At 37.1% G+C, this 144179-nt stretch overlaps 11 protein-coding genes and 1 pseudogene across 28 annotated transcripts in view; 3 read left to right on the plus strand and 9 right to left on the minus strand.

The window, feature by feature from the left end:
• The first annotated feature begins 24520 nt into the window (after positions 1-24520).
• LOC122005861 lies at positions 24521-25554 on the plus strand (annotated as a pseudogene).
• Positions 25555-25769: 215 nt separating this feature from the next.
• On the minus strand, positions 25770-32179 carry LOC122005857 (transcription initiation factor IIE subunit alpha-like). Of its 2 annotated transcripts, none has more exons than XM_042561087.1 (10): positions 31981-32179; positions 31701-31823; positions 31036-31156; positions 29462-29590; positions 29190-29299; positions 28930-29113; positions 27812-28009; positions 27173-27406; positions 26886-27075; positions 25770-26074 (listed from the first exon to the last, which is right to left on the minus strand). In XM_042561087.1, the coding sequence occupies exons 1-10, from the start codon at positions 32001-32003 to the stop codon at positions 25968-25970; spliced, it is 1419 nt and encodes a 472-aa protein (XP_042417021.1). In that variant the 5' UTR covers positions 32004-32179; the 3' UTR covers positions 25770-25967. The 2 variants fall into 2 exon arrangements, with proteins under 2 accessions (XP_042417021.1, XP_042417022.1); XM_042561088.1 differs by having other exon boundaries at positions 31701-31845.
• Positions 32180-33074: 895 nt separating this feature from the next.
• LOC122005865 lies at positions 33075-35232 on the plus strand. Of its 2 annotated transcripts, none has more exons than XM_042561103.1 (6): positions 33075-33242; positions 33964-34043; positions 34137-34199; positions 34291-34338; positions 34425-34475; positions 34923-35232. In XM_042561103.1, exons 2-6 carry the CDS (start codon positions 33972-33974, stop codon positions 35055-35057), a joined length of 369 nt encoding a protein of 122 aa, XP_042417037.1. In that variant the 5' UTR covers positions 33075-33242; positions 33964-33971; the 3' UTR covers positions 35058-35232. The 2 variants fall into 2 exon arrangements, with proteins under 2 accessions (XP_042417037.1, XP_042417036.1); XM_042561102.1 differs by having other exon boundaries at positions 33077-33242; positions 34422-34475.
• A 486-nt stretch (positions 35233-35718) lies between these two features.
• On the minus strand, positions 35719-36103 carry LOC122005863 (dof zinc finger protein DOF1.5-like). Its single transcript, XM_042561100.1, has one exon. The coding sequence runs from the start codon at positions 36043-36045 to the stop codon at positions 35719-35721; it is 327 nt and encodes a 108-aa protein (XP_042417034.1). The 5' UTR covers positions 36046-36103.
• Positions 36104-36139: 36 nt separating this feature from the next.
• Positions 36140-45881, minus strand: LOC122005853 (probable DNA helicase MCM8). The gene is made up of 17 exons (XM_042561084.1): positions 45586-45881; positions 44513-44653; positions 44322-44439; positions 43994-44216; positions 43747-43910; positions 42785-43045; positions 41764-41859; positions 41452-41604; positions 40670-40740; positions 40468-40586; positions 39274-39403; positions 39027-39075; positions 38804-38957; positions 38546-38720; positions 37139-37309; positions 36943-37056; positions 36140-36614 (listed from the first exon to the last, which is right to left on the minus strand). The coding sequence occupies exons 1-17, from the start codon at positions 45766-45768 to the stop codon at positions 36564-36566; spliced, it is 2373 nt and encodes a 790-aa protein (XP_042417018.1). The 5' UTR covers positions 45769-45881; the 3' UTR covers positions 36140-36563.
• A 5929-nt stretch (positions 45882-51810) lies between these two features.
• LOC122005864 (transmembrane protein 234 homolog) lies at positions 51811-52484 on the minus strand. Its single transcript, XM_042561101.1, has one exon. The coding sequence runs from the start codon at positions 52399-52401 to the stop codon at positions 51991-51993; it is 411 nt and encodes a 136-aa protein (XP_042417035.1). The 5' UTR covers positions 52402-52484; the 3' UTR covers positions 51811-51990.
• A 14204-nt stretch (positions 52485-66688) lies between these two features.
• LOC122005854 (CRS2-associated factor 1, chloroplastic-like) lies at positions 66689-71293 on the minus strand. The gene is made up of 5 exons (XM_042561085.1): positions 70461-71293; positions 69822-69949; positions 68556-68781; positions 68244-68371; positions 66689-68156 (listed from the first exon to the last, which is right to left on the minus strand). Exons 1-5 carry the CDS (start codon positions 71278-71280, stop codon positions 67194-67196), a joined length of 2265 nt encoding a protein of 754 aa, XP_042417019.1. The 5' UTR covers positions 71281-71293; the 3' UTR covers positions 66689-67193.
• Positions 71294-71534: 241 nt separating this feature from the next.
• On the plus strand, positions 71535-74622 carry LOC122005862 (UPF0678 fatty acid-binding protein-like protein At1g79260). The gene is made up of 4 exons (XM_042561099.1): positions 71535-71803; positions 71867-72028; positions 73643-73711; positions 74392-74622. Exons 1-4 carry the CDS (start codon positions 71642-71644, stop codon positions 74509-74511), a joined length of 513 nt encoding a protein of 170 aa, XP_042417033.1. The 5' UTR covers positions 71535-71641; the 3' UTR covers positions 74512-74622.
• A 1552-nt stretch (positions 74623-76174) lies between these two features.
• Positions 76175-78701, minus strand: LOC122005858 (uncharacterized protein DDB_G0271670-like). Its single transcript, XM_042561089.1, has 3 exons — positions 78285-78701; positions 76865-77468; positions 76175-76766 (listed from the first exon to the last, which is right to left on the minus strand). The coding sequence occupies exons 1-3, from the start codon at positions 78572-78574 to the stop codon at positions 76626-76628; spliced, it is 1035 nt and encodes a 344-aa protein (XP_042417023.1). The 5' UTR covers positions 78575-78701; the 3' UTR covers positions 76175-76625.
• Positions 78702-110752: 32051 nt separating this feature from the next.
• LOC122005855 (3-ketoacyl-CoA synthase 4-like) lies at positions 110753-113050 on the minus strand. The gene has a single exon (XM_042561086.1). It carries the CDS (start codon positions 112440-112442, stop codon positions 110880-110882), a length of 1563 nt encoding a protein of 520 aa, XP_042417020.1. The 5' UTR covers positions 112443-113050; the 3' UTR covers positions 110753-110879.
• Positions 113051-114023: 973 nt separating this feature from the next.
• Positions 114024-118093, minus strand: LOC122005859 (putative exosome complex component rrp40). 8 transcript variants are annotated; one of them, XM_042561097.1, is made up of 12 exons: positions 117727-118093; positions 117498-117601; positions 117057-117113; positions 116918-116975; positions 116763-116830; positions 116609-116695; positions 116243-116299; positions 115715-115807; positions 114780-114852; positions 114594-114669; positions 114420-114510; positions 114024-114327 (listed from the first exon to the last, which is right to left on the minus strand). In XM_042561097.1, exons 5-12 carry the CDS (start codon positions 116802-116804, stop codon positions 114208-114210), a joined length of 639 nt encoding a protein of 212 aa, XP_042417031.1. In that variant the 5' UTR covers positions 116805-116830; positions 116918-116975; positions 117057-117113; positions 117498-117601; positions 117727-118093; the 3' UTR covers positions 114024-114207. The 8 variants fall into 8 exon arrangements, with proteins under 8 accessions (XP_042417031.1, XP_042417029.1, XP_042417026.1 ...); XM_042561095.1 differs by having other exon boundaries at positions 116763-116837; XM_042561092.1 differs by lacking the exon at positions 117498-117601 and having other exon boundaries at positions 116763-116837; positions 117731-118093.
• A 12498-nt stretch (positions 118094-130591) lies between these two features.
• LOC122005850 overlaps positions 130592-144179 on the minus strand; it is a 16192-nt gene continuing 2604 nt past the window's right edge. For 6 of the 9 annotated variants that reach the window (XM_042561072.1, XM_042561075.1, XM_042561074.1 and 3 more), the window contains 16 exons: positions 143457-143812; positions 143229-143305; positions 142728-142872; positions 141057-141246; positions 139437-139677; positions 136438-136920; positions 135313-135370; positions 134635-134722; positions 133954-134025; positions 133394-133477; positions 133061-133204; positions 132324-132405; positions 131983-132065; positions 131832-131886; positions 131099-131311; positions 130592-130984 (listed from right to left, as the gene is read on the minus strand). In XM_042561072.1, coding sequence (XP_042417006.1) covers positions 131252-131311; positions 131832-131886; positions 131983-132065; positions 132324-132405; positions 133061-133204; positions 133394-133477; positions 133954-134025; positions 134635-134722; positions 135313-135370; positions 136438-136920; positions 139437-139677; positions 141057-141246; positions 142728-142872; positions 143229-143305; positions 143457-143812 — 2218 coding nt within the window. In that variant the 3' untranslated portion in view covers positions 130592-130984; positions 131099-131251. Of the gene's footprint in view, positions 130985-131098; positions 131312-131831; positions 131887-131972; positions 132066-132323; positions 132406-133004; positions 133205-133393; positions 133478-133953; positions 134026-134634; positions 134723-135312; positions 135371-136437; positions 136921-139436; positions 139678-141056; positions 141247-142727; positions 142873-143228; positions 143306-143456; positions 143813-144179 lie in introns of those variants that run through there. The other 3 variants (XM_042561073.1, XM_042561076.1, XM_042561077.1) reach the window with 3 other exon arrangements.

Raw genomic sequence — 144179 nt, forward strand, 5'->3', positions numbered from 1 at the left:
TTTAAAATTCCTCACTTTAAATAACTAAGTGGGAGAGGGATTTATTTTAATAAATTCCACGGTCTCCATTACTGGTTTGTAAGTGATGCAAACAAATTTGCGCGTTGGCTCTGAATGCCTTCCTCCATATCGGATGATTTTGTTTGCAGATCACTAGATCAAACTTTCATTTTGGATGACTATAGGAAATTAATTGAGAGTGTGTGATCTTCCCCATCGGAAGGGGCACAATCTTATTAATGAACTTAGTGTCAAGTAATGGTATACACATAGGCACGTCTAATAGTATCCTCCCCATCGGAGTCACTGCTATTATTTGTGTGACCGAAGGATACCAACTATTACTTTTATTTGTCAAAAAGTTAGGTTGACAAGATAATAAAATTAATGGGTTACACCCTCCTTTTACAAATGTTGAATTTGTATACGTCCATACTATCGTGACATACAAAATTCACGGTGTTTTGAGGTGTTGGTTAATTTAAAATAGTATTATTTGAGGAATCAATATTATTCTAAATTTAGAGTCCTGACCAAAGTTATTTTTGTGATTCTTAGGATGACTTTCAACCCATTGGCCATTATACTGAAAGAGAACAAATTTACTGGACCCAACTACATAGATTGGAAAAGAAACCTGGACATTGTCCTTACTGCTGAAAGCTATAAGTTTGTACTGACTGAGGCTTGCCCTGATACACCTGACGGTGACTCTACCCCAGAAGAGATTGAGTATCATAAGAAATGGGTAAAAGCTGATGAGATGGCGCGGTGTTACATTTTGGCATCAATGTCAAATGTATTGCAACATCAGCATTAAGATTTACCAACAGCTTATGATATAATGAATAATCTCAAAGAACTCTCTGGGCACTAGAGTCGGACTGCTAGGCAAGAGGCAATGAGAAAATTAATGACAGTCACTATGTCTGAGGGAACACCCGTAAGGGATCATATCCTCAAAATGATGGTCTATCTGAACGAAATACAAGTTCTTGAAGGAGAAATCGATGGGGAAACCCAGGTCGATATAATTCTTCAAACGCTTCCCAGAAGTTTTGAGCAGTTCCGCTTAAACTATAACATGAACAAAAGAGAGTATACGTTGGCGGAACTTCTGACAGAACTACAGGCAGCAGAAGGTATATTTCGTCAAAGTTCTCAGATTCACTATGCTGAAAATGGTTCTACTTCTAAGCCGAAAGACAAGAAGAAGAAGAAGAAACAGGTCTTTTCAGCAAAGAGAGTGAATAAACCTCAGGGATAAAAAGTTGGAATGAAGAAGCCAAAGGGCAAGTGCTTCATCTGCAAGCAGACAGGGCATTGGAAGGCAGATTGTCCTCGTAGGAATCAGAACAATAAAGGTATATCTCATGCTCTAGTAGTTGAAACATGTTTAGCGGTGTTATCTACCAGCACCTGGTGTGTAGATACGGGAGCCACTGATCATGTCTGTAATTCTTTACAGGGGTTCCAGGAAACCCAACGACTATTTGATGGAGAGATAACTGTCTACATGGGCAATGCTACTAAGGTGGCGGCTGTTGTAGTGGGAGACGTCTACTTATCATTTGATAGGAATAGAAAATTGGTTTTAAGAAATTGTCTTTATGTACCCAGTTTTAGAAAGAATTTAATTTCAGTTTCTAAACTGTATTTGGATGGATATTCAGTTTCCTTTAGTAACAATGTGATTATAAAGAGAAATAAAGTGATTATCTATTCTGGTGCATTGGTTGGCAATTTATATACTTTAAATCCAATTTCTCCCACAAAGCAAAATATGGAAATTAATAACACATCTTCTAACTCTAATAAGAGAAAAGAACCTTCGGAAATGAACCAAACGCATCTTTAACATCTAAGGCTTGGTCATATTAACTTAAGTAGGATTCAAAGGCTTGTAGCCGATGGACTCTTAGATCCATTAGAGTTGGAAAACTTTCCAACATGTGAATCCTGCTTGGAAGGTAAAATGACCAAGAGACCTTTTAAGGCCAAGGGGTATAGAGCCAAAGAAGCGTTAGAATTGGTTCATTCTGATTTGTGTGGTCCTATGTCTATCCAGGCTAGAGGTGGTTTTGAATATTTTGTCTCTTTTATATATGATTATTCAAGATATGGATACATTTACCTAATGCACCGCAAGTCTGAGTGCTTTGATAAGTTCAAAGAGTACAAGGCTGATGTGGAGAAACGTCTAGGTAAAAGTATCAAGACACTACGGTCTGATCGTGGTGGCGAATACCTCTTAGGAGAGTTTAGGAATTACTTATCAGAGGCCGGGATTCAATCCCAATTGTCCGCACCTGGTACACCCCAATAGAATGGTGTGGCAGAACGAAGGAATATGACTCTTATGGAGATGGTTAGTTCGATGATGAGTTATTTTGAATTACCAAATTTGTTTTGGGGATATGCTCTGGAAACAACAGCGCACATTCTGAATTTAGTAACTTCTAAATCAGTATATTCTACTTCCACAGAATTATAGAATGGGCGGAAGCCCAGTCTAAGACATATTCAGATTTGGGGTAGTCCAGCACATGTGCTGAAACCAGATATTGATAAGTTAGAATCTCGTACAGAAGTTCATGTGTTTGTGGGTTATCCCAGAGGAACGAAAGGTGGTTTATTTTATAGTTCTAAAGACCAGAAGGTCATTGTAGCACCAATGCCCAGTTTTTAGAAGAAGACTATATAATAGATCACAAGCCCAGTAGCAAAATTGTTCTAGAAGAACTTAGTGAGGACACGTCTACTTCAGTACCAACAGTACAAGATGAAGTACCACAAGAGACTACACCACGTGTCACACATGATACACAACCACAGACGGTGCTTCGTCGTAGCGGGAGGGTTGTAAGGCAGCCTGAGAGATTCATGTTTTTGGGAGAGTCTTCGGACTTGATCCCGGGTAAACATGAACATGATCCCCGGACATATAACGAAGCACTCCAAGATATAGATGCAGTATCTTTGCAAAAGTCAATGAATTCCGAAATAGAATATATGTATTCTAATAAGGTCTGAGAGCTAGTAGAACCACCTGATTGTGTAAAAGCCATTGGATACAAGTGGATCTACAAAAGGAAAAGAGAGACAGATGGGAAGGTAAAAATCTTCAAAGCAAGGCTTGTTGCGAAAGGGTACACTCAGAAAGAGGGAATCGATTATGAGGAGACCTTTTTGCCGGTAGCTATGCTTAAGTCTATCCGGATACTCTTATCCATTGCCGCTCATATGGATTATGAGATTTGGCAAATGGATGTCAAGACAGCTTTCCTTAAAGGAAGTCTTGAAGAAAACATCCATATGAAGCAACCAGAAGGGTTCATTGAAAAGGGCAAAGAGCATCTAGTGTGTAAGCTCAATCGGTCCATTTATGGACTGAAGCAAGCTTCAAGATCTTGGAACATTCGGTTTAATGAAGTAATCTAGTCATATGGATTTATTAAGTGTCCAGATGAGTCTTGTATATACAAGAAGTGTAACGGAAACGTGGTGGTATTTCTTGTACTATACGTAGATGATATTTTGTTAATTGGCAACAATGTCAAGGTATTATCGGACGTAAGGGTATGATTGTCCAAATAATTTGATATGAAGGACTTAGGAGAATGTGCACACATTCTTGGAATCAAAGTTATAAGGGATCGCAAGAAAAAAATGTTGCGCCTATCCCAAGCTTTATATATAGATACAATCCTTGTTCGTTTTAGCATGCAAAACTCCAAGAAAGGTTTCATACCTTTTAGGCATGGAGTAGCTTTATCTAAAGAGATGTCTCCGAAGACATCAAAGGAGATAGAGGACATGAAGACAGTTCCTTATGTTTCTGCTGTAGGAAGCCTTATGTATGCAATGCTGTGTACGAGACCTGATATCTGTTTTGCCGTGGGCATGGTTAGCAGATATCAGAGTAACCCTGGACAAGGACATTGGACTACGGTAAAACATATATTAAAGTACCTGAGAAGGACTAGAGACTATATGCTAGTTTACTAGGCAGATGATTTGCTCCCTGTGGGTTACACGGATTCTGACTTCCAATCAGATAGGGACAACAGTAAGTCTACATCAGGCTATGTGTTTACTCTAGGAGGTGGAGCCATTGCATGGAGGAGTGTTAAGCAGAAATATGTCTCGGACTCAACCATGGAAGCTGAGTATGTGGCAGCTTCTGAGGCAACCAAGATCATGAGCCACACAACTTCTTTGGTTGTAAATGTGGCAGCCATTAGAAAGTTCCTGAGCCACACAGCTTCTTTGGTTGCCTCAGAAGCTGCCACATACTCAGCTTCCATGGTTGAGTCCGAGACATATTTCTGCTTAACACTCCTCCATGCAATGGCTCCACCTCCTAGAGTAAACACATAGCCTGATGTAGACTTACTGTTGTCCCTATCTGATTGGAAGTCAGAATCCGTGTAACCCACAGGGAGCAAATCATCTGCCTAGTAAACTAGCATATAGTCTCTAGTCCTTCTCAGGTACTTTAATATATGTTTTACCGTAGTCCAATGTCCTTGTCCAGGGTTACTCTGATATCTGCTAACCATGCCCACGGCAAAACAGATATCAGGTCTCGTACACAGCATTGCATGGCATAAGGAACTGGCTTCATGTCCTCTATCTCCTTGATGTCTTCGAGACATCTCTTTAGATAAAGCTACTCCATGCCTAAAAGGTATGAAACCTTTCGAGTTTTGCATGCTAAACGAGCAAGGATTGTATCTATATATAAAGCTTGGATAGGCGCAACATTTTTTCTTGCTTACTTTGATCCCAAGAATGTGTGCACATTCTCCTAAGTCCTTCATATCAAATTATTTGGACAATCATACCCTTACGTCTGATAATACCTTGACATTGTTGCCAATTAACAAAATATCATCTACGTATAGTACAAGAAATACCACCACATTTCCGTTACACTTCTTGTATATACAAGACTCATCTGGACACTTAATAAATCCATATGACTGGATTACTTCATTAAACCGAATGTTTACATCTGGACACTGTACTGCATGGATGTGATTCCTGGTTTGCCCAAGATCATCACAATTTATTGTGATAATAGCAGTACAGTTGTAAACTCGAAGGAACCACGAGGCCATAAGGCAAGTAAACATATAAAGCGCAAGTACCACCTGATACGAGACATCGTCAAGCGAGGAGAAGTTGTCGTCGCCAAGATTGTATCAGCAGATAACCTGGCAGATCCTTTCACTAAGGCCCTTCCGGTGAAAACTTTTGATTGGCATGTGGAGGGGATGAGAATCAGATGTATGGCAACAGATATAGCAGCTTAGTCTTTTAGTATAAATGGGAGATTGTTGGAGTGTATACTAAAAGCCTAGCTTTTGTAAATATTTATTTTTGAAATAAAAGAATCACATTGGTCAATATGTGCATTTATTTGTTAAATGTAATTATTCAATTAATTTATATAGTAGATAACATGGAGTGTGGTGTCACACTTAGAAGATCATGTTGTCGGTTCTCTATAAATTATAAGCAGTTGCTCACGACTAAGATGGAAAGGAACAAACCATCAGAATAGTCGTAGTGTAATTAAGTATTAGTTTATCTTGAGTAATAAATTACATTGATACACTTTAAGTGTATTGAGTAGGACCATTTAGGTAAGTTCTTTTTATACTGACTTAGTAAAAGAACTAGACCTTAGTTATTATGAAAGTGTGTGCTCTTAATCTTAATATAATAACAAGCACATATATTTAATGTTTTTTTCTTTGACTTATCAAAGGGTGAGATTTAGCTCGATAAATCAATATGCCCGATAAGTTGGGAAATGATATTACTTATAGTGTGTATTGCTGATTATAGAAGGAATCTGTGTCCTAGTTATCTAGGTTGAGAATGTCTCCAAGAGGAGCTCATAAGGATTGCCATGTTAAACCCTGCAGGTGGACTTAGTCCGACATGACAATGAAGTTGAGTGGTATTACTCTTGGAGCTAGATATTAATTAAGTAAGTTGTCAGTAACTTACTTAATTAGTGGACATTCGTAATCATAAACACAGGGAGACTAACACACTCATAATAAGAAGGAGCTCATAATGTAATTTGGGATTGGTGCGGTAGTGCGATAATAACTCTCTAGTGGAATGAGTTATTATCGATGAACTTGAGTTGTGTGTTCGGGGCGAACACGGGATACTCAAGCTCATCAGAAGGCCAAAACCAATTTCTCCTCTAGGTCCCTGTCGTAGCCTCATTATAGCCTCAAGTCCATCCAAATGTAAGGCTCTTCTTGGTGTCTAAGAAGTGGGTCGGTCCAATGCTTGGTGACCAAGCAAGAGCCGACCACATCCTCTTCTATAGGGGTCGGCCCTTTGCTTGGTGACCAAGCATGAAGGGGCCGGCCACAATAATTCAAAAGGGAAGGGTTGTTTTGAATTTTTAAAATCTTCTCTTTGTAGAAAACTATAAGTTTTAAAAGAGAAATTTTAATTTTTAAAACTTTCCTTATTTGAATTAGGCCACATGTTTTAATAGAGAGTTTTAAAAGTTTTAAAACTTTCTTTTTTTAACCATCCTCATGGTTTAAGAAAAAAAAGGAAGATAAGTTTTAAAATTAAAATTTTCTACCATCGTGTTAAAAAAGGAAATTTTATAAGAGAAGTTTTAAATTTTAAAACATGGTTTTAATTTTTGGAACTTTCCTTTTTTAACTCCTACTTTAGGAAAGAGAGCTTGTAAATTTTATAAGAGGATTTCTTCTTGTAAATGTTTTTTAAAAAATATTTCCTTTTCTCTTGATGAGGTGGCCGGCCACCTTGCTTGGTTCCAAAGCAAGGGGCCGGCCATAAAATAAAATAAAAAATCATCACAAAATCAAAATTGGTGATTGATTCAATCATGAGGAAAGAAAAGAAAAAATAAAAAAGAAAAAGGAAAAACTCTTGGATGATTTTATTTTTTGTAAAAAGTTTTTCCTTATTTGCCTTGGGCAAGCAATATAAAAGAAGGGGTAAGGGGGCTTCATGAGATACAACTCTTATTCTTTTGCTTGGAGATCTCAAGTGGTCGGCCCCTCTCTCCCTTCTCTTTTCCCTTTTGCTCTCTTCTCCTTGGTGGTGGTGATGGCCGGATTTTAGAAGAAGAGGAGGAAGCTTTTGGGTGGTGTTCATCTTGGAGGATCGTCGCCTACACGACGTCCAAGGCGAGGCGAGGAATACGACAGAAGATCTTGAGGTTATTAGCTTACAAAGAGAAGGTATAACTAGTAGTTTTCTTCCGCATCATACTAGTTATTTTTCTTTGTATGAATTCTAAATACAAGAGGCAATTAGATCTAGTTTATCGAATTTAATTTTCGAGTTTGTGTTTTCTTCTTTTTCGAATTTGTGATTCGATTGTTCTTTTTGGTTAACCTAGAGTTATTTAAGGAAATTAAATATTAGCTTTCCTTAAAAGGCTTTGACAAGGCGGTGGTGGTTGCTCCCATATCCAAGAAGGCCATGTGCCTCGCCATGCAGTCCTGGAAGCCAATTTTGGAAATTAATATTTAATGGAATTAATAACATAGGTGGATTTGAATCAATAGTGTTAAGTTCCGCTTGCGATTCAAATCTAAACCATTAAGAACAGATAAGTTAAATTTGGAATCAATGATGTTAAGTTCCGTCTGCGATTCCTAATTTAACTTTTAAAGAACACAATAGGTTATTTAAGGAAAGGTTCGACACTTGTACAAAAATTTTTATATAGTGGAACCGATACGTTTTCCTAGGATTAACCAACACGGACCAGCTTATCGGATCCAGTATCTCCCCTGTTCAGGGTCGAGTGGTCTTCACTAGTCTCGGACCAGCATATCAGATCTCCTATCTCCCCCGTTCGGGGTCGAGCGGTTTTCACTGGTCACGGACCATCATATCAGATCTCCTATCTCCCCCGTTCAGGGTTGAGCGGTCTTCCCTAGTCACGGACTAGCATATCAGATCTCCTATCTCCCCTGTTCGAGGTCGAGTGATTTTTACTAGTCTCATACCAGCTTTGTGAATTTTCTCTTATTTCCCCCGTTCAGGATTGAGCGGTCTTCACTGGTCACGAACCAGCTTATCAATGCATCCATCTCCCCAGTCGGGGTCGAGCTATATCTAAATGGTCGTGGACAAGAGTATGTCTATTGGTTTCGGATCAGAGTATCTCATGGGCTCTGCACCCGCTCGGCTAACAACTTTCGCTTCTGTGCACCTTCAACTCACGGGCTACACTCCAGTTTAGTTCACGGGCGACACACCCGCTCGGCTCACGACTTTCGCTTCCGTGTACCTTCGACTTACGGGCTACACTCCAGTTTAGTTCACGGGTGACGTGCCCGCTCGGCTCACGACTTTTGCTTCCGTGCGCTTCGACTCATAGGCTACACTCCAGTTCAGTTCACGACCGACACACCCGCTTAGCCCACGACTTTTGCTTTCGTGCGCTTTCGATTCACAGGCTATACTCCAGTTTAGTTCACGGGTGACACACCCACTCGGCTCACGACTTTCGCTTCTGTGCGCCTTCGACTCACGGGCTACACTCCAGTTCAGTTCACGGGCGACACGCCCACTCAGCTCACGACTTTTGCTTTCGTGCACTTTCGATTCACGGGCTATACTCCTGTTCAGTTCACGGGCGATGCGCCCGCTCGGCTCAAGACTTTCGTTTCCGTGCTCATTTGATTTCATGGGCTATGCTCCAACTCAGTATTAGGGCTCCACTCCTGCCCACCACTGCTTTGTCGCTTGTTCGTTATTTGTCTGGGCACTCACTTGGCATTCGCCCGATAGCTCGCTTGGTGTTCGCTCTGCACTATCTTTTGTCGTTTGGTCAACATGTTTTTCTTGCTACTTTGCCAAGCGTGTGTCATTCTTCGCTTGACATTATCGACACCATTACGATTCAACCTTTGCGACAACTATCTAGTCAGTCAAATTTGCTCCTCCTTCGACTAGACTTGAAGGGGAGGCTTGTGATGTGGATATGTCTCTGACCCCAAAAGTAATTATGGAGAACAAGAGGGGTCTTTTGGTCATGCCACGTGAGGACGATTTAGGGGTTTTAAAGGGAGGCACTGTTCATGGTTCAAGGGGGGGCGCCATTGTCACGCATAGATCGCTTCCAACGTCGGCTGCCAGCTCCTTCGACGCCACCAATCTTCGACATCGGTCGTGGTTCCCTTTTCCTCTTTGCCTCACGTATGTCGCCGACGGCGCTTCCACTAGATCTCCCTCTTCCTCTCCCTACCCGCTCACTGGCAGCCAGCATGAGCATCGTCTCTAGCATTGAGGTCGCCACCACCGCCTCCCTAATGTTGGCAGCCTCTAGCGCTCTAACCCACGTGCTAGCTCCCTTCGGCCGCCGCCTCTATCAGCTGACCCACGACCTCTGCTGGTTGTACAGTGCCACCATCACCAACTGCACTCTCGCCGCAGGATCCGACTTGCCAACTCCTCTTCGTCCTGCGACTCCTCGCCAATGGCCCGTTCTAGCCCTCGCGTGGCCCCAGCATAGTAGCCTCATTCTCACAAGAACGCCGACAGCTTCTTGCCGCCGCCACGCTAGTCACTCTCATGCGCGACGCGACATCGAGGGCCTGTCCTTACACTCTGGTGTCACTATCCTAGCGCAGGTAGCCTCTTAGGAGGCTACAACCCTCGGCCTCATAGCCAACCATCTCCGGTTATGCTTCGATCTAATCTATCTCTGGCCTTCGATCCGATATGTTGTTCAGGCCTTCACGCCGTTATTATGCTCCTATCTATGTGGTGTTGTCATATCCCAGCCTGCGGACCACTGTTGTATTTCGACCTTCGTGCCGCTATTCCGGCCTGTGAATCGTTGTTGTAGTTAAACTGCACGCCATCCTACAAATTCATATCGCGTCCGGCTCTGAGCCGCTGGATCCAGCTACTCAGTTGGTGGACATGTATCTACTCTTTAGGGCCGTGACGACTCGATCAGCATCGCGACCAGCTCGTCGATTCAACCGAGGGCAACCCTCGGGGCCAGGGTACATCACCGTACTTATTCTCTATTTACTTCATTATTCCACTATTCATTGAGTCTGTTTCTTATATATTATTGGGACCTGCCTCGATCATCGGGGTGTCAGGGATCGGGGCAATCTGATCGCTATCTACAGGTAGCGTTGACCAAAGGACTTCCGACGACTTGGTCAACATAGAAGACATCATCCGGGTCATGGAAATGCGGTCAACATTCCAGCCACGTCATTCCGACAGTTCCATTTTCTCAAATTCCCAACAAGATCATAATTAATTCAAAATTAAAATTTTAAATTTAAATTTTAAATTTAAATTTTAAATTAAATATTAAATTTTAACTAAAATTACCATCAAGTCAAGATACAAACACGATATGATAAGAGAAATTTGCTCCTTATGACTAATATCTGGAGTACAATCTAAGATGATTAAAAAGTATTTTGCCTTTTTGACTTTTGCAAGTAATTTCTTTCTTGCCTCACATGCCAACATTTGTATCAATTCATTTTGAATTATGCTACCGAGATATGTAGTATAAGTTTCATGGTCTTTAATACGCTGAAGGTGCTCATTCATTATTGGATCAAACTCAACAATTATTTCAACCATTTGCAGAAAGAGGCCATTGTTTTCAACATTAAGCTTCTCACAACTTCCTCTAAAGGCCAAGTTATTTTTTGCTAGTCTTTGCACAATAGCAATTATCCTATGTAACACATGTTTCCAGTGTTCTTTTTCTTTGTTCAATTGTACTTGTGCTCTTGCATCAATTGTCTGATTCTTTTGCAACCTTCTTTCTAATTCAAGCCAATCAGACATACACTCCATATGCTCCTTCTCGTTTCATGGGTTGCAAGACAACAACTTAAATTATGCCAGTCGTTGCATCCTTCATTAGCTAATTGAGTACCAATCTTGTTCTTTTGCTTTTTGAACAGTTTATAACAAAAGCAAAAAAAATTTGTCCAAAGAAATTGAATATAATTGCCATCTTCTATCATTTTCCTCTCCGTTTGACAAAATTCTTTTATAATGCAATACACTAAAATGTCTGTTGGTACTATCTTTTGGAAACAATGTACAAGCATCTCTTTGGACCTCTCTCCACTAAAAAGTCTCTAATTTTTTTATCAATATTATCCCACTTTCTTGAATCATCAGAACAAATCTCTTGACTTAAAGTTTCATGTTGGACTTGCTCATCATCTTTTTCAAAAAAAAATTGGATTCATCTACAATGAGAGGTTCAAGAACGTCTTCATTATTATTGTTACCCATTTCATCCATATTGGCAGGTTCAAGCACTTTATCATCATCATTTAATCTCATATCCTCTTCTTTATACAGCAAATTTTCCACATTTTTACTCTCTACAAGATTGGGAGTAAAGTACTTACTGATATCTCCAGCTTGACTTTGTATTAATGATTCTATCCTCAGCTTTCTTTTCTTCTTTTAATATCCAGACATATACTTGGGAGGCATGGTATATAAATTTACTTAACAAACAAAGAAAATATAATTTCAAGTTAAAGATCAATGCCCCAGTTTAGTTAAGATAAGACATATATTCATATTGATATAAATACACAAATTTCCTATAACACAATAAATTAAAATTCACATATTCTACACAATACTAAGTTGGTGGTTATCCAATTCCAAAATCTAAAAATTAATTTCAGAATATTAATTCACTATAAAATTTCTCAATTCTAAAACCTAGAAATTAATTTCAACATCATAATTTAAGTAAGAGGTACAAAGAAAGATTTCATATATACTAACCTATAGAATGTAGACGGTAGATTTTACAATTTTGATAAAGTTATCTACACTAATTCTGAATTTATGATGAAAAGCTCAAACACTTCAAAGTAGCAAATTAAATAAAAAGTAATTCATGGAAAATCGAACACAAAATAATGGTCTTCACAAGGATTCATACAAACCAACCATCAAATTAATAAAAAATCAATAACAAATAGATAAATATTTACTATTTTACTTCAGACTAATAATCAATCACTCAAGTTAAAAGGAAAATTAAACTATATAAAAAAAAACCCAACTTGGCAACCTAAATACCTAATAACTTAATCCAACATGAAAATCATCATCACTTAAAGCTAGCATATATTTGCATCGTTCTAAAAACCAATCTAGCTAAAATTTCAACCATATATAGATCTTCGGTATGTTAGGGCACTAGGGATGGTAATTTCACCCGAACCCGATGGAGGATCTAATATCCGACCCGAATGAAGGAGAGTATGGAAGGACTATCAATATCTGATACCCGACCCGAATACTCGATTAAATAATATATATACATATATTAAAGAATTTTTTTTTTCTAAAATCAATTTACTATTTTTGTTGATATTAGTAGGAGACTATATAGATATTTAATCTATTTTTTTAATTACATATAATTTTTTAATAGGATGTTAATTTTAATACATTTTTGTTGAATGATAATAGTTGAATAGAAAGAAGAAAAATTATAAGTATAGAAGATATCTGATCCTTTAATGAGTATGGGTATACCCATCGAATATCCTATACCCGATGAGTATGAGTACGGAGGATATAGAATCTGACCCGAACCCGACCCATTGCCATCCTATAGGGCACATGAAGTAAAAACTTTGTATACTTGACAACCCAATAAATAAATCATCAAACTAATTTTTTGCACATTAATTAACATGGAGAGATGGAGGAATACTCACCGTTGTGTAGCTGTTGAAGATTCTCGAAATTGGAACTACAAATGGCAAAGAGAGAATTTATGAGCTTTTTGTAAAACTAAAGGGTTTCGGTAGAGGAAAAGTCATGATTTTTAAAAAATAAAACATGTAGATAAATAAGTTAAGTGGATTGTAGAATATGAGCCTATTAGGCTATTAATTCTCATTAATATAAACTCTAAAAAATGGGTCCTAAAAAATGTGAGGCTTGAGTCCATCGACTCTTTAGCCTCATGCAAGGAGCGGCCTTGAGATCCGTGAAGATATGAATTTCTTGTCACACACAATGATAACTCTTTTCGTCTTCTTCAAGTTCTTTCGCTCTTTCATGCATGTACACTTTCACTTCAACCCACCACTCACTTCACCGTTGAAGGGGTCGTACTAACAACATTAGCCCCAATTGATATGTTTCAATTCGTAGGACGCCAACAACTAGCACACTAGAGAACCCATGCCATCGCAGCACGAAATCGAACAGAACATCATCAACGATCATAACAGTTTAAAGTCTAAATCTTTACTGATACGGTGCATAATGGTAGGGCTCGACCGTCGGGAGTCAAGGAGACATGACAGTCAGGGAGACATGACAGTCAGAAGTCAAGGAGATGTTGTTGGTTGCTACTCAGAAAACCTAATGGTTCCACTATATAAAAATTTTGTACAAAGGTCTGAACCTTTTCCTAGCTACCATGGGTTCTTTTAAATTAAACTTGGATCGCCTACGGAACTTAACACGTTTGATCCAAAGTTTAATCTATTTGTTCTTTTAGGTTTAGACTCGGATCTCCTGCGGAACTTAACACGTTCGATCCAAATCACCTAGGTTATTAATTTCATTAAATATTAATTTCCAAAATTGGCTTCCAGTACTGACGTGGCGAGGCACATGGCCTTCTTGGATATGGGAACAACCACCACCGACTAGACAAAGCATTTTAAGGAAAGTTAATATTTAATTTCCTTAAATAACTTTAGGTCAACCGAAAAGAATAATCAAATCACAAGGAAAAGAAAAAAAAATAAAAGAACACAACATCGAAAACAAATTCGAAATACTAGAATCGCATGCCTCTTGTATTTGGTATTATTTCCAAAAATAACTAGTATGATGCAGAAAGGAAAAATACTAGTTATACCTTTTAGAAAGACCTCTTGATCTTCTACCGTATTCCTCTTCTAACCTCGGACGTTGTGTGGACAACGATCTTTCGAGATGAGAACCACCAAGCACCTTCTTCTTCCTTACGAGTTTCGGCCATCAAAACTTCTCCTAGGATGAAGAGGTTCGGCCACCACCACCATGCTCCAAGGGATGCTAGAAACAAAACTTTCTTTCTCTCCTTCTTCTTCTTCTTCTCTAAACTTGATCCGGCCACCATATGAATCTCCACAAGAAGGATGAGGTTCGGCCATCAAAGAGAAGAGAGGAGGAGAGGATGGCCGGCCACACCAAGGAAGAAAAAGAGGGAGAAAATAGAATAGAGTTGTTCACTATGAAGCCTTCTCTACCCTCTCTTTTATAATCCTTGGTCTTGGCAAATAAGGAAAATTTAATAAAAACTTCTTTAATTCAAAGGAAAATTTATTTAATTAAAAACAATTTTTCTTTTCAATTTACAATGGCCGGCCACACCATAAAATTTCCAAGCAAATAAAATTTTAAACACAAATTAAAACTTCCTTATTTGCTTCCGGAAATTTATAAAAAATTTCTCCAATAATTTTTCCCTTCATGATTGGTTAATAAAAAGGAAATTTTATAAATTAAAATCTTTCTTTTAACATGTGGATAAAAAGAAAGTTATCTCTAAAAATTAAAATCTCTTTTAATCTACAAATAAGGAAAGATATTAAATCTTTTCTTAATCTTTTGTAGAAACTAATAAAAGAGAATTTTTAATTTTTAAACTTTCTTTTAAATAATAAACATGATTAATAGGAAAGTTTTTACCAAAATTAAAATCAACCTTTTAATCTACAAATAAGGAAAGAGATTTAGCTCTTCTCTTAATCTTTTGTAGAATCTTAAAAAAGGAAAGATTTAAATTTTTAAACTCTCTTTTAAATCATGTTATCCACATAAGAAAAAATTTTAAAATTAAAATTCCTTTTTATTTTAATAGGACCGGCCACCTAAGCTTGAGTTCAAGCTAGGGCCGGCCACATGAATTCACCCATGAACCAAACCATGGCTGGCCCTAGATTGGTCTCCAAGCTAGCTTGGCCGGCCCCTATAGGATGGGTAAGAGGTGGGTATGTGGTGGGTATAAATCTCTATATACAAGAGGCTACGATAGGGACCGAGAGGAGAAATTGGTTTTGGTCTCCCGATGAAATTAAGCATCCCGTGTTCGCCCCGAACACACAACTTAACTTTATCAATAATAATTCATTCCACTAAGGAATTATTATTGAACTACCGCACCAATCCCAAATTACATTTTTGGGCTCCTTCTTATTATGAGTGTGTTAGTCTCCCTGTGTTTAAGATGTCGAATGTCTACTAATTAAGTGAGTTACTGACAACTCATTTAATTAATATCTTAGTCCAAGAGTAGTACCACTCAACCTCATCGTCATGTCGGACTAAGTCCACCTGCAGGGTTTAACATGACAATCCTTATGAGCTCCTCTTGGGGACATTCTCAACCTAGATTACTAGGACACAGTTTCCTTCTATAATCAATAACACACACTATAAGTGATATCATTTCCCAACTTATCGGGCTTATTGATTTATCGAACTAAATCTCACCCATTGATAAATTAAAGAAATAAATATCAAATATATGTGCTTGTTATTATATTGGGATTAAGAGCACACACTTCCATAATAATTGAAGTCTTTGTTCCTTTATAAAGTCAGTATAAAAGAAACAACCTCTAATGGTCCTACTCAATACACTCTAAGTGTACTAGTGTAATTATATAGTTAAGATAAACTAATACCTAATTACACTACGACCTTCCAATGGTTTGTTCCTTTTCATCTTGGTCGTGAGCTACTGTTTATAATTTATAATGTACTGATAACATGATCTTCTGTGTGTGACACCACACACCATGTTATCTACAATATTAATTGAACAACTACATTTATCATAAATGTAGACATTTGACCAATGTGATTCTTATTTCTAGATAAATGTTTATACCAAAAGCTAGGCTTTTAGTATACATTCTAACAATCTCCCACTTATACTAAAAGACTAAGCTGCCATAACTGCTACCATACATCTGATTCCCAAACCTTCAACATGCCCATCAAAAGCTCTTGCCTTAAGGACTTTAGTGAAAGAATCTTCTATGTATCACTTGATGCAATCTAGGCAGCAACAACTTCTTCTCGTTTATACGATTTCTCGTATTGGGTGGTACTTACACTCTATTGCGTTTACTTGCATTATAGACTTATGGTTTCTTCGAGTTTGTTACTGCACCACTATTATTACAATGAATTGTAATAATCTTTGGACAAACCAGAAATCATATCTAAGTCCATCTTGAGGTTATTAAGTCATTTAGCTTTTATGGCTACCTCAGAGGCTTGCCATATACTCAGCTTCTATGGTGGAGTCCAGAAAAACACCTATGCTTATCACTCTTCCATAGTTATGACTTTTCCTCCTAAAGTAAACACAAAACCCCGAGGTTGACTTATTATTGTCCCTATCTGATTGAAAGTCAAAATTCGTGCAACCCACAGGGACCAAATTAACTGCCTTGTAAGCTAGCATATAATCTCTAGTGCCTCTAAGGTACTTTAATATATGCTTTACTACAGTCCAATGTCCTTGTCTAGGATTACTTTGATATCTGTTAACTATGTCCTTGGCAAAATAGATTTCTGATCTCGTGTATAGCATACATTAGGCTGTCTAACTTTCGAAGCATAAAGAACTGCCTACATGTCCTCAATCTCCTTTGATGTCATCGGAGACATCTCTTTAGATAAAGACACTCCATGCTTAAAAGGTAGAAAACCTTTCTTGGAGTTTTGCATGCTAAAACGAGCTTGTTATATAAAGCTTGAGATAAGCACAACATTCTTTTCTTGCGAACCTTGTTCCCAAGAATATGTGCTTATTTTCCTAAGTCCTTTATAACGAATTGCTTGGACAACCATACCCTTACTTCCGATAACACCTTGATATTGTTTCCAACTATCAAAAATGTAATCTACGTATAGTACAAGAAATACCACCACGTTTCCATCACACCTTTTGTATACACAAGACTTATCCGGTTACTAAATAAATCCATAGGTCTGGATAACTTTGATAAACCGGATGTTCCAAGACCTTTGAAGCTTTGTCTCAGTCCATAGACTGATTGAGCTTGCACACAAGATGCTCTTAGCCCTTTGCAATGAACCATTCTGGTTGCTTTATATGGATGCTTTCTTCAAGTCTTTCATTAAGGAATGCTGTCTTGACATCCACTTGCCAAATAGATAAAAGAATCCAGATAGATTTAAGCATGGCTACCAATGAAAAAGTTTCCTTTTTCATCAAGCCTTGCTTTGAAAGTTTCTACCTTCCTGTCTATCCCTCTTTTCCTATTATAGACCTTTTTATACCCAAAGACTTTTACACCATTTGGTGGTTCTACAAGCTTCCAGATTTTATTAGAATACATATATTCTAATTCTGTTATTCATTACTCTTTGCCAAGATGCTGCATCTTTATCTTGGAGTGCTTCGTCATATGTCCGGAGATCAGATTCATGTCCTCCAGGGATCGAGTCCAAAAACTCTCCCAAAACATGAATCTTTTTAGGTTGCCTAACAACACTCTCACTACGACGAGACACTTTCTGTAATTGTGTATCATTTGTGATACGTGTTGCAGTTTCTTGTGATATTTCATCTTGTACAGTTGGTACTAGGTTAGACATGTCCTTTATTACTTCCTTAAGAATAAATTTACTTATGGACACGTGATTTATTACATAGTCTTTTTCTAAAAATCGGTCATTGATGCTAACAATGACTTTCTGATTTTTAAGACTATAATCCTACTTTCATTTCTCTAGGATAACCCACAAACAAGTGAATTCCTGTCCAACTTATCATTATCTCTCTTCAGCATATGTGCTGGACTACCTGAATCCAAATATGCTTCAAAATAGGCTTACGCTTATTCAGCAATTCTATATGAGTAGAGAGTTCTGACTTTGGAAGGTACTATATTCACTTCCGTTTCCAGAGTATATCCTTAAAATGAATTTGGTAATAACTCTTCATCAATCTACTTATTTCCATAAGAGTCCTATACCTTCCTTTTTTTACACCATTCTGTTGGGGTGTACCAGGTGCAGTTAGTTGGGATTGAATCCCTACTTCTGATAAGTGACTCCTAAATTCTCCCAAGAGGTACTTGCCACTACGATCTCACCGTAGTATCTTGATACTTTTACTTTGACGTTTCTCCGCATCAGCCTTGTACTCTTTGAACTAATCAAAGCACTTAGTCTTGCGGCACATTAAGTAAATGTATTTGTATCTTGAATAGTTGTCTATAAAATAGATGAAATATTCGATACTACCTCTTGTCTGGATAGTCATAGGATCACACAAATCAGAATGAAACAATTCCAACATATCTTTGGCTCCATACCCCTTAGACTTAAAAGCTTCTTGGTTATTTTTCCTTCCAAGTAAGACTCGCGGGTTGGAAAGATTTCCACTACCAATGAACCCAAAAGTTCAACAGCTACCAATGAATCCTACTCAAGTTAATATAACCTAGCCTTAGATGCCAAAGATATAATTGGTTCATTTCCGAAGGTTGCTTTCTCTTAAAGTTAGAAGATGTGTTATAATTTCCATTTATTGCATCGTGGGAGTTATTGGATTATAAATTGTCAACCAACATACCAGAATAGATAACTTCTCTATTTTTCTTGATACATCTTTGTTATCAAAATAGACACAATATCTATTCTATAATAGTTTAGAAACTGAAATCAGGTTCTTTCTAAACTTAGTACGTAAAGACAATTTCTAATAATCCATATTTTATTCCTATTAAAGGATAAACATCTCTCACTGCAACAGCTGCCACTTTTACAGCAGTGCCCATGTGGACGGTGTTTTTATTTTCATTTAGTTGTCGGGTTTCCTGGAACCCTGCAATGAATTGCGAACATGATTAATGGCATCTGTATCTACACTCCAAGTTCTGGTAGATAACACCACTAAACATATTTCAACTAATGAATACACCTATATTGTTCTTTAGTTCTAAAAAGACAGACTACCTTAATGTCCAAGTCCTATTTCCAATTTTTACAATCGGGACTACTAAGTCTTTTCTATAATATAACAGCTAGGGAATTGACAAACATTTTAAATCCTAAGAATCACAAAAATATTTGGTCAAGATCAATTCCTTAAAATCCCCATGAATTTTGTATGCCACGATAGTGTGGACGTATACAAAATCAAAGAAGAGATTTTATCCATTAATTTTATTATCTCATCAACTTTACTTTATGACGAATAAAATTAATAGTTGATCTTTCTTTGATCAAATATTTGGTCAAAACTTTTGAATTTAAAATAACATTGATTCCTCAAACAATATTATTTAAATTCTCTAACACCTCAAACACCGTGAATTTTGCATGCCACGATAGTGCGGACGTATACAAAATTAAACATTTGTAAGAGGAGGGGTTTACCCATTAATTATCTTGTCAATAAATCTTTATGACAAATAAAATTACCTCAAACATCGTGAATTTTGTGTGCCACGATAGTGTGGACGTATACAAAATCAAACATTTGTAAGAGGGGTTTTTAATTTTATTATCTTGTCAACTTATTTATTTGACAAATCAATAGTTGATTTTCTTCGGTCACACAAATAATAGCAGTGACTCCGATGAGGAGGATACTATTAGACGTGCCTAAGTGTATACCATTACTTGACACTAAGTCCGTTAATAAGATTGTGTCCCTTCCGATGGGGAAGATCACACGCTCTTAATTAACTTCCTATAGTCATCCAAAATGGAAGTTTAAGCTAGTGATCCGCAAACAAGCTCATCCGATATGGAGGAAGGCACTCAGAGCCAACGCGCAAGCTTGTTGCATCACTTATAAACCAGTAATGGAGACCGTGGAATTTATTTAAAAATAAATCCCTCTCCCACTTAGTTATTTAAAGTGAGGAATTTTGACTATGCTAGCCTACTTAGCATGCATACTAACAAACACACACAACACAACATAAAAAGCAATGAATAGAAAAACTAATTTTCAACTATTATGGCTTTTATCTATTGTTGTCCTCCGTGTGTCGCCAACCCTAGTTGCTGCCATCTTTGGCTACCGCCACCGGGTCTAGTTGTCGCATCCATCTTGCTCCTTGTTCCGCTGCGCCTTTGATCCTCAAAAGGTTCCACGCCTTGCAAGATTCGATCCGCGACATAAATAGAATTTTACATTTTTCGATCATATATTCCTCGAAGGAATGTACATGTAAACTAGATCAAACATAAAATAAAATTTACATCCATCGATCCTATATTCCATAAAAGGAATGTACATGTAACTAGATAAAAAAATAAAATCCTAATAAAACTAAATACAGCTCCTGCTGTATTTTATAATACAATCATGCGCACACAATAAAATGCCCTTGACATGTCCAAGGGTCCAATCACACACATAATAACTATAAGCCATAATAGTTGGATCCTGCATCCACAAAGTTAGCACATCCTACTATTAACCTGCCTAAATTATGTATGACATGTGCATAATTAAACTAATACCAAATACACAGAGGCAAAACCCTAGCTCTGATACTAATTATTGGTTGCTACTCGGAAAACCTAATGGTTCCACTGTACAAAAATTTTGTACAAAGGTCTGAACCTTTTCTTATATACCATGTGTTCTTTTAAATTAAACTTGGATTACCTGCAGAACTTAACACGTTTGATCCAAAGTTTAATCTATTTGTTCTTTTAGGTTTAGACTCGGATCTCCTGCGGAACTTAACACGTTCGATCCAAATCACCTAGGTTATTAATTTCATTAAATATTAATTTCCAAAATTGGCTTCCAGTACTGATGTGGCGAGGCACATGACCTTCTTGGATATGGGAACAACCACCACCGACTAGACAAAGCCTTTTAAGGAAAGTTAATATTTAATTTCCTTAAATAACTTTAGGTCAACCGAAAAGAACAATCAAATCACAAGGAAAAGAAAAAAATAAAAGAATATAACATCGAAAACAAATTCGAAATACTAGAATCGCATGCCTCTTGTATTTGGTATTATTTCTAAAAATAACTAGTATGATGCGGAAAGGAAAAATACTAGTTATACCTTTTAGAAAGACCTCTTGATCTTCTACCGTATTCCTCTTCTAACCTCGGACGTTGTGTGGACAACGATCTTTCGAGATGAGAACCACCAAGCACCTTCTTCTTCCTTACGAGTTTCGGCCATCAAAACTTCTCCTAGGATGAAGAGGTTCGGCCACCACCACCATGCTCCAAGGGATGCTAGAAACAAAACTTTCTTTCTCTCCTTCTTCTTCTTCTTCTCTAAACTTGATCCGGCCACCATATGAATCTCCACAAGAAGGATGAGGTTCGGCCATCAAAGAGAAGAGAGGAGGAGAGGATGGCCGGCCACACCAAGGAAGAAAAAGAGGGAGAAAATAGAATAGAGTTGTTCACTATGAAGCCTTCTCTACCCTCTCTTTTATAATCCTTGGTCTTGGCAAATAAGGAAAATTTAATAAAAACTTCCTTAATTCTTTTGCCATTGAAAAGGAAAATTTATTTAATTAAAAATAATTTTTCTTTTCAATTTACAATGGCCGACCACACCATAAAATTTCCAAGCAAATAAAATTTTAAACACAAATTAAAACTTCCTTATTTGCTTCCGGAAATTTATAAAAAATTTCTCCAATAATTTTTCCCTTCATGATTGGTTAATAAAAAGGAAATTTTATAAATTAAAATCTTTCTTTTAACATGTGGATAAAAAGAAAGTTATCTCTAAAAATTAAAATCTCTTTTAATCTACAAATAAGGAAAGATATTAAATCTTTTCTTAATCTTTTGTAGAAACTAATAAAAGAGAATTTTTAAATTTTAAACTTTCTTTTAAATAATAAACATGATTAATAGGAAAGTTTTTACCAAAATTAAAATCAACCTTTTAATCTACAAATAAGGAAAGAGATTTAGCTCTTCTCTTAATCTTTTGTAGAATCTTAAAAAAGGAAAGATTTAAATTTTTAAACTCTCTTTTAAATCATGTTATCCACATAAGAAAAAAATTTTAAAATTAAAATTCCTTTTTATTTTAATAGGGTCGGCCACCTAAGCTTGAGTTCAAGCTAGGGCTAGCCACATGAATTCACCCATGAACCAAACCATGGCTGGCCCTAGCTTGGTCTCCAAGCTAGCTTGGCCGGCCCCTATAGGATGAGTAAGAAGGTGAGTATGTGGTGGGTATAAATCTCTATATACAAGAGGCTACGATAGGGACCGAGAGGATAAATTGGTTTTGGTCTCCCGATGAAATTAAGCATCCCGTGTTCGGCCCGAACACACAACTTAACTTCATCAATAATAATTCATTCCACTAAAGAATTATTATTGAACTACCGCACCAATCCCAAATTATATTTTTGGGCTCCTTCTTATTATGAGTGTGTTAGTCTCCCTGTGTTTAAGATGCCGAATGTCTACTAATTAAGTGAGTTACTGACAACTCATTTAATTAATATCTTAGTCCAAGAGTAGTACCACTCAACCTCATCGTCATGTCGGACTAAGTCCACCTGCAGGGTTTAACATGACAATCCTTATGAGCTCCTCTTGAGGACATTCTCAATCTAGATTACTAGGACACAGTTTCCTTCTATAATCAACAACACACACTATAAGTGATATCATTTCCCAACTTATCGGACTTATTGATTTATCGAACTAAATTTCACCCATTGATAAATTAAAGAAATAAATATCAAATATATGTGCTTGTTATTATATTGGGATTAAGAGCACACACTTCCATAATAACTGAAGTCTTTGTTCCTTTATAAAGTCAGTATAAAAGAAACAACCTCTAATGGTCCTACTCAATACACTCTAAGTGTACTAGTGTAATTATATAGTTAAGATAAACTAATACCTAATTACACTACGACCTTCCAATGGTTTGTTCCTTTCCATCTTGGTCGTGAGCTACTGTTTATAATTTATAAGGTACTGATAACATGATCTTCTGTGTGTGACACCACACACCATGTTATCTACAATATTAATTGAACAACTACATTTATCATAAATATAGACATTTGACCAATGTGATTCTTATTTCTAGATAAATGTTTATACCAAAAGCTAGGCTTTTAGTATACATTCTAACAGATGTGACAGTCAACAGTCAGGAGGACGTGACAGTCAGCAGTTAGGGAAAGAAGAGAAGACCGTATGGTGTCATCAGACGCATGATGCCCGGTTGAGTGCTTACATATCAAGATGCCAAATCTAAATTAGGATGTGGAATCGGGGTGATACCTGACCTGCTCCGATTGGTTGAGTTTTCATAGCTCGGTTATATTCAGGCCTGGTTCTCTTAGTAGACTAACTCCCGGTCAACTTTTGAGCGATCTCACCACATCTCTCCCTGCCTCTCAAGACTTACGCCAGGTGTTATACCTAACAGATCATCTCAAGCTGCCCCTAGTCATATCTGGGCGAGACAAAAGGCGCTACGAAACAACACGGTCAGGGAATCGTAACCGCCTGTTAGAGAATAACTGTTGTATGTCAGAGAGTATTCCAATGGTATGCGGTCATCTGCGAATGGAACTTTCTTCCAGTCCACAAGAGGTTGCCACGCGTCCTCCATCACTAGACATGTTCTGACACCCGACATTCTCTGACATCGGTCAGGCTCCAGAGGTAAGCACTGTCATATAGAAAGGGAGGTCCTCTCCCTTGAGCAGGTACGTTGTCTCACACACTCGCACTTGTTTTCTACTTTGCTTTCTCCTTCGTACACTGTTCTTCTGGAGAAAAAGTACATGACTTAAGCGTCGGAGGACCTACTCCTGGAATTTTTTTTTCCTAGTTTCTAACTTCTAACGTTCCATGTGCTTATCTGAGTCCGCGCAGAACTCAAGTACCGCTGACTTAATTACTACTGTCCGTCAACGCCACGTGGGGGTCCGTTCTCTGGGGCACATATGATAAGAGTGTCATAGTCACCTCTCCGTCAACACCAATGATAGCTTATCCGATTTTCGTTTGACTTAGATTCTGAACATGATCATTTACCATTCATAACACAAATAAAATAAAGCAAGGCGAATCATTATATATTTAAAATTAAATTTCTTTATGATTACTCAACGGATTAACGGGATATCGATCTCATTCGAAAGCTACTTTCCACATCTACAGCTTGGCGAAAATCTCTTGCATATTCAGCCACTCAATCTCGAGTAATTCGCTTCGAAAATGAGAAGAGAAGCACACATAAAGCTAACCCACCATTTTCAGTCTCCCTGTTCAAAGCCTCATTAGTGCATCCTAATCTCTCAACCAGTGGGCCAATGTCTACCGTTGATGTGATTTTGATCCAAGGGTACGACATTAAGCTGAGGAGGTTGTAGCGATCCGCGTGCGGATGGGCAGACCAATAGGATTGCAGCAGGTTCCGCTTCGCCGGTATTTAAATCCTCCCAACCGTCGGATTATTCGCTGTCTTCGATTCGTTTTGTTTCTTTCGTGCTTTGTTTGATTTTTGTAAGTCCTAGCGATGCAAGCGATAGACGAGCCGCTTGCGGCGACTGAAACGACCAACGTCGGCGATCCCGCTCCGGTGCAATCCGTAGCTAAGTTGGTCGCTGCCGTCGCCAAGGTGAAGAAGACGAAGGCGCCTTCGTCCAAGGCTAAGAAGCCATCTGCCCACCCTCCGTATGCCAAGGTGAGGATTCTGATCATCTCGTGTTCTTTGATTTGTTTGTGAATCCTATGTTTTCTTCATGGATCTGAATTTCGACTTCGTTTTGTTGGCGTTTAGATGATCAAGGAAGCGATCTCGACCCTGAAGGAAAGGACGGGATCGAGCCCTTATGCGATCGCCAAGTTCATGGAGGATAAGCACAAGGCGCATTTGCCGTTCAACTTCCGGAAGAATCTCCTCCTCTAGATAAAGAAGCTCGCCGCCTCCGGCAAGCTCAATAAGGTGAAGGGCTCCTACAAGCTTTCCTCTGGCAAGGTCGCTGCGAAAGCCATCTCAAAGAAACCCGCCGCATCCAAGTCGATGGCTACGGCTAAGTCAAAGCCCAAGTCGACCGTCGCCAAGGCAAAGCCTGTGGCACCTTCCTCGAAGCTCAAGGCCAAGACTGTTGCCAAAACAAAATCGATGTCCTCTTCGGCGGCAAAGTTGAAACCGGCCTCGGCGAAGTCAGCATCAAAGAGGAAAACGCCAGCGAAGCCGAAGCCGAAATCAGCCGCTCGGCCTGCGAAGGCAGCCAAGACGTTCGCAAAGGACGCTCCGGCGAAGTCCACCGCCGTTTCACGGAAAACTGCCGTCAAGAAGCCCAAGTCTGTTACTACGCCAGCGGAGAAGTGATCAGTTTTTTTTTTGATGAAATTGTTTCGTAGCTGACTTGTTAATGTAAAAAGAGTGCTGCCGTGTGGACAGTGGCGGCATTGTCTCTGTCTGTGTTGGGTAAATAAATAGTTATAAATGTTTTTTCAGCCTTTAATGTTTTCCCTATCCTTAATATTGTTTGGCATTTTTTTAATAGGCGTTATTTTACGTTAAATTTAGAAGTATAGAATATTTATATCTAGCCTTTTCGTGTTTAAAGATCTGAAATTTGATGATTAATAAAACTTCTTTTTTTGGGTGTTTATTGTAAATAAAAAATCTAGGCCCGAGCAATGCCCTATCAGAACTCGTTACAACTGATAACAAAAGTATGAAAGCCAATTGCTGCTTTTTATTATTATAAATTGAGAAAGAATGATATTGAGGATTATAAATTCCGTTTCACCGTATATTATGTTCCACCGCATAAGGTAAACAGTGGAAATGTATCCTGAGGATGGTTTGTGAATTAAACCAGTCCAGAAAGGAAAATGCTCTCTTCTTAGGCATTTGGTATTCTACACCAAGTTAACCTTCCTCCCAGGCGATGTCGTCGTCATCGCCACCATTGTCGTCATCAGACGCATCAGCTTCGGCATTCAAATCGGCAAGCTTGTAAGACTGGCTTGAATTGCCTGCAATATCATTTAGAAAGAATCATTAGACATATTAGATGACAAGATTATGAACCCTATATCTATCGAGCCCTGTCAATGCCAGGGGTCACCTATCTGGGATTTCGGCTACATGAATTCTATAGTAACAAAGATACTGATGATAGCCTAGGTTTGCAATAATGTCAAGATTAATTTTCATGAGTTTTTTTTTTACATTCTCCTGGATGTTGGGATCTGATGTAAATCATAGTAACAACAAATCTTCTCTACGATTTGGGAATTGACTACACGAACCCTAAACCTTATCAAACCATCGAGCTCAATGCATTGTATGATGGCCTAGCCTTACAATAACTATGTTGTCTTTCCGGTAGACTACATATTTTATATCATACTGGCGCAAAACACCATCAAAAACGTAAACCATACAATTTCGACCTCCTACCCAACATTCTATCCCTATGAAGACATATATTACAAACTAGAATGGAAATTGGCAAGCAATGCCTAATGCCTAGTATCAATAATAAGTGAACTGGGATGGAACGTTTTAGGGTAATTTAGAGGTGGTTTATCTTGATCATACAACTCGCATATCCAACCAACTATTGCATATTTATCATGGGCAGATTGAGTGGGCCTGGCACACCTCATAACTTGACAAATCAGGTTTATAGACCTTATTGAAGCCCCGGATGGATTGACCTAATCATCTGCTAAATGTTCCAAATTTGATCAAAAATGGAAAAACCTCAAGCACCAGGATTTCAACTAAAACCAGAAAGAAGATGAAAGAAAAACTCTGTAAAATCCAAAGGCCGATTCATACCAGTACCAGCTGCACTCTCCCATTCAATATCCTCATCATCTTCGCGTTTTGATTTCATGCCAACACGTCGATCAACAGGTTCTTCAGCAGCACTTGTCGAAAGTTCTGTTTGTTGTTGAATTCTTCTAGAGGCCTCTTCTTCTTCTTGCCTCTTCACTAAAGCAGCATAATATGCCTTCAGATATTCATCCTGTAAAATATAAGCAACAAGAATATGCAAATTTTTTATTCCACAAAATCAATCACTATATCCACATAATTTTCAATTTATCAAGTCTCAGACTAACCTGTAAACTCTTCTCATTGTCTCGATCTGCACTTGGTTTCTTGTCATCCACACTTGACTTCTTGTCATCAGAATTGTGCTCAACATTGGGTTCAGGCATAATCCCTCTGCGTTGCTCTATTGTAAGATTCATTCCTTGTTTGATCATCCAGGGAGGTATAACTTTCAATGCTGTGGGTTTTATATCAGGCTCGGTTTCTTCCTTGGCCTCAACACCAGATAAAGCAACTTCAATCTGCAAGTTTACCAAAGCAAAAGCTAAATACAAGAGTTAATGTTCTCATCACCATCATCATCAAGCAGTGTTTGCCCCAACCATTTTGAATTGATTAGATCCCTTAACTGAACTCTATACAAGATAATATCTGTACAAATATTTAAATAGATCAGTTCTTATTACATTGGTTAATTTTTCTTTGATCACCCTTCATCACACATCGTCCTAGCTAATAGAATCAATGTTTCTACTCTAATATCTATTAATTGTCTTTGAACATATTATACTTTTTGACCTATTTTCTCTCAATAGGGTTTGACTGTTTCTGAGTGACATGATTTTAGTTATCAAATATACGGATGGTTAGATTTTTCTTTTATCTTTTTCAGTCAAAACAATGATTGAAAGTGCAAGATGGCATACACTTGTCTCGCCAAGGAATGGCATTGGTGTGCCACCGTAACCTTGCCCCTGGATATTTTTTGAATCACTAGCATTAGAATCGCCGTTAGCTTGAGATGCAGCACGTGCTCTTGCTTCCCATGCTTGCAATGTTCCAAACTCAGGAGCAGGCAAATCTTTCACCCTATCAAGCTGCGCTATTAAAGGCTTGAGCTGATCCTGCATATGTACAAAAGTAACAAGTGAACAAAACTACTTAGAGGCCACATGATTTTTCACCTAAACTATCTTCCTTCAAGTTGGTTGGACCCTTGCAAAGGCACACAAGCAAATCTCTTCCTTTAGCACACGAGTATAATGGAGCTCAAATAAATAAATATATAGAGAGAAGGGCTTGTATGACAAAATACTGAAATTCTAATAAGAAAACAACCTCATCTGAAAAAAGAATTAATATGAAAATGCCAAGTGTGTAATTAATCATTCTGTAAAGGAGATATAAATTTTAATAGAATGATGTCTAATAACATATGGCGTAAACGTAATGACTTGACAATATGCAGTTTTGCATGAATCTAATACATGGTTCCATGAGCGAAATATGCCCTAATCATTGAAATAACAGAATATGCATAGGAACTGAAAGTTATGCAAAAGGAATCTTAGTAAGTACAGCTGGTTCTTTGAATAATACATTAATACTGCTAGTTGAACTAATGCTAGAACAAACCAGCCCTATGACAAAGTGATGATTGAAAAGAGGGCAAACAGATCAAGACTGAACTAAGAAATATAGGTGATTTATGCCAACAAACAACACTAACAAAAACATAAAAATAAAAGGCACTAGTAGAAGTTAGTAAATCTGAATATTTTAAGGAAGAAAAGTGAACTCATAGGCATTTCATAGTTTCTTTTGAACTATGTAAACTCATAAGCATAATGACACATAGTATAGAGAACTTAACTCATAAATTATTATGCTGGTAATTAGGCAATCCAAGAAAAACCAAAATGAATACATTCAAATATGTAAAAGAAAATTCATCATAAAACTTACACATGCTAGCATATGCAAGAAAATGATGATTAACTTTACACATGATCATTAACACAAATATTACTTAATGTGAAGCTACCTCCATTTTCTGATACATGTCTTTTAACTTTTCATGCCTCCTCTTCCTAGCATTATCATCCCCATCACCAAGTTGCTCAGCAGCCAGCTTCTCGCTCTCAGCAACAAGTTCACCATTGCAATTTTCACAGTGAAAATACTCGTCTTCCATACTCACAAGTTGTAGTGCATCAAAAGCAGAATACCTGAACAATCATCATGCCTCAGTATCACAAATGCATCAAGTTAGAAAAATACAAATTATGAGAGATTTCAAGGAACCTTCTTCCACAGTTAGGGCAAATGTACTCCTGAATGGTATTTCTGCTGTCCAATTCATCCTTTAATTTCTTTTTCATTCGATGCATTCGGTATCTAACAACATCAAGAATCTGCAATAATGAATTTTACCATTTACATAAAAAAGGGAAACTTTATGGCCCGTAAAAATAATTCTCTGACAACATGCATCAAAAACTCCCTTTCCATTCTTAAACTATGCTCCAGAAGTAATCCCATACATGATTAACAGATTAGATGATAAGCAAATTAACCTGTGCATAATCTAAACAGCAGTACGAATGCATATGCATTTTCATCTTCTCCTCTCCCTCTTTAGTAGTTTGTTGAGTATCACGAGTAGCAGCAATTGCAGCATTAAAATTTTTTGCACCTTTAGCACTCTGGCCAGATAACAAGATTATTACATTGAAAAGATGAGACATTAAGAACACCACAAAATCATAAAGGTCTAAGAAAAGTACAAACAGATTCTTGTTGAATGCAGAAAGTCAGGTGAATAACCAAAATCAAAGTCATGCAAAAAAAAAAATGTAAATATAACTCTAAATGTTTCCTTAGATGCAAGCACCAATTTGCACAAGTGGAACAAACCTTATAATGATAAAAACGAAAAACTAATAGACTAACTTACATCTACTGAAAATCAGGATAAAGGACAGGGTTATTATTTATAATCTTAAGCTAATCAAATGATCCTTACTAGTTAATGTTGTGCATGTTCCATACAAGTTTCTTGGGGCCTCTCATATATCACTTTCATCAATACTGTATTGGCTATTCAACATATGTTATGCAAAAGTAAGCCAGCCTACACATATTAGACCTCCTTGCATATATAGACTAAAAATTAGTGTAACCTTCTATAAACATAATGATACATAGAGAGAAAATAATAGCAAAGGCTTAAGCAGGATAGCTATTTTAAGCTCTCTGACCAAAAACTTAAACTAGAGCTTTTGTTTTTATTGAATAATGAAACAGATCTAGTTGAAGGGAACAACTGATATTTTTCAAGCTAAGAACAGTGTATTTTTAAGATACATAAATGCATCCAAAATGACATCTAAGAGATTTCATTTAGCACATTAGAAGATGATTACTACTTGTTAATAAAATACATGTCTCAATAATAATATTGGATCCAGATAGACTAAAATGTAAGTCCAAATGGCCATAGGAAAAAAAGACTTAATCATTTTAGTAATGAAATTTTAAAAATAGAAAAGATAAATGTACAGGCCTATCTATTATGGGAAATTACTGGAGTATTATGAAGTAAGATATCAAAATGACCTCTTATAATGAAGGAATGATACTACTGTTGTCAGTGCAAAAGAGGCCATCTACCAACTTAGCACATGTCTATGTGGAAATAGGTTGTAGTTTATCTCAGGTTACTTTACTGATGCCTCAATTTGCACAAGATTTAAAGCATTATATATTCTTTATCTTAGAATTGGCATCAGGTATCCAAGCCTTCGGCTCAACTAATCCTAGGGTGACCGGCTTGGCCTCATAGAAGTTTTTCTCTATTTTAGAGAGTAGATATCATAATGAATGCTACCGGGATGGCGACATTAGCCTAGCAAGAAAAAGTCTAGCTGGAATTCAGAAATAACAATCATCCTTATGCGGTACATATGGTGATAAAATACTAGAAAGAGTATGAAACACCTTTAGATTTATATTCACTATTTTAAAATATTTAGAAAAATATATCATAAATGGATAACAGCTAGATGAAAATTGTGTTAGATGTTAGTGAGAACTCCATACAATGCAAATAAATTACACAGATTATTCAAATGACCAGCACAATACTAACCTCTTTTCGATGTACTCTAGTAATCAGCTTCTCTTCTTCAAAAAACCGTAAAGTACGGCGCAGTTGCTTGGAATGCAATTTCAAGGCTTTAGCCAAATCTTCTTCACGGACCCATTGACGCCTGATACAAAAAACCATGAACATGTGGATTTGGAAATGAAAATTCGAAAAAATTATCTCTTAATCAAATTAGAAGTGTTTAGGGGAAAAAAGAGACAGAAATCAGCTGCTACTTTTACCATGAATTAATAAATAGTTGCATTTGACTAAGGAACCTGTGATGTATAGGTTCCTATAGAACTTAATTTTTGAACTTTTAAATAAACTAAAACTAACTCAATTGTCGATCCAACTAGAGATTAAAATAGTTGTCAACCCTACGACTCCTTGAGTAACTAGTACTACTCACAGATAAAGGTTCAAACAATTGTACAAAACTTGTCACCTATGTCATGGCAACAATGTTAAATTGAATTTATAATTCAATAAAAACAAGACCATATCTCTTATAACCTAGTCTTTGTAACAAGTGGAGGCCATCCAATAAAAATTCTTATCTTTTGTTTCAAAGTCTCCATTCAAATCATACTTCGCTAGCAAGAAAACTTGTACCAATCAGTTTCAGTCTCAGGGGAAACAGAAAAAGTAAACAACGGCATCGTAACCTAGTTAGAGCATCAAGAACAATCACAGTCATCCCCCTGTTGTCGATCCTCCCAGGCTTAGACTGGCTTTCGCCCATAATGGATACATCATCATAGAAAGCACGCGCAGCGAGCTTAACCATCCTGGACAGCAAACAACCCATCACTACACAGAGAAGACGAATAGCAAAGGCAACTATAATGGATTCAAAATAAGCCAAATCCTGATGAGAAATGTGAGATTATGACACCGATCGATAGGGGAAATCGGAGGCGGCCAGATCTGCCGGAACAGACGCACCTGTTGAAGGGTTCCATGCTCATGGCGGTAGAAGGGCGGCGATCCACCGATCGAAGGAAGGGAGGACGACTGGGATTACAATCTCCGATGAAGGATGGAGAAGTGCTAGGGTTGACGGCGATGATTCGAGAAGCGGAAGAGGATGGAGAAGGAGTTTGTGATCCGAAGGCCGAAGCTGCTGCTGAAGAACTTGGAACCGCATTGAGAACGGCTGGTACGTCTTCGCTCTTATAGAAGGCGTGAACGTGGGCCGGGCCGAGTACTTGAGCCCACTCTACATTAAAAATTCTATTAAGGTAAAAAAAACAAACAAATTTTTTTTTTCTAAAATTAACTACAATATTTGATTGCGATATATATAAAATAGGGAAATTTTACACTACACCCCCTGTGACCTGCTGCGCGACGGGGCGATCACGTGGGGGCCAGTGTTCGAAGTTTCAATCAATACGGGTCTCGATAATCTCAGACTATCTTAATTTCAGGTTGTATTATAAGAAGCTGTTTTCACAAGTTACAGTAGCCATCAGAAGCATAAATATAACGAAATTAGACGTGGACATCTAAAGGAAGAAAACAAATAGAATGGATTAACTAAAACGATAAGGAATTCAGCCAAAACACAAAATCATGTCGTGAAAATGAAATGCTAATAATACAAAATTCTAAAATCTATATTCGCTATGATAACTTATCAACGACGGTCGACGGAGAATTATCGTTTGTTAAAGTATGTTTATTCTCTCCCAATAACAAACTCAAATAATATCATACCAGAAAAAAAAAATATTTTAACAGATAATCAAAAAATCTAAGATTTAAATTTTAATTGTGATATATTACAAGAATTTTCTCTCCAATAAAAAATAAGTCTAGGAATTAATGTTGACTGTCGAAATTAAAATTATCCATTTTAATTAAAGTTTAAAATTCGAATAATGATATTTTTGAAATGAAAAATAGATTGACAGCTATTTTTAAGATAAATAAAAAAAATAGTAGCCTTTTTAATTTGTCATTATATTATTATTATTAATATTGATATGGTGGGTCCTATAGGCTAGCCTTGTGTGAGGAGCTTCCACGCTGTTCGCTGTCTCCGAATTCACAATACAACGCGTCTTCTATGTTCTATCCTGCGTTTCCTTTGTCCTCTCTCGCCGCATCGTGGAATTTGGGAAGACGCGGAGGAAGAGGAGGAAAGGATCACCTCTCCCTCCGTCTTCAGCATCGTTGAATTCAAGGTCCCTCTCTCGTCGGAGGTACTAGAAGCTACTACTTCTTCCATTGCTAGATTTTACCAAATCTCTGTTTTTTTGGTTCGTTTTCCGTCTTTTTTCTGCATCGCATGATTCCGGCGCAATCTGTTCTTTCAATAGAAAAAAAAAAAATCTTGCTTTTAATTTTCTTACTACCATGAGTCCCATCTCGCTTATGAGGGTTGTTGCCCTGAAGTGCGGGATTTACTCGGTGAGACCAGTCAGGTAGATCGGTGAGGGATTTGTGGAACAGCGACGAGAATGAAGGAGATTCATTTCTGATCTTGTGTTTGGGCACTTGGTCGTATGGTCAATCGTTGAGATCCAATCTGTACAATTCCATACATTTATCTTTAGGTTGAATTACTCCATCTCTAGATGCATCGCGTGTGCCTTGTTTACATCCAAATGTAGTACTGTTCTTGTCAAGTGTGTGATTGGCAGTCAGCAGCACAAAAGCTCATACTCCAGTCTAATCTGAAACAGAGAAAGATGAACTGGTTCTGCTTTTGTCTCTCAAAATTCTCTTGTTGATCAATCTACAGGGGCCGTTTTGTTCATCTGCATGTTTTGTGAACTAGTTTTACTTGTCACAAAACATTGTTTGTTTTACTCGCAGTGTCTATCTGTGTAACTGCTATTGCATCATACTTTAGGTTTATGCAAATTTTCTACAAGATTTCTAATCCTCATTTCTAGCTAACATGCTCTTTAAATTCATCAGAACTCTTCATGTCAAACATGGATGCTGGTGAGAATTTGAACCAAACCGAGGCAAATGAGATGCCATCATCTGAACAAGAGGTGAGTGCCAAACATATATATATATATATATATATATATCTTTTATGTCTTGTTTTTCTGAAAATGTTATTAGGAACAAATGACTCTTTGCAGGAGGAAGTAATCAAGAAGAAGTATGGAGGAATTGTACCGAAGAAACCGCCACTCATCTCCAAGGCAAGTGATGATCTATTATGGTTAACATAGTTGATGATTCACTTCCATTCATTGAATTCCTAGAAACCAACATTTTTGGAGAGTAATGCAGGACCACGAACGAGCTTACTTTGATTCGGCAGACTGGGCTTTAGGGAAGGTATCATTATCATGTTCCATGCAATAGCTAAGAATGTTTGAATTTTCTTTCTATCATTTGACACGGTTTGTTTACTACTATAGCAGGGGGCTGAGAAGCCCAAAGGACCCCTTGAAGCACTCCGACCTAAGTTACAGGTATCGATCCTTAACCATGGTGTTGCTCCAATTGTCAAAAATTTTCACAATCATTCATATCTTAAGCAATGAAGGGGAGCCTTGGCGTAACTGTAAAATTACTATCATGTCGCGAAAACAGTCTCTTATAATGTAGGGTAATTCAATATACTCTTTCCCGGGGTCCCACATTGGTCTTGTAATGCAAAGTAAGGCTGCATGCATAGACTCTTCCTTAGGATCTCTTATTACCGGGAGTTTTGTGTACCAGGCTATCCATTATTCATATCTTAAGCTATATTTTCTTCCCCTTCGTAATTTACTGAATGATAGTTCTTCAGCAGTTGAGTCTATTCCAATGACCTAACCGTACTATTCCAAGAATGAATCAACGGGACTTAGCCCTTGCTTCTTATGGACAATATGCCTGTTTTACTATACATTTTTCTTCCTTTTTGATTTTGTCAGCCCACTCAGCAGCAAACACGGTCTCGTCGTTCAGCCTATGCATCTTCCGATAATAAAGGCGATGTAGACGACGGTGGAAATGCTACTGCTGAAGAGATGAATGAGGACATCGACAGCAGCGGCAGTCTTCACTAAAAAGATAAATTTCCTGGCTTAGTAGATACTACCATTCCATTTATCGCATTTCCAATGTCATGAATAAGAAATAAAAATAGTCTTCTTGTTCGTAAAGGGCGAAGAGCTCATTCCCTGATGTTATTTCAATTTTCGTCAAGCATGAAATGAAGAACTTTCCGAGTTCATGCCTCAACTTTCCCAGGTTCACAATTCTAATATTGTTATGGATATTAAACGTTCATTGTTGAAACCTTAAAGGAACTCGTGTAAGTTATTGGAATATCGATAAAGATTGGCGATATTGTTAGTGTATTGTATTTTGATCGCAACGTTAAATATTCAAGGCTGCTATTGTTTGAGCAGAGTTTGGATAATATACTCTGAGCTGAAATAATACAACTCAAACAAAAATAATTTTGGAAAATACTGATGGATCATGATTCATATTAATTTATTTACAACTCTACTACGTTCGAGTTTCATCGATCATCATAAAAAGAAATAATGTATATGGATCACAATAACTAATCTCCAAAAATAATTGCGTAATTTATATTGCAACAAATATTCCAATAGATACAATTTTGGGGGCAGAAAATTAATCCAACAATTATTTTGAAAACACCTGCGGTCAACGCCCAAACTGCACCTTCCGAGAAGTCAACGTCCTACGGCCAGGTCAACCCTGGGCGGCTCTGGCGACGACTCCCCCTCGCGGCCGGGTTGTGGCCTTGGCGGGGACGTCGCGGATGGCGCCTCCGGCGGTCCAGTAACGGCGGCAGGCCTTGCACAGGTGCCGCGGCTGGTTCACGTTGTAGTTGTTGAAGTAGCAGAACTTGGTCTCCTCGCTCTTGCACCTCGGGCACGGCAGCGCCGCCACTCTCCTCGCCGACTCGTCCGCCGCCGGTCGCTGAACCGCATCCTCCTCCTCGGCCCGCCTGTGCTCCCTCACGATCAGGGCGCCAAAAAGCTTGAAGCTCGGTGATTCCTCCATCACCTCCCCCATGCCCGATGTGTTTGTGACTTGTGAGAACGGGGATGAGAGGTTCTTATCCAGTCCCAGAAGGCTGCTAAAGAAAACGAAGTCAAGGAAAGGACAGGAATAGAGCCAGTTAGGCAAACAAGCTTGAATCCATCTTTTGGAAATTATTCGAATGAAGACAAATGGGGATTTGTAATGAACGAAGTACATAAATTATCAATGTTTTTAATGGAGAACCAGAGAGTAACAGGAGCTTCATATCACATTCTTCCCACGTTTTCTTAAATTTAGTTTGGTCTTCATTCGTCCGTGCCTCCTTTTAATACAACATTTGATTATGTTTTTAATTCTAGAAACAATGCTTTTAATACACCTTTTAATACCCGACTCAAAATGACTGGCATAAACACACAGAATTTTGACCTAACTTTGACATTTTCAGTCTTTGTCTGTGTATTAGAGAAAATTTTCTCATGTTTAACATGATAACGATGGAATATTATTTCTTCGCTCGAATCCGCTTCAAGAGAAATGTAGCATGCTCAGCATCTTGATCTGGTGGATTGACTATGAGAGTAGGATGAAGACAGAACCTGCATAAACAAAGTTCCCTACTTGTGTTAGTGATCTTGAGCATGAATATCTGGTTCATAAACTAGATCTTTAATCCTAGTTTACACTTATGTTTACTTCTAGATGATGTTAAATGAACCTGATATACTAGATATTAGCAATTATCTAGATGTTATCGATTAACTGAATTAACTCAGACATTGCAAAGAAGTCGGATGTTTTTGAGTTTTCGCAGCTTCTTTTGCATTTACACTGAGTACAGGGAATTCTCTATTCACCATGTAAAACCATGGAGCATTTTAATTTACCGAGAGACACTAGAGTAAATACTGGTTCACAAGGAATCACCTGATACATCTTTGGCCCTTTTTTAAGAAGATAGCCTACGCTGTTCAAGTTCTCCACAAAGGTATCAATATCAGGAACTCGCAAGCTGATTTTGTCGGCCAAGCTGTATATCTCCTGGCATCAGTAACACGTCCATCAGAAAACAAGAAAGCAGCGTCTTTTGAATTTTATGCAAATAGATAATTATGCTGCTTACGGAAATTGAGAAACAATCCTTTTGTTGTAACTCAGATTGTTTGTTCAGTGCACTGAGAAACCTTTTTGCTTCCTTCTGTTGGCTCATCCCGCTACTTCGTCCAAAATCAACAAAGCCATGATCATCGACATATTTGTCATACAAAGATTCTTTCATGATGTCAACAACATCCTGCAACCAAACCCACCCCAGTTAAACAAATCATGTACTGCATCATCCTCACAAGAATCGTCAGCAAAATTCTATACCCACTATTTGGAGTTAGCTACATGCATCTTATGCGCGCATTGTGCTTGATGCAAGACTATATAACTAGCAATGTCGATCTCTTAAACCATGTATTTTTTGGTGACTAAATTTAGTTTTAAACATGCCCTATACAAACAAAAATCTGTATGACTTTTTTCACTGGAAAACAAAAGATCTGTAAGACGAATATGCTTTTAAATTTTTTGCTTCAAATGAGACAGACTGACAGAATGAATTAGGCACTCTCCTATGTTAATGGACCATGTAATTACAACTAGTGATCTGGAACCGTGTTGGATCGCAGAATTGGCCAGTTTGGCATATTAGCTCTGGACATAGTTTGGATCCAATTCAAAACAATTCTCTAAATCGGATCAACCAACTTGTTCTAACTCAGTGTGGTGTGACCCAAGCTAATTTAGCAAAGTTTCTTTTCATTCCTTATAATTTTATATTTCTTTAGTTCAAACAAATTGAATTGATAAATCAACAGCAAACAAGTTTAGAATTTAACAATTAATACTTACCTGAAGCAACAAGTACACCTCATATATCCTAGAATAAGTTCAAGTAGTTGTGTTTACTTGAGAAATTTCAGCCACCACAAACTAGCTAAAACCTTTCTATCAAGCTTCTATCTGAAAATGTGGATGGTTTACACAGAGATAGGGAGAAGGGGAACAAGTATTATTATGTGCAGAAAGAGATAAAGTCATCTTAAATTCTCAATCAAGGTGATCTAATCACAATTATTTGGGTATTCTTTGAGAGGAAACTGAAGATTTTCCTTTAATCATTTGAAATCTTAGCTTTGATTATAGAGTTCCAACAACCATACGTGCAAGATTTTCATCGGAAAGTAACATCAGCCCTAAGTTCAATGTCTGGATAAAATTCATGTAGCTGACTCCCAATAGTTGAGGCTCATGATTTATTGTTGTTTGCTAGAATCAACCCAAACAACTTATGAGAAAATATTTAGTTAGTATTTGCCTTCAATATTCTGATTGGGCTGGTTCAAAAGATCATTAAATTGATTTAGTGGTGGCAAATGCTTGACATGTATTTTACTTGTGAAAACAAGCCTAAGTAACAAATGGAGAATCATGCCCCCTACTGTAAAAGGGCAGAAGTTATGAAAAAATTTCAGAAGGCTACCTTTGCATCTTCAGCAGTAATTTCTTCTCTGAGATCCAATCGAGCACGAGCTTCTGCCAACCTTACTAGGCTTTCCAACTGCCTAGCAGTGATAGGTGTACCATCAGCTGAGGTGCTCCGGTCTCTTAGCCGCAAGTAGAAGTTCTGCAAAATTTCAGCTGCTGGTCTAGACATCCTTAAGAGAAAGAAGATGAAGGTATGAGAAGAACCTGCTAAATAATTTTGAAAGTGTATTGCCTTTAATATTAACCTAATTACCTAGGGAAGACAAAATTTCTCGCATAAGCAATGTACTTGCGGAGAAGAGAAACAGGCAAGGGAACAAAATCCTTGTCTTTCACAGGATTCAATCTTAACCTGGAAGCCAAAGAACCATCCAGAATACTTGACTCCAGGTTCTTGTCAGAAGGAGCTGCAGATATTGTAATGAATTTAGAGATTACAGAAGTTTGAAATGTAAACCGTTGAAAGGAAAAAGTACCCATCCGTTGCTTCTTGGCAGTCGAGGGCCCCATATTTCTAGTATGAAGCTGCATACCAAAATAATTGTTTATCATGAAAATTCAGTAAGCATGCTATTAGTCCCTTAAAAATACAATTATATATCTAATCTCAGATGCTGAACATGTCACCCACCCTTACACCGACAAGGATCAAGACTGTTATTTTTCCTCTTTTTTTTTTTAAACATAGAGCTTTACAGGCAACTACTGAAAATAGTAACTTACTGCCATTATATGGTCAGAGACACGCTTATCCAGCTGCTCATCTGGTTTGTCTAGCAATATGAATGCCAAATCAAAACGGGAGAGGAGTGCAGCACTCATTCTTAGGTTCTCATTGACAGTTTTTGCACGACTGCATTGAGTCAATATGAAAACTCGTCAATCAGAACTAATAGTTTCCCATAGAAAATCCAAGGTGATGCAAAATAAAGGATTTCAGAAAAATAATGGCTTCACTGTATAAAGAAGATATTGTTGTACTCTGAAAAGAGAAACCCAAAACAAATGACAATTACTGCAATTGCATTGTACTTGTAAGTAATTTAGTGAAGTTATCATCGTAGAGGCAGTATGTAATATCATCAACAAATGAGAGAACTGAAAGTAGCAATTATAAGCAAGTTCATTCATCAAGACAACTCCATCAAAATGAGGTGTTCATTTAAAATCTCAACCATGTTGCAAATGATATCCCTGCATAGTTCCAAAATAACAAACTATAATTTGTGTCATTCACAATTAATCCATAACTATGTGGGGAGCTTTATTAGAATATCCACACATATTATATTTCTACAATGAAGCCTAAGAATACACCCTTTTGCTCTCATGGCAAAAAACTACAGATTGCTTCTGTCACATGGCGTCATTCCCCAACTCTTATGTAGCTTGGCTATTAATTTGTCATCACCCTCAATCCTCCACACCACAATTGCACCATCATTATCTTTACATCCTCCTTGTACTTGTCAAATACTACCATTAGGAAAAGACTTATTTGATTTGCTATTCTAGATTTTCATCCATCAAAACTTTCATTTTCAGTAATAGATTGATTATACAACTTATTTTATCCCATGCGAGAAGGTACTATTTTTCCATACCAATAAGATTTACCAATAACAAACAAATATATACAATATACTGCCTTAAACTTGAATCCTACATTTTAGTCTATATGCATGTCAAACACATCATTGACAAGGGAAAACTAATAATAGCACTAAAGACTATGCCTACTGTATTTCAAGACTCTACCTTTATTAAACACATTATTTTGACCTGTTCAATTAAAAATATGAGAAAGTTGGATTCAACATCAAACAAATTGTCATGCAAGATGTCTCTATTGAAGACATGGACAAAATGATCTAGAAATAATTCACAAGGTATATAAAAAAACTAGGAGAGACTTTCTTATAATGACCACCAGCAGGATTTGCAGCTGCTAAAACAGATGTACGAGCTGACAAACTTGCCACCAAACCAGCCTTTGCAACAGAGACACACTGTTGTTCCATTGCTTCAAGTAGAGCCTACAAACTTAATTCAATAAGAAACTCATTTTTTTGGCAAGAAAATTAAAGAAGGCATCTCTGCAATCATCAGATTATGGTACCTGATGTTCAGCAGACATTTTATCAAACTCATCAATGCAACATAACCCACGATCAGCGAGAACCATGGCACCTGTTTAAACCTATGGTAAGGCCAACCATAAACATGTCCATATAACGGGTATTCATATAAATATAAATAGAGCCAACATAAAAATCAGATTTCTGGTTATACCGAAATTGAATCTCTATCTGTTTAAACTCTCAAGTCGGATTGACAGAAAAATCAGTTTTCTCATTATAATGAAAATGAGTCACTATCTGTTTAAACTCTCAAGTTCAGTTGACAGGAAATACACTTTTTGGGTTATAATGAAAATGAATCACTATCTGTTTAAACTCTAAAGCTGGATTGACAGAAAAGTCGCTTTTCTGGTTATAATGAAAATGAATTATTATCTGAAAAATAGGGTCTCATCTCCAATGTTCTTCTACACCCCTTCATAGTTTTATAAATGTAATTAACTTCATCAAACTGACTTCATTAGTTTTTCTTTTCCGCTCTCTAATACTTCATAGTGCAAGGCTCTAATAAGTAATACATCATAGTGACTACACAATTATTTCAAACAAAGCACGAGATATTTTATAATTTACTTTATGGAAAGAGCATATTTCTGAATAAATTATTCTGAAGATCAATTATGTTAAATATGGCATATATGGTATGTGCCACCTTGAAAGCCAGAAATGTGGCTTCTAACAACCTACCAGAAAATATAAACAAAAAATGAAAAGAGGAACAGCAACTTAGACAACTTGGAGCATGATGCCAAAACTATACCAGCCTCAAATGCATAATCACTTGTCATAGGATCTTTCACAACAGCAACAGTCAGTCCAGCATTAGTAGTTGCATTGCCACACACATAGATGCCCCTAGGGGAAACTGATGCTGCTGCTTGTAGGAGTTGACTCTTACCCAATCCAGGATCACCTACAATTGAGATGTCAAAGTTTATATAGCCAAACGTACTGTCAACTAAAATGACAGAAAATGACAGTGGATTTAAAAATTGTGAATAGAAACCACAGGAGTGAATTTACGGAATAAACTAACAAAAACAACTACTTAAAAAGAATAAATGATAATTACCAACAATAATGATGTGAATATCTCCTCGAATTGGGACCTTGTTCTTATCCCGAGAATGCTTTTGGACTCCCCCAAATAATGAAAGTACAATGCCAGCTGTGGAAAGGATTCAATGTAATCCAACAATAAAACAACATATCATAGATAGAGATGCTGCACTTGTCTTCTTTCTGGAATTTTTGAATGGAAGAGCATGTGTTAGATGATGGTCCTTTGGCTTGTAGGCTTATAAAATTAGGCACTGGCTAATAACTTATCTTTTAGGATTTATGGTCTCATCATATTATAATCTTGAGAAAATAGAAAATGGGAAATGTGTCACATGAGTATTTTTTCTTGATTAGTTTCATGTTGTAGTCAATTCACATGGTTTTGCTTGCTTCAGCCCTAACATGCTATATCTTTTAGGATTTATGGTCACCCTATTATAACCTTGAGAAATTAAGAAAATGGGACTTGTGTCTCCCAAGCATTTTCTTGATTAATTTCATGTTATTTTTGTAGTCATTCACATGGTTTTGCTCGCTCAGCCCTATCATGCTCCCAATAGTATGCAGGGATGTAAAAGAGATTTTCTACTGTAACCCATCTCAACCTACTTCTCATGTGGGACAAGGATGTGAGCTTATACCCCTGCTCCATCAATCCCTATGCACCATGGAATTTCTGAAATCAGTCCTAGCATAATTGGTCCTTATCATTATTGCATAAGGTTTAGGAAGCAATGATTACAAAAATCTCAACATCTTTTAACTTTGGCTTTTTCTTATCCCCTATACTTTTCTCCAACTGACTAAAAAAATAAAGAAAATAACTTTGTTGATTGTTTCACTGATAGCTATGATATTCCTTGTTAAGAATGCAATAATCTAAGACATTGGCCTCCAAGGAAGTCAAAAATCAGTTTAAATCGATTTTTAAAAAATTATTAATCGAAAAGATCAGAATGGCATTTTTGGTTCAAAAGATTCCATAATTTAGATCAATGCATATATCACAAGAAGAATATAGAAAAGTGTACCTTTTACAAGTTCATGCCCATAGATAGAAGGGCATAAGGAATGAAGTATGGTACGGAATACATCAGAACCATGCTCCTCAAAAAATTTCACCACAAATTCAAGATCTTTAGGTGAAAACGAGATAAAATCAGATAGCATACACGCTCCACTTTTAGAATTGTTTTCTTGAACATCTGCAGTGTTATTAGATTTTAAGCTTCTGATCGAAACTGCTTCCAAATATAGATAGTACAATCCTTGGTGCTTGTTCTTGGACCTTCCTGAAAAATCAGTAACATGTAAAGTGAAAAGGCATAATTTATATATCTTGATTCTCAAAAGAGAGTAAGCAAAATGGAAGCTCTTGAAAACAACATAAGAAGGATCGATATAGGAAGAAACTAAATGGTTATACAATCAGGAATTAAGAATTATAATAAATGTGAATAAATTTGCTCGACTTTCTATGGCACAGGTTGTTGCTATCTCACTACCCTTTAACTCAGCCTATATGATCCTTTAATAATGTCTCCAGAACTAAGAAATGTTCTCATACACATCTTACAAAACCCACAAAAGCTTTCTTTATTGAATATAAAAAGAAATAAATTTTATATGTTAGTCATGTATCATCCATCACCTTTAATGATGATGGTCTTCTCCTAGGCACAACAAAGCATAATAGACCACTTTATGTGACTGGAATAAGTGAGGGGAATCTTGATAGATGCTAATGCATCTGCCAATCTCATAACACTCGGAATATCTCACAAGGGTACAAAAGAGGTAGATGAAGAGTCCAAGTATCAAAAGATGTTTGTTGAAGATTATTCCGTCAAGTGGTTCTAAATATATGATTCCATTTGATCAAGTTCAGTTATTCTTATTGTTATGTCCTATTTAAAAATCCAGAAGATGAAAATTCAATTCTAAAATCGGACCCATTGCTAAGTGCTAGCTGCTAGAAGAAAGGAAACTTTACCTCCTCCAACATCTATGTAGCTGTTTATTACTTTTATAATACCAATGACAGTTATCACATCACCAGGGATACAAGAGTCAACAAGATCATCAGTTAGTTCACAATCAACAGTGCGAGGCACCCGACCTTCTTCGTGACTAGATGATGTAAGAAGTTCCTGAATTCTGAGTTGAAAACAACATCAAGATTGAATCTCAGAAGAAAAATATGAAACTTTAAGAATATGTTAAGAGAAAACAAAATATACCTTATTTTCTGAAAATCTATTGGTTTTGCAGAGGATCTAACCGGAGTAAAAGACCTGCTCCTGCATCCCTGGATGCTGCAGACTATTGGGGGGGAAAACTTCCCATCAGGGAATATGCGTGTGATAACAGTTCCACACTTTCCACATGCAAAGTCCATCTGCAGAACCAAAGGTCTTACTGTGCTGACTTTGACGACTGAACCATGCACTGAAACTAGTTTCCCTGTAATAAATTGCAATCCTCATCTTGGTTCACTAGAATATTGGTAGGCTAGTGAAATTTAAAAAGAAAAAAGACAAAGAAGAAGAAGAGAAGTTAAACCACCACCTATATATGCAGCTTTCAAGTTCTTTAACGTAATCATTGATTCAGGGTAGTTATACAATCGAATGTTTATCTTCTCTATATCCTCCAGAAAGTAATTGTTTTTCTTCATTGGGAGAACCTGTTTGAAGATCGAGTAAGGATCAGAAATCAGCACAAATGAAGACGCAGGTTATATAATGCAAGAGACATACCATGTGGACTGCAGCACCCATGCACAAAATAGCTTCCTTCGGCTCTTCATCCAAAATGACATAAAATTCATCGACTCCACATAGCTTGCGTAATTGTTGCAAATCCATGGGGAGAGACAAGACACCACAATCATCTTGCACCTGAACCAAAAAACAAAACCATCAATGATAAATTAAGGTAGGAAATCAATTCTAAAATGTAATGCCATCATCCAAGAAGAAGTATTTTCCAAATTGAAATTCCAATAAATGAATCAATGAAGGAGATAAAGCGAGGCAGAGAGAAAGAAATGTGTGTCTAGAGTGGATGGGACTAGGATGAAGGCTCTCTTCAAGCATGATAAAATGAAGGAACTTTCTTTGTTTGTGCATGAATCTTAAAGTGGATTTGTACATAAATCTTAAAGCACTATTTTATATGCATAAAATCACAGAGTTGCTAATTTGTATCGTATGTGCTACGAAATTGTATTATGGGGACTGCCAAATTACAAATTGTATCTTAGGTGCTACTAAATTGCAGCTTAGGTGCTGCCAAATGAAAATTGAAAAAAAAAGAAAGTAACGCTTTAAGATTTATACATTCCACTTTAAAGTTCGTGCACAATTTAAGAAATAGCCCTTCATATGATCCTACGTGAAAGGGGGCATCCCGCCAGATGTATTCATTAGGAGATACAGAGCATCCCGTTGGGCAGTAAATTACTCTTGAGGTTGGGCTATTCCAGTTTCCTTCCATTGTAACTTGGCATAAAAAAACTTCTATTGAGCAATAAGTTTTTGGGGTACCATTAAATCCGCATCAGCAAACAGAAGCTTAACGTAGCTCTGCACACACAAATGCGCATACTCTAGATCAAAACCTATCCGCGTGCCCTAAATTCCCACAAATCTGCATTCCCTCGAAAAACTCTATCCAAGAAATTCAGTACGATATAGCACATTCCCCTTCAGGACTATCATGGTATCACAAGTGAAACTACATGTATAAAGAACCACCAACCATCCATCGTTCCGGAGTGGTAGAAAAACAGAGAGCAAGAGAACACGCACAGAAGAGAGGAACGCGTCACCTGGGAGAGGAAATGATCGGCCTGGGAAGTGGAGAAGAAGTCTGCGAGCTGGCAGACGAGCTTGAGCCTTCGGTCGCTCAAGGCGAACTCCGTTTGTGGGAAATAGCTGGGCCAAATGCTCGACGCAGAGTGCAAATTGGAAGGGCCACGTTGTTCGATGCTCTTCTCGCCGTCGGCAAACATCGGGAAGGAGACTGAGGGCGCCGACGAGCGTCTCGACGACGAGATCGAGAGCGGCGAGAGACGAGCGGGAGAGCAAAAACGAAGAGAGCGACTTGTGTTCGCTGGTCTCTGTTCAGTAGTATTCACCCGGGAACTTGGTTTCAATCAGTAATCGATGTCTGAAAAATCCAGCCCAATTAAAATTATTCCGGCCCACTTTTACGGCCCAAAACACAAAGCTTGATTTTCAAAATGCCGCATATAAATTAAATAATTTTACTATTTAAATAAGAATAACTAATTTTGATGAAATTTAAAATAAAATTATGTTAATTTTTTTTTCATGCTGAAAATAATTTTAAGTCTTATTAGTAATTTTTTCTGGTTATTTTTTATATAAAAAATATGTACTGTCATAATTTTTTTTTGTCTCATGCAATGTTTGTAAAATAGCGATCTTGGATCGTAGAATCATACGACCCTATGATCCGGAAGCACAAATCGATCCTAAATCATATATAGTTGATTTTTACAATAGGATCGATAAGATCAGAATAGGATCGGCAGGATCGTAACAAAATCAGAACAGGATCGGTGGAAGTTTTGAGGAGACAGAGCAGGATCGGTGGAAGTTTTGAGGAGATATAACTTTTAACTTGAATTGAAATATAAGACCTATAATATATCAAATAGAAGTTTATTCAGATATCTATAATTAATTTCAAAGTTTACTCTTAACCATCTAGCTTCAAACCCCAAAAAACATCATTTAAAGTCTTTTCGGAGACCCGAAAGATTTTGTCATTTTTTTTATTATTTTTTTTTCATCTTTTGCAGAGTTAAGGTTAGGGTTTTGAGATTATTTAAATATTCATTTAACTATTTTTGAGTTAGTTTTTTATTAATAATATTTTGTCATTTGTTTTTCCAAATGACAAGTTTTTGGATACTTATTGTTTAGTATTTTGTGAAATCAAAAAGTTTTTAAAAGATTATTTTTGACATTCATATTCGAATCAAAAGATTCAATATTTTCTGCTAGTACTTTAGGTGCTTTGTTGGCCTTTGAATTGGATCATCTTATAAACTAAGAGAATATTTTTGAGGTTGAATGTGATTATTATTATTATTGTGTTAATAAAAATTTTATATTATTTCATTTTATGATATAAAATTATTAAATGCTATTGTGCGAGAATAGTAGTTAAATTATTAGTTAATTTAAATTTGTACATACAATAATGTAATATGAAGTGTTCAGTGTAAATGATTATATATGTATGTAAAATTAATAATTTATTTATATGTAAATGTATTTTTTAGATATTTTTTTTCTAATTATTAATCATGTATCATAAAATTTTAAAGATTTTTTATAGTATCGTACAATTCTATGATCCATTCTACACACTATGGTCCCACGTCTTAAGATTGACAACACCGCGAGTGAAGAAGCTTCTATAAATACCTTGCTACTGGGGTTCTCGAGTGTTATCTTTGTATTGCACTACTACATGGATCTGACGTACTTTTACCAAGACTAATTTATAGATTTCGAATATTAACTTTTATATATTCATGTATTATATTATACATGTAATATATGTGCGCAATGATCAATAATAATAAGAGACGTAGCTTCTACAAGTGCACCGGTTAACATGTATCGATTTGGCATTAAACCTGGGGGGACTGGAAAAAATTTCCATGGGTCGATCGTTATTAATTGGATAGTAAGAATTGACAAAAAAAAAAAAAAAAAAAAATATTAAAAAAAATCTAAAATCTCACAATAATTTTGTTAACTACGAGAGAATTTTTCTTCTTAATAATTTATCTTGACGATACTGATTATTGTATACCAACCTTATTTTGACGACGAGATAGTTGTGTGCTTAAATTCAAATGTCCTTGACCTAGTAGTTTGTCATCTTTGTCCTTTTGAGTCCATAATATGTGCTCAAGTGTGCACTACCAAACTACTCAAACTTGGATTTAGTTCATCCTCCATAACTCGGAGAGTTTACCTCATTATGAGTAACATACAAATGTAAGTGTGAAAGACATGATGGTGAGAAACACATGAGTTTTGAATGATTGCAACGATATGTGCCAATATTATGTGACCCGAGTTTTGAAAAAGAAAATAAGAACGAAATGAAGATCAAAAGAGTTGGGAGTAGCACTCTAAGAAGTATATAGAAGAGTTGCCATTGAGGACTCAATGTGGAACTTGTCAAATGAAGAGATTCAAGCAACTAAAAAGACGTTATCGATCGAAGAAATGTTAAGCAGTGATCCGTCAACAAGTTGATCTCCATAATAGTATCCAACAACTAATTCTTAACAAAGAAGAAAGTCATTGTTTCTCATATGACTGCCATAGCACAGGTAAAGTTTGCTTTTAGCTTGCTAAATTCCAGATTCACGATCCATAAGAGAGTTGAATTAAGGTGAATGTTAACATCATCCAGTAATAATAAGATGGTATTAACAAGGCAACCTCAATGCAGAACCGATTAAGTAATTTCGCATGTTTGAATCTTTCAAGAGCAAGATTTAATATTGTTACTCCCAAAAGACATTTCCAGCACAGTAAAGTTCAGAAGCTGCAATCCTTCTCATAGGCTGTGATCTAGAATTAACAGTCTAGGAGTCATATAAAACAATGACTGCTAACTCTCTTGAATCATAAATTATCAGATAATTCATTAGACTTGAGGTATATGAATGCCATGACACACTGCAACATCTACGGTTTAATCTTCTATAGGATGTAGTTATTACTTGCTTTGTTGACAATTGTAGCTCATATGCTAGTCAACCTGAAATGAGTCCATTGAGTTTCATCCAAGTACATAAGATGTTTTTCGATTAGGAAAGTGTGATATTTTCCAGAACTACTATCATATACTCTAGTTGTTCAATATCAAGTTAACACCATATTAGTCCTTTTTGAAATGCATAACTGGGCTGACAACTTGAATCAGAGGAAAATAGTGTGCCAATCATTAAGATTTCAAGCACCATACAATGAGATTTGTAGTGTAATTTCAAGTGAGATTTAGACAAGTAGAATTCTAGTGAAATCAAAATAGGACTATTGAACTTCGACAATATGGCGTATACAAACAGAGAGATTTAGATATGCACATAAAACTTGTAAATCAATTCTATGATTAAGGACCGACTAAGGATTTTTGGCTGGCAGTAATAATGTAAAATGTCATCCAATGTTGGAATTTGACACAATCAAGGGATCCTTCAGCTGTTGCATCATAAGCTGAATTCGTTATCATTGACGGATGACTCATATATGAATGAAAGTCAATGTGAGGGACGTCATAGAAGAAAAATATGTTACGATTTTACCGGGTCTGAGATTTATGCACTATTTGTAAGGATCATTGTAAACCTATTGTATAATGAGAATCATTGAATATAATTCTCTTGTGTAGAGAAAATTCTAATAAAGCTTCGGCCGTTTTTGCGGAGTAGGCACGCTGACGAACAACTGTAACTCTTCTTCTTCTTTGTTCTTTTTTGTGTGTCTTTGTCTCGTTGCTCCACACGATCTCTTTCTCTCTTCCTCTTCTTCCACATTAAAAGTTGCACCCCTTGCTCAACAATTAGTATTAGGAGCAAGATTTTGATGAATTTTTTCAATATATCAGGGACGACTTTTGTGAAGTTTGATAGAACCGAAAACTTCGAATTATGACAGAGAAGGGTCAAGGATTTGTTGGTGCAACAAGGCATAGTGAATGTGCTAGGAGAAAGGAAACCGGAAAGTATGGAGAGATCGGATTGTGAAGAACTTCAGGCAAAGACAGTGACAACAATCAAGCTTTGTCTTACCGATGAGGTGATGTACCATGTCATGGACAAGAAGTCACTGGTGGTAGTTTGACAAAAGTTGGAAAGTCGATACATGTCAAAATCATTGACAAACAAGCTGTATCTTAAGCAGAAATTATTCGGACTAAAGATGATAGAGGGAACCGATTTGAGCCAGCACATCAATGTATTCAACCAGATTGTAAGCGATCTGAAGCGGGTTGATGTGAAGACCAAAGACGAAGATAAGATACTGATTTTACTGAATTCTCTACCTTCATCTCCTACGTACAAGAATTTGGTTACTATTTTAATGTGGGGCAAGGAAACTCTTAAATTGGAGGAGATCACAGTTGCATTGTTAGGTTTTCGCCAAAAGGAAGAAAACAAGCGATGAAGTTTTTCAGGAAAAAGGACTTGTGGTAAATAACAACCAGGAGCGTAGTAGGAGCAAATCTCGACATAGATCAGGTAACGACAACAAGGCTCGTTCTAAGTCAAGAAGGAAGAAGGTGATCACATGCTATAAGTGTGGAGGCAAATGTCATATGAAGAGAGATTGTCCAGAGATTACAAAACATGTTGCAAAGAACAAAGATAGTTCGGCAAAGTCTGCAAACATAGTTGAAGAAGAAAATTCAGAAGCGGTGATGGAGAGATATGCTATCAGTTATGTCGAATTCGGAGCAACTGACGGATGCATGGATCTTAGACTCTGCATGTTTCTATCACATGACTCCAAACAAAGAGTGATTTGACACCTATCTGGAAAAGGTGTTGGATAGGTTCAACATGAAGAATGCAAAATATCCAGTACAAAGTGCCCAAAGACAGATGAGGAGATCCAAGAGATGTCAAAAGTTCCTTGTGTCAGTGCAGTTGATTGCCAGATTAATGCCATGATTTGCACAAGATCAGATTTGGCGCGAGCATTTAGTATGATGAGCAAATTTCTCTCAAATCCTGATCGACCATATTGGGATACAATGAAGTGAATTTTCAGATACTTGAGAAATACAACTGATTATGACATTATTTTCAGTAGACAACCGAAAGATCCTTTGGTTGCTGGGTCCGTGGATGCAGACTATGCAGGAGATTTAGATGGCAGGAAGTCTACTACAGGATACATGTTCACTATGATGGGAGGACCTATCTATTGAAAATCTATGATTCAAGCTATTGTTGCATTGTCCACTATATAGTCGGAGTATATGACAATAGCTGAAGCAGAGAAGAAAGTTTTATGGGTTACAAGATTGGTTAGAGAACTGGGTGTTTAATAAGGTGGAGTCAAGTTGTTATGCGATAATCAAAGTGTTATCGCTTTGGCGAAGAATCAGGTGCATCATGCGAGAACCAAGCGCATTGATGTGAGGTTTCACAAGATCACAGAGCTAATTGCTTTCGGAAAAATTCAACTTGAGAAGGTTCACGCTGCAGACAATGTTGCAGACATGTTGATAAAGCCAATGGTCATTAGAAGTTCAAGCATTATTTGAACTTGATTCATATCTCTAGATGCTAGAGGAAGGAAGCCCAGACCCAGAGATTCAGGTAACGTTTTGCTCAGATATTCATGTTTTTCGAAGGGGTGAATATTCGCTAAGGTGGAGATTGTTGACGAATGACTCATATTTGAATGAAGGTCAATGCGAGGGACGTCATGGAAGAAAAATCTGTTATGGTTTTTTATAATAAAATTCTGTTACGGTTTTACCTAGTCTGGGATTTAAGCACTATTATAGAGATCATTGTAAACCTATTATATAATGAGACTATTGAATGTGATTCTCTTGTTTAGAAAGAATTCTAATAAAACTTCGGTTACTTTTGTGGAGTAGGCATGCCGCCCAACCACGATAACTCTTTTTTTTCCTCGTGTTTACTCTTTCTTGTGCATGTTTATCTTGTTGCTCCACGCAATCTCTTTCTCTCTTCCTCTTCTTCCGCATGCGCAACAGTTATCGTCAAGACTTTGTTTGTCTCAACTATTTGAGGTCAGCTACGTGAATATTGTCTTGGTGGAAGGCAATGGTAAAGTTCATAATTTGCATTTGTGCAAAAGGAGAAGAAGAAAAAAACTAATATCCATGGTACAGAAGATAAACTCTGCAAATCTTCAGGGCATGGTTATAGTTCTTCTGAGCAGTTTCAGTCTCACCAATTGCAGTTGAACACATTCATGCAAAGCAATCGCAAGTGATTGATAAGAAAAGCAGTGAATTTTACTTATCAAAGTATGATTATATATTTTCTGAGCAATTTCAGTCACACCATTTTCAATGGGCACATTCATGCACTGAAATCGCAAGAAATTGATAAAAGAAATTGCGAGCTCTACCAAGAAGCAAAATTTTTCACAAGGAAAGCAGAAGGGTTTATTTTAGGGGCAAATTAGGAACCCTAATCTCCAGATCTAATGCAAATCCAAACACCCAAGACGATCAGAGCCGTACCGAAGATGGTGGTCCCGGCGCGCATCTCCTCGCCTAGGAACATGCCGGCGACGGCCGTGGCGGCGAAGGTGGTGGCGTTAGTCACGGGCACGGCGACGGAGATGGGGGCGCCGCCCAGGATGTGGAAGAAGGCAGCGGAGGCGGATAGGTTGATGAAAAACGGAAGGGAGTACTGCCAGGTTAGGAGGAGGTCGATCCATTGAAGGAGGCGGCGGCGGAGTCCTCGGCTGCCAGGAGCGGCGGCCCGCAACTGGGCCTGGAGCTTCCGGTCCCAGACGAGGGCCCCACGGCGCATGACAGCGTTGGTGGCGCCCCACACGAGCCCGACGATGACCATCTTCTCCACGTCGCCGGCCATGCTCTTCTCCACCAACAACGGTTTTTAGGTATGAAAATGGCACATAACTTTCATTTTTCTGACCGTGGTCGTATTTTTCTATTATGGGATCCACAACGAGTAGACTTGGAAGTTCTCATGGCAACAGATCAACCTATTGCCCGTGATGTCTTATCTCTAGACAAAATACAATAATAGATGTTAATTAAAAAATTAATTTATAAAATTTTATAGAAAATTTTAAAAAAAAATTAGGATTTAAAATAAATTCATATGATATATTTTAAGAGGACGGATCTATTAAGTCTGATGAAAATCTATTTGAATACCCAATTATATAGGGAGTTGTTTGAGTATATAAACCCTAAGTTTTATTTATCCTAACATCCTTATGTTGCTCAACCCCTCTCCTGATTCTCCTCTGCCACTCTCCATTGATGTCGCTCGATGCCATCGACTTGATGTTGTTGCCGACGTCGATACCATGTTTTGTCAGAGCGTCAACCCCGTATGTCAACGCCACCGCTCCATTACCGGAGCAGCTCGGAGCCAGCGACAACCCTAGCCCCAGCCCTGCCTCCTGATTCTCTCTACAATTGTTCCTTCTTGTGCACCCTACATCAGCACCAAAAAGGGAAAAGTTTATGGTTGCCAGAAGAAACAATGGTGAGGTTGGCAGACAGAACAATCAGTTCTTGGCTGAACTTACAACGCTCTTGCAAGAACAGAGTCAAATTCACAGGGAACAAATGGAGCAACTACTAAGAGCTAGAGAAAATGAAAATGCACTCAGCCGTCCCACTGCTAGTGCTAATCCAGTGTATAGACAGTTCAGAGAGCTGGTCCTGACAGAGTTCAAGGGTACCATTGACCCGATTGTTGTTGAAAGGTGGATCCGATCATTTGAGATGATCTATGATTTTATGCTGCTCACCGATGTAAACAATGTTAGGTGTGTAATATTCATGCTACGTGATGATGCTCGTATTTGGTGGGAGGGTGCATGTTTTGCGATGGACTTGACTACTTTGATCTAGGTTGGTTTTAAAGAAGTATTCTATGTGAAGTATTTCACAACTGATAACAAAACCTGACTGACAAGAGAATTCTTAGAGTTTCGTCAAAGAGACGTAATAGTTGCTGAATATGCTAAGAAGTTTGAGAGAGGACGTTACTTCATGCCCATGATTGTAGGACAACCATCGGAGGAGCTGAAATTTTTTATCAAAGGGTTGAGGGTTGCGATTCAACATAATGCATAATGTCTGGTTGAGTCGAGTTACCACTCTCAGAGAGGCAATGGATCATGCCTTGATGTCAGAGAGGGACAAGAATGAGATGATAAAAGAAGAGCAGAATAAGAGGAAAAGTTACTAAGGAGGAGAACAACAAGGGTCGAGTAGTAAGAAGCCTTTTCCTGCTCAGTTTCAAGGCAAGGAGTAGCAGAACCAGACTCAGCCATGACAACGACTTCAGGGATCTTGACCAGCTGACGACACTGCCCCCAAGGTCAACGACAGGGTTCCGTGTTCCAAGTGTGGGAAATTTTATTTTGGTCAGTGTCTGATGAGTTTGAATGTTTGTTACATGTGTAAGAAGCTGGGATATTTTGCTAAAGACTGGCCCAACTCAAGGAACCAACCAAGGAAGAGTATTTGCTATGACTTGGGAGCAGGTAGATCTAGATTCTGCCATCATTATAGGTATGATCTTTGTTACCGACCTACTTGCCCATGCGTTAATAGATTTCGGAGCTACCCATTCTATCTGTGGCATATGTGCAAAGCTGGGCATTACATATGATAGAATGACTATGAGATATAGTGTTTCCTTACCCTCAGGAGAAGAACTACACAACAATAGTATGGTAAAAAATTATAGGATGCTAATACAAAATCGTATTGTGTATGCCGAATTTATTGTTCTGGAAATAACTGACTTTGATGTGATTTTATGAATGAATTGGTTGACTCAACATGAGGCTATAATCGATTGCAAATGATGGATGGTCAAGTTGAAACTGCCAAATGATGAATCCTTCGTTTTCAATGTGACCACAAAACTGAATCTCTCTCATATCATTATAGCATGTAAAACCCAACATATGTTGAGTAAAGGATGTAACGGGTTTCTGGGCAATATCATGGTTAACTCTGAGACTCATAGACCAAGTTTAGATGAAGTGGATGTGGCTTAAAATTTTCTAGAGGTATTTAAGACGATATTTCGGGATGACCTCCCCTTAGGGAGGTAGAGTTTGGGATTGAATTGATATCTGGAACCACCCCACTGTCTAAAGCATCATATCAATTGACGCCTATAGAAATGAAAGAGTTGAAGGAGCAGTTGCAAGAGCTTTTGGATAAGAGTTTCATTCAACCGAGTGTGTCACCAAGGGGAGTGCCAGTGTTATTTGTTCGTAAGAAGGATGAGACAATGCGTTTGTGCATTGATTACTAGGAGCTGAATGGAGTTACAGTTAAGAATAAATACCTATTGCCCAAGATTGATGATATGTTTGATCAACTACAAGGTGCGGCGATATTCTGAAAAATTGACTTGAGGTCCGGTTACCATCAAGTAAAGGTAAAAGAGGAGGACGCCCATAAAATTGCATTAAGAACTTGGTATGACTACTACGAGTTTCTTGTTATGCCATTTGGGTTTACTAACACCCCAACAACTTTTATGGATTTGATGAACCAAATTTTCCAGCTGTTTTTGGACTAATTTGTTATTGTCTTCATCGATGACATATTAATCTACTCCCATAGTCGCGAAGAGCATCATTAGCATTTGACTATGGTGCTACGGGCTCTGAGGGATAGACGCCTATATGCGAAGTTCAATAAATGTGCTTTCTGTTTGGAGCAGATTATATTCTTGGGACACATTATCTCGAAAAAAAGGTATAGAAGTGGATCCAACTAAAGTAGAAGCAATTTAAAATTGAGCAACTCCAAAGAATGCTATAGAAATCCGAAGCTTCATAGGGCTGGCAGGCTACTATCGAAGGTTCATCCAGAACTTTTCGCGAATTGTCTTACCACTGACTTCGTTGAGAAAGAGGTAAGTATGAATGGGCAGACCGGTGTGAGAGGAGTTTTGAGGAGCTAAAAGAAAATTTGATGATGACGTCGGTGCTTGCAATCTCAAGTGGTACTGGGCGGTTTGTGGTATACATAGATGCCTCCAAGAATGCTTTAGGGGCCGTGTTGATGTAGAATGAGAAGGCAATCGTCCATGCTTCTCGTCAGTTAAAGGTGCACGAGCAAAACTATCCCACGTATGACTTGGAATAAGCGACAGTCATCTTTGTTTTAAAGATTTGGAGCATTACTTTTATGGTGGATATTGTGAGATCTTCACTGACCACAAAAACTTAAAATATTTCTTCACACATAAGGAATTGAATATGAGGTAGAGGTGATGGCTGAACTGTTAGAGTGTATACTAAAAGCCTAGCTTTTTGTAAACATTTATTTTAAAATAAAGAATCACATTGGTCAAATATCTACATTTATATGCTAAGTGTAGTTGTTCAATTAATTTATATTGTAGATAACATGGTGTGTGGTGTCACACACAAAAGATCATGTTATCAGTTTCTTATAAATTATAAATAGTAGCTCACAACTAAAATGGAAAGGAACAAACCATTGGAATAGTCATAGTGTAATTTGATATTAATTTATCTTAACTATAAAATTACACTAGTACACTCTAAGTGTATTGAGCAGGACCATTTGAGGTAGTATCTTTTTATACTGACTATATAAAAGAACAATACCTCTGTTATTATGAAAGTGTGTACTCTTAATCATGATATAATAACAAGCACATATACTTAATATTTATTTCTTTAATTTATCAAAGGGTGCGATTTAGCTCGTTAAATCAATAGGCCCGATAAGTTGGGAAATGATATTATTTATATGGTGTGTTGTTGATTATAGAATGAAACTGTGTCCTAGTAATCTAGGTTGATGATGTCCCCTTGAGGAGCTCATAAGGATTGTCATGTAAACCCCGCAGGTGGACTTAGTCCGACATGACGATAAGGTTGAGTGGTACTACTCTTGGAGCTAGAAATTAATTAAATGAGTTGTCAGTAACTCATTTAATTAGTGGATATTCGATATCTTAAACACAGGGAGACTAACATACTCATGATAAGAAGGAGCCCATATAGTAATATGGGATTGATGCGGTAGTTTAATAATAACTCTTTAGTGGTATGAGTTATTATTGATGAACTCGAGTTGGGTGTTCGTGGCGAACATGGGAAGCTCAAGTTCATCGGGAGACTAAAACCAATTCCTTCTCTCGGTCCCTGTCGCATCCTCTTATTTATAAAGTCTTATACCCACTTAAACCCAACTTCTTACCCACCTTAAGGTGGTCGGCCAAGCCTAACTTGGAGCCCAAGCTAGGGCCGGCCAAACCAAGGAGAGATGGGTTCAAGTGGTAGCGGGCCCTACCTTGGAGCCCAAGTAGGTGGCCGACCACAATAAAAAAAATAAAAGGGATTTTAATTTTAAAATCTTTCCTTATGTGGAAGCCATGATTTAAAAGAGAGTTTTAAAATTAACTGTTTCCTTTTATAGTTTCTACAAAAGGATTAAGAGAAAGATTTGATATATTTCCTTATTTGTAGTTAAAAGGAAGATTTTAATTTTGGAGAAAACTTTCCTTTTTGTAATCATCCACATGTTTTAATAGAGAGATTTTAATTTATAAAAGTTTCCTTTTATAACCAACCATGAAGAAAATTTTTAAAAGAGAAATTTTTATTTTAAAATTTTTTGAAAATAAATTAGGAAGTTTTAATTTTGTGTTTAAAACTTTCCTTGTTTGGAGGACTTGTAGGGGTCGGCCACAAGATGGGTTAAGAGGAAATTTTAATTAAATTTTCCTTATTAGCCATTGGCAAGGAAAATAAGAAAGTTTTAATTATGTTTAAAACTTTCCTTATTTGTCAAGACCAAAGAATATAAAAGAGAGGGTAGAGGTGCCTCACCTTACAACCAAATCTATTATTTCCTCTCCTCTCTTCTTTGGTGTGGCCGACCCTCTTCCATTGCTCTTCCTCTTCTCTTCTTCTTTGGTGGTTGGTGGCATCTAGTCTCAAGGAGATTTTTGGTGGCCGGATTTTACTTGGAGAAGAAGGAGAGATAGGAGACATTGTTTCTTAGCATCCCTTGGAACTTGGTTGGTGGCCTAAGTTCTTCATCTCTAGGAGATTGTTGGTGGCCGAAACTTGCAAGGAGAAGAAGGAGGCTTGGGTGGATTCTGATCTCGATAGATCGTCGCTCACACGACGTCCGAGATAAGAATAGGAATACGATAGAAGATCGTGAGGTCTATAAGCTACAAAAGGTATAACTAGTTATTAGTTTCCGCATCATAACTAATTTATTCTTTTGTTTAGATCTTGAAATACCAAACACAAGAGGCTAGTGATTCTAGGTTTCAGATTTATGATTCGATTTTGTGTTTCTTTTGTTTTTCGATCTTGTGATTCGATTGTTCTTAATGGTTAAACCTAGGGTTACTATAAGGAGATTAAATATTGAATTTCGTTGAAAGACTTTGTCTAGGAAGTGGTGGATGATCTCATACCCAAGAAGGCCTAGTGCCTCACCATATTTAACCTGGAAGTCGATCTCTGAAATAAATATTTAATCAAATTTATAACATGGGTGTATTTGGATTAATAATGTTAAGCATCGTTTGCGATCCAAGTCTAAACCTCTAAGAATAGATAAGTTGAATTTGGAATCAATAATGTTAAGTTCTGTTTGCGATTCCAAATTTAATTTCTAAAAAACATAATAGGTTGTTAAGAAAGGTTCAGGACTTGTACAGAATTTTTGTACAGGGGAACCGATACGATATTCTGAGTAGCAACCAACAATCGGTATCAGAGCTAGAATTTGCCTCTGTGTGTTTGGTTTTCAGTTTAATTATGTACATGTCATACATATTTTAGGCAGGATAATAGTAGGATGTGCAAATAGATTTAACTCTATGGTTGCAGGCATCCTAGATCAAACTATTATGACCCTAATGTGATTGTGTGTGTGATTGGACCCTTGGACATGTCGAGAGCATTTTATGTGTGTGCATGATTGTATGTATTAAATACAGTATGAGCTGTATTAGTTTTAGGATTTTACATTTTTATTTTGATCTAGATTACATGTACATTCCTTCATGGAATATAGGATCGATAGATATAAAATTCTATTTTTATAGCGGATCGTATCCTTGCGAGGCGTGGTACTGTTTGAGGACCAGAGATGTAGCGGAAAAAGAAGCAAGATAGATGCGGCGACTAGACCCGATTGCGGTGGCTAAAGATGGCAGCAGCTAGGGTTGGCAACACATGGAAGATAGTGATGGAAAAAGCCATAATAGTTGGAAAAATTATTTTTTCCATATTTATTACTTTTATTTGCTGTGATGTGTGTGTGCATGATAAAATCCTCATCTTAAATAACTAAGTGAGAGAGGAATTAGTAAATAAATTCCATGGTCTCTATTACTGGTTTATAAGTGATGCAAACAAACTTGCGTGTTGGCTCTGAGTGCCTTCCTCCATAACGGATGAGAAGGATATTTTTATAATTTCAGGTAATTCACCCCCTCTTGTCGGCTGCAAGGGACCAATAGGTTTTGATGTGGTCAACCAAGTCAAGTTAGATCCTGTTATGTTTGATGTCTTATGTCTAAGTATACATGAACTTAGGAACACAGGAAGTCGAGTGGAAGATGTGGTTAGCCAGAAAGATGGCACGAGAAGCGAGTCGATCGGTTTGGTGCATTCGAGAGATGAGGTGTTGCCGAAGAGTACACTAGTGGACAAGAAGGATGTACACGATCTTCAAGGGACGAGAAGCCGTGGAGGAAGTCTACTCGAAGAAGGTTGGAGTTGAGTTCAGGTGAGCTCAATTTTGGACGACCGGAGCATCACCTAAGCGAGTGGGCTTGAAGTAGATCAACTTGGAGGTTGATCTTGAAGACCCAAGGCACCTCTATTGTGATTGAAGGCGCCTCGAGTGCTACTATTGAAGCTACCAAGTAAAGGCACGTAGGTGCCTCCATGGTGTCTGAGGCACCTCAGATGAAAAGGTTTGAAGGTGCCTTAAGCAAGATCGAATGTGCCTTAAGCAAGATCAAATGTGCCTCAAGCAGAGGTGCCCCCAAAGACATTAAAGGCGCCTCTATTCCCGCAGAGCCGTTAGTTAGCCGTTGGTTGACCGTTGAAGTGTGGATACTGTTTTATACACTTGGGAGCCGCTTTGGACCTCTTTGGAGGCATCTCCAAGTGACGAATATCAATGGCTACTTCATCCTAGGAGGCTATAAAAAGCCCGATCTGGTACTAGGAATTAATCAACAACTCTTGTATTCACTTTCTTAGTCTTTTCTAAGGTTTAGAATTAGGTAAGAGGCTACTCTACCTTCAATGAAGGAGTACTATTAGTGAGCTTTTCAACCTCCTTAGATCAACAACCATCTAAGTTGTAACTAAGTAATTCTTTTGTCTCTTTTTATTTTAAGAGTTGTTATTTTTATCTAACTAACTGTGTATCCTTGCGTAAGTTCAATAGAAAGAGATTTTCTCTAACTAATTGTAGGGCTATTCACCCCTCTCGCTGACCTAACGTGTGAATCAACAATTAGTATCAGAGTCCAACTGCTTCAAAAGAACTAGTAGCTTACTAAAGCAAGAAGACAATGGTTGGACCAAGCATCTATTCACCAAAGTTCAAGGGGGAGTTCACACTCTGGAAACATCTGATGGAGGTATTTTTCAAAATCAATTTTGAAATTCTTTTAATAATTAAATATGATTTTGTAGTACTCAAAGACCAACATGGAGAAGAAAAGGAAGAACACTTGTGGAATAAGATAAGGAGTAGAATGACTTCGTCGCAAATGGGAGAGCTGAATACCATATGCTAAGTGTTCTTCCACCCCAAGAAGTTAGTCGGATTGGGAGCTACGACTGACTCTGGGAGAAATTCCTAGAGTTGCATGAAGGTATCTCTGAAGCCAAGCTCATAAAATGGGTCATAATCTAGAATCAACGTAACTGATAAACCTCTGATGAAAGAAGGAGAGACGATCACTCAACTGCACACTAAATTGAAGGAACTGATCACCAGACTTACAAATCCCAGAGAAATAGTAATGAATAGAGATTCCTTAAGGTATGCTCTTAATGATTTCCCGAGGACCTCGGATTAGACATCGATAATTGACTCCTACTACATCTCGAAAGATCTATAGGTAAGTACATTAGAAAGTTTATTTTCTACATTAGAACTTCACGAATGTGGATGTATAGGACTAAGAAAGAAGCTGAGTCAGAACATCACCCTAATGGCAAAATGGGATAAACCAGACTCTGAAGCTTCTCTTGACGAAGACGGAGAAGCTTTTCTGGTAAGAAAGTTTTTAAAATTGTGAAGATCTGACAATTTTGAAGAGAGACAGGCAATAAAATCTCTTTGGAGTAAGAAGAAAGTTTCGTGCTACAATTGTCAAGAAGAGGGGCATATCAAAGATAACTGTCTGAAGCTGAAAAGTAAAGGAAGGGACAAAGGGCCAAGCATATTCAAGCATAAAAACCTAAAAGTAATGTGGGACAAGTCCTCATTAGAATCCAAGCTAGAAGAATACGCTGGGTTAGCACTAATGGCGGATCACTATGAAGACATCGAAAGCTCATCCGAAATGAGCCTCAATGAAGGGGGAGATATGTTAGAAGAAAACAATGATGAAGGAGAAGCAACAAACTACGAGAATCATTTTCAGATGATTCCCATCTAAGCTCACTACATGTTTCACATTGAATTTTTTCTTTGTCCAACCTCCAGTACAAAGTGCAATCATTAGGGCAAGCATCAATCTTTTCATAACCAAGTCCTATTTGCTTCATCAATTTCTCTGTTTCATAGTATGACTTAGGCAAATCATCCATTGCATTAGGAAATGCTTCTCTCAACAAATCTAAAAGCATATCAAAAATCTTATTATTAATTTTTCCTAGACACTTTAAGTGAAGCAAACAAATCATGAATGCAAGTTTTGAGAATTTCTTGCGTCCTGGATATAATTCTTTTTGTGAATCATCAATTAATTTATAGAATTTCTTAGCCTCTCCAGTTGGAATCTCCTTATATTTTCAAATTCTAATGTGCTAATTATATTATTATTGTGCTCTGAGATCCCAAATGCCTCGTAAACTAAACCTTGTATATCATCTGCATAGTTTCTAGATGGAATAGAAGTAGAGTTTGTAGATGTATTATATGTTATCTCTCCATGAGCTACCTAGTGAGTATAACCTTTGATAAATCCATCAACCATCAAATGATGAAAGACAACCTCTCTTGAAACAAATATACTAATCTTATACTGTATACAAGGACATAAAATCATTCCATTTATATTTGCATTAGAAAAAGCAAAATGTAAGAAACTTTGAACATCATTTCTATACTCTTCAGTTTGTCTCAGTAAAAATATCCAACTCTTATCCATAATGATTATTAAAAAATACACTTATTAAAATCAATTTAATATTATGATAGATTGTTTAATTTTTTAAATGCATGTATACTAAATTTAACACTCATAAAAAACTGTGCCATAGGTAAAATTCAAGTATAATAAGAATTGTAGGCTACAAATATAGTTTAAATGAAATTTAAAGAGACATGAGACAAGTCTTTACAAATCAAGAATGAAATATCATGAGCTAAGATCTCAACTCTTATTAACAAGATTTCCAATTGACAAATAAAATTTCACAAGGTAGAGAACTCAAGATATAAAGAAATCTTAACAGCACAAGGACTCAATTGGATGTCATTTGACATGGACAAACGGTAATGTTTCTTCCAATCTTGATAGAGCTTTGGTTAACTCACAATGGTTGATGGCAGATTTTAATGGATATTTGGAGTTCCTTCTGCTGGGATGTTTATCGGATCACTTTTGTTGCATGATATCGCTTTCGGCATGTGAGCCTCGTGTCCAAAGACCCTTCAAGTTCTTCAACATGTAGGCTTTGCATGAAGGATACCAAGACTTGGTGGCGGAGTCATGGGTGAAGCTAATTTTTGGTACGGACCAGTTTGTACTGAAAACCAAACTGCTTAGATTAAAGCCGAAGTTACGAGAGTTGAACAAACAACACTTCCATTACATTTCTTCGAAGGCGCTTCATGCCAAGGAAGAGTTGGAAGTTGCCCAGGCGACTTTACTATCAGGAACTGCACAACCGGCCGATTATGTGAAAATAGTCAAAATACAAACCCTGGCAACTTTGTTAGCAGAGGCGAAAAGGTCCTTCAACCAACAACGAGCAAACTATGTCTATTTGAAAGAAAGCGATAGATGCACTAAGTTTTCCATGACTTAGTAAAGCGAACAACAAATGCAACTCAATTCTAGGCATCATGAAGTGCTCAGGTGAACACACAACGAGCCTAAGTGAGATTGCAAATGAGTTTGTTGAATACTTCCAAGACATGTTAGGCAAACTGGGACAATGCAAGGCATTGGACAACACCATGCCTGTTGGACGACAACTAACAGATGTGTAACAGTAGGAACTAATCATTGTAGTCATTCCGGAAGAGATTCGAGCTGCTCTGTTTGACATTGGTAAAGACAAAGCCCTGGGTCCAGATGAATATGGGGTGAAATTTTATACCTCAGCTTGGGATATAATTGGGATAGACTTGCAACATGCAGTGCATGAATTCTTTTTGACTGGACAATTATTAAACAATGGAATCATACACTTATTGTGTTGATCCCAAAGTCAGATCACTCCCCTCAAGTGACAGATTGCCAGCTCATTTCTTATTGCACGGTAATATACAAAGTCATCTCCAAGATTCTAACAAATCGAATGGTGAAAGTGATGAACATATTGCTTGACCCCGCTCAAGCTACTTTTGTTCAGGATATATCTATAACCGAGAATATCCACTTAGCCCAAGAGCTATTTGTGGAAGTATGCTAGGAAGCGGGTCTCCCCACGTTGCATGCTCAAAGTCAACCTTCAAAAGACATTTGACATGGTGGATTGGGGGTTTCTATAAGTAACACTTGTTGGTTATGACTTTTTCCAACAATTTCGAGCTTGGATTGTTGAATGCATTACCACAGTCTCATTCTCAATTAGCATCAATGGTGGCATGGTGATCTACTTTCCCCTTTGCTTTTTGGACTATGCCTTAAAATTTTTTCTAGATCTCTAAAGATGCATCGATATGATTGAGCTTTCATTTCCACCCTATGTGCGGTGAAACTGGAATCACCCACTTAGCATATGCGGATGATCTAGTTGTATTTGCTAGGGGGACGAGTCCCTATAACAATGGTTGCGGAATGTCTATAAGATTTTGGAGACATGGCTAGATTTAGAGCAAATCCCCTCAAGTCCAACATCTATTTTACAAGGATTGATCCTCAAACTCGGGACACATTATTAGAGCTTACCGGATTCCAACAAGGGAGCTTCCCTTTTCGTTATCTTGGCATTCCCTTGGCCATAGAAAAGCTACGAATTAGCAACTATGGTGTTTTGAATGATGTGATAGTGTAGAAGCTAACATCATGGCCCAAACACACTTTATCTTATGTTGGAAAGTTGGAATTTGTAAAGATGGTCTTACAAGGGTTATAATGTTTTTGGTTATCAATTCTACCCATCCCAACCGGAATAATTGATAAGCTATATGACATATGTCAATCATTTGTTTGGTCGACAAAGCATCCTCCGATTTCCTAGGCCACCATTTGTTTATCAAAAGAGGAAGGCGGCTATGTATTGCTTGACTTGCATGCATGGAACTCGGCTCTCTTACGTCGTGCACTTTGGAATGGGCCTGCTGGATGCACCATCAATATCTTAAGCAAGTAGACTTATGGCAATGGCAAAGCAAGACATTGGACTCCCCTTGGATCAAACGTCTACTACAAATTCCTGACCAGCTTTTACAGCAAACTGACGGGCAAGGCAATGCAAATATGAAGCTCATAGAATGGTATGTTGGTGAGAAGCAGAGTGCCATGAAGGCATATGAGTTCTTTCGATCAAAAGGGACTCTCCGGGCATGGGCTAAGGTTGTGTGGAAGCCTTGCCTTATGCCCAAACATAGATTCACTTTTTTGATGCTTGCACAAGGATGGCTATAAACAAAGGATTGCATCCCAAATGAAGCATATAAGACTTGTCCGCTGTGCAAACATGCGGATGAGAGAAATGCTCATCTATTCTTTCAATGCCCAATTCGGAAAGCATTGTGGATCAGAGTAAAGACATGATTAGGCATACGACAAGAGATAAGCAGCCCAAGCCAACTCTTCAATGTCTTCCAATGAACTTATCGTGGCAATGGGTGCCTCACCAAAGCTAGATACCTAGGCGTATGTGTCATGTGTGGTCTTTCTTTTGTAGCAAACTAGAAATAGATGGCAATTCGAGTGTGCTATGTCCATGACCAGCTCAAGGAATAGACCATAATGACCTATGTCTAGGCCCCTATTATATTAGGATCCACCAAATTATATATATATATATATATATATATATATATATATATATATATATATATATATATATATATGAGTTTGGATATTAAATATTTAAAATTATAGTTAAAAAAAATTTAGACAAAATTTATTTCCAACAATAATTTTAATTTTTTATTAGCTAAATTATATTTGGTCAATAATTTTTCATTTTTAGATTTAAACAATAATTTTTAATTTTTTATAGATTAAAGTTAAATTTGATTGGACTAAAATTTATTTTCATCGATAATTTTAATTTTTTACTAATCAAATTATATTTGGTCAATAATTTTAATTTTTTTTAGATTTAATCAATAATTTTAATTTTTTTTAGATTTAATCAATAATTTTAATTTTTTATAAATTAAAGTTAGATTTGATCGTTTTTATTTTTTTTACTCGGTTAGTTTTGATTGCTAATTTTAATTTTTTAATATTAATTAGATTTGGTTGGTAATTTATTTTTATTATTTTATTAAAATTTGATCTTAATTTTTAATTTTTTTATTGATAAAAATTTAATTTAATAATCAAAATTAAGTTTGATTAATAAACTAAAAAAATTTATTGGTTATACTTAATTGATATTTTTATAAAATTACTTTTGAAAGTTAAAAGCATATTTAATATGTACTATTATTTCTCTATATTATCATTTTTATACCATTATTATTATTATGTCCTTGCTCTTTGATGAGTTATTATGCATATTTTTTTTAAATAATTTACCATCGATGTTATTAGCTAAATATTTTTGACTAAATAAATTTAATTGATAATTTATCGAAGTTAAATTTGATAAAAAGACAGCTTGGTTCACGAAGGTCCTGTAATATAGGATCCTAAGGAAGAGTTTATTGTATGTAATGTCTATATCTAATACTCAAATCTATTACATTTATGTCACACAATAATAATTTTTACCGTTGCGTCAAGATTTTCCATCATTGAAGTTAAAATTGATTAATATTTTCTTTAAAAATAGTAATTAAAATATATATTAATAATATTATAATAATTTATTACTCATTGTCAACTTAGTTAACATAAAATATTTTTTATTTTTTTTTAATTTTACTAATAAAAAAGTGAGTTTTGATACAAGATAAATTATTGCTACGGGACCTAAGTTGGTTATTCCTTCTAATTACAAAAATAATCAATGGCAATATAGAAACTATTCTTATAAATTTTATTAATAAAATAAAATATCTCTAATAATATTTTTAATATATATTTCTTAAAAAATATTAAGATCTTAATTTTTTTTTCCTCCTAAGGCCTCATGAATAATTGAGACGGCCTTGGCTGCATCTGACATAAATAGGATGTTACTTAAGATTCAGAGGCATGTCTTCCATATTTTGTAGACGTCTAAATTTGTACATCACTTGTTGATCTTATAAATCATTTACCGTTCACCCAAAAAAAAAAAATGGTAGCAACCAACTATTATAAGCTCGCGGCCAAGCAACCGTTGCAAGCTTACGGCCAAGTAGCTAGAGGACTATCATAAACTCGTGACTAAGCCGTGAGCTCGCCTTTGGGCTCTTCTAAACCCTAAACCTCAAAAGATGAGAATAACTAACATGTCGTTAAAATCAATTCACACATGAATTGTGAATCTATCCTTCCACTGATTTAGGATTTAATAAGTGACTACAAAACCCTGACAATTCTTGAAAGAAGAAATGAAGGGGCTAAATTAAAAGGCACTTTCAAGTAGAAATGCTCGACAAATTCAATCTCAACTAGTCATTTACAAATGGCCAAAATTAAAACGTAAATCAAAGCTAAATTGAAGGACCATAATATAGTTCCGTGTGAGGATCTCCTTCATGTTAGAAGATAAATTAATTCAACTTGAAAATGATTTGGAGAACCTCGCAAGAATCCCCTTTATAAAAAATTTGTCTTCAAAGATAAACACATTCATACTTGAATGATAATTCTTAGATTCATACCTTGAGAACTGTTTTCTCAAGCCTCTTCGATTCTTCTTGAGATATCTCGTAAACTGAAGATCACCTCTTGGCATTAGGTGGAGTTTCTAAATCATCTACTCTTGCCTCGGAAGATTCATGACCGAATCACAATCACTAGTTATTCCATCTGTTCCTCACTTTGATTTACTTGAGCTGTTCCATTGTTCCTCAGTTTGATTTACTTAGAGCAAAAGAATGGATATTATCAAATCGATTACCTCAGAATCAGGATAGAAGCTTTGCCAGTTCATCGACTCCCAAACTTCCATGTGGAACCACATCCAAGAGGATTTCCGGGAGTTTGTCCCTTCTCTGGCTCTGCGAGGAACTCCTGCCTTCGCGTTTCCTATTGGAATTTGCAACCATTTCAACCTCCTCAATTTGCCCAATTCCTTGGTGCTTTTCTTGCTCAGCCGCTTGCTCAGTAGCTTTCTTGGTTCTGTGCCTAAAAATAGGCCCAGGCGGAGCAGTCTTGGCAAATTCGACTGCACTTTGGTACACAATATTAGCATCGGAAGATGCATCATCATCCAATATCAATGCAGAGCCATCATCAACTGCTTGTCTCAGAAGAAAAGTAACTCCGTCTAACCATGGTTTCTGTTCTGGTAAACAATTGTTTTCTTCCATCTCCATCCCAACATTCACTCCAGTGGTATCGAGTCTGGTGGATGCATCATCACCATCATGCCTGGCAGAACCCACAATATCTGCAGAGTCCTCATCTTGATTTTCATCTTCACACAACTCTGCATGGCATCCAGAGCCTGAGGAAGAGGTGTCAAGGTAAGTAGTCGAAGGATCTTGGTGATTCGAAAATCCAGACGTCATGTTAGTAATCTCGTCTGAACTGCTAGCAGTTTCTCTTGATAAGTCGTCATCAGTGTCTTGTGACTTGGATACGTACGCAGTCTCCACAACTTCTAGATGTGCATCCAAATCCTCAGCCTTGGTAGATTCACTGATGCTAGGCACCTCACTGGGACTCACAGTAGCACTCACATCGAACATCTCCTTGGAAAATGATGAGTTGTTTGTATCAGATGTAGTTGTCAGGTCAATGCTGTTGAGTTCTGTAGCTCCATTGCCATTGTCTTCTATTTCTGGAAGTGTAGATTTCCAGTCTTTTCCTCCCCACATGAGTATATGCTCGTGTTCAAACGAAAGAAGCACACATGGAACTAGGTCCTGTAAAATCCAGTTAAAGAGAGGAAGTGAGGATCTTTAGCAACCAAAATAACTAAGAAATGTATTAAAATTTTGTAGATATCTAACCTTAAGTTTGGCGCCAATTTTCTTGTAATCACTTGGGTTCATACCCTGGCAGTTTATACGGACAAGCTCGCATGCTTCAAATGCTTCTCGAACTTGATAAACCAGTCTATTATACACACCATTTTTACCTGTTCCAATAAGCAAATTTGATCTGAGAGTCATGCTATGACAACATTTCCAACTTTCTGATCAACTAGAAATAAAAGATATGATTGAGGAACAAAATCATAAATGAATAACATAATTAGTCCATAAATGGTGATGAAAGTCATTATCAACAGACAAGATTGTAGAAAGTCAGACAATAGTTACCAAGTTTACAAATAGGGAGTAGCTGGCGCCCTCGCTTTCGCATCTGTGTTGCTTCTTCCAATGTTAATCCTTCTGGTACACGTTGAACCAGCCGTGGATAGACAGGTGTCACAGGTTTCCAAAGCATAAGAGGAAATCTCGGGCGTGTCCTGTAATTGTAATTTCGTCCACGAAACAGAAAGATAACACCGCCTTTACTATATATAATCTTCCCTCCAGTTTTCTCCTACCAGCATACAACAAGCAATTATATAAAGAAGCTTATCAGGATGACAATATTCAGGAGTCCGCAACATGCTAAGATAGTTGATTCATGCACACTTTTGAATTTGGCAAATAATGGATCCAATTGAACAAGTAATTTTTAAACATCTCGTATATATACCTCTGAATAAATACAGTTTGTTGAGATAAAACTTTGACATTAGCTTTTTATGAACACACCATTGGTTATACTTCTCAGAATATCAACTGAACATAGCATTGATCTGGCCAAGCAAGCGCCACCAGATCATTTTAGCACTAGACAAGTTCCACTAGATGGATATCCATATATCATGTTTGATTAAATGTATCGCATAGACCTAAAATAGACATCAAATAAATCCAAAAATTGGTCTCATGGTAGAATCACAGAAAAACACTGCTTTTCTATTCAATAAACCTAAGTATGAGACTATCTATATGTTTTTTGTTCTTTGTGTAGATATCTGGTTTATCTTAGCTTATTTAAAGGATAAACAATTGGATTCTCACTGAGGTGAAGATTTTGTAGGTCATTGGCATGAACCCAATGATTGGTTAGGCTGTTAAGATCAACAAGGGTTGGTTCCTATATTTCAAGGACAGACCAGCTACATTCCAGCATGGTCATGATAATAGTTATAATACTTAGCAGTTAGCACAGATAACAGCATTTAGGATTTCACTGTTTTTAACCTTTTCTTATATCAAGGTTTCAATATTTAATTACATAAAGGAAATTCATGAAGATTCAAAAACCCTTGGGGATTCATTTATGTTTGAACTTTCCACTTCAGCTAAATCTTGTCAATTTCATAAATCACACAAGAGTTCTTTCTTACTTTGATTCAGGATACCTAACATCTACAGAACATATAGTGCCAACCATATTCCAAGTCGATACCACTCGAAATCAAATATATCTAATAAGAGTCTCCAACATTTACCAAAGTAACATAAAAGATGGAACACAAAATAAACTAATCAAAATTCCACATGTTAAAAGATCAAGTTGGTACAAACCTCCAATTGCTGACGAACATTATCCATATCAACTGTAGACACTCCTAGGCATCTTATTTTGCATACCCTCCGTCTTTTCCAATGAGCATGGATATTGTCCAACATGTTGTGTGTTAAGCCATCTCTTCCTGAAGGTAGTCACAATTGTAATACATAAACTTGTAAGGTGTATCTTGTACAAGAAAGTGTGTGAATGCTACATAACTAGAAACAACTAATCTAAAACCTGGAAATATCGACCATGGCAAGGAATTCTTTAAATCTTATAAAGCAATTATGCAAAGGGGGCTCCTGTTTTGAATATTCTGATACATCTGATTGGAAAATGTTCTAAACCATGATAATCAAGATATGACATGAAATGTTTTGCTCATCAAGGAAAAAAGTGACATTCAATTATAATAGAAAATCATTTTTTTATGTGGCAATAACCACAGTCAGTTCCATGAAATGCAGGTAAAAGTTGTTTGTCAAGATCCCTTATGAGGTAGCAATGAGATGGAAGTTCAAACTGATTGTCTGGATAGACTCTAACAATGAGGCCTTCCCATAACTAAAATTCTATTAGTTTGGCCTGGATATCGATAGCAAATTATTGACAGATTATGATTGAGAGAAGATAAATCTATGAAACATTACCCATATTCAACTGTCTCCTAGTCTTCATGCACCCTTTGATAAGGTCCTTGACCTCTTCCTTTGTCAGAGGCTCTCCCAATATCTCTTCCCTTGACGTAGCATGGTACTTTGGACCCGACCCAGCCACAAATGGTCCAGGCGATTGTATTGACTTCACTCCCTTCTTTCCCGGCGGCGGGAGATGGAACGAGTCAAACTCCGGCAGCTTCTTCTTACTCGGTGGGAGCGGAGCTCGCCCTGTCCACGGCCTTGGTGTGGTAGTTGGACCAAATGGCAAGAACGGAGCTTCCCTCAGACCCAAGGGTTTCACCTTTGGAGTCTCCGTGTAGCTGTATTGGAACTCGAATGGCGCACCTCCTATCCGATAAGCAATCCCGTTCTCTCCCACCGTAATCCCCGATTCTCCGTCAACCTGAGGCGGGATCCTCGCTCTATACGTCCGGCGGAAGGCAGGGTGACGTGCTTCCTTGGAGTCAACCGGGGGCTTGGAGTACTTGGAAGCTCTGCCGGGGATGGAACGTGCAGAAGGGGAGGAAGGGGTGCCGCGGGACCTGAAATCTGCAGGAGATGAATGAGGGAAGTCCAATCCCCCATCTTCTTCGTCGGCGTCCTCGGCGATCCTGGAGGCAGACTGGTGGCGGCGGTTGCGGCGTATCTCGTCCTCGATCTCCTTCTGCTGGCGGCGACGACGGACGAAAGGCTCAGCGTTGGCGTTATTCCATCTGGAAAAGCGGACCTCACTGGACGACGGCGGTCGGCGAGGGGAAGGGGCGGCGGTGGGGGAGAAGAGTGGGAAGGGGGAAGCGAACTTTAGAGCCATTGCTGAAGCGGAAAGCTCGCCCTATGGAAGAGTTATCTTGGCGAGTATTTTATTGAAAAGTGCCCTTTAATTCTTGTTATTTACCAAAAGGCACTTCTATAATCTTTAGGGCTGAAAAGACCATCTTTTATTTTTATTATTGTCAAAAACTGCACCTCATCCTATTTTTTATTTCAAAGACACCCTTATTCTAATATTATGCCTTCAAGTAAACAAGACAAAGCGGATGATTTTTAAAATTGATTTTTCTTATTATTATTATTTTTCCTTCAGACCGCGAGCGGAGCGATATCTCCAAATCCAACGCCGGCTCGAGACGGCCATCGAGTGCCAGAGAGAGAGAGAGAGAGAGAGCGAGATAATGGAAGGGGAAAATGCCGGCTCCGCCCTACCGCCGATGCATCCCGCGATCGCTCCTCTCTCGTTTCTTCTGGGGAGGTGGAAGGGTCAGGGCGAAGGCGGGTTCCCCACTATCAACTCATTCGCCTACGGCGAAGAGCTCCTCTTCTCCCACTCCGGAAAGGTATCCTCTCTCTCCCTCGGATCGATCGATTTGTGAATAATGCGGAATTGCTAACTCTTGTAGCCTGCTCCGTCCCTGCTGCAGCCTGTGATAGCGTATAGCCAGAAGACATGGAAGCTGGCATCGGGTGAACCCATGCACGCGGAGAGTGGCTACTGGCGCCCAAAACCCGATGGCTCCATCGAAGTGGTCATCGCCCAAAGCACCGGCCTCGTTGAGGTCCAGGTATTACTCTCTTTCGGCCTCCTCTTCAGGTCCACTGCTTAGTTTCCTCGAGTTCCAAGATAAGAGATTGAAGTGAATCCCTTAGTAATGCTTGATCTGTTCAAACCTCTCAGGGAATACACAAAATGAGTTTTTTAGATTTTTAATGTATCATTTTGGTTTTGTGAAGCTGAACTATCATTGTTTTAGGATAAAAAATGGTGGATTGGGGATTAAATCCACCACTTGCTTTATTAGGTTACAATTTGAGAAAGCTCCTTTTGAGTAAATGAAGTGGAAGTACCTTACAAAGAACATGTGTAGTAAAGGGATAAAACTAGTGTGAAGGTCTCTTATTAGTGCTAGCATTTAGTTATGCTAGGTTCTTATGACTTTGTTGTGGTAGGTTTTACCAATATTTCTTTTGAGTATGTAGGCGTTATACTTTAGTTATATTAGGTGTTAGAATTGGTTTAGTTATGAGAGGTGCTACCTCTCTAGTTATCTTAGGTGCTATCATTTTCTTATTCGCGATAAGTAGGTGCTACCATTTAGTTAACATTGGTGTTAGACATCTATTGTTGTAGGTTCATTTTGTTACGTTAGGTGTCATATTAGGTTATTAGGTGCTACCCTTTTAGTTATCTTATCCTTTTATTACAATAGTTGGTACTATTTTTTTGTTCTCAGTATAGGCTGGTGCTACCATGTAGTTGTGATAATTGCTACTCTTTAAGTGCTTTGAGATGAAACCAACAACATGTGTTGGAAGAAGAAGAGCCCTTTCACCAAATTTTATGTGAAGGGAGATTTTGATGCACAAGTTAAATGAAAAAGGATGAATACCTAGCTGTTTTCACCTTATCTTTGATGGGGTCCTGGAAAGTGGCACAACCCAATGAACATTAGAACGCAAGTAAGTTTCTCAATTTAGGCCTCAAAATATTTATCATTATAAAAATATATTAATCGATTAGCCAGGTTCCAATTTGTTTGTGCGGGTATTTTGGTGATGGGAAATTGAAGGTACATGATCTGTAGACTCTTCTGTTTGACTCGAGCTGAATCAAAACTATGGACGTGAGGGGTTTCTCATCCATCCAATTTTCCATCTTGTGTTACACATGTCGTATCATCTATCCATCCAGTTCCAATCCAAATAAATAAGGCCTAAAGATTCATTGGCATAGGTCACACTTAGTGTAGTACTTAAAACTCATATATCAGTAACTAAACCAATCTAAAATTATTCAATCACCTCATGAAAATTTCAATACTATAATTTATGCCCATCTAATATAATAGTATAATACAAGATAAGTATCTGAATATGAATATAACTGTTGCTACAATTAGTACTAGAATACTGTGAATTTAAATGATGAAATCATCATTTTTAGCATGCAAATACAACTTCTTGGAAGAACTTTCTCTTCTCATCTTCTTTTGTCCTCATGATCTATTGGTTAATTTTAACCCTCCTGCAAATTAGTAGATTCATTTTATATTTGTATTTGCATGTAATGTAAATCAGAAAATACCTAATTATCATATCATGTTAATCGCCCTTTTCTTGTTACCTATAATTCTCAATGGCCTTGGCTATGGGCATTTGTCTGATTCATGATTTTGCAGAAGGGCACATACGATACTGAAAGCAAGGCTATAACACTTCAAAGCGAACTCGTTGGTAATGCTTCCAAGGTACTAATATTATGCAGTATTCAGTTACGATTCATTTTTACGTTGTTTCTTTACTCGTTATCCTCTAAGTTTTTTTTTGTATGGTATGTATATCAACTTTACATGCACATAGTTGCCTAACTTCACAAATGATTTAGCTTTCTTTTTTTCCTTCAATCTTTTTTCCCTTTAATCTTGTCGAAACAGTAGGACCATCCTTGTTTAGCTAGTTTTATGGTTGGTCCAGTTTGAAAGCTGCGACCCAAGGGGATGAATACTTCAATCGCCTGCGGGAGTTTTGGGAATACAGTAACAAGATCTAGGGAGAGAACCTAGACTTGTGTATCATAGTAGCCCTAGTTATCAAAGCCAAACTAGAAATCGAATGGGATGAATTCTAGGTCATTTGTTTAGTGGTTAAACCGGTTGATTCGAACATTGAGGTGACTAAGTCAATGGTCAGTAGGTCACTCAGCTAAACTGCATATTTGTTGTTGTTATTTGTAAATTATACATGATAACTCAAAAATTCCTACTCTTCCAATTTCCAAATGATTGGCTGTTGAACCAGTTAATTTTTTTTTTTCTTTTCTTACTTGGCAATTGACCCGAGAGCAACCCGATTCTAACTTATTCGAGTTCGAACATTAGGTCTGGTCAATTTTTGTCTATGATGGTAACAAATCTTTGGTATCCACCAGGTGAAGGAGATTACAAGGGTGTTCAAGGAGGTTGATGGTGAACTTTCGTATGTTGTCCAAATGGCTACCATGATGACTAGTCTTCAACCACACTTGAAGGCTTTGCTTAAGAAGATTTGACAACGTAAACCAACTCCTTTAGAGTGTAATAAAATGAAAGATCTGGTCTCAGCTTTGGACTTCACACTGTTTGAATTTAGGCAATCAATATTTGATGATGTTTCTGTGCAATAATATATTTCCTTCTCTTTACCCCCACAAAAAAAAATGATTCTTCTCATTAATCCGTAACTGGGTATTAATACTTCTATTAACAATCATGGTGCAATCGTCCTCATATCAAGATTGATCAGTTTAAGTAAGTTCGGATTAGTTCGAGCTTGAGTTTTGATGTTTGACAATGTGTGAGAGAAAAGTCAAGCCGATCAAGGAAAAATCGGATACTTAACTGGAAAAGTCTTAACGGTAAGTTAGGCAAATGAAAAGTCTTAGTGGAGCTAGGCGGTGGAAGACTTAGTTGGGAATTAAGCGGTGGAAGACTTAGTTGGGAACTAGGCAATAGAAGTCTTAGCGGGGCTAGATATTGGAAGACCTAGTTGCAAACTAGGTAATGAATGTCCTAACGGTGTTAGATAACGAAAAATCTTAACCAAAGGTTAGACAATAAAAAATCTTAATTGAGGTTAAGTAGAGGAAAGTCCTAACTAAGATTAGGCGGATGAGAAGTCTATCGAGTGACTAGTCCTAACTGGAGGTTAGCAAGGAAAATTCTAACGAAAAATTCCAAGTGGATTAAATGTTGACCAAATACTTGGCACGAGATGAAAAGTCCAAGTAGGGCAAAGGTTGACCTAACAATTGGTGAAGAAGTCTTGACAAGTCAAGGTTGACTGAATGTTAGGCAAAGGAATCCGAAATTTGAATTTTGGGTGTTAGGGTTAGGCAATCGATTGGTGCAAGACAATCAATTGAGAGCTGTTTTCAATTGGCCCAAGACAATCGATTAGGTTAATCGATTCAGTATAAGTCAGTCGATTGGATAGTTTTCATGGGGGAACATAAAAGTCTGGAATCGATTGAAGCAATCAATCCAGGTTTCACCAATTGATTGAGGGTTTTTTCACAAGAGAGCAGAGGGCGCTGAAATCGATTGGGACATGTTTCAATTGTTTAGGTTAATCGATTGGAGTGATTTCAGAAAGAATAAAAAGTTTCAAAATCGATTGGGTTAATCGATTGGAAGTTGGTAATCGATTAGTCAGGCGACAAGAGTCATTCTGCAAGTTTTGAATGGTCAAATTGATATGACAATCGATTGATATAAGGTCAATTGATTAAGAGACGTTTTCCAGCTTGAAAGGAACCTTAGAAAAGGGGAGTTCATGGACATTTGAAGATATCGATTCTTGAAAAGTTAGAAGCAAAGTGATGCTGCATTTCTAACTGATCAAGAGACATTTCTAAACAACAAGAAAACATTGAAAGCGAGATTTATATAAAGTTGTTTATATTCATTATATTTACTTTTATTTGTTATTATATTTCTCATGTTTGAAATTGTACGAGATTTCTCCGCATCCTAAAAAGAAGTTTTTATAGTGGAGTTATGAAAGAGAGCCGAACTCTTAAATTAGTCACCTCAAGGAGGTGAATACCAAATAAAATTGAAAGTGTTGGCATTATAAAATATTTGTTTCAAGTTTTGTTGTCAATCAAGTTCAAAAAAAGAAAAAGTAAAAAAAATAAGGTATTCACCCCTCTCTAACTCATACAAAACAAATACTTCATTTCTTGATTGAGTAATTATTATTATTATTATTATTTGGGAACTAGATACTTGTTATATACAAAAGACCTGTGACTTTTTTCCTTCTTCCCTTAATATTCACAAAACAAAGGAAATTCTTCCTTCCTGGCCACTCTTCTTTTTCTTTCTTCCTTGGCTCGTCATCTTTCTCGACTTGTTTGGCTTCCTTTGTTAATTATATTTCCTAAGGATCATGAGTTTGCAATTCTGCCATAAAACTTCTCGAACAGCATTTTGCATCACTTAGGAGCACCCAATACCTCCGGTAGTTTTCCTCGAGGTCGCAGCTTGCCATCGACGTTGTGTCTCTCCTTGCAGTGTCTTCAGAGGGTCCCTTCCCATGCCCTTTCTCACATTGTTTCTTCATGGAAGAAACTCGTATTTCAATTCCTACCCCAGAAATGATGCTTTTACGTTTTGCACATGGCTATTGCCCTAACTTCTTGTTCTTCTGAGGATTTTGATGCCGTTTCTCCAACGAGTTTTTTGCAATCTTTAGTCTAGCTTGTGCAAATTCCATGGCTTTTACTAGAGCATCCGATGCCTCGGTGGCAGACATATTGATGATCTGCAAATTGACAAAACCAGGAATTAGACTTGATAAGTCTCATTCTCATGGTTAGCAAGGAAAGTTTTTCAAATAGAAATCGGTTTGAACATGCTTACTTCGTCAAAGCCAACCTTCGAACCTGATGGTGTTGTAAGTGGCACTTGTGTGGGTTGTCGGCGAAGACTAACACTAGACACAGTCATATCCGTAGTATCAGAGGATGACAAATCCCCACTTAATGTGAAACTACTAGAAGAACTGGAAGAATAGCTTGCATTCACGCAATTGTTTTTGACAACAGAATGCCTACTGACGGAGTGTTTCTGATCAGCTTTTGAGTAATTCTCTGAAGTCTTTGATGTAGTAGAAGAGGATGTCGGCAACTTCTGTTGGTGTTTCACGTTATACAAACTATCATTCAAAGTAGTATGCGGACCATCTGCAGTTCCGCCGATCACAAGACTTGATGCGGAAGTGGTAAGAATTTGAGTTATATGTATTCTTTCACTTGAAGTGCCGTCTCTAATTCCTTGTCCAGCCTTACTATATGACACATTGGGTTGTGTAGAGAGGTTATTGAAAATGATGGAGTTCGATGATGACGATGAGTCGCCTTCTTCATATGCAATTGTCATATGATTCCCATGAAAATGTGAAGGGGAGAAGATTTTGAAGTCTAGCATTGCCTGATGGCTGCTAGTTGATTCCTCTGTGGTTTTTCTGATAAACAAAAATAAGGAGACAAAGGCTAACATGACTATCGAGATAGTATTAATATGTACAAAGATGACTAATAAATTCCATAATTAAAACAGTTGAATCCATTACTGAACTTCAAAACAATTGAATCTATCAGAGACACAATGTATAATTAACTTCGGTTTAGTAGCGATATAACTATGCCTATAGCTCAATAGAGTGACAAGTTTCATCTAACCTATCAATTCTACATTAAATCTTATCTCACTTGATTATATGGATCTGAGCTTTATCTCAAACTATATCATTATCTATTTAAAACGGACAATCAGGCACATAAGACACTTGGGATATCAGGAAAAAATCTATTATACACGGTCTTATCTTCTGAATATTATACTATTATCTCTATTTAAATACATTTTATATTATTTTATTCTCTAAGAATATCAAAATTTAGCATTGTCATTCTAATGAGGTGATAAGTTGATGATGCTGCCAACAACTCCAAACCAAAACAAATGTTCTTCAAAGACCATGAAACCAGTAGTCTGTGCAATCCAATTTGATACCTCGCTTGCCCTAAAAGGTCAAAGAACAATGCCATCCAATTTCTCACCCAATTCCCTTTCACCAAGTAACCAAAAGCGGCTAATCCTCTAGAATGGCACACAGAAGTCAGAACTACTACACTTGCCAAGCAAAAAAACAAAAAAAAAAATTCTCATCCAAGATTGGAAATTGACTCCGGAATCACACAAAAATGAGATTTTTCTTTTGCTGTGGTGGAAGAATGGGAATCGACTCAAACGCATAAGAAAATAAGGACGGACACACCTTGGATCCGAAGAAGAGGCCTCTTCTCGTTCAGCAAACGACTCGTCGTACGAAGGGCCGAATACCTCGGAATAGGCGAGGGTTCCAGAAAGGGCGTCGTCGAGGCCGTCGAAGGCGGATGGGAGGTCGAGGAAGGGGATGGAGCACGAACCTTCGAGATCGCCGAATACCTCGGCGTATTCGCCTAGGCGAGCGGCAATGGCGGTGGACGCCGACGCCACGCCTTCGCCGACGAGAGATTCGTGCGAAACGGCGGAGCCTCCGCCGCCGGAGCTCCCGGGTTCCTCCATTGGTCGCGAAGCGATCGAGGGCGAGGGATTTGTTTCCTCGTAGTCTTCGCTTCCTCGATCAATTCGTCTCTTTCGTGCTCAACGAGGGAAGAGAATAAAAGCGAATTTAATAATAAACAGGATTCGTAAGATCGCATCCACCTCTTATAAATAAATAAATAAATAAATAAATTTCGCAGAATTATCATTTTTAAAAATTTAAGATTCTGATTATAAAAAAATTATTATTATTCTGTCATAATCACTTTAGGGGGGGAAAACTTTTACTATAGACCGTCATCCCAGTTTAATATTATTTGGATCATCAATTTTTAACGGCGGATAGAAAATTTTTATAAAGTGGAACCAAACATCTCGGATTTATTATTTTTTTAAACTAATTAGTTAGTTTGTAGGCGAATTAAATACTTTAAAAGTATTTGGGAAAATTTCATTAAAATCTAAAAAAGCACCCTTTTTATTTATTTATTATCAAAATAATATCTCCTCTCATCTCAATTTATTTTTATTTTTGATGATGTACTACATAATTATTTATATCGACTGTGATTCCATAATTAATATACAGTTATAATTTTATAATTATTACAATTATATAGCATCTCATAACTACTACTGTTATATAACAGTCATAACTGGTACAATATAATACTAATTAATGTAGCAGTTATTAACTATGACTATTACATTACCGTGTTAGTAGTGTTGATAGAGTTACAGTCTTATGTTGTAACAGATATGATGTCACAGTTAGTGCAACAGTGTTAAAAAAAAGATTTTTAAAAGTAAAAATATGTTGAGGTAGTACAGAGTGTTGTTTTGATAATAAATAAAAAAGCGGTTTCAATAAAAAAAATGTTGCTCTTTTAATTTTTTTTTTTAAATTTTTAAAAAATTATGTAGTTTATTCGTTAAATTTTAATCCACTGATTAGCATGGCTTGTTTGAGGATTAATTTAGTGAGTATAGTAAACCATAGTTTCAATGGACTTTGAGTTGAACTGTTATTTTTTCAAATGATTTCGTGGAGAATAATAAGAACATCAAACAAAAATGTCACAATATATGTGTTTATGTGGGAAAAAGAAGGAAAATACAAGCGACCTACTTGTTGTTACTAATGATGATAGCAATTGATGGTGGATCTGTGGATGGTGGAGTTTGGTAGATAATCGCCTTCAAATCATTGTTCTTTTCGAAAAATATGGGCCAACTACTTTTTGTTGTTGTTTTTGTTAATAATACATAGCCATGGTTTCATATTTAGGGTTGAACTAAACCGACAATTTTATCGTAAAATATTGTGCATAATGTAAAATATTTTTGTGGAAAGATTTTTTTGCCATAGACAAATACTTTTTTGTTTGATGGATAGTGTGGGAAATATATTCACCCCCAAATGAAAGAGCTCAGATCTTTTGGTGTATGATCTTCTGGATCAGGGGAGACCCTACAAACATATTGGTGGAGTGAGTTGGACTCTACCTGTTTAACAGGTGAGGTACAACTCACCCCACCAATGAATGGGTAGGGGTCAAGGACTGATCCATGGATCCTGGACCAGAGGATCCGGAACTTGTGGATCATGATGGAGTAGACGAGGTTACACAATTAACGATTGAGGGAGAAGGGACCTGTTAGAAGGTGAAGGAGCTTATAGTTTATGGTAAAATGTGAGGAAGGCTCATAGTCGACGATAAACCTTACTCTTTTAGTTATTGATATGACGTATTGGGAGTGACTCTGAAGGTAATATGGGTCAATAATCAAAATAAGGTGACAGTTAAAGTCAAGATGATATGATGGCCAAAGTCAAGGTGAGGTGGCAGTCAAAGTAAAGGTGCATGTATCTGGGTGAACCACCTCTCAGGAGCAAGGCCTCCAGTATAAACCAGAGCGGACCTAAATCCGACCGGAGCTACAAGGCACAGCTCCTCATATCTTATAGGCTATTTTATGAGCATAACTTTCAACATAATCTCGAGGGACTCTAGAACCGGCCGGATCTATGTGACTCAGTGCCCCACTCAGCACTCTTCACTCTTCATATGAGCAGAACTCCCAGCATAAACTAGGGCGGCCCTAGAGTCGGCCGAATCTATGAGACTCAGTACCCCACTCAGCGCTCTTCACTCTTCATATGAGCAGAACTCCCAGCATAAACCCGGGTGGCCCTAGAGCCGATCGGATCTACAAGACTCAATTCCCCCCACTCAACACTCTTCACTTTTCATATGAGCAGAACTCCCAGCATAAATCTAGGCGGCCCTAGAGCCAGCCGGACATATGAGACTCAACTCCTCACTTCCCAAAGGTAGGGCTCCTAGCCTGTAGCCAGTCAGTCCCAATGTCGGTCGGATCTATGAGACTTAACTCCCAACTTCTTAGTATTTCTTATAAACAAGGCCCTTAACATATATTCATCTGGTTCCAGAGCCGGTTGGATCTCCTTTAGGAGACAACATTGTTAGGGAATCATAATAAATCTGTTAGAGAATAACAGTTATTCATCATAGAATATTCCATTATTTTGACATATACACACAATGGGTCTTTCTTTTGCGCAGAGGAGGGTTATTATACATCCTCCATCACTTGACATATTCTGACACCAGACATTCTTTACCGCATCATTATTATGGAGGTTATGAGAGGCGGTATAAAAGGAGGGGTCCTCTCCGTTGGCCAGGTATGCTAATACGTTTAACATACACATCACACTACAACACTAGGGTTCATCTTCTTCTACCCTTTTCGTCTGTGCTAGTGTTCTGACTTGAACATCAGAGTGCATGTGCTAGGGTTCCTTTCCCTGGCCCAATAACTAATACCTTCTCTATTGGATCATGAAAACACTAGGGGGGGGGGTGAAATAATGATCGTTTTTAAGAATTCGAAAATCGAGTAAGCAGCGGAAACAGAAAATTAAACACAACCTAACACAAACCAATTTTACTTGGTTCGAAGCCTTCGGCAACTCCTACTCCAAGACCCACATGTGCGAGTATTTTCGTTGGGCAATCACTAATAAATCGTAATAAGTACAAGAATTTATAGAATGAAAATACCGACAACAATAAAATAAAGACTTAATCACTTAGTTGTCGGAGAGGCTTCGTAGTGTAGCAAGAGCGTCTTGGAAGCAATGCGCACGAGATCAATCACTGAAGAGAGTTGTTGTTGAAGCTCTGGTGGAGGCCTTCTTTTATAGGAGTGCTCCGAGCGCCCGGATCCCTTTCGGGCACTTGGACTGTGACGTAGGTCAACCAATCAGCGTGCTCCAAGCTGTTGAGATAAGATTTGCCGAACGGGCGCTTGGACTAGTTCTGAGCGCCCGGATCCCTTCCGGCGTACGGACCATCATTTTCCAGCACTCCTTTTTCCTGCAAGAAAATGTTAGTCCGAGGCAAAATACAATTTATACTACCCTGCAAAATAAAGTGGGCACAATTATATTCAGAAGGGTAGTAATTAGATTATGTCTTCTCGAGACCAGAATCTAGTCACGATCTCAACTTAGATTCCCAAAATGGTTCTAAGTTGGATTGACGCCTACTGTTCCCTCGAATGGGGAACACGTCCTCACTAAGTCACTCCCCTCCAATGACTTACTTGCCAGACATCCGGTCAGCCTGTCGACCTATCTGGACTTCGTGCCAGCTATCAGGTCAGCCCGTCGACCTAGCTATACTTTGTGCTAGACATCCGGTTAGCCCGTCGACCTGTCTAGATTTCGTGTCAGCTATTAGGTCAGCTCGTTGACCTAGCTGGACTTCGTGTCAGCTATCAGGTCAGCCCGTCGACCTAACTGGGCTTTGTGCCAGATATCTAGTTAGCCCGTCGACCTATCTGGACTTCTCCTGTACACTCAGTCAAAGTGTTAGATAACTATGAAACTAACTTAATCTACTTTGTTTGTAAAATTAAAACAATTTTGCTAAAGTATTTTGAAAAATACTTTTCAAAAATAATTTTGTAAAAATATTTTCAAAGAAGAGAAAATAATTTTATTACAAATAGTTTTACTAAGTATGAAAACAATTTAAATTAATCCTCCCCTGAATCTGACATTATTTTTAAAATAAGGTTTTTAAAAATATTTGCCAAAAAAAAATTTAAAGTAAGATTTTCAAAGTTTTTTTTAAAGTGAGGTAGGATTTTCAAAAAAGATTTTAAAAAGAAATTTGATAAGGAATAATTAAAAAAAATTCAAAAAAAACTTAAGGAGATAATTTTCTAACTAAATATAAAAAAATTTGATCCTCTTTCTGAATTTGATACTCCCCTAAATTTGATACTCTCTCTGAATTTATTACTCTCTCTTAATTTATTACTCTCCCTTAATTTATTTCTCCCCTTAAGTTAACACTAAGGTTTGAGTAGGTTAAATTTCAAAGAGTTAACACATTTCTCTACCTAAGTGTTTTAGGGAATTTAATAATACTTTGTTTATAAAGTTTATTATTTACAAAATTATCTCTATATACACGGTATAATTATTCATTTAAGTTTGATTAATCATTAATCAATTATTATAAAAATAATTACTTTAGATTTAGGTGTATTAAGTTAAACTTTAGTTTAAGGTTAAATAAAATAATTTGTTATTAATTCAATAACAGTTAATCATTATTAATAGTTTATTGATTAACTTTCACTTAATTTAATAATTTAATATTTATTTGAATAATTTAAATTTCGTATTAATTGATCTAGTTAATTGATTAATAAAAGTATTAGTGATAATTTAGTTTTTCATTTACTTTTTTTTTGGATTTAACTTAAGTAGGATTAACTAAGTTTAAAGTTAGTATTAATTCAAAGTTAAATTTATTAAAGTTATTAAACAAAGTTAAATAAGGTTCAATTTTAGTCAATCTTTAATTATGATTTAATTAAAATAGTTAAAAAATTTATTAATATTTTAATATAAAGTCAAGTTTGATTTAGAAATGACTTATTGTAAAGTTAATATTCTAATTAGGTTAAATTAAGATACTAATCAAGTCAACCTAAGTTCTTAAGTAAAGTTAGACTGAATAATTAATTTTTAATTATTTACTTATTAATTATTAAGTTTAAAGTTTAATTTAATCGAAGGTTAATTTAATTAAGATTTAAGTTAAGTGTGTGAGTTTTAAATTTTTAAAGTGAATTTGAAAGAATCTTTTAAAATAGTTTTTAAAATGATTTTTAAAATAATTTTTTAATAATTTTTTTAAATGAAAAAGAATTTTAAAAGATTTTTTTAAAAATAATTTTTAAAATAGTTAATAAAATAATTTTTAAAATAGTTTTTAAATTAGTTTAATTTAACTTAGTTTAATTTTAATTTAATTTAATTTAGTTTTAGTTTAATTTATTTTAATTTAATTCGAATTTTACTTTAATTTATTTTTTATTTAATTTAGTTTTAGTTTAACTTTAAGTTGAGTTTTAAATGTCAAGTTTAAGTTTAAATTTAAAGTCTAATTTTTAAGCTTTAACTTAAGTTTTGTTTTAGTTAAGTTTAAATTTAATTTAATTTAAGTTGAGTTTTAAATTAAGTTAAGTTTAATTTAATTTTAAGATTTATTCTTAATTTTAGGTTTAAAATTACAATTTTAATTTATTTTAGTTAATTTAATTTTTAGTTAAGTTGATTTTTAGATAATTTAATTTTAAATTTTATTTAAATATTAATTTAATTTATGTTTTAGTTAATTTTTAATTTTAATTTAAGTTAAGTTTTAAATTAAGTTTTAAGTTTAATTGAATTTGTAGTTTAATTTCAATTTTAAGTTAATTTCATTTCATTTCAATTTAATTTTATGTTAATTTTAAGTTAAAGTATTATATTAAGTTTTAAGTTTTAATTTGAAGTTCAAATTTTTAATTGGATTTTTAATTTTAATTTTTTAACCCTAATTTTTAAAAATAATTTTTAAGTTAAATTAGTTTTTAAAATAATTTTAAAGTTAAATTAATTTTTAAAATAATTTTTTATTTAAAATAATTTTTAAAATAATTTTGATTTTAAATTATTTTTTAAGTTAAATTAATTTTTAAAATATATTTAATTTTTACAAAAATTTTTAAGTTAAATTAATTTTTAAAATAATTTTTTTAATTTAATATAATTTTTAAAATAATTTTTAAGTTAAAATAATTTTAAGTTTAAATATTTTTAAGTTTAAATATTTTTTTTAAAAGTTAAAATAATTTTTAAATAAAATTAAATTTTAAAATAAAATTAAATTTTAAAATAATTTTTAAGTTAAAATATTTTTTTAAAAAATAATTTTTAAGTTGAAATAATTTTTTAAAAGTTAAATAATTTTTTAGTCAAATTAATTTTTAAAATAATTTTTAAACTAATTTTATATTTAAATTAATATTTAAAATAATTTTAAAGTTAAATTAATTTTTAAGTTAAATTAATTTTTAAAATAATTTTAAAGTTAAATTAATTTTTTTAAGTTAAAATATTTTTTTAAAAATAATTATAAACAGAAATAATTTTGTAAAAGTTAAATAATTTTTAAAATAATTTTTAGGTTAAAATAATTTGAAGTCAAATTTTTAATTTAATTTTAAATTAAATTAAATTTGATTTAGTTTAATTTAAATTAATTTTAAATTTAATTTAATTTAATTTAATTTAATTTTAATTTTATTTTATTTAATATAATTTTAATTTTTTTAGTATTCTCGCCTGATCTATGTTTTCAATCAGGGAATTCTATAATTTTGTGAGATGAGTTAATTTTAATTTCAAGATTTGGTTTAATTTTGTGTTAGATTCTGGTTTAGTTTTGGGTTCAACAAACTTGTATTATTTGGATAAACTTCTGGGATATAGTGAGTCACCTGGACATCATTAGAGTAATCATGTCTTCGAGATTTTTCAAATAGTTCCATCCACTGAACTTAGTATAAAATCTTGGTCTAACTAGTTAGGATTCGTAAGGGGTAGCTTCAGTTAGTTCCACTCAGCCAAATGCACCAGGTTGAAGTCATATCTTCCTAGACATACATAGATAGAGCTTTCCTAACCTACTATCATCCAAAACCTTACCAGTACCGTAGGTCAAGTTAAACTTTGTCCCTTTTTAAACTAATCCTAATTACCTTGCTGGGTAGATTATTTTTGGATGTGCCAACTATTTTGGAGTCTCCCTTAAATTATTGATTTTTCTTTTAATATTTATAATTTATAATTTAAATTTAAGTTTTTAATTTTAAATTAATTAAATTGATTAATTTTTCCTTCTTTAAGGGAGTGTATTTAATATTTAAATTTTATTTCAATTTTAATTTTATTAAGTTAAGATTTTTAGTGTTTAAGTTTTTATTAGTTGAATTTATTAGATTAGTCTTATTTTTAAAATTTAATGTTTTGTTAATTAAATTATTTTTGTTTTGGATAGAATTTTCTAGATTGATATTGTCTAGATTATTAAATACTTTATTAAGGTATTTATTGATTTTATCTAAATCTATTTCGTTATTTTTTGAATTCAACTTTATTTTAATGTTTAAATTAATTATTTCTGAATTAATTAATGCGCCTGAATTGATTTGATCAATATTTTGTTTGACCAAGTCACAGTTGATGTTAATTTGATCAAAGTCTTGATTGACTTGATCAAAATCTAGATAGTTATTCAAAAGATTTGGTTATCATTTGAATTTTTAGGATTATTAATTATTTTCAGATTTTCTAAATTTTCTAAATTAATTAAATTTATTTTATCATATTATATCCTAAGGGTATTTTTGTATGTATTGTCAAATACATTATTTTCATGTATATTTTCTGAAATATCCAAATTAACATACATATTTTTTAAACTACTACTAGTAGGGGTCTTTTGGTAAATATTATTAACCTTAAGCGCAACCCCTAATTCAGTAGGCTTCTCCGTTGGATCTGGCTCGAGTCCAGATTCGATTTTGACTTGATCGTCTAACTCCAATGGCTCCTCGTGAAGCTTGGTCAGGCAGGTCCAAAACTCCTGGGCATCCTTGATATTTCCTATCCTGCAAGTAACTTTGTTAGATAATAAATCTGAAACTAACTTTATTACCTTTTGGTTTGCTTCCGAGTTTTGTGTTGATCTTCTCAGTGCCATGCCGCCATCGAAGTCGTTCATGAGGATAAAAGCTTCCATCTGCATCCTCCACAGATTAAATTCATGTCTCTTGTACATCTCATATGGAGGTGGTTCGTGAATGCTTCGTCCTTCGACTTGAGCCATTAATCACTAAAGATAGAAAACTAAAAAGAGGTGACAAGATTTGGTCTTGGATTAGCAGTGCCGGAGAAAAAAAATATAGTATTTCACAAATTTCGAAAAAATAAAATATTAATAAAAAAATATTATTTTAAATTTTGGTAAATGTGATATTTTGCTAATACTAATCAACGGTGAAAAGATGACAATAAATTTTTTAAACACAAATGATATCTATTTTTCATTTAAAAAGAACCCCCCTTGCTCGATTGGTGGTTGCACCAATTCAGAGTGGTACCTGCTCTGATACTACTTGTTGGATGGTAAAAACGCTAGAGGGGAATTGAGTAAGAAACGGAAACAGAAAATTAAACACAACGTTAACACAAATCAATTTTACTTGGTTCGGAGCCTTCAGCGACTCCTACTCCAAGGCCCGCATGTGAGAGTGCTTTTGTTGGACAATCACTAGTAAATCGTAATAAGTACAAGAATTTATAGAATGAAAATACCGACAACAATAAAATAAAGACTTAATCACTTAGTTGTCGGAGAGGCTTGGCAGCGTAGCAAGAGCGTCTTGGAAGCAGCGCGCACAAGAGCAATCACAGAAGAGAGTTGTTGTTGAAGCTCTAGTGGAGGCCTTCTTTTATAGGAGTGCTCCGAGCGCCCTGATCCCTTCCAGGCGCTTGGACCGTGACGTAGGCCAACCAATCAGTGCGCTTCAAGCTATCGAGATAAGATTTGTCTTCCGGGCGCTCGGATCCCTTTCGGGCGCCCGGACCATCATTTTCCAGCACTCATTTTTCCTGTAAAAAAATGTTAGTATGAGGCAAAATACAATTTATACTACCCTGCAAAATAAATTATTAACACAATTATATTCAGAAGGGTAGTAATTAGATTCTGTCTCCCCGAGACTAGAATCTAGTAACGATCTCAACTTAGATTCTCGAAATGGTTCAAAGTTGGATATGTTGTGTGATTGGTGGCCGGCTAGAAGGGGGGTTGGATAGACGACACTCCCAAATCCTTGTTTCCTACACTTGTTAGCTTGCGCAGCGGAAATACAAACAACAAACAAGCTAAAGACTAAAACTAAGAAAGGAAATGCAAACTGCTAACACGTTCGTTTAACGTGGATCGGAGATTAGGGCTCCTACTCCACATCGTGTCCTTGAGGTGGACGATCCCGATCCGTCGGTGGATTAGCCCCCGGCAAACTCCGACTATCTCAAGTAGTTCCTTGTGGGTGGAGAAACCTCACCACAACACTCACAAACACTTGAGAACAAGTAGACTACTAATTAGGGTTTACCACCACTAATTTCGATTGGGATAACCAATCTTCCAAGCCTTAGTTATATAGGTCGCGGGCTGAAAACCCCGCCTACCAGTCGACTGCCAAAACATGCAGTCGACTGCCCTCTGTGGAAATTCGACCGTTACATTCCAACGGCTAGATACCAGTCGACTGTTAAAACTAGCAGTCGACTGCTCCACACTAACCGAGCGAACAGAAGCATTATGTTCTCTCCCAGTCGTCTGCACCAGTCGACTGCTATAGTAACACTACAGTACTGCTACAGTACTGCTACAGTAACACTACAATACTACTACAGTAAATCCTAAAACTAGGATTTTATTCCGAGTACAATCTCTAGTGCACTCGTACCCTCACCCTTATGACTCACTTGACGCTTCTTTGCAGCCTTGACCTCTTGCCTTCAAGCCTACTTCCTTTGGCTCTCGTCCCTCGGATGCATTCAAGTCCGCAGCTCGTCCCCAATGTCATCCTTCGCGTATGCCTCGAAGTCGCTTCCATCGGCCCTTGTCCTCGTTGCCTTGTCCACGGTCCCTCGGATGCTCCATCCTTCACCGGACCCGAAGCCATCAACCTGAGTCACATGTGTATCATGCATACCTGCACACTCACATACACATATCAAATAACAAGCGTGAACCTAACTTAAACCCTTTGCCAAACACCAAAACACAGGGTCCCACGGACCATTGAGATTGCTCCAACAATCTCCCCATTTTTGATGTTTGACAATACGTTTAAGTTAGGGAAAACATAATAGCAAATAAACAAATGGACTTACGTTGCCAAGGCTACATACTTGGACTTACACCACCGAATGAGCTTACGTTGCCAAGGCTACACACTTGAACTTACACTGCCGAAATAAAAATACAAACATGCATTGGAACCTATCCCAAGGCTCCCCCTACACCTATGCTCCCCATTGAGCTAGGAAATTTCCCACAGGAACTTTTAAGAACCTATCCCAAGGCTCCCCCCTACACAAAGGCACTAAGGTTTTCCCAACTAAATCTTACTTCTCCCCCTTTGCCTAACATCTAAAAGGCTTTCGAACAATATCCCAATTTTTGAAAACTTATCATCCAACTGCCCCTAAACTCATGTATTTATCCCCCATGGATCTCATACATCTATACGAGCTGACCCGGTCAAAATCTAGTGCTGAAAATACTTTCAGACTGGTATCAGTTGACTGCAAAAAGTATCAGTCGACTGCCCTTATCGAAACGAGCTTACAGAGACATTCAGTGCTAAAAAACACTGTTACCTGTCGATTGCTAACTGTAGCAGTCGACTGACACGCTATTTCTGAAAATATCAACATTTCCAGACCAACTTCAGAAATGCACCAGAAATTTCACAGACCTCCAAAAATTCTCAAATTTTGTGGAGAGGTCTATTATATCAATGTCTACTTGGGAAAAATATATACACAAATATATCTATCACCAATCCCAAGATTGATACAAAATTCAAAACTAGCTAAATGGTTCAATTGAACCTTGACCTAAAGTCCTAGTTTTGGCTTCCTCTTGATGTATTTGCCCATACTAATCCACAATGCATCCCTAGCATTGATTTATATGACATCTATACATCCCAAACCAATTATCATGCTATATGACCCCCAATGTCATATTTCTAAGCATGAAACATAACTCAATTGTGCCAAAACCCTAGGTTTGAGACTCAAGTCCGTCTCCAAACCACTTGGCACATTTCATGACCCAATCTAGACTCCCAAGTAAAACCCACTTGAGATCCATTGGCCATGGGTCCCAAATTGACTCTTTGAGCTCCCTCAGAGCTCTTAGCCATAGCCACCTCCCTAGGTGACTCATCCACAATCGCTAGGCCATATCGGTACACCTCCGGTGACACTTGGCCTACAAACCTAACCTTCTTAACTATGGACATCTTATTCTTGGTTAATTTCTCCTTACCTTTGAATGACTTTCCCTTGCCCCATTTATTGATTTTTCCTTACGATAGTCATATGCAACCCTAGCATAAGACATTCCCTTAGCATTGGAGACATTAGATCAGTATCCCAAACCCGATCTATCATTATTGGGTCTTTGAATACCCAACACCATACCTAAACCCTTATATCCAATGTTGAATCTTTCTAGGATTTTCTCCAACTTATCAAGCTTTGCCTTTAAAGCTTGATTTCCCCATTCTAGGTTCCTAAACCTAGAGTTAACATGTTCACCTTGGACATTCCAAAACCTACCCTTCCTAGGCATGTGTCTCCCCTTCTTGAGATTTTTTCCTAGGTTCTCCTTAGTGTTAGGACCAAAAGTAGCTAGAGGGGGGGGGGGGGTGAATAGCTCGTCGCGTTCGCTTGTTGCTCGGCGTTGCTTGTTTCTTCAAAGATGTGCAGCGGAAATACAGAAACAAACACAAGCACGCTAACACTAGGATTTTACTTGGTATCCACCTCACAATAGGTGACTAATCCAAGGATCCACACCAACGCACACACCCTCCACTATGAATAACACTCCTTTATGGTAACTACCAAAGGCGGAGAAGCCCTACAACACTCTCAATACAAGAAGAAGAAAGGGAAATACAAGTTAAGCAAAAGCTTACAAGATGTGCAGTAAAAACCCTAACCCTAACTTCTTCCTCTTGCAATAGATCCGCCTCTTGACTTGGAAAGCCTCCAAGAACCTTCAAGAACTGGCGATCACGTGCTTGTAGAGAGCTGTGGAGGAGCTGGAATGAATCTGAGAAGAGCTCGTGAAGAGATTTTCGAAGACCACGCTCGCCTGCGGCTTTAAACCCGACGGCGGTCCCGATCGATTCGAATGTTCCGAATCGATCGGAGGCTTGGATCGATCCACGGATCGATCCGGCGCTTATCGAGAAGCGCTGGATCGATCCACGGATCGATCGGCTATTCGCGAAGAAGCATCGTCCCGATCGATCGGCCGATCGATCGGGACTCTGATCGATCCACGGATCGATCCGAGCTTCTGATTTCGGAAGAATGGATCGATCCAGCGATCGATCCACCTGATCGATCCACGGATCGATCCAGATTTTGCCCAAAACCAAGTCCCAAACCTCCCTAACCAACATCCGGTCAACCTTGACCTGTTGGTACATCATGCCTCGCATCTGGTCACTCCCTTGACCTGCTAGGACTCCCCACCAAGTGTCCGGTCACTCCCTTTGACCCACTTGGACTTTTACTCGTCGTGCCAAGTATCCGGTCACTCCATTGACCTACTTGGACTTCCACCAGATGTCTGGTCAACCTTGACCCATCTGGACTTCCTTCCTTGCCAAGTATCCAGTCAATCCTTTGACCTACTTGGACTTCGCAACACCAGATGTCCGATCATCCTTGATCCATCTGGATTTTCCCTTGCCTGGCTTCACTCACCAGGACTTTCACCTAGCTTCACTCACTAGGATTTTCCATCTGCCTAGCTTCACTCACTAGGTCTTTCACCTGGCTTCACTCACCAGGACTTTCACCTAGCTTCACTCACTAGGGTTTTCACCTGGCTTCACTCACCAGGATTTTCCATCTGCCTAGCTTCACTCACTAGGACTTTCACCTGGCTTCACTCACCAGGATTTTCACTCTGCCTAGCTTCACTCACTAGGACTTTCACCTGGCTTCACTCACCAGGATTTTCACCTAGCTTCACTCACTAGGACTTTCACCTGGCTTCACTCACCAGGATTTTCACCTAGCTTCACTCACCAGGATTTTCAATCTGCCTAACATGCCAGTTAGGACTTCCCAGTCAAGTATCCGGTCAACCTTGACCTACTTGACTCTTCTTCGATCAATATCTTATTGTCAAACATCTAAACCCAAACCAAGACTCAGCTTGGTTAACCAGGTCAACCTTGACCTGAGGGATGTTGCACCAACAATCTCCCCCTTTTTGATGTTTGACAATACCACAATAACACTTACAATCCCACATGTAAGTTAGGCTAATCCTATAGCCTTCTTCTTCATGCCACTAGGTAATGAACCCATAAATTAAGCTTTTCATTCTCCCCCTAAGAGGGCAAACTCCCTCTAGGTAATGAAAACCTAACTTACTTCCTTTCATTCTCCCCCTATTGGCACACATCAACCTCCTACTAATAAAACACATCAACCCGTCTTTGGACACACATCAACCTATGCTCCAATTTTGGGCACACTTCAACAACTCCATTTGGTGAAGACTCTCCCCCTGAAGAGTTGCTCATCGTGATCACAATTTCACTCATTGTGATCAACTTAATATCGAAGGTCCCATACCCTTCATTATCCTTAACTTCTTCCTCAATGTTGACAAATACCCAACCTTGAGCATTTTCAACCACTTGAGTTGCCACTTGAAATGATGAGGATATCCACTCCCCATTTATCCCCATTTCAAGTTTAAATGCTCAACCTTGAGCAAGTTCACAATGGATACGATCCAGGCTGTGGATCGATCATGTCTTTAAAGAGTCCTCCCTAAAGACATGGTGGAAACTTCGTCATTGCACCAACAATGACTTGGAATCCCTAAACCTTTAGAAACCCAGATTTAGAAGTTTTGAGGTTCAAATGTTCAAAATTTGAAACAAACCTCAACCTAAACTTCAACTTAGCCTTCCTTTACCATTCCATCCTTGTTTTCAACACGAAAACACCCTTTTATGTATACAAATGTATTTTAAGGGTTTGGAATGAGTACCTAGACTAAAATAGGTTCAAAGTGCTGAAATCAGGCTTTCCCCAAAATCAGCAACTTGGATTGATTGAGTTGGGTTCCAATCGATTGAGTTTTCCGAATCGATCCACCGATCGATTCAGACTACCGGATCGATCGGCTGATCGATCCAGTGAGCTTCTGCTCGCGAGAGTCCGAATCGATCCATGGATCGATTCAGCACTCAATCGATCCATGGATCGATCGAACTCGATAGTTGCTGAAATTCCATTTCGGTCAACTTCGAAACCCTAGAAAATTCTACAAAAATCCAAAAATCATGAAATTTCGTGTAGACATTATTTAGGGCATACTTAATCATGGAAAAATAGTTTTCTATGAAAATACTTCATATTTTCAAAGATTGACACAAACTTGAAAACTTGCAAAAACTTTAGCGTTTTCTTCAAGTTTGTGTCTAACTATTCAATGGTGATTACTATCAAAAGATAGCCTTCACCAAGGTTTTCCAAAAACATTTTAAAAACATTTTCAAAACCAATATCCCACCATATTCCTTGGGCTTAATGCACATGACTTGTACATTAGCTTTCCCAATGATGGGAAAACACATATCTATGTGTTTTGATGAAACTAAAACTCAAAAGAATGCACTAAATCAGCATCTTGAGTTTTGTTCATCATCCTAACATCTCACTTGTATCTAATGTGCACTAAAACACATACAAGTCATCTTATAGGTCTTTGTGAGATGTAGATTTTGGTTTTGCCCTAATCTAGGGATCATGCATATCTATCTAGGCATTTTGGAGATATTAGACACCCACCTAGGATGTCACTTGTTAATAAGTGTTGTTAAATGCCTTTTGTCCTTAATTACAAGGAATTAAACTTAATGCATGATAATGTTATGACATACATCAAAAAGAAATAATTTTCAAAAGAAAATATCCTATAATTACATGATGTATGAATGTCATGACATGGTATTTTTGGATTTTTCATAATAAAACATGAACGCAAAAATAGACATGATGTCATGACATATGATGGGCAAACAATCATGGCAAGATTTAGCATAAATAAAATATACCTAGATTAACTATCTAAGTATCCTTAAAACCTTAGCTAAACTTACAACTTAAACCTAGATTGCCCTAAAGTGCTTCAAGAAAATGTCAAAGCCTAAATTGGCATTTCTAATTCCCTTGATTAATTTATGCCAGTCGAAATTAAGCATATCCTCAAATGTTGGCATATTTCATTTTTCCACAAGAGTAGCACTTCAAAGTTAAGGCCCGGATTGCCTTAAATTTCCTAAGAACATACCAAAATCCCAACTTGGTAGCTCTTATGAATTTCCCAATATGTGCCTTTTAAGATTAAAATCAAATTTTCACCACTAGGCACATTTTACTCTTTCAAGGAGTAAATAATAGTTCCATTTCATTTTCAAAGGTTAACAAAACCTTGAAAATGCTCCTTGAGTGTCAATTTCCTCAAAGTTGGGTTAACTACCCTTCTAATTGGAGTTGACACTCTCTAACCCATCTATGGGGTAGAGAAGATGCTCCTAGGAACCCAACACCTATTGGTGCTCCTTGGATGCTCTAGGTACTCACTAGGGATAACTTCCCTAGATACCTTCCTAGTGACCTTGTTGGGCTTCTTAGAAGCCTTGGTCACATTTTCTAGGTCAACCCTAGGGATAGCCTCCCTTGTGACCTTGTTAGTGACTTTCTTAGACTTCTTAGAAGTCTTAGTCACTTTGGTTGCAAAAATACTCTTAGGGATGACTTCCCTAGTATTCTTGACTTGACCACTAAACCTAGGGTTTGTTCCATAACTATATGGAACCCTATGATAACTAGGCACATCCTTCTTAGCCTTTGGTTTGTATCCCAAACTTCTATGGCTATTTGATGGCTTTGACTTCCTAGCCCTAGGTTTTGCTCATTTTGCCCTTTTAGGATATTTTCCATCCTTTTTAGGGTCTTTTCCATTTTATCAAGTCTTGATCTCAAGACTTGATTTTCTATCATTAAATCCTTAGAATTTGGTTTTTCATTAAGTCCATGAGCATTTTTGTTTCTAGGCTTGTATCTACAATCCTTAGAGTTCTTGCCTAGACTTTTACCTACATTCCTAGCCTTAGGTGTAGTAGTTTTGGCATGTAGGGCCACATGCTTTTCCTTAAAGCCCTCATGCTTCCTATTCTTATGGTAAATTGCATTAAAATGATAAAAATTAGAACTATCATGCTTTTTACCATAATTTAAAGGAGTAGGCTCAATAAATGTTACCTTCTTCTTTACCTTGGAGGCTCCCCCTTGACTAATGCCTCCTTGAGCCTTGACCATCTTCTTCCCTTGAGGCATTGACTTGGTAATGCCCCTTTTGATTGCAAGAGAAGCATATAATATGCTCCTTGCTCTTCTTTGTTGGGATGGTCTCCTTGGGCTTCACCTTGCCCTTTTGTGCCACTTGGCCCTTCTTCTTGGCTAATTTAGGGCACTTGCTCTTGTAGTGCCCATGTTCCCTACATTCAAAGCAAATAATATGATTTTTATTATTAATTGAAATATTTATACCTTTGCTTGTAGGGGTGGCATCTTTTTCTTTGGATCCGGAGGTAGAAGCTTCCTCTTGATCGGACCTTGATTCTCCTCCATTTGATTTTTCTTGACTTGTGGAGGTATAAGCTTCTTCCTCCTCTTCTTCTCTTGACCCGGATGTAGAAGCTTCTCCTTCTTCTTGATCCGGTGTCACCAAGGATTGCTCCCCCTCAATCCTAGAGGTGGAGGCTTCATCATCTTGAATATGAAACAAGGAGTATGCTCCCTCCTTGTTCCCTTCGGTGCATTCCCTTGAGGATGAAGCTTCTTGGATTTCCTCTTCTTCGGAGGTTGAGCATCTCTCAACCTCGGAGTCCTCCTCTTGGTCTTGCTCCAAAGAGTCACCCTCTCTGGATTCTTCTTGCTCTTGTACAGTGGAGGGGATCTCTTCATGAAGCTTGCCCAATTTGCTCCATAGTTCCTTTGCATCTTCAAATTCTCCAATTTTGCAAAGGATGGTGCTTGGCAATAAATTGACCAAGAGCTTGGTCACTTTGTCATTGGCCTCGCACCTTTGGACTTGCTCTTGGCTCCACTTGCTCCTCTTGAGAACTTTGCCCTTTGAATTTCTTGGAGCCTCAAAGTCTTCCATTAGAGCAAACCATTGCTCTATCTCCATCATAAGGAAATTTTCGATTCTTGATTTCCAAGAATCGAAACTCGTGGAAGTGTATGGTGGAGCCACCCTTGTGTCAAATCAAGCCCATCTTGGAATTGCATCTTGAAGTTGAGCTTGATAAAGTCTTGAACTTGAAGAATTTGCTCCAACTTCTTCACCCTCTAGCTTTTCTTGATATGCTTGACCCTTCCGGCGATGATTCCGGTGAAGAGCGGCCTTGCTCTGATACCACTTGTTAGGACCAAAAGTAGCTAGAGGGGGGTGTGAATAGCTCGTCGCGTTCGCTTGTTGCTCGGCGTTGCTTGTTTCTTCAAAGATGTGCAGCGGAAATACAGAAACAAACACAAGCACGCTAACACTAGGATTTTACTTGGTATCCACCTCACAAGAGGTGACTAATCCAAGGATCCACACCAACGCACACACCCTCCACTATGAATAACACTCCTTTATGGTAACTACCAAAGGCGGAGAAGCCCTACAACACTCTCAATACAAGAAGAAGAAAGGGAAATACAAGTTAAGCAAAAGCTTACAAGATGTGCAGTAAAAACCCTAACCCTAACTTCTTCCTCTTGCAATAGATCCGCCTCTTGACTTGGAAAGCCTCCAAGAACCTTCAAGAACTGGCGATCACGTGCTTGTAGAGAGCTGTGGAGGAGCTGGAATGAATCTGAGAAGAGCTCGTGAAGAGATTTCCGAAGACCACGCTCGCCTGCGGCTTTAAACCCGACGCAACGGTCGGATCCCGATCGATTCGAATGTTCCGAATCGATCGGGGAGGCTTTGGATCGATCCACGGATCGATCCAGAGCGCCTCTGTGCTCAGGGAACGCGCCTGGATCGATCCACGGATCGATCCAGCGCTTATCGCGCGAAGCAGCATCGTCCCGATCGATCGGCTGATCGATCGGGACCTCTGGATCGATCCGTGCTTTCTGTTCGCTGGGAAGAATCTGGATCGATCCACTGATCGATCCACAGCCTGGATCGATCCACGGATCGATCCAGCACTTGGTTTTTTCCCAAAACCAAGTCCCAAACCTCCCTAACCAACATCCGGTCAACCTTGACCTGTTGGTACATCATGCCTCGCATCTGGTCACTCCCTTGACCTGCTAGGACTCCCCACCAAGTGTCCGGTCACTCCCTTTGACCCACTTGGACTTTTACTCGTCGTGCCAAGTATCCGGTCACTCCATTGACCTACTTGGACTTCCACCAGATGTCTGGTCAACCTTGACCCATCTGGACTTCCTTCCTTGCCAAGTATCCAGTCAATCCTTTGACCTACTTGGACTTCGCAACACCAGATGTCCGATCATCCTTGATCCATCTGGATTTTCCCTTGCCTGGCTTCACTCACCAGGACTTTCACCTAGCTTCACTCACTAGGATTTTCCATCTGCCTAGCTTCACTCACTAGGTCTTTCACCTGGCTTCACTCACCAGGACTTTCACCTAGCTTCACTCACTAGGGTTTTCACCTGGCTTCACTCACCAGGATTTTCCATCTGCCTAGCTTCACTCACTAGGACTTTCACCTGGCTTCACTCACCAGGATTTTCACTCTGCCTAGCTTCACTCACTAGGACTTTCACCTGGCTTCACTCACCAGGATTTTCACCTAGCTTCACTCACTAGGACTTTCACCTGGCTTCACTCACCAGGATTTTCACCTAGCTTCACTCACCAGGATTTTCAATCTGCCTAACATGCCAGTTAGGACTTCCCAGTCAAGTATCCGGTCAACCTTGACCTACTTGACTCTTCTTCGATCAATATCTTATTGTCAAACATCTAAACCCAAACCAAGACTCAGCTTGGTTAACCAGGTCAACCTTGACCTGAGGGATGTTGCACCAACACTTAGGTCTATCATTTCTAGATTTATCATGAATTGGTCTCCTAGGGTTATAATACACATTTAATTCTATCATGATATTTAAATCCAAAATTTTGTATGGGCATACTATGATTTACAAAATTATTTCTCCTAGCATGCATGGGAAAATTTAAATATGAATTAAACTTCAAGTTAGGATATACCTCCCTTACCCTTGAAGCTCCCCCTTGATTTGAGTCTCCATTCTTTCTCCACTTCTTCTCCTCCTTCTTCAAATGCGCTAACTTTTTGATCTCTTTCTTCTTTGGGCATTTGGTGTGGTAATGACCCCGCTTATCACACGTGAAGCACACTATGTGCTTTTTCTCCTTCTTCTTTCTACAACTCAAATTAGATTCAAAATAAATTGAATTGAGTTTCGGAGATATCTTCTTCTTACCTATAGGACATCTACTTTTGTAGTGTCCCCTTTCATTGCACCCGAAGCACACAATGTGATCTTTTGACTTTGCTTGGGTGGAGGTGCTCACTAGGTTGACTTCCAAGACTTCTTCTTCTTCTTCACTTGTCTTGGATTCTTCTTCAACCTTTGAGGATGTATCCTCATCCACACTAGTGGATGACATTTCTTTGTCCTTCTCCTCTTCGGATGTTGAGCATGGCTCATCTTCCGTTTGATCCTCAACTTGAGACACTTCATCATTTTCTTCGAATTTTTCCTCTTTGTGTGTAGGCATGAGCTCTTCCCATTGAACCTTCTTTATCTTGCTCCACAAATCATGAGCATTCTCGTACTCACCTACACACCTCATCATATTAGAAGGCAACATATCAATTAAAATTGATATTACCTTATTGTTTGCCTCCGATCTTGAGGTTTGCTCCTCCGTCCAATGTCATGGTCGGAGCTTCTTTCCCTTCTTGTCCTTCGGGACTTCGAACAGGTCCTTGATCACCATCATGGTGTCCCAATCCGTGTCGAAGAAGACTTCCATCTTCATCATCCAAAATGTGATGTCCCCAATGTAGGTCCCTTTGGAGGCCGGCAAGAGGGAAGGGGTGAATTACCCTACAAAATAAAACCAAAAAACCCTTCTCAGATATTCAACTAACTTAAAAGAACTTGTAATTAAAAAGGCAGAGACTAATTAAAACAGAAAATCGACACAGAGGAATTACTTGGTTTGCAATCAGAGGATTGCTAATCCAAGGCAAAGAAGGCGCACTAATTGATTCTCCTATGGGCGGAGTAGCCTCTTACAGCGTTGAAAGCACAGAAAGAAATAACACAAATGAAAGCACTGGATTACAAGTAGTTGTTCTTAATTCCTGATTGTTTCTGGACCAAGGCTATATTTATAGTATTGGTCTGGGCGCCTGGAAGGGTTCCGGGCGCCCTCGGGGGGATAAATTTTATCCCCCAATGGTCGGATCGAGTCAAAACTCGATCCTGTTGAAAAGTCTATTCCGGGTGCCCGAAAGGGTTCCGAGCGCCCCGGTCGGTTCCGGGCGCCCGGAGCCCTAAGGTCAACATAAGTTGACTTTTCGACTCCGGTTCAGCTCGTCTCGATCCAGCTCATCTCGGTCCGGGTCTGTTCGCTCCGGCTCCGTTTGCTTGGGAGATCTCGGCCTTCCGGAATAGGGCTCACCCGAACCCATGTTTCGGCCTTCTCCTCGAGCAGCCTTCCTTCCCGGTTTCTCGTCCCTCGAACGCCGCGCACGTTCTTCTCGTCCGCCGGTGTACTCTTCCGCGGTCACCTCGTCCCTCGGACGCACCGAACCCGTCGGCTCTCTCCCCGTACCGTCCTTCTCGTTAGCCGCGTCTTCCGCTCGACTTCCTGTGTTCCTAAGCTCCTGCACACTTAGACACAAGGGTTAAACAAACGCAGGACCTAACTTAGCTTGTTTGATCACATCAAAACACCTTGGGGTTCCAACAATCTCCCCCTTTTTGATGTGAGCAACCCAAGTTAAGTTAGGGTAACCATATGCAATAAAAACGATTTATATTCCAATAAGTCCAAATATTTTTCAATTGAAAAATTATAGTATCTCCCCCTAGACTTAACATACTTCTCCCCCTTTGATCACATAAAAATTGAGGTGATAAACAAGTCTAAAAACAGTTACAAAAAAATTCTAAGTTAATATTCATAAGAAACAATTTAAGTCAATTTTAAAAAAATGATAAGGCAAAATTATCATAAAAAATTCTAAGTTAACTTTTATAAAAAAATTCTAAGTCAATTTTCATAAAAATTTCTAAGATAATAAAAAATTTCTAAGTTAAGTTAAAATTTTTTAAATATTTTCTAATACAAATTGAATAACTCTTTTAAAGCATTAAGTAATTTAAATTAATGCTTTTTCAGTTAGTCAATTAAACTTTTCATTTCGATACTTGGCTTCCAGGTCGTGGCGAGGCATTAGGCCTTCTTGGTTATTAGAGCAACAACCACTTCCTTAGACAAAGCCTCATAAAGAAATTAGTTGTTTAATTTCCTTGCTGAAAATGCTAAGTCTGATTTTAATTTTAAATTAAACAGGCTTTTGGAACCCAGTAGAGGTTCCTACCTACAGGATTAACCAAGTATTTCCTAGGTATATAGATTTTTGATATATTTTTAATTTGACTTTGATGAAATTTATAATACCAATTTAAACCTCTATAATTTCTAAAAGTAGGAATATTTGAACCATTAGATTTTTTTCAATCTTTCTATTTCTTCTTTTAGTTTTTCATTTTCAATTTTCAATTTTCAATTTTTCAAAATCCTCTATAAGACATGATTTTGCCAAAATTCTCTTTGTTTCTAAAATTTCATTTTCTAATTTGGCATTTTTATTTTCTAATTTATACATGGATTTAGTTATAGCTTTGATACCAAAGTAAAGTTCATCAGGGGGTAAGAGGCATACCTCACTTACCATATCAGACTTGAAGCCTGAATCTCCCCCTGCTTCACTACTTCCATCTGAGGTCGCTCCCCCTTCATCGATGCTGGGTTCTGATGTACTTTGTCCTTCGTGGCTTGCCATCAGTGCAATCCCCGCATATTCTTGAGCTTCCGATTCAGATGAAGAAGTGTCATCCCAAGTTGCTTTTAGGTTGTGTTTCTTGGGTGTCTTCATTTTGACCTTCTTGAGTTCTGGGCATTCTTCTCTTAGGTGTCCCTCCTTCTGACACTGGTAGCACCGCACCTTTCTTCTACCTTTTTGATTCTTTTTATTTTGCATTTTAAATTTATTAGATCTAAAAAACTTTTTAAAGTTTCTTACCATGTACGCTTCTTGATCGTCTTCAGAGTCTAACTCGGGTTCATCCTTATTGGTTGCGTTCAGCGCCATAGTCTGGGTTGTGTCCTTTGATATCTCTGCACATCTAGCTTCGTGTAATTCAAGGGTAGAAAACAACTCTTCTAAAGTACTTACTTCCAGGTCTTTTGAGATGTAGTAAGCATCGACGATTGATATCCACTCCGGAGTTCTTGGAAACGCGTTGAGCGCGTAGCATATAGTGTCCCGGTTTGTTACCGTTTCACCAAGGTTTTCGAGACCAGTAACTAGTTCTTTTACCTTTGCATGTAGACCGGCTACTTTCTCACCTTTCTCCAGACGGATGTTCATCAGTTTGTTGCGGAGGATGTCCCTTCTAGCGAGTTTTGCTTCGGACGTTCCTTCGTGGAGTTCCAAGAACTTCTCCCAAAGTTCTTTAGCAAATAAATAGTTTCCGATGCGGTTGACCTCTTGAGGCGGTAACACGCTCAGCAGGTGATGTTCTACACTCATTCTGCTCCTTCTTTGTCCAATCGCTTTCTTCTTTTTCTTTTCCATCTTTATCTATTGGAGCTACAAAACCAAATTTCATAATAAACCGAATTTCAAAATATGTTTTTAGGAATACCTCCATACGACGCTTCCAGTGTGCGAAGTTCCCTCGATTTGGTGGAGCAGTGATTGGTCCGGCCATCTTCGAGAGTGGTAGTAGTCCTCAGAAGCGCTGGCTCGATACCACCTTTGGAGGCCGGCAAGAGGGGAGGGGTGAATTGCCCTACAAAATAAAACCAAAAAACCCTTCTCGGATATTCAACTAACTTAAAAGAACTTGTAATTAAAAAGGCAGAGACTAATTAAAACAGAAAATCGACACAGAGGAATTACTTGGTTTGCAATCAGAGGATTGCTAATCCAAGGCAAAGAAGGCGAACTAATTGATTCTCCTCTGGGCGGAGTAGCCTCTTACAGCGTTGAAAGCACAGAAAGAAATAACACAAATGAAAGCACTGGATTACAAGTAGTTGTTCTTAATTCCTGATTGCTTCTGGACCAAGGCTATATTTATAGTCTTGGTCCGGGCGCCTGGAAGGGTTCCGGGCGCCCTGGGGGAGATAAATTTTATCCCCCAATGGTCGGATCGAGTCAAAACTCGATCCTGTTGAAAAGTCGATTCCGGGCGCCCGGAAGGGTTCCGGGCGCCCCGGTCGGTTCCGGGCGCCCGGAGCCCTAAGGTCAACATAAGTTGACTTTTCGACTCCGGTTCAGCTCATCTCGATCCAGCTCATCTCGGTCCGGGTCTGTTCGCTCCGGCTCCGTTTGCTTGGGTGATCTCGACCTTCCGGAATAGGGCTCACCCGAACCCATGTTCCGGCCTTCTCCTCGAGCAGCCTTCCTTCCCGGTTTCTCGTCCCTCAAACGCCGCGCACGTTCTTCTCGTCCGCCGGTGTACTCTTCCGCGGTCACCTCGTCCCTCGGACGCACCGAGCCCGTCGGCTCTCTCCCCGTGTCGTCCTCGTTAGCCGCGTCTTCCGCTCGACTTCCTGTGTTCCTAAGCTCCTGCACACTTAGACACAAGGGTTAAACAAACGTAGGACCTAACTTAGCTTGTTTGATCACATCAAAATACCTTGGGGTTCCAACACCCAAGGCTTCCTCCTTCAAACTTTGGAGGTTCAATCAAGCCGGTCATCTTCTTGTAGTTGCTCTTCTCGGCGGTTAGTCCGGTGAAGTAGGAACCTTGCTCTGATACCACTTGTTGGGTGATCGGTGGTTGGCTAGAAGGGGGGTTGGATAGACGGCACCCCCAAATCCTTGCTTCCTACACTTGTTAGATTGCGCAGCGGAAATACAAACAACAAACAAGCTAAAGACTAAAATTAAGAAAGGAAATGCAAACCGCTAACACGTTCATTTAACGTGGTTCGAAGATTAGGGTTATTATTCCACGGTGTGTCCTTGAGGTGGATGATCCTGATTCGTCGTTGGATTAGCCCCCGGCAAACTCCGGGTATCTCAAGTAGCTCCTTGTGGGTGGAGAAACCTCACCACAACACTCACAAACACTCGAGAACAAGTAGACTACTAATTAGGGTTTACCACCACTAATTTCGTCGAGGATAACAAAGCTCCCAAGCCTTGGTTATATAGGTTGCGGGCTGAAAACCTTGCTTACCAGTCGACTGCCCTCTATGGAAATTCGACCGTTACATCCCAACGACTCGATACTAGTCGACTGCTAAAACCAGCAGTCGACTGCTCCACACTGACCGAGCGAACAGAAACATTTTGCTCGCTCCTAGTCGTCTGCACGGTCGACTACACCAGTCGATTGCTACAGTAATGCTACAATACTGCTACAGTAACGCTACAGTACTGCTGCAGTAAATTCTAAAACTAGGATTTTACTCCCGCCCAAGTGTAAAGGCATTTTGTCTTATATATAGCTCTCAACATATCACCGGCTGACCGTAGGCCGAGAGAGCACCCACGTACTCATATATGCTCGACCGAGTTGTAAATCCCACCCGAGCGTAAAGGCATTTTGCCTTATATATAGCTCTCAGCATATCACCGATCGACCACAGGCCGAGCGAGCGCCCTCACGCTCATATATGTTCGACCGGCCTGCAAAGCCCATCCGAGTATAAAATGATTTAGTCTTATATATAACTCTCAGCATATAACCGATCGACCGCAAGCCGAGCGAGCGCCCACGTGCTCATATATGTTCGACAGGGCTGCAAAGCCCGCCCGAGCATAAAGGTATTTAAGCTTATATATAACTCTCAGCATATAACCGGTCGACCGCAGGCCGAGCGAGCGCCCACGTGCTTATATATACTCGGTCGGGCAAAGCCCGCCCCAACATAAATGTATTTAGCCTTATATATAACTCTCAGCATATAACCGGTCGACCGCAGACCGAGCGAGCACCCACGTGCTTATATATGCTCAACAAGGCATAGCCCGCCTGAGCATAAAAGACAGATTCAACATGAAGCGTTCTTAACAGTATATACAACCGCTGTAAATGATCGGCCAAGACACATTCAATAGAAGATAGTCTGAACAGTATATACGGCCGGCTTAAACGACCGATCGAGACACATTCAATAGAAGATAGTCTGAATAGTATACACGACCGACCGAGACATATTTAGCAGAAAATATTCTCAACAGTATATACGGTCGGCTTGAATGATCGACCGAGACATATTTAACAGGAGGTATTCTTAACAGTATATACAGCTGGCTTGAATGATCGGTCGAGACATGCTTAACAGAATATTTGGCGGGAAACATCTTCTAGAAGCTTCTTCAATTATAATGGCGTGCCCCCATTATAAATACAAGTCATAAACGACAAAATGGGTACATCTGGGGGTACAAAAAAGATTCCTTAAAGGATTATTGTACAAAGAATAGAAGATAACTTCATCTCCTAACAAACTCTAATGAACTGGGGACTACTTCACGACTACGGAGGTCACGTGAGGTAGTATAAAAAGGGGAATCCTCTCCGTTGGTAAGATACGCAAGTTCTAGCATCTAAACTCTGTTTCACTTCAGTTACGGTTCTTTTTCTTCTTCTTCCACTTGTGAGAGGAACTGACTTGAGCGTCGGATGGTCTAGCTAGGGATATCTACCCCGGTCTTAGGTCACTAATGCTTTGTTGGCTCGTCTCACTGTGCGTAGGAGCGTTGAGGAGTTTTTTCGGAGTTTGTCTTCATCGAAGGTCATCGTCATTCATCGAAGCTAGTGCTCATCTTCACAGATTTCAGACAGGATCAAATTTGGCGCCATCTGTGGGAAGTATTTACCTGAATCTGAGACTACGAAGATGGAGGAAGTTGGTAAACCCAACACCATCACTATCTCACAAGATGATCTGGAGTTGCTTATCAACGCCAGAGTATAAAAGATACTGCAACAACAACAACAGCAACAAGTCAATACTGGTGGTACGTTACCTGTAGTGCAACCTCCGGCGATGTCGGTAACCTCTCATTACAGAGAGAGGGATATCAAGGGAGGGGATCCGATTCATTTGTTCTCTGCTCCTCTCTCTCCAACTCGACGACCGAAAGCTTATTTCCAAACAACTCTTGAGCGTCGGAGGGCTTAGCCAGGGATCCCCACCCCGGTCTTAGGTCACTAACGCTTTGTTGGCTCGTCTCACTATGCGCAGGAATGTTAAGGAGTTTCTTCGGATCTTCGGAGTTCATCTTCATCGGAGGTCATCGTCATTCATCGAAGCCGGTGCTCATCTTCGCAGATTTCAAACATGATCATTTAGTATTCAATGTAATTCCTATTCATGCAATTTATGATTGACTCATTATTAATTTGAGTTGGTTTACAAAATCAAGTGATAACTACGTTTCCACTTATCATTTGTACAGTCCAATCAAATCAATATTCATCAATACTATTATATACAACCCAACAAATGAACTAATCATCATTCTATCATGATTTCTTTAATTAAATGAACTAATCATTTGATAAAATGAACTAATCATTTTTCATGTATCATGTAGAGTATCATTCATATAAACATGTCGCATATTGTTAACATATAACAAACAGACATGAACTAAATGGACTAATACTGTTCATACATAAAGATAGTAATAATAACAGAACTCTTACAAACTAGATAGGCCAACACCACTCCCACTAGGACAGACACTAGTGTACTGGCCAACATAATCCCCTTCAACCTGGACTCATTTGAGACAATCTCGGATAGACCAACTTCAAGATTTTTAATTTGATCTATCATCGAAACTTCTTCAGAATCCTCTTAGATTTTTCAGGATCCTTCTCCGGATCTGTCTCAAATTCTTCAAGATCTTCCTCTAGGAACTCATGGTGAAGTAGCTCCACACACAACTATGCATATAGGTTCTCCCTTTGGAGAGCCTTGATAATGGGTATTTTTGTGTATTATTTTGGATCTTATACTTAGCATTTTATACCTTCTCGCATACTTAATATTGTGTTTATATCATGATTTGCGAATAGAGATTCATTTTGGACTTAATTGTAAATTTCCTGCAATTATAGAATTTAATTTCATATTTTATGTGATTTTGTAGGAAATTCAAAGAGCCATGGATTAGGGTCGAACTGGATCAAATTTGGCTTGATTTGGAGGCTAAATGAGGAAGATCAAGCTGAATTAAGGTGGACCATTGATCAAGATCTAGTGAGATCCTGCCCCTTCAGTCGGATCAAGTGATCCATCTCTTCATCCTCATTTAAATTAATCTGGACCGTCCATAAAGATCATCCTCATCCAAGTTCAATTCATCTCCAATTTGAATCAAAGAAGAATCCAATCAAACCCAATCCAAAAGCTTCAAATCAAACCCAATCACAAAGCCAAAGCCCAAACTGAAGCCCAATTTCATAACTCAATTTCCTTTTTCTTATTGGATCCGGATCTAAGCCCTAATGGACCCAAACCCGAAACCCGAAACTTACCTTTTCTCCTCATCCGCACGGCACAGAAGGGAGCTCTTCTCGGCGATTTTCTGCAGCGGCTAGGGCTTGCGGCGATAGCTTCTCCACACCACCTCCTTCTTCTCCGTTCTTCTCTCCGGCCGGCGGCCTCTCTTCCTCTCTTTCTCGCCGTCGGCCGGCCATCTACAGCCATACTTCTTCTCAGATTCCAGAGGCGAGCGGCAGCAACAACTCGGCAAGGAACGACGAGCTTTGGCAGCGATTTCCGACCCAATCCACCTCGCCGGAGGGGTTCTCCGGTGTGATCTCCACCGTCCAGCTTCTTCCTGGCAGCTCCACTGCTTGGGGTTCAGGCGGCAGAGCAAGGAGCAGCTGGCGGCGGTTCGTTCCAGTTCATAGCAGTCCACATTCATTTCCAGCCATCTTCCAGCGGAGGGATTCTTCGGTGGAAGATCCGTTCACCATCTTCGTTGTCGCAGTAGCAGCATTCCAGCAGATTGTGCGCTGTCCATCGGTTTTGGGGGTTCCGAGCCGGGTCTTTTGTGTGACGGCGAAGGATAGTCTTTGGTATCGGTAGAAGAAGTGTGAATGTTGTTGGATTAGTTTAGTTTTCTTAATTTAATTCTGCATTATGTTAATTTACTTATGTTGAAGTTTATTTCATTGAATATTTGTATTGAACTAGATTTCCATGTTTAAATTGCACTTACTATGCTTGATTAGTTTCACGCACACAACGTGTTCGATGAAATGCTTCAACCAAAAGTTAGGTTCAATTTAATACATTTTAGTTTATTGAATTCTTGCTTTGTCTTGTACTTTCAATTTTGTTAGGTTTTAGCTTTGATTTAATGCAATTAGGTTAGATTAGTTTAGACTTTCATTACATGCTTTAGGTTTCATTACATTCTTAGTTTCATTAATGTTTTGTTTCATGTTATTTCCATTGATGGATATTCTTGTATCGTAGTGTGACAATGCGATGTAGGAAAATCGTCAATGGTTAGATAGAGATTTCTTTACTTGCAATGTCTTTTATTCATTAGCGTTAGTTTCATTACTTGTATTGTCTTTCATTATTTAGGTTAGATTTTATTTGATGCTTCGCTATTTCATTCCTTAGTTTAATCGTGTTGATGATTAATCCATAGTGTAGTGTGACAATGCATTGTGGATTAATTATTCGCACTTAGTTAGATTTCATTCCGCATTAGAGTAATTTCCTACTTGTCTTGCTTTTTATTTGTTAAATTTAGAATCAAAAACCCAAACCCCATTTTAATATTGAAAATCCCAAAAATAGAAATAACATACGATCCTAGATTACCATCCTATCGTTACTTTCGTTGGCGGACGACCCGAGTCATTCCTATGCTACATTAGTGTAGGAGGGGTTTGGTATTCATCATTTGATGCCCAATTCGCGACAAAATTGGGCCACTATCAAGCCTCCATATCTGGTGTGCCCACCTTAGGATTCTCTAACAGTGAACGAATCAACGTCCAGATCCTGTAATTATCTAGGATTGAAAACTCTTCTTATTCGAGTTTCCAGGACTAGTAATCATCCGTGTCATTTTTAAATTGAAATTAAATAAGTTAGTACAAAACCAACTAATCAGTACAAAACCGGCTTAATTTAATTTATATAGGCATGGAAGCAACATTATTAATCAAGAAAAATAAATCTTCTTGATTTTCAGGAGTCTAAATTGATTGATCCATTTGATCGGTTGATTGGGAATCTAGATCCTGAGCTCTGTCCAATGTCCTCATTAGAGCTAATCTAACTGGACTAGGATTTCTTACTTATGTTCTGTTAATCTAAGCTCATTTAAGTCAATCTCAGACTTATTAATCAAACTCAGGTCCCTTTGATCAAACCAATGTTTATTTGATTAAGTCTGACATATTAGAACAAATCTAATTAGTTTAGTTAAACCAACTAATGGTTTGAACTAAATCAAGGTCAAATTGGGCCAAAATTGTCTGATTAAACCAACATGATCGGTCTGATTCAGTGAACCAGATCTAGTTTAAGTCCGACCAAAAAGTTTAAACTCATCCCAATTAATTGAGGCAATTAATAATCCCAATTATAATTAATTCCACATGCATCAATTAATTGAAACGTAAGTTTGATAACACAAACTTAATTTAACATGCAATAATCCGACAATTTCTCAAACAGTAAGGTTGACGAACAAAATTACTATTTGACCTTTATTTTTTCGCTATGCCACACGCCACCTCTACACAACCATGGCAAACGTGGTTGTCAGCCACAAAGGTCAATCATCGACCTACAACGGTGGTCGTTGATCCTTTCTGATGCTAGATACTGGTCGCCCTTGGCCCGACGACGTCGTCGTTGCCTGTTCAACGCGTCCTAGCCAATGGCGCATCGTTGGCTAAACGGGAATCCTTCGCCAGATCCTGAATGTCATCGCCGGCATACCTTACAACCGGCGTCTTCTGTCCAACGCCGAAGAACGCCCGCTTCTTCCACCGAAGCCACGCCCATGAGCATGTCGACGCCATTTATGTCGCCCCATGCAGTGGCGTGGTTGCCGACTACGACAATCAACTGCCGATTTTCTAGCACCATTTCTAGCGCTAGCAGGCCAAGAACACCTATGACTATCCTCCCGACTTGGTCGACGATGTTTACGACCATTTCTATGTGACAACCACGTGGTCGGTAGCAGTCGTCGGTTCTTTTTGACATGGTTGGTAGCACGTAACACAGCCGTCGGCGCACAATCCAATCGTTGGTTTTCGCAGAGATCATTTCCAAGCCATTTGCTAACTTGGCAGGAAATTTCCGACACGAAGTTGTGATTTCTAGGCAAAGTAATACAGATTATTTTCATGCTTTTGCAACTTATGCTTTGATACCATTATTGATAGTTCTAAGCATAAAAAATACAAAAATATGAAATCTGTAAAAGCTCACAGTGATCTCCCACAGATTTACGATCAGCGCCAGCAAGACTTGCTGACGGAAGAATGATCACAGAATCGGAAAGCTCCTCATGGTTCACAAACCAAATCCCTCTGACGAGATTGGACAAATCAATCTTGAATATTCTTCTTTGCCCACTTACAAGCTTGTTCACATGGACGAACCTTGCACAGAGACCTTTCGATATGGAACGAACCCTTTCTCGAACCTCGCACACAGCAAGACTCCTCTTCCTTTCTCTCTTGTACACCAATTGCCTTGGACGCCTTTTTTATAGAGGAAGATGATTATTCATCGTCCTCTACCTCTCTTAGGCTCTGTTTACTTGGGAGAGTGGAAAGTAAAATTAAGGAAAAGTTTCTACGGTGGAAAAGTTTCCACCGTTTACTTCATTAAAATTTTCCGAAGGAAAAGTAACGCAATCCATCAGCGGATAATTTTGGAGCCAAAATCGATCACCTCAAAATCGGACGGAAAGCAGCGGATGGAAAAAAAAATGACGCATGTATCCCTTTTGCATTCACAAAATTACACCATATACCAAAAAAAATGACGCATGTAGCCTTTTTAACTCACAAAATTATACTATGTACCAAAAAAATGACGCATGCACCCTTTTTTATTTACAAAATTACATCATAAGTATTCACCTTCCTCTATCAAGGTAAACAAGTGTGCAAAGGAAAAGATTTCTTCACCCTTTCTTTTCTCTTCCTCCAAAGATAACTTTCTATCGTTGATTCCTTTCCTTTCCTCATCCACACTCTAGAGTAAACATAGCATTAATGGAGGAATGACAAAGGATTGAAAGGTGAAGGGAAAAAGACACCCTTTCACTTACTTAACACCAACACCTTCACTCAACTGTCTAATTGTCAGAGGACTATCTTTTATCTGACCGGCCATGAAGCGAGGTCAGCCGAGATGATGGCTTAGGTGTTTTAATATTTATTTCTTATTTTATCCAACTGGTCTCAATACTCGTTCGACCAACTACGCCCAATTATGGACTCGAACTTTTACCTCCACGTTATCCAGACTTTCTTACTTTGACCTCTCTTCTTTAATGGCCTCTTTCAGCAGCACTGTATCAATTAGTATAACTGGGAAAGAACGCACCTGAAATAAAATAACAGTAAACATCTTTTATTGTTATAATCCATTATTCATATAAGAGTTAACTGATGATACAGTATGTATATCTGTATTTGATTTATTCGATTTTAATGGTAAATTTATATCGATTTGATTTATAAATAATAGTAATAATTATTAATTAATTAAAAGTTCCATCAGTTTGATTCGGTTGCGTCGATGATTTCGACAGGGTAGCAGTCGATGCAGCCCTCCCATGGAGAATCCGGCGAGGGCTTGACATGCCGGAGCGCCTGCCAGACGGCGCTGTTGCACTTGAAGCCGCTGCCGAAGGCGATCTGCCAGAGGCGGTGGCCCTTGCGCATCCGGCCCTTCGCCTCTGTGTAGGAGAGCTCGTACCATATGGAGCTGGAGGAGGTGTTGCCGAAGCGGTGGAGCGTCATCCGGGAAGCCTCGACGTCGGCGGGGCGGAGCTGGAGGTTCTTCTCCAGCTCGTCGATGACGGCGCGGCCGCCGGCGTGGATACAGAAGTGGTCGAATGCGAGCTTGAAGTCCGGGATGTAAGGCTTCGCCTTCGCAGCGAATAGTTTCTTGGCGAGGAGGGTGGCGAAGAAGAGGAGCTGCTCGCTGACGGGGAGGACGAGGGGACCGAGGGTGGTGATGTTGACCTTGAGCGCCTCGCCGGCGATGGCCATGAGGTACTTGGACAGCGAGACGCCGACGATGCCGGCCTCGTCCTGCTGCTGGTACACGCCGCGGAAGGCCTTGTCGTCGGCGCCGTGGTGGGTGCGGACGACGTGCAAGAGCTTGTACTTGGCGCGCCGGCGATCGGCGGAGCGGTTGGAGAGCAGCACCGCGGCGGCGCCGACGCGGAAGAGGCAGTTGGGGATCAGCATGGACTTGCGGTTGCCCCAGTACCAGTTCCGGGTGAGGTTCTCGGTGCTGACCACCACCGCGTAGGTGGCGCGGTGGACCTGGAGGAGGTCGCGGGCGAGGTCAACGGCGATGACGCCAGCGCTGCAGCCCATTCCGGCGAGGTTGAAGCTCCTGACGTTGCCGCGGAGCTTGTAGTGGTTGACGATCATGGCGGAGAGGGACGGGGTCGGGCTGAAAAGGCCGCAGTTGACGACGAGAAGCCCGATGTCCCTGGGCTTCACGCCGGTGTTCCGGAAAAGCGAATCGAGAGCGCCGAACATGGCCTGCTCGGCCTCGTCGCGGGCGGCGGACATGGAGGGCCGAGGCGGCGAGTAGTGAAGCGCGATGGGCAAGCAAGTATCTTGCCCGAGGCCGGAGCGCTCCAGGATCCGCCGCTGGAACTCGACTGCCCACTCGTCGAACCTCCCGCAGAGCTGCGCCTGCTGCACGAACCACCGGAACGGCGCCTTCAGCTCCGGCGGAGGTCGGTAGCAGGCGTAGTCGACGAGGTAGACCGGACGGGGGCGGGTCGTGACGTAGACGGCGGTGCAGAAGACGAGGAACGCGGAGCACGCCAACCAGCTCACGATGGTGGCAATCGTCGTGAGCTGGAGGTTGTACTTGAGGTGGAGCCAGAGGTGGCGGAGCTCGTCGAGGTCGGTCCGCGCCGCCTCCAGCAGGATCGCCGCCATCAGCGGGACCAGCAACAGGGTAAGGAAGTGGTTGACCAAGTAATGGTACCCTAATTTCACATACTTGAGATTGACGCTCTGCGAGAAATCCGGCAGCCGCCAACTCTGCCCACGCCGCCGCCAACTCTGCCCACGCCGCCGCTCCGTCTCCATCCTCGTTCCTTACGCCAAGATCTAATACCAGAAATAATAAAAAGAGACGGTGCAAAAGGGCGATTTTGTTCCCTAGCTACTCGATCTCCGGGGGAAGAAAGCTTCCTTTTTTAAATCGGGAATGCGAATCGATGATCGACGGCGGAAAGGAATGGTCGCAGAAGATCCAATCCGAAGCTCAAGGGAAGCTTAAATAGGAAAAAAAATACAGTGAAAAAAAATTTGGGGGTAACGGGAAGGAACCCCCGCCACGCAGGCAAGGGGCGCGTTGGTTCTTAGGGCTGGAGGGGAACATACGCCGGCACGGTCCGCGTGGGGCGGGGCACGCTAAGCGACGCGCGTCCATGGCGGTGGGATGGTGGTAGGTGTTTTCCGGGGCGAGCGGAGCAGAAGCTCCGTCCCCGCTCTGCTCGCAGCGATGGGCACAAGGCTGCGGAGACGCTCCGCCTCCGCTGCGAAAGTCAGAACGATTCATGGAGACTCCGCCGGGCCGCCGGCCGCCGTGGCGTTTGCGGAGTCGCTCCTTGTTAATCACCAGCTGTTTGCATGAATTCAGAAAAATGATATGCTCAGGACAAAAATTCAAAGGAAAAGTTTACACATAAAGTGATGGGGCCCACAAAAAATGAAATGATAGGTCATGACTTTATGTGTCTATCCTTGAGCTTTTCCTTAAGTTTTTTCCTTGTACATATCATTGCTCATGAATTCAAGCAGTTATTCCTTTGAGCAATGATATGCTCAAGGAAAAAAATTCAAATAAAATCTCAAGGATAGACACATAAAGTCATGGCCCACCATTTCACTTTTTATAGGTCCCATTATTTTATGTGTCTATCCTTAAAATTTTCCTTAAGTTTTTTTCCTTGTACATATCATTTTTCTATTCGTTTAGATACAATATTTTGTTTGTTTAGAATTAATTGTTTTAAATGCGCTCATATAATATAATATTTATTAAAGGAGAAATTAAAATATAAAATATTTTTATTCTTAATATTCATTTGTTTCTTTTTAAAAAAATCAGCAGTCAGAAATTGTTTTATAATTATAAACTAAATTACTTTATTTGGACTTTCCTTATTTTTTTTATTATAAAAAATACTAAAACTTTAGTTTGGTGATGATTCAATCTTTTTCGACACGATGACGAACAACAACTTTTAAGGGTCTACAGTAATCTCTTTAACCTTGTTAGAATTGAAAGCTCATAGGTTACATATAACTAACCTAAAAAATGTGTCAACTAGACTCGATTGAAGTTTAACTATATTAGTCCTTCAAATTTGTATGAACTAGTCTATAAAAAGTGTCACTAAACTTCCAAAATTTTATAGTTAAAATAGTTGGTGAAATGATGAATAATGATAATTTAAATATTAAAATTTATTCATTGCATTAAGTCACTTTTTGCATTTTTATTTATATTATTTTTGCTATCATACAAATTTTCTATAATATATTAAAAATAAATTATAATATGAGTTCACTCTATAAGTTGAACATCAGTAAGCTTGAGTAGGCTTAAGCTTATTTATAAGCCTTGTCGATGAGTTCTATCCCAATAAGCTATACTTGCAATTGTAGGAATAAATTAGAAAACTCACTTAGATATATCAAAACAAAGAATGCGTACGAAACAACATATGAGAAGAAATTTGTCGATGGAATAAATCTTTGAACAACATTCCGGTTTGGGTTCATAGGGGCACAGCGAGCTAGAACAAGAAAAAGGACCCAAAACAACATTAACAAACACTAACCATCACTGAAGTCTCTTCATGAGTTTCTCCACCATGATCTTTTGCTGCGCAGCACTCAAAAACTCTGAATTCATGATTGCATTCGATACCAGAATGACTGTCGATGGGGAGGCAGCGTTCACCTGGGGTTCGCCAACAATTGTCGATAAATAAAGGGAACGAACAACTCAAAAACCGAGAGTTCAAAACATGAAAAATGGTGAGGGTGTAGTACCCAGACACGGCCGTTTAAACCAATGGCAATTTCATAAGACAAACTCTTCCCGAGAGACTCAAGAATTGGGCAGGGCGGAGAACTTAGCAACCTGAGAAGGGAGAAAGATAATATACAAACTGTAAATGACTGACACCGCTTGTAACCAAGAAATGTAGGTTTGGGTTCCCTCACATGCGTGCTAAGCCAGTCGAGGTTTCGAACATGTAGCCATCTTTCAGGGGACCAAACTCGGCAGCTTTCCCTGTCTCTGTTTACGGACACCAGAGGGTTGAACATACAAGCAATAGAGTACAACAAATCAGTGGTTCGCAATCCAAGATGACGGTGGCATACAAGTATCGAAGTAAAAGAGAGTACCATCCATGCAAGAAAGTTCAGGATTCATGGTGTTGTTAGCTTTGACTACTCTGACATACAGTAGAGTACCAATCTGCACCAATACCTCAAACTCTTTTAGCCAAGCATGAATTTTCAACATACAGCATGAACTGGAAGCATTAACAGTTAGCATTAAAATATTGAAAAAAATATTTATATTGACACCTAAAGTATTTGTCATTTGCAATGAAATATAACTGTTTAAGTTTACAATTTATAAATTACAAGCAATTAAATGGGGCACCATAGTATTTTACGTCTCAAAAAGAAAAATTAAAAAATAGAAAATTATTAAATATTAAATTAAAATATTAAAATAAATAAAAAATGAATAAAAATATTGATGCATAAAATAAATACAAAAGATTTAACTCCTTCCCCTATAAATAAACTTGCAACAACAACCCCATTGATAATTCCATCAATTATAATTCTATCAAAAAACTGAGTTAGTTTGGTTAATCCCCTTATACCAAGGTAAAAACTCTAGTATAAAAGATATCTATATAACTACAATTGTAGGACCAATTGTATATTCTATTTTTTATTTTGTCCAGCAAAATTCTTTTAGGACCTCCTTTTATAAATGAATTAATGAATTCCAAATTCTGGAATATGGTTTAACCCAAATTGATATAAGTGGAGGTTTTGTGTTACTATAGACAGCATATGTCATGTGCGAACATATTCGGTTGCTATGCAGGCCCTTTCAAAATCCACCTAGACCACACATACAGCTGGGGCTCTGAAAAACCATACCACTGATTGTACGACTTGAAATGAGAGAGGAAAAAAGATCGAGAATCAGAAATTTCATCTAGAAAGAGTTTATATTAAAATCACTATTAACTATATTGACATTGATGCTCGGAATTAAAATTAACATGCAAGAACAAAATTGAAGGGTTATGTACCTCAAACTTGGGTATGTTTCTTCGAGTTCCACCCTCAAATGCAAGAACAGGAAGCAAACCCAACATAGGAGCTTTTATGTCAACCAAAAAGTTCTGAAAAATGATCACACTGCTAAAGAATTGAACTACCGCATAACCAAACACATTATTTGATAGCATAATTTATAAGTTCGAGAACGAGAAAAATGCTTGGCTGATGCCTCTTATTCATCAAATAAAAGGCTCTGTAAGTCTTTGCCTCTCATATGTTGAGAGAAAATTTGAAATTGCAAAGAAAAATTTTTGTTGGCGAGACATGAATCAACTTCATCGAGGAAGAGAATTTTAACCACAAAGTAACTTTATGGTCATACGGACAAAGTATATCAAATATTCAGTGAGTTATTTGAAATGTTCCATCAGTGAGATAGCTATTGATTATTTAGAGTATTCATCAGAATCTAGAACGAAAAGATTTTTAGCATTACCACACAAAAAGCCTATGAGTTCTGCTTATGGAAAAAAGTGCAAATTTTGCATTATACTTACATCAAATTTAGAATCCACCACAATGCCAAGAACTGTATCCTCCACGCAAGGCACATACTGTAACAGTAGACTACAATATTTAGGCAAGTTCAACAGAGAACAACAAAAGGTAAGTTCAAAACTCATTCACAACATAAATACATATGGGCAATTGGTGCATTAATTGCAAATAATAAATCTACAAATGCAATACATCTCTTGCATAAAATTAGAACAACTTCTTTAGAAGACTAGCATCCATTTATCTTTTTTATAAAAGGGTAAGAAACAGAGTTACACATCCTTATCCGTCGGAGACTCTGTTAAAACACATTGACTTATTACCCCCAGGTTAGAAAATCTAGACAAAAAAAAAAATCTACTCACCCTTTTGTGAGAACTTTCGACCCAATATTTGTTGGGCTTTGAAATTCTCAACTTCCCAGCCTTCATGACCGATATTGCATCACCATCCTGTATGTCAGATTAAAAAAACGAGTAAAAATACAAAATTCAAAATTGCAAAGAAAAATAATAGCACCTGACGCAGCCCTGCCCCCAATTTGATGGTCTGATTAGCCATTCCGGTAAGATCCAAAACATGGTCGCCTGGAACCTGAGAACCTGGTATTAGCAATAGGTGGGCTACAAAGAAAGAGAAAGGTAAATGCAAGGAGAATCTAATGAAAAACATACGACGACTCTATCAACAAAGCTCATTGATGCAGAATCTGAAGGCATTGAATTCATCTGGCTGAAGGTTACTTGGGGTTATAGTGATGACGAGAGAGAAGAACAAGGCAAGAAGCACTTTAGTAAGTGATGGTGTGTTGACCTTGTCGTCAAAGTGGTAGCTCAATTAGGGCAAGTTCACTTGGATCGAAGCAAATGCCTATAAATGAGAAAGAAACCACCATAAATAAAGAAATACATCTTTTATCAAAAAAAAAAAAAAAAAGTAGTGTTTGTTGCCTGCACTTGTAAAGGGGGAAAAAATGATTTACGATGGCATTAGAACACTTTCCTTGAAGAGATAAGTTGGCTGATATATCTTGGAATGATAGATAAATTAACGAATAAACTATTTTATTCTTATTGTTTACAACGAATGAAATAAAAATAAATGAATTTGAGAAAATACTCAAAAGTGAGTACATTAATCAAAGGCACACGTAATTCAATCAAGGAGAGAAGATACAAAGTAATTAGATGGAAACTTCAAATTTCCCAAGACTAAAGCAAGCAAGAAAGTGTAAACCCAATTGTGGCGATCAACCTGGATTCGGGTGAGAGGGGATCGCACAAGGAAACTTAGAAATTCACGATCAATAATCAAGCACAAGTATAGCCCCACTTGCTGGTACTCGATAGAGTTGAGTTCTGCAAATCAGCATATCCACATGAAAGATGCACCAATAGGAAAAGAAATCACAAAAACAGTAGATGAGTTCCGCACGTAAGATCCGTATTCGAAAGAAATAAGAAGGAGGTAGAGGGTCACCGACTCGCCTGTGATTCTCTTCGCTGGAGAAGAGAAGAGAGGGACAGCGGGCCAGAAGCTGGCAGAACCAGAAGACGCGGATTCAGAATCCTGGAGCCAGTGCAGATCTGCGGTGAGGAGGACGGTAGGGAAAGCCGATTCGTATGGCGTCGAAAGTGGTAGCGTCCGGAGAAGGACAAGGGATGGGGAGCAACTTGCAGGGACCTCGCGGCAAAAGAGAAAACTGGCGGCGGCGGCGGAAGAGGAGCGGCAGCGTCTCGTACGCTACTGACGAGGCGGATGAAGGGAGTAAATGAGCGGCAGCGGCGAGGGCAACGATCAAGGGTTTTACGAGAAAGGTTTTCCGTTCTATTTCTCCAAACAGGTTGGGTATACTTTAATATCCGTTTCGATAAGCTACTAGCCACGCGTCGAGATTGGATACTTTAATGTCCATTGCACAATTGCACCGAGTGGACGGATTCGAGTTTTACAACATAAACCTTTTTTTGAAAAATAAATAAAAAAATAAAAAAATACCTATCTTTAAAAGAAATTTTATTTTTTAAAAAAATATCAAAATTATTATAACTATTTTAATTAAAATAATTAGAATATTAAAATTACATTTAAAATATTATTATATCAAAACCCCTCTTAACATAATCAAAAACTATTAGTTAAAATTAATCGAAATTACATGTTAAATAAACTTTTGTGCCCAATACACAATGCACAATACGTTGGTAAATAGTAGTTAGATCATTTTCTCACCATTTAATTATTACCTTGGTTTATACGTAAGATTTTAAGTTAAAGATATCCTTCTTACTTATCCTGCAAAGGTCTTATATGATTTTGATTATTCCTGATAAAATTACTATTCACCTGTTAGTTACTAAGAAAAGGACCGAGGAAAAAAACTAAAAAAAGATAGACAGAGTATCTTTGTTACTAAACTCAGTTTATCATTAAAAACAAGCATAGATTTTATTTAGCGAAGAATTTACAAGGAATTACAACTAGAAAACTGAGATAGTTACATATTTGTACATAAAGATAACTTACAAAGAAAACTTACAAACACACTTGAGCACATACCACTATTAAATATTATGCTTCTTCTTAAAAGTTACGTTGGAAAAGTACAGTAAATAGTAATAGTAAACCGTAAAGTAAATAGTAGAAAGGAAAGTGTAGTAGTAGTGAATTGCAGCAGTAAAGTAAATAACAACAGTAATGTAATGATGTTGTAAATTTTTACTTTTTTTTATACTAACTCTGCTTTATATTCTTGTTTGTTTTCAGGGAGCCTTACCTATTCAGGATCACACCGTTTAACCATTGCCCCGGCTTATGCCTAAGATTTTGAGTTAAAGATGCCCCTTTTACTTAGCTCGCACAAGTCTTATATAATTTTGGTTATTCCTGATACAATTACTGTTCACCTGTTGGTTACTAAGATAAAGACTGAGGAAAAGAACCAAGAAAAGATAGACAAAATATCTTTGTTAATAAACTCAGTTTATCATAAAAACAAGCATAAATCTTATGTAACGGAGAATTTTACAGGGAATTATAACCAGAAAATTGAGATAGTTACATATTTGTACATAAAGATAACTTACAAAGATAACTTACAAACAGACTTGAGCACACTAGAAGAACACCGAGGGAATTTGGATAATAGCGATGATAGTGGGAGAAGTGGATACCCCAAAAGGAGAGGTTTGAGGGCCTTTTATAGGCAGAGAAGAGAGTGTTTACTTAGAGAAGAAGGAAAGCAGGGAGAGAAGAGAAGAGAGGGGTCGGGAAAGAGAAGGCTTGGTGAAGGACAGGTGGAAAGCATCAAGAGATGGGAAAAAGGAGGGTCTGGCAAAAGGAGGCTTAGTGAGGGACAGATGGCTACATTTTAGTTGGGTGGACATACTGTTGGAGGAATGGAAAAAAACGTCATGGATGACATTTTTAGTAGATGTTGCTATGGTGTTGTGTGAATGGAAAAGGACGTCATAGATGACATTTCATGGGCAATGTTGTCATTAAGTCTCCATTATGTTATCTAGGTTATTGTCACTTGTAAGATCCAAAGAGAGAGTTTGTGAGCTTCCGGCTAAGTCTGACTGCATACTTCTGTGGAGTGTTATTCTGTATGCTCTAGCAGAGAGGACAGAGCTGGCTAGTTGCTTCTAGCAATATCTTTCAGTTTTTCTTTGATAATGTTGAAGCAAAGTTGTGTGTTGTGTTTTAAAGGAGAAAGGAAAGAATCTAATACCCATATCTTTTGGTCAGTAGATTTTTTCAGTATAAGTTTCTCCTACTAGGAAGTAATTGTCTGGATCTGTCAAACTGTCTCAATCCCAATTAGTTTCTTGTACTGATGCTCTCCAGTGCTTTAGTTGATCTCCAATAGTAAGAGGAGCTTCCCAATTAAGCTCTGCATCAGAAGGATAATCTTCAAGTTCCGTCTGAATACCTCCAACTTCATTGATATCAAACTTAACCAGATGTTTAGCTGGTTTAATATTAAGGTCAAGCCATTCAGGTGGAGAGCTGTCAAAAGTGCATACGACAAACGTTTCTTCTTCTTCTAGGGCCAGAGAAATAATAGTACCAAGCTTTTTAGGAAAATCTTTGACAGAATCTGAATCATGTATCCAAACTTTGTAAAGCAGCTCATAGTCCATTAGAAGAAAAGGAGTAATAAGTCTTCCTTTGTAAGAGGTTGTTTTATACTTTTCATAGTCCAAGTTGACTTTACACAAGGAATATAACAACTAGCATGGACATCCGTATTTAGTAGAGTCTTCACGAGTTGGGTCAATTTTCTGACATTTGAGTTTTGAGCCAAATTCTGCTTCATAGACAATATTTATCCCAGGAGGGGGATTTTTATGGAAGGCCTTTAAGGCTTCACATAATTCAATAAAGGTTTGTAATATAGACTGTTCTGCTAAGTTTCAAATGTAAGAATTGATGTCCTCAGGTATAGTATTGGGTAGACTCAATATATGAGCTGTGGATGCTCTTTGAGCGAAGGTTGTAGCAGCTTATTCTTTTAATTTGGCCAGTGTTAAATAGTTAGGCCATTGTGGCTTCTTGTCTATTAATGCTGTAGAAGAGGAAGGAGACCCATGAGTTTCTTTAGTAATTTGTGCATATGTAGGAGTCTCTTTAGTTTGTGAGCTAGTTGGGTTTGTCATCATGGTTGTTGTTTTTAATAAAGTGCTAATAAAAAAATTAGCACAAAGTTGGGTTTTGGCAGCATTAAAAGCCTCTTCAAGTGAATAGTACCCTTTAAAGAAACGATGTTCTAGACCTTATATGGTCATATTTGTTTCTTCTCAAGTAGCATATACCTCAACTTGTGGTCTAGAGAAGACTATATAACAAGAGAATTTCTTGCCTGCTGGCTTTTGTATGGTTGTTAGAAAATAGTTTGTTAATGTTGGTTTCTACTCAGAAAATCTAGGGGTTCCACTGTACAAAAATTTTGTACAAAGGTCTGAACCTTTTCCTAGCTACCATGTGTTCTTTTAAATTAAATTTTGGATCACCTGCGGAACTTAACACGTTTGATCCAAAACTTAATCAATTTGTTCTTTTAGGTTTTGACTTGGATCTCCTGCGGAACTTAACACGTTCGACCCAAGTCACCTTAAGTTATTAATTCCATTAAATATTAATTTCCATAATTGGTTCCCAGTACTGACGTGGCGAGGCACATGGCCTTCTTGGATATCGGAGCAACCACTACCGACTAGACAAAACCTTTTATGGAAAGCTAATATTTAATTTCCTAAAATAACTTTAGGTTAACCGAAAAGAACAATCAAATCACAAGGAAAAGAAAAAACAAAAGAACACTATATCGAAAACAAATTCGAAACTCTAGAATCGTATGCCTCTTGTATTTAGTATTATTTCCAAAAATAACTAGTATGATGCGGAAAGAAAAAATACTAGTTATACCTTTTAGAAAAACCTCTTGATCTTCTACAGTATTCCTCTTCTAACCTCGGACGTTGTGTGGGCAACGATCTTCCGAGATGAGAACCACCAAGTACCTTCTTCTTCCTTGCAAGTTTCGGCCATCAAAACTTCTTCTAGGACGAAGAGGTTCGGCCACCACCACCATGCTCCAAGGGATGCTAGAAACAAAGCTTTCTTTCTCTCCTTCTTCTTCTTCTTCTCTAAACTTGATCCGGCCACCATATGAGTCTCCACAAGAAGGATGAGGTTCGGTCATCAAAGAGAAGAAAGGAGGAGAGGATGGCCGGCCACACCAAGGAAGAAAAAGAGAGAGGGAAAATAATAGAGTTCTTAGCCATGAAGGCACCTCTACCCTCTCTTTTATAATCCTTGGTCTTGGCAAATAAGGAAATTTAAATAAAAATTTCCTTAATTCTTTTGCCATTGATAAGGAAAATTTATTTAATTAAAAATAATTTTTTTCTCATCAAAAATGTGGCCGGCCACTTTAAACCAAGCAAAGGAAATTTAATTCAATCAAGAATTAAAACTTTCCTAATTTGTTTCCGGAAATTTTATAAAAAATTTCTCTAATAATTTTTCCCTTCATGATGGTCAATAAAAAGGAAATTTTATAAATTAAAATATTTCTTTTAAACATGTGGATAAAAGAAAGTTATCTTTAAAATTAAAATCTCTTCCAATCTACAAATAAGGAAAGATATCTAATCTTTTCTTAATCTTTGTAGAAGCTTTATAAAAGAGATATTTAATTTTTAAACTCTCTTTTAAATCATGAACATGATTAAAAGGAAAGTTTTTACCAAAATTAAAATCAACCTTTTAATCTACAAATAAGGAAAGAGATTTAACTCTTCTCTTAATCTTTTGTAGAATCTTATAAAAGGAAAGATTTAAATTTTTAAACTCTCTTTTAAATCATGTTATCCACATAAGAAAAATTTAAAAAATAAAATTCATTTTTATTTTAATAGGGCCGACCACCTAAGCTTGAGTTCAAGCTAGGGCCGGCCACATGAATTCACCCATGAACCAAAACATGGTCGACCCTAGCTTGGTCTCCAAGCTAGCTTGGCCGACCCCCTATAGGATGGGTAAGAAGGTGGGTATGCGGTGGGTATAAATCTCTATATACTAGAGGCTACGATAGAGACCGAGAGGAGGAATTGGTTTTTGTCTCCCGATAAAATTAAGCATCCCGTGCTCGCCCCGAACATACAACTTAATTTTATCAATAATAATTCATTCCACTAGAGAACTATTATTGAACTACCGCACCAATCCCAAATTATATTTTGGGCTCCTTCTTATCATGAGTGTGTTAGTCTCCCTGTGTTTAAGATAACAAATGTCCACTAATTAAGTAAGTTACTAACAACTCACTTAATTAATATCTAGCTCCAAGAGTAGTACCACTCAACTTCATCATCATGTCGGACTAAGTCCACCTGCAGGGTTTAACATGACAATCCTTATGAGCTCCTCTTGGGGACATTCTCAACCTAGATTACTAGGACACAGTTTCCTTCTATAATCAACAACACACACTATAAGTGATATCATTTCCCAACTTATCGGGCTTATTGATTCATCGAACTAAATCTCACCCATTGATAAATTAAAGAAATAAATATCAAATATATGTGCTTGTTATTATATTAGGATTAAGAGCACACACTTCCATAATAACTGAGGTCTTTGTTCCTTCATAAAGTCAGTATAAAAGGAACGACCTCAAATGGTCCTACTCAATACACTCTAAGTGTACTAGTGTAATTATATAGTTAAGATAAACTAATACCTAATTACACTACGACCTTCCAATGGTTTGTTCCTTTCCATCTTGGTCGTGAGCTACTGTTTATAATTTATAAGGAACCAATAACATGATCTTCTGTGTGTGACACCACACACCATGTTATCTACAATATAAATTAATTGAGCAACTATATTTATCATAAATGTAGACATTTGACCAATGTGATTCTTATTTCTAGATAAATATTTATACCAAAAGCTAGGCTTTTAGTATACACTCTAACAGTTAAAGCATTTATAATTGTTATCTTATGTCCAGAGCTACCAAGAATGATTGGAATGTGTCAAATGTTATCAATCAGACAGTGTTGTATGTGATATAATTTGTCTTTGAATATAGAGCGGAACTGATCTTCCTGTTGTGTGAACTGTTGTAATTCTTGAGTTTCAAATCTTAAGGTTTCAGTAGCAAATGATGTTCATACCTTCCTTGGTCTATCCTTTACCTGAAAAAAAATAGTAAAGTAAATGAGATAAAATATCAGCTAAAAATTGTTAATTCCCTTTATATGTTCCCAGTGAATGCGTAAACCTTTATTAATAATGGTATCTATAAATTTTGACAATCTCTTAGTACTTAATCATTTTCTTAATCTTTTAGTTTGTTGATTATACTTGACTATAGCTTCACAGTCTGTTCTAATAGTAATTTCTTGTTTATTGCAAATGAATAGTCGGAAGGCTTCTAGATAATAAATAACTGCTAATATTTCAAAATCTAGTGAAGTTAAATGTCCTTTTTCTTGAAATTTCCCAGAGGCATACCTACATAAGGTTTCTGCAGGTTTAGGATCATATTTGGAAGTTTTTCTAAATAGAATGTCTCCCCATTCTATTTCACATCCATCTGTTTCAATAACGAAGTAGTCAGAATCAAGTGAGAGTGTTAACATGGGAATTGTTTTTACTAACTATTTAATTTGTTGTACAAGTATTATATCTTGTTGATTAAAATGTTTTTTTCGATTAAGGAGGTCTTATTGTATAAGGGGTAGTTAATTTTTCCTATATCTCTTAAATAAGGTCTTGCATAATTTATGAGTCCTAAAAAAGTTTTTAGAGTTTTAGTATCTTCCATTTTATCTGGAAAAGCAAAGATTTTAGCAGAGATATGAGGTTGAAGTGCTATTTGTCCTTGACCTATCTCGGCTCCTAGGAAAATCAATATGAGTAGTTGCTATTGTCATTTTCTTTCGAGAAATAATTAGACCATGTTCTCAAATAGGTCAAAAACAATATGAAGATGAGCATAATGTTCTTGTTTAGTTTTAGAGAAAACTAGAATATCATCTATATATACACAAATGAAGAAAGAAACATCTCAAAAAATGTCATCCATTTTCCTTTGGAATATTTGAGGGGCTACCTTAAGGCCAAAAGGCATAACAAGCCACTCAAAATATCCCTCAGGGCAGAAAAAGGTTGTTCATTCAATGGACTCAGGATGCATTTTGACTTGCCAAAATCCTGATTTCATGTCAATTTTATAGTACCATTTTGAGTTTTGGATTTTATTTAAGAGTTGGTCTTTGTCAGGGATTTTATAACCATCTTCTTGACAATTATCATTAAGTCTTTTGTAGCCAAATACCATTCTATATTGGCCACATTTTTGTTCTAATCCTTTATTAACTATGAAAGCTGGACTTCGGTGCTAAGATGTGTACCTTTGAATGACTCCTAGGGTACGTTTGGTTCAAGTTATCATGTATAACCTTAGTTATGGTCAGGTAATCACATAACCAAGGTTATGAGGAATAAAACATAATCAAATGTTGTTTGGTTCAATCTAGGTAATGCAACAAAAACATGTTTGTTTGAAGGTTTTAATGAATAACCTAGTTTAGTATTTTACTAGATTACCCTTAGTCACAAAACCAACTATACATAATAATAATAATAATAATAATAATAATAATAATAATAATATTATTATTATTATTATTATTATTATTTAAACTCTATTATATTTTACTATATTTTCATGTTTATATATATATATATATATATATATATATATATATATATATATATATTATTTTTTTATGTTTTTAAATTTTTATTTTTTTAAAGTTTTTTTTTATTTTTTATTTTTTAGGTTTTTTTAATTTTTTAGGGTTTTTACATTTTTCCATTTTTTAATTTTTTTAATGTTTTTTTAACATTTTTTATTATTTTTTATGTTTTTTCTATTTTTTTTCTATTTTTTTATTTTTTAATGTTTTTTCTATTTTTATTTTTTTAATGTTTTTTCTATTTTTTTATTTTTTTAAAGTTTTTTTACCATTTTTTATTTTTATTTATTTTTTTAATGATTTTTTAATTTTTTTTAAATTTTTTTACTTTTTTAAATTTTATTTTTTATATTTTTCATTTTTTTTTCTTTACATTTTACTTTTTCCACATTTTTCTTTTATTTTGGGTAAAATAAATTCGATAACCCCGGAATAAAGAAAAACTTCAGTTTTCCGAGGTTTTCCGATTCCTGGTTGCATTACCCTTTTCCTGACGTGTCGGGCATGAAACATTACTCGGGAATCATCAATTACTTAAACCAAACAGGGTTTTTGTTGATAACCTTGGATGGATAACCAAGATTATCAAGAATAACTCCCAACCAAACGCACCCATAAAGTTAAGAGTTGATTAATGTGTATTTTACATTTTTCAGTTTCCCAATTTATATATTTTAAGTCTTGAGCATTAATTGTAAGGTCTGGATTAATTATTGATAGTTTACAGTAGACTTTAGCTCGGTCCCAATATTTAGTAGGATTGTCTCCAATAATTTCTAGTTTTTCTAATCTAGAAATAAGGGAGTCTAAATCGAGTTTATAGGTATTTATTATTTGAAGTAACTGTTGTGGGAGTATAAGATCAGGTGGGATCCAGGTGTCATCAGTTATAGGGTTTGACCAACCAAGTGAGGCTAGTTTTCCTGATCTTGTTGGTCAGAAAAAACTATGGCACAGGTTTGGCTATTAGGTTGTGGTTGGTTACTGACTGTCTACATGCATTTTTAGGAGAACATTGACAAGATGATGTGTTGTCAGAAGGTATGATTTCTATGTGGGGTTTGGTGGTTAAGGGATGAACAATGGAGGGATAGTCTGATACTATTGGAGATATAATGGGTGAGGAAAAGAAAAGAGCATAATCCTTGGTTAGAAGAAAAGCTCTATCTGGTGCTACAAGAAAATTTAAGCCTAAGATTAAGATGTAATAACGGTTTAATCCATAGTTTAGAGAGTGGGAGTGGTGTGCTATATTTACCACAGTTGTCATAAAACCTCATATGGGTGTTAGTGACAAATTGTGTGCAAGCTAATTGTTGGCCATCAAATTGTGTACTTAGTAATGGTTGTGATGCGATTTTTATAAAAGTTTTTGGCAAGACTGAAAGAAATGAATTTTCATCTATGGTGGAGTTGGTGACTCCACTATCTAGAAAGATATGTAGTGTAAACTCATGGCCATGGATATTTACCAGCCATTTGACTCTAATGTCTAGAGTTTTTCCTGTATTACAGGTTCTAGAGGCTTTTATAAAGACCAGATCTCTATCTATCATATCTATTGATGTAAGTTGTAAATCTTTGCCTTTATCAAGAGTAGCCTGAGAAGAAAGTGGAGGAAGGTTTACTTGAATTTGTTTATCTAGGGTCTCTAGTTCTGTTTCCAATTTTTTAATACAAGTTTCTAATACAGAGCCTCTTGTTTCTAATAAAAAATTTCGAGTACCTCCCTTAGAGAGTTGGCTTATGGGTATTGTGATAGAGAACAGTTGTTGAAGACAAAGATTACAAGCTTGTTTCTTACATAACTTACATGTCCCTCTTTTATCTAAAGATGGATAATAACTACAAAAGAAATAAGAAATGTTATCAGTTTTTATTTTGAGTATCCACTCAAGTGGACAATTAAATTCTTCTGTAGTCTTAGTACTGAGTTGTTAAACATTATATTTGTATCTAGAAATTCATCCCATAATTCTTCTAGATTGTCTAGCATATCGTAGGGTATGTAATTTTGGCTTTCAGGATGTAGGTTATACTGCTGGTATGAAGGTTGCAAGAAGGAGTTTACAAGACTATAGTCAGAAGAAGGATAACTTCTTCCACATCATCTACAAGAACAATAGAGTAGATGGAGGATGTGTTAGAAATATCTGATTGTACTTCTACTAAATCAAGATTTGCGTAGGTAACTAGTTTGGATTCTCTAGTATATAAATTCTTTTTATTTGGGCAGGCAGAAGATAAATGTCCTAGTTCATTACAGGAGAAACATGTGATGGTATTAACATACATCTTCTTTGGTTTGAACTTTCGCACATGTTTTTATTTATTTAGATAGGGTTTTTTTTCTCTACTTATTCTAACATAGTAGGTCTTTTTGGGGTTTATTGCCTTGGGCCTTGATACCGATCTTCTCGGTATCTTGATGAATGATTTAGTCTTGGTCTAGGTTGGGTGAGACCATATTGTTAAGGGGTATATATCTGGTTACAAAATCCATATTGTTGATTTTTTTAGTTGGTTTTGTATGTGGATATAGGTATATTTTTCTTCAAGTATGGAAATAATGTGTTGGATTCTTACTCCAATGTTATCGTATTGTGGTGCTACATTCATATATGTCCATGTCTTATGTATTTCCTTTCCTAAGTCTCCTGGAAGCTTGCTAAAGAGTCTTTCCCCTAATTCTGAGTTACAATAGTTTCCTGAGACTGCTATTAATGCAAAGAAGTCATTACAAAAAAACTTAATCCAGTTCTAGCTAAAGAGTTGTAATTATTCTAAGTCCCTCATAGCTTCTCTCTGTCTTATATTTAATTCAGTATTAGCATCTCTGACAGTAAATAATCTATGAATTGTATAGCAAAAATTGAGTATGTTATTTCCTTGTGAGATCGTCCTGGCTACTTCCTCAGGATATGTAGTTTTATAAGCTTCCCATGCTGCCCTGGCAACATCGCCTGAGTAATTTTCCCCTACTCTTATCATGGCTTCTCCTGTTTCTATGTCTAGTTCATGTCTAGTTTGATAATTTTTTTTTTTACAGAGACTATCCACTGTTCTAAATAGTTATCATAAAGTTGTGGATCATCATATTCTCTAATATTTAATAAGACCAATTTTTTGCCAAAATAAGTAATTTCAGGTGGTCTCCTTTTTCCTATTGTTCTCAACAAAGAATTATTATTAGTATATGGGGTAATCTTTGTTCTTGGAGAATGTCCTTCTCCATAATCCATAGTTCTTATAGAGGTTTCAAGGTATCTTACTTATAATGATTGTGGTATGAAATTACTAGTGCCACTAGATTCAGCTGGATTCATTAGATTTACTATTGAAAAGTAATCTTGCTTTTTAGCAATTATATTATGGTTCTCATCAAAATATAACATCCAGTCATGCTGTAATTTATGGTGTAAAAGGTTAAAAGTTTTAATTCTTTTAAATCTTCTTTAGTGAAATAAATAACTATTTCAAATGGGGCATAAACATATTCATTTAAGTCATCATAAAATAAAATAGTTATTCTCAACATTGTTGTTTGTATGAGTTTCCAGTATGCTATATTCTATGTTCATTAAATTAATATTAGCTTGATTTTCTTCATAATCTTCTTCTTGTGATGTTGAGGGTTTGTAATTATAAAATCTTACTATGGAGCTATTGTGTCTATCTTTATAAATAATGGATTCCGTTGGTTGTAAAGTTTGTGTTTTAGCGCTTAGCTCCAAATCTAATCCGACAAGTAAAGTAGATAAAAAGTCCTTAGGTTTGAGGAAATAAATACCTTTTGTAGTAAGGGTTTCAATGACATTAGTAATTTTAATTTTAAAACTATTGTTAATTTTTGTCATTGTTTTTCCTAGAAAGATTATGTCTATTTGGATATTATGTCTTTGAAAGTCTCCATACCCTCTAGCTTGTACTGAAATTTTAATATGTTCTATAAAATCTAGGATTGTCATATTGAAGTTTGGACAGAAATATGTAATTCCTAAATTGCTATTCATATCTACTTCAATGAATCCAATAACTACCTTATCATTGTCAGAAAATCTTGAGTCGTAAATGACTAAAAATATTTTGGCTCCTATGTTTTTTTTAGTAAGTCCTCTTAGGCCAAACACTATTAGTCCTAAATGTATGTAGTGATGTTTTCTTTACAAAAGTGTTTGTGCCGATTCTTCAATCATAAGTGTAAATCTTTCTTCATCTCCATCTAGTAGATGAAGTAGTTATGTCCTGTGATGTCTATAAAGTGCTGTAGAGAAGGATAATAATCCTTGATTATATATTCTCCTTGGATTTAAGGTATTTAATTATTCATTAGAAAATGTATCTAAATTATGTTCAATGTCTATAAGTTTTTCTAATTGATAAGTAACAATATTTATTGATGATCTCTTGGGAATCACAGATAAGTTTCTATTTGGTTGTCTTAAATTTTGTAATAATCTAGAAAAACTTTCAGTTTGCATCTTTGTTCGTAGATCCATTTGGAATGAGGTCTTGGATCTTGTATGTAAGAAACTTATAAGTAGTAAGTTGTTGGGTAATTATTTTTACTGAAGATAATTTATTAAGGTCTTTATTTATGCTTTCTAGGGCTTCTTTTAGATCGCTTGCGTGGGTGTTTATATATATATATATATATATATATATATATATTATAACTATTTTGATTAAAATAATTAAATGTTAAAATTACTTTTAAAATATTTTTATATCAAAATCTCTTTTAACATAGTAAAAATTGTTAGTTAAAATTGATCCAACATAGTTGTAAGAGTTTCCATCAAATGTGAAGCAATTTGATTGAAATTACATGCTGAATATTGTAACTTTTACCCAAAGTTACTATAATAACATTAAAATAATAATATTTTTTAAAAAAATAAAAATAAAACATCCATACAATAACAATTTAACAAAATAACAAAAATAAAAGATGTCCTTTCGATTTTTTTGCTTTTTGCACAAGTGCTGCTTCTTATCCTGAATGAAGATCCAGTAGAATGAGAAATAAATAGAGATGTAAAGAATTTGATCACCTGGCTGATGTGAAAACACAAACCCGGGGGCTCACTTGATACGATAATTTGAAAGTAATTAAGAATATACAACAACCAAATATTGGTGTTTCAACACGGCTCAATTAGATCTATTTTGAATTTCCGACAGCAAAAACAAGAACTGAGAACAGAAACTCATGAATCTGACTCTCAACATGATCATTTTCAAATGCCCAGCCTAGCTCAAACACCCAGCTCGGCTCGATAATGACATCAGCATCGACGCAAATCGTCTAGTGATGATCAACAGTGTACTGCCCATTCTGGCTCGAGAGCCTTCCACGTTTGAGGTAACAACAACACACCTCCGTATTGTGCTATTGGGGTGGAACAATCACATTCGGGTTCAGTGGCTAACAGAGATCAAGGGCTGAAGACTCGCCTGCAAACAAATGTTATATTCATCTTGTTAATGTCCTTAAATCTAATTAGTGAATAAAATGATGATTCTGGGATTAGAGTGGCTTAATTTAAATTTAATTAATGATTGTGGTACCTTGAAATTCTGGACTCTTCGCCATTTCCATCTCCCAAGAAGGAAAATGTGTTTGTCACCCTTGGCAGAAGCATTTCATTACATCCTGTTCAATCACTGAGCGCATGAAAACAACCTCATCAAGGTGTCAGAATATCAACTGTAATGGCTAGTTTAATGATGTGTCTGAAAGTAAGGATGGCGTAGGGCTTCATCAACACTCAAGCGATCCTCCTACAAGACAAATAAATTACAGATGTAAATATGTGAAGGAAAGATATCAACACAAAACAGAAACAGAACGTGTGAAAGCTATTGCATGAAGTAGGAAAGATACTATGTAGTTAGTACAATGTAGCACAATTTAGAGGAGGATATCCTATGAAGAAGATTATGGTGTTCGAGCAAAGATTTCACATCAAAGGATGCACAAGATGAGCTAAAGAATAAAAGACCAACGAAATGCAAAAAAAAATAAAAAAATCCACAAATTCCTACTTAATTTAAGAAGAAAAAAAAATCAAGAATAAAAAACAAGAAATGGACATCCCAAGTAATAATTCAGGGAAGTCCCTTACAGAGGAACACTTTCTCGGACACATATTTGATGTGTCCTAAAGCCTTAAATTATTTGAAGGAAAAATTCTTGGGATTTTCATCCAATTTATGTCATTATACTGATTTGGATCATGTTGATTGATGACAAATAAATACACATTTTTCCTGCATATAAGTTAAGAGGCAAATGACTTACAGGATGCCATACTAACAACTGACGTACTAATCGCAATGCCCAGGCATCTTGAAATCTGTGGAGAATTTAAAAGCATAAGAGGAACTAATTCTAATTTAATCAGTAATTAGTAACCATAAAAATTCACTGCAGCATATAACTTCAGACTGACCCAATTTTAAGGGGATCTCTACTTTTCACTTGAAGAGAAAAAGACTCTTCAGAACACTTCCAAGAAGCAGGCGAGACATCAACCTTGATTGAAGGAAAAAGATACTCTTACTAGTGTCGTACAAACTTTATTCTCATAATTTTCAATATATATCTACAATGTATGTCATCAATAAGAACAATAATACCAACTACTAAACATCAACTTTTATCACAATCACATTGCTATTCTAAAAAAATGACAAATAATTATGGTTGGTATAGAAAAAAGTGTGAAAGCAGACACCATCGGGAGGTATATTGGATACGAACAAATGAGAATGATGGTAATACAGGGCTTACATGGTCTTTTCTACCACCATTTGGATAATGATTTGGAGATATCCCAGGAATTAAAATGCACATCTCCATGTACGATCTCAATCTGAAACCAAAACATGCAAGTAATATATTCAGAACAAATGGCAATGATCATGATCACTCAAAATTGCTATGGACATTAATGCAGTCAAACATCAATGTTTTTTTTTTCATTTTCTTGCATTTCAAAAACATCAGTAGCAATAAATGTAAAAAAGTAGACGGGACCTGGAATGGAGAGATACAAGAGAGCTGTTGTTGCTACAAAAACTAGAGAATTGCATCATTTCAATCATTAATGTTTCTTTTAACATTTAACCACATCTTGGAGGTCAACTAGTCAACTAATATCTGTTAACTTATGTTGGTTTTAATCAATGGTACTTGCAAAAATTAGTTCTGTTAAACATTAAGATTTTGACAAGTTAAGAAATGTTGGGATATATATTTCCAAAGAGATATTGAGCACCCAAAGGCTAGTGATTTATCATAAATAAGTTCAAGAATATATGATGATTATAATATAAAGCGGGCGATATATATTGCTGCAATTAACACCGACAGCTATAGATATAAGTATAACAATTATAAATTTATTAAAAATTTGCAAATGATCACAGATCAAGTGGAATGGTAAAATGATAAGAGTAACAAGAACCTTACAGAGATTAAGATGAAAATAAGCCAAGTTATTACTTGAGATTTCACAAATAATTTACTTGTAAGCAAGTTCCTTCGTATGGTCACTCCAACCTTCAAGATGCTGGTCCAACAGAGCACGGGTGCGGTCATTTATCTCAAACACATGAGGGGATCCTAAAACTAGTTCTAGCATCACAACTCCCACACTCCACATATCATACCTAGAAAGGAAGTAATGTACAATAAAAGCAAGTTTATTAGCACTCGTGGAAGAGATGAATGAACAGCAAAACAGTTGAATAGATGTTTCAAAGGAAGAATGAAAAGTGAAAGAAGAAAACACTTGAATGAATAATATCCTTAGGATTTTTAATATGAAAATATACAAAGAAGAGAAGAAAGTTGTTAACTTTAGTGTTACGCTTTTTGGCCCCTGAAACCAGCTAGCATTAAGTAAAGCCTCTGGTGGAGTATACTCAAAGGTTTGTTCAGACCTGAAATCCATAAAGATAAAAGGAGTAAGCAAACCAGATAAAATAGAACAACAATAATATTCAATTAAATAAGTGCATGAAATTTTCAGCAATACTTAAACTCTAAGCTCAAGATTTGCCAATTGATCCAATGGCTAATAAAACATATAAATCACATCTAAAAATAGACCAAAAAAAATACATCAATGATAAATAGGAATAGACAGGTTGCATCAAAGATATTACTAGCTATTTCAATCTACAACCTAAAGAAGAGAAAAAGGATGATTCTGCCTTATTGCCCAATATAGCAGTCAATAATATTTTTGCAAGTAAGCTGTTCTGTTTTAGCATGACTCGTTCGCCATTTCAAATAAGATCCATGGAATTCAATTTCTGTTCTTGGAAACCTTAGAATGATAGTCATGAAAATATTCTCTTGAAAGATTTCAAACTTCAAAATATGTTTGTACTATCATGTCACTGAAGTTTCTTACCTAGTTGGCCCAGATCCATATAGATGCTTCATGGTGAAATCATCCATAGCACTGCCAAAATCAATAATTCGCCTGTAGAATAAAACAGAAATAGTCTAGTATCAATTTAAAAATAAATAAATTGATGACCCATCTACAACCAAAATATAGAAAACAACCATATTCATATCATTGTAAGTAATCAAGATGAGAAAGGAAAAGGAAAGAAAAAAAGAAAGCTACGACCTAAAGTTGTCTATAATTTAGTAATTATATTAGTAATCACACCTTATCTGGTGCAATAAGCAGTACCTGATGCAGTTCCTTTTCTCTCAAATTGTGGCTGGATGGGCATTAATTTGATTGATTGAAGATCAGAAAAGGAATTCATAAGTTTTACTTCAAGAAAGAAATGAATTGAGCTAACATATGTTACACTGTTGTCTCTAGCAGAATTAAGAGCTCTTAGCAGTCTGTCTAGCTGTCACATAATCAGTACCATTTCTTAATAGATTAAGAAAACAAAATGCAAATTTAATCAAACAATTATTATCAAAATAGTCATCTTTCTGAACCTAGTAAGCATTCTGTTTTCTCAATTTTTAAAAATTGGATTATGATTGGTCTATCCACCAAATGATCCAGCATTAGTAAATAGAGAACCAAGAGGAAGCCCATAGGTAACTGAAAAAATCTCTTTACATTTTTAGACGATTTCTGTTATCTCCATTAGGAATTTCCCTTGAGCATTTTCCAGTGTCCACATCTTCGAAGCATACAATCATGTTTTCTGCAAACAAAATAGCACGCATTAATTTAACAGTTACTGGTCAACAATGTATATCAAATATGCAGTAAATATACAACTAAATCAGGCAACTAATGCAAGGTTTTGAAACCAAATGATTATAAAGAATGAGAGGAAGTTATTGGTTGATGCAGAATTCTATGTCTATCCTAAAAGGTTCCTCTAACAGAGGCAGCATCATCGGTTGATTTGGGATGACATGAAAATAAATTGAATGTCATTTATATTTACCAAAAACTAATTTGCTCTGTGTCAATTTGCTCTCAGTGTCGACGTAAAGAAAAAAGTAATTGCATTTTACATGGCAGAAGTAAATTACCACAGGAAAAACTATCAGTATAAGGAAATTTAAAGCAAGACTTTATGAGTTAAAGTGTAACTGAAATGTAGAGATAAAAGATTGCTGCTTATGAGAATTAAAAATGCATTATGACGGAATGGAATGATCTTTTACTTGTTGCATATCATAATTACAAAGTTCATAAGTAGATATAGGAGAGAAATATGAATCACATGTATTAGAATTAGCAACTAAAACATGCTAGCAAGAAACAAGGTCATAATAGACATACCAGGCTTAATATCTCTATGAGTAATATTACGATCATGACACGCCTTCAGAGCCAGTAACTAGTCAAATTAAAACAGAAACATACAAGACACTAGTCAGGTAAAAAAGGAAACAAACTTGACAAGGCAAAATAAGTATAAAGCAAAACAAGAAATTCCATAGCCAACATGGATGTTCTCTAAGACTCCTTGATCCAACAAGTTTTCCTACATTCTAACCAAATAAAAGCATAAAACTAAAAGGAATGACAATGAGAAAAAATGTTCCATGAAAAGGACATCAGTGTGCAATGTCAGTATGAAGAAATGACCTAATATATAATATCAGAACATTAAGTCTATGACAATTATACCATCTAGATCAGATTGGCTTGAGCTCAAGTTTGAACAAGCTCAATAAGTAAATAAACTAGCTTCAACACAATTAATTTTGGCTTGGCTCGTTTACACCCCTAATTGCCTAGCACATGTATAGGCATTAGAAAATCAACTGAAAAATATATGGACAGTGGGTCACTTTGTCAGGCCCAATGCAGGGTAACTCTTGTTTGATTGTCTATGCAGACTGTGCTGCAGCATTAAGAGAACATTCCACCAACAGTACTTGAATTTGATGATTCAAAGCTTATGCTTGTGTTCTAACTAAAAAGATGATGTCAAGGTAGCACGGATGCCTTTAAACTCTGAGATATTACCCACCAATTCAGTAATTCAATATCAGAGATATAAGCAAGTGTTTGCCAAAACTACAGCAGAAATGTACACTTCTTCAATATTTCATGGACAAATAGATGAAATTCTTTAAGTAAATAATTTGCCCAAAATTAACAGAAATCAAACACTTCTATAGATGCGAGGCATGCCTCAAGGATATTTCTTGGAAGGAGACAGTCCTATTTTTATGCTAGTTCTAGCTTGATGGTCATAATCAATGGATATATAGCAGTAGATTGCTGAAATAATGCCTATGTTGTGGACAGAATTGACATGAAAATTTGTTCTTAATGTATCTGTAAAAAGTAAAACATGTTAGTGGTACAACTAGCAACGTGGCCAATATGTTTACAAGAAATATGACATGTATAGTGAAGGGAAATTAATAGAGAACACAAGAAATATTCACACACCAATTGCCGTATGAGATTTTTCATTCCCATTTGGCCATCTTGTGTCATCCTTAACCAATGCCACCACGAAGAGGGACGCAATACTTGCACATTCCTCATTTTTCCATCTGTCTCCTCAGTTGAGAATAATTTTGTTTCTTCTGCTGTATATATTAACTTCGATAGAGACAACCCTTCATTCTTAAAAACAAGCCATAATTCCTTGGATTCTGACTCAAATGATTCTATATATCTAGCTATATTATTTAAACCTTCTTCATAGCTAACTCTGTAATTTCTGGGTTTCACATTGAACATATCATTCATGGCAGCAGCACATGAATTATTGTTTTGACAAAAACCAAAGGAATCAGATTGCATAGGATATAAGGTCATCTGTGATTCTCCAACAGTACCCACAAGAGACATAGAAGCATTTAGAAACAGTTCGCCAAAGTACTTTTCACGCAGTCCACTCAAATAAGCATTATTTCCTCTCTCCACCTAACAATATATCAGTAAGTCAAACTTGCAAAGTTCACATATAAGAAATGTAAAAATCTACACAAACAATAATTTTGCATCAAAGAAATAATATGAAAAATAATCCTGTGAAAAATCCGCAACCAAAGTAATATATTTCTTTCTCAAATAAATCATAATGTCCATAGTACTTACTAAATTCGCAACACAATTCTTTTAGAAGCTACTCTGCTGTCAGTCAAAAAGATAATCTGCCATCTTAGTTGAACTAAGCATATCACAAGCAAGGTACTGTCTAGTTAGAGAAATTTTTTTATTACAGATATCACCAAAACTAAGATACCGGTGGGAGACTCAAGCACTAGGCTTCCATCAGGCATATGCCATAAAAGTACAAGACTTCAATCATACACTTTGGTCATACTAAGATGCCATGTGAAGAAACATAACATTTAGGAAGTCCAAGAAAATATTCATTGCATGAATTAGTATAGAAAAAAATACATTAGCAGTCATCAAAATAGTTGTAGGAAAGTTCTATGATTAAAACTTTCCTGGGGTTCCATTCGACCTCGGTTTCAATTATCAACTTGTTTCTGACTCTTATAATTTAGGTTAGAGGCTATGTTAGTTCACTTATATTCAGGAACATTTTCCCCTGTTTAAAAAACCAAGGGCGCACAACAAATTACTAACAAAAATAAAGCATAAGTTCAAATATTCAGATCAGGTACATGAATGCATCATTCAATTCTATGTAAACTATACTGCCAATTCTAGATGGCGTTTGGTTCACTCCTAGGAATCAGAATGGGAATGAGTATCATAGATTATGGAATGGGAATGGGTATGAGTTTGAGTATCATTTTTAAAAATAATGTTTGATTAGTTGAATATTTTCAATCGAAATGAACCTAAATTTTCTTTTTTTACCCTTAGAGGAAAATAAGAGAAAAAATTAGATGTGAGAGAAAAATATGATGAGAGAGAAAGTGTGATGAGAGAGAAAGTATGATGGAAAAAAAAAAGAAGAGTGGGAAAGTGTGGTGAGAGAAAATGAGGAGAGAGCGTGATAGGAGAGAAAAAGTATGATGAGAGAGAAAATGTGTTGAGAGAGAGTGTGATGGGAAAAAAAGAAGAGTGGGAAAGTGTGGTGAGAGAAAATGAGGAGAGAAAGCGTGATAGGAGAGATTGAGGAGAGAAAAAAAATATGATGAGAGAGAGTCTGATGGGAAAAAATGAAGTGAGGGAAGAGTGATGAGAGAAAATGGGGAGAGATTGAGGATAGAGAATGATGAGAGAGAAAGTGTGATAGGAAAAATGAAGAGAGGGAAAGTGTGATGAGAGAAAATAAGGAGAGTGTGATGGGAGAGAATGAAGAGAGGGAAAGTGTGATGAGAGAAAATAAGGAGAGAGAGTATGGTAGGAGAGATTGAGGAGAAAGAAAGTATGATGAGAGAGAAAGTGTGATGAAAAAAATGAAGAGAGAGTGTGTAATGGGAGAGAAAATGCGGTGAAAGAGAAAGTGTGATAGAAGAGAATGAAGAGAGAGAAAATAAGGAGAGAGTGTGTGATAGGAGAGAATACAGGGAGAAAATAGTAGAGAATGTGTTGAGAGAGAAAGTATGTTGAGAGAGAAAGTATGATGAGAGAATGAGGAGAGAGAAAGTATGATGAGAGAGAATAAGGAGAGAGAAAGTGAAATGAAAGAAAAATTGAATAAATATATTAATGGTATTTTTGTCCAAAACTTTAATTTTCATTCTCATTTCTATCAAAACCCAAGGGAGGAGGTGAGTTTCATCAATACCCAAGTTTTGGGGTTTCATTCCAAAATCTGGATTCTATTCTCATCAATCAAACACAAGGTTTGGAAATGAATTCATTTCCTCATTCCCAAACCCCTAAATCAAACGCCACCTAAGGTAGCATTTGGTTAAATGATGGGAATGACTATGGGTATGAGTTTGATAGGAAGGTGGAATGAAACCCACCTAGTTATATGGGTTTGGCTGATTCCCATAAATTTGGAAATCATTTCGAAATTATCATTCTCAAACCCACAATCCAAACACTATCTTTTACTATCATTCCATTCCTTCATTCCCAAACCCACCAACCAAACGCCCCCTAAATCTTTTGATCACTTTTAACTAAATATTGCGTAAGAAGATCTAGACTAAGTTCAGAATCCATTGTAGTATTGCCTAAATGTAATTAGCAGTTAGCACCCTACATAGAAGAGATGTTCACCAAAGTAGTTAACAAAAATTCTACCAATTGAAAACTTTATATACCAATACCTAGCAAGTTCTTCTACAATAAATCTAGAACAAGGTACAAAAAAAAGTAAGATAATGGAGCATGAATAAAAAGGCTGATTTATTAACTCATGACCGTATGAATCTCTCAAGTTCTTTGACATTCCAAAAGCCCTTAACTCACTGAATGTCTGGGGAAGCAAAACGATTCAAATTTTCTCTCACTGAAGAAACTGAAAAATTAAACAGACAAAATAAGTGTGCAGAGTATCTTACCATTATCCTTTTCAGAATGAACAGATTGTCATCATTCTGATCAGAAAAGCAACGTTTATTAGATGAATTAGTGTTTGCATTGCTACTACACTTAGATTCCTCCATTTCTATAGTGCTAGCAAAATGATAGAACATTTTGTGGCTGCTATTGTATGCATCATTATCCAAGGAACAATTCCAGTGAAACGCCAACCAAACTTCACCATAAGATCCACGATCAAACCTTCTCTTTAAAACATATCTAAGACATCAGATATATTTGAAATAAATAGTAGAGCTAGTTAGGAAAATATAACAAAACAACAAAAAACAGAAAAGGTAGAGAGCCAAGTGTTCTGACAGAATAATAAAAAAACACTCAGTGGCAAAGATGCATAGCAATAGTTAACACATAAAGTAATTACTAATTTAGGGATGGGTTCAAGTCCATTCTCTTCCTACTTATTCATCCACCAGTTTAAAAATTGAGCAGTCATGTTATAGACTCCCCATTCTCTTTTCTGTAAATAGGCTCACATCAAATTACTAGGAACTTAGCGTTTGGTATAAGTCCATTTTCTTCCTCATTCACCAAAATTGAGTGGTCATGTTATGCCCTCCCCTTTCTCTGTAGATAGAATTGCATACAGCATCAACTTAGAAATTTATGTATCCAAAACCTTTGTGCCATGAAAAACTTACAAGAAACCATTATAAACTACAATTCACTAATTCAGGCATAACCATACTCAAAGTTCCTTCTCCACAGAACTTTTGCACATAAAATGTCACTGCCAGAAAAAAAATTAAGTGATAATATTTTGTGTCACTGCACAACAGAATGGAATGGTAAGGTAATCTGCTGAAGGATGCAGATGCTGGGAAGACACTATTATAGTAAGCTAGTAACATACCTTAAGCTGGACTTGCATATAATTTGTAGAAGAGCTATTGTGAAAATATAACTTATCTTTGTTTATGTGAGGCTAGTTTTGTCTAAGTTTAAATTTGAATTATGGTGCCTTGTAGTATGTCCATATCAAAATAGTTGGCACTAACATGTTTTTTTTGTTGCCATTGCTACAATTTATATCCATGCTCCATTCCGATCACACCACTCATTTTCACTTCAAGATATGTAATGGTGTGGTTGGCAACAATAGCGGTCATACCCAAACAGTGGGACTAACACATTTAGTCGTTGTTACTGTTGCTTCATATGTCCATGCTCCATCCCAACCACCATAGCTCATTTTCACCTCATGATAAATAATGGTGTGGTTGGCCACAAAAGTGATATGGGTGTGTGTGCATGATGCACCTCATCTCCCCAAAGCCACAACCACCACATACAAGTCAACGAAGAGAAGAGAGACATGGATATTCAAAATCCAGCAATATGTTTTTGACATCAGAAAGGATTTTCAACATGCATATCAAGGATGTCGGAATTGCAAAAAGATTTCAATTACCATTTGGTTCTCCACCTCTAAGGAACCAAAAGATTCAAGATTCCCGTTCTTTAAATATAACAAAAGCAGGTCCACACCTTTCCCAAGCATTCATAGCATGACAGCACAAATTAGGTAATAAGCAAAAATTAAGAAAGTTTTTCCATTGAGCAAGAATGAGAAGAGATACCTAAAATTAGGTAATTTGTATCCAAATGACTCTGAAGATTCAGTTCTGATATCACTGTAAGGGATGGAGTCAAGCAAACCTAGAAAATTGACAAACACATCAGGACTAGTGCATTGGCCCCTGTCTCCATCATGGATCCCAAAGTGCCAGCATAGTTTCTGGTCATTATAAAGTTTCAAGGGCCCTCCACCTAAGCATTCCAAAGTGACAGAAAAATTCAAAATACATAAGAAAGTTCGTAGTTGTCTGAGAAGATAATACATGATATGTAAATAAAAGCCACTTAAAATCGTGGCAAACAGCTCATTAACCCCCAAAGAAGTCTAATTATGCTCTTCCTAAAAGGCAATTGTCAAAAATTGAAAAGGTACACGTTCCATATGGGGAAAGAAAAACAAAATAGAAAGACAACCAAGGAACACTTAATCCAAAATCAATGTTCAATGTGCAGAATCTCAAATAGAAGGCAAATGATATGTAAGTCAGACTGTAGAAGAAACTTAAAAAGATGAAAAATAGCACATTAACCTCGAATAAATCTAACAACAATCATCCAAAAGACAATTGTCAAGAATTGAAAACGTAGGGAGAAGAAATACAGGAGAAAGGACCACTAAAAAACCAACAAAGGAACACCAAATCTCAAACCAATATTCGATATGCTGGACCTTGGCAGTTGCTGTGTATGAATTATGAAATGTGAAACATGTAGGAAAAAGCATCAAGTCTGGACAATAACTGATCCTACACAGCTCCTAAATTTTAAATATATGGCCTGCCGAATGCAGAAATATAACATACATATATGGAGAATTAAGAATGTTTAGTAAGATAATTATGTGCCAAGACTTGAGAAACATATATAAAGTTCAGCAGAGAGTAAATAATATAAGAAAAGGTTACTATAATTCAAAATATTATAACCATCAAAATAAAAAAGGAAAAAAGTATCAACATGTTTCTTAGTATCCACAAATATAAATGATAAGGAAAAAAAGAAAAAGAAACACCTGGTAAGTAACATATAGGAAGCTACAATGTCATAGTTACTTGTTTGTAATTAATATATATTAGTTAATCATCATCTTATTTTATTTGTATTAATCCAAAAACGTGAATGAGAGTCTTGGCACAACGGTAAAGTTATTACCATGTGACCTAGAGGTCACGGGTTCGAGTTATGGAAATAGCCTCTTGCAAAGTAAGGTAAGATTGCGTATAATACACCCTTCCCCGGACCCCGCATTGGCGGGAGATTCGTACACCGGACTACCCTTTATTAATCCAAAATTGTGGCTTTGAATTTACAGGTAGCCAGCTATGCAAAAGCTACTCTTGATCACATAAATTGCATTTGACAGAAGAATTCCTAGTGTGCCACGTGAATAACCCATCAAACCAAGACTTTGAAAAATGGAAGTTTAGTTATTATGCTTTTACTTTAAATTAGATGCTCTAAAATTGAGGATTATTTCCCATAAATGGTTGTGAAATGTTGATCTACACCATTCTGAAATACTTATAGAACCTAAATATAGTAACCTAAACTGGTTAATCTATTACAACTTTAGATAGAAATGATAGCCAGAAAAGATCATGGGAATGCATGTTCTCATAAATCAAAATTTCCAGGGAATTTCAATTTTTTGTGAATAGGGAGGAATGACTTACTATGAAATGGTACTTCTGAGTCAATTAATGAGCCATGATCTCCACGATTTTGAAATACTTTTGGTGATTCAAAAACATAATCTGTGTGCTCGTTTAGATTTTCTGACAGATAGAAACAACCAAGTTTCCTCTGTTCTGTTTCAACCTACAATAAGAGTGAGTACAAATAACAGTTAAGCTAGAATGAAGGATGCATTTAAGTTTGAGGGGAGCAATACGATCAAAAGCTCAAGGTTCTAATCATTTAATTTTTTGACACACTATTGAATTTGTGTTAAGTAAAATAAACCATACAAATATACCTTATGCAGATCCCACTACCTAAACAAATTAAGCTCTTCATGAACAAAATGACTCAAATAAGTAGATTATTAAGTGGCTGACAGTTACAGAACATAGAACTGACATGTATCAGCATTTTTCCACATAGTTTGCATACAACTTGCAAAAATGGAGAATAAATGAAAATGGATAATACAAATTTTAGAACTGAATTCTCACCAAAAACCTATTGAACTTTGATAATATCTGGTTTGAATATTCAATAGATATGACACCTGAAGCACTTGCATCATTTTCTAGCAATATTGGCAAGAAAAGAAATGAGAGTTTATTAGATTTAAAGAAAGAGAAGAACTCAAAAGCATATCTTAAATGCTACAACAGCTGCAAATGGTATAATATTAATAAAGCTAATAATTAAAACAATTACCAGAAATTGTGCACTACCTAATTCTTTCAGCAAATGCAGCGATGATGAACCAGAGGTTTCTTCTACATTAAACTCATTTTCCACATAAATTCTAGGTATACTATTAGGTTTTAGAGGAATGACTACAGCAGCCATGTTGTCGATGGCTCCCCTTTCAAAAGCAGTATTAACTAAAAGATCAGCCAAAGAGTATGGCATGTTGTTGATATATTCCAAGTGTGCATTAGCTTTTACTTTCTCATACCATAACAGATCACAAACTTCTTGCATGGTAAGCTTTTCAAAGACTCCATCAGATGCAGCAATCAGATAAGTGTCATTCATTGTTATGTGTTGCCAATCTGTTACCTCAGGTGTAGAGACCACGCCATATCTAACCATGATCAGGAGCAACACTTGGTGAGAGATGATTCAAAATGGAAATTAAAGTACAAAAATATCAAACAGAAATAACCAATAAAAACTAAAAAAACAATTTTAAAATGCTGATATTGCTACATTTAACTATCTAAAATACTGATTAAATAATCTAGAATATACTTCCCTGAACCATCAGAAACTTGTCCAATGCATACAAATGAAGAAAATGTTTGTGGGATTTCAGACATGAGAAACCATAAGGATGAATCCGACCATATTGAAAGATATTTCATAGGTCAAGTCAAATAAGATTTCATCACAATGACTGTTAAAGGCTATGATATTATTTCAGAACTAAGACGGTCATTCTCCATTCCATG

This window comes from Zingiber officinale, chromosome 7B (genome assembly GCF_018446385.1).
Source record: "Zingiber officinale cultivar Zhangliang chromosome 7B, Zo_v1.1, whole genome shotgun sequence".
Taxonomy (NCBI): domain Eukaryota; kingdom Viridiplantae; phylum Streptophyta; class Magnoliopsida; order Zingiberales; family Zingiberaceae; genus Zingiber; species Zingiber officinale.

Coding starts and splice junctions, on each gene's coding strand:
- LOC122005859 (XM_042561092.1), bottom strand. CDS start 116,971: ATGAATTCAATGCCTTCAGATTCTGCATCAATGAGCTTTGTTGATAGA. Junction 116,838..116,917: donor GCTTTGTTGATAGAGTCGTC/GTATGTTTTTCA, acceptor CCAGGTTCTCAG/GTTCCAGGCGACCATGTTTT. Junction 114,853..115,714: donor GAAACATACCCAAGTTTGAG/GTACATAACCCT, acceptor GTATTGGTGCAG/ATTGGTACTCTACTGTATGT.
- LOC122005854 (XM_042561085.1), bottom strand. CDS start 71,280: ATGGCTCTAAAGTTCGCTTCCCCCTTCCCACTCTTCTCCCCCACCGCC. Junction 69,950..70,460: donor TAGGAGACAGTTGAATATGG/GTAATGTTTCAT, acceptor GACTACCTTCAG/GAAGAGATGGCTTAACACAC. Junction 68,157..68,243: donor AAATTGGCGCCAAACTTAAG/GTTAGATATCTA, acceptor TGGATTTTACAG/GACCTAGTTCCATGTGTGCT.
- LOC122005864 (XM_042561101.1), bottom strand. CDS start 52,401: ATGGCCGGCGACGTGGAGAAGATGGTCATCGTCGGGCTCGTGTGGGGC.
- LOC122005858 (XM_042561089.1), bottom strand. CDS start 78,574: ATGGAGGAACCCGGGAGCTCCGGCGGCGGAGGCTCCGCCGTTTCGCAC. Junction 77,469..78,284: donor GCCTCTTCTTCGGATCCAAG/GTGTGTCCGTCC, acceptor TTTGTTTATCAG/AAAAACCACAGAGGAATCAA. Junction 76,767..76,864: donor CGAAGGTTGGCTTTGACGAA/GTAAGCATGTTC, acceptor GTCAATTTGCAG/ATCATCAATATGTCTGCCAC.
- LOC122005863 (XM_042561100.1), bottom strand. CDS start 36,045: ATGGGGGAGGTGATGGAGGAATCACCGAGCTTCAAGCTTTTTGGCGCC.
- LOC122005862 (XM_042561099.1), top strand. CDS start 71,642: ATGGAAGGGGAAAATGCCGGCTCCGCCCTACCGCCGATGCATCCCGCG. Junction 72,029..73,642: donor CCGGCCTCGTTGAGGTCCAG/GTATTACTCTCT, acceptor ATGATTTTGCAG/AAGGGCACATACGATACTGA. Junction 73,712..74,391: donor TCGTTGGTAATGCTTCCAAG/GTACTAATATTA, acceptor GGTATCCACCAG/GTGAAGGAGATTACAAGGGT.
- LOC122005857 (XM_042561087.1), bottom strand. CDS start 32,003: ATGAGCATGGAACCCTTCAACAG. Junction 29,114..29,189: donor TGCCCTAACTGTGGAAGAAG/GTTCCTTGAAAT, acceptor ATGATTGTTCAG/GTATTCTGCTTTTGATGCAC. Junction 26,075..26,885: donor GGAGAGTGCAGCTGGTACTG/GTATGAATCGGC, acceptor ATGATATTGCAG/GCAATTCAAGCCAGTCTTAC.
- LOC122005855 (XM_042561086.1), bottom strand. CDS start 112,442: ATGGAGACGGAGCGGCGGCGTGGGCAGAGTTGGCGGCGGCGTGGGCAG.
- LOC122005865 (XM_042561102.1), top strand. CDS start 33,972: ATGTCAAACATGGATGCTGGTGAGAATTTGAACCAAACCGAGGCAAAT. Junction 34,200..34,290: donor AACCGCCACTCATCTCCAAG/GCAAGTGATGAT, acceptor AGAGTAATGCAG/GACCACGAACGAGCTTACTT. Junction 34,339..34,421: donor CAGACTGGGCTTTAGGGAAG/GTATCATTATCA, acceptor TTACTACTATAG/CAGGGGGCTGAGAAGCCCAA.
- LOC122005853 (XM_042561084.1), bottom strand. CDS start 45,768: ATGTTTGCCGACGGCGAGAAGAGCATCGAACAACGTGGCCCTTCCAAT. Junction 44,217..44,321: donor CTTGAAAGCTGCATATATAG/GTGGTGGTTTAA, acceptor AATTTATTACAG/GGAAACTAGTTTCAGTGCAT. Junction 40,587..40,669: donor AAATGTCTGCTGAACATCAG/GTACCATAATCT, acceptor TTAAGTTTGTAG/GCTCTACTTGAAGCAATGGA.